Source organism: Lynx canadensis, chromosome A1, assembly GCF_007474595.2.
Source record: "Lynx canadensis isolate LIC74 chromosome A1, mLynCan4.pri.v2, whole genome shotgun sequence".
NCBI classification, from domain to species: Eukaryota; Metazoa; Chordata; class Mammalia; order Carnivora; family Felidae; genus Lynx; species Lynx canadensis.
Window position 1 is genome coordinate 231,953,439 of NC_044303.2, and position 139,018 is coordinate 232,092,456.

The 139,018-nt window shown below is 44.6% G+C and overlaps 2 protein-coding genes across 4 annotated transcripts; both read right to left on the minus strand.

Moving 5' to 3' along the window:
- Positions 1-39: 39 nt before the first annotated feature.
- ROPN1L (rhophilin associated tail protein 1 like) lies at positions 40-17,692 on the minus strand. Its single transcript, XM_030332549.1, has 5 exons — positions 17,327-17,692; positions 12,812-12,935; positions 11,238-11,399; positions 4,181-4,356; positions 40-221 (listed from the first exon to the last, which is right to left on the minus strand). The coding sequence occupies exons 1-5, from the start codon at positions 17,455-17,457 to the stop codon at positions 158-160; spliced, it is 657 nt and encodes a 218-aa protein (XP_030188409.1). The 5' UTR covers positions 17,458-17,692; the 3' UTR covers positions 40-157.
- Positions 17,693-24,935: 7,243 nt separating this feature from the next.
- Positions 24,936-100,387, minus strand: MARCHF6 (membrane associated ring-CH-type finger 6). 3 transcript variants are annotated; one of them, XM_030332528.1, is made up of 27 exons: positions 100,166-100,387; positions 99,968-99,977; positions 80,813-80,911; positions 79,951-80,024; positions 77,209-77,352; positions 72,429-72,501; positions 68,297-68,465; positions 65,405-65,594; positions 63,726-63,787; positions 62,945-62,977; positions 61,736-61,787; positions 58,044-58,102; positions 56,695-56,775; positions 56,398-56,466; positions 56,244-56,318; positions 54,816-54,950; positions 52,725-52,844; positions 51,838-51,938; positions 49,235-49,372; positions 48,430-48,634; positions 45,343-45,412; positions 42,475-42,671; positions 40,674-40,808; positions 35,462-35,551; positions 32,897-33,029; positions 31,396-31,531; positions 24,936-27,887 (listed from the first exon to the last, which is right to left on the minus strand). In XM_030332528.1, exons 1-27 carry the CDS (start codon positions 100,170-100,172, stop codon positions 27,797-27,799), a joined length of 2,748 nt encoding a protein of 915 aa, XP_030188388.1. In that variant the 5' UTR covers positions 100,173-100,387; the 3' UTR covers positions 24,936-27,796. The 3 variants fall into 3 exon arrangements, with proteins under 3 accessions (XP_030188388.1, XP_030188397.1, XP_030188380.1); XM_030332537.1 differs by lacking the exons at positions 99,968-99,977; positions 100,166-100,387 and adding an exon at positions 81,686-81,731 and having other exon boundaries at positions 42,475-42,656; positions 80,813-80,909; XM_030332520.1 differs by lacking the exons at positions 99,968-99,977; positions 100,166-100,387 and adding an exon at positions 81,686-81,731 and having other exon boundaries at positions 80,813-80,909.
- Between the last annotated feature and the right edge of the window lie 38,631 nt (positions 100,388-139,018).

Genomic DNA, 139,018 nt, shown 5'->3' on the forward strand with positions numbered 1-139,018 from the left:
TGAACTTCCACCCGGAGAAAAATTCATGCTACACATGTATGTGGTTAATGACAAGCTGTATTTGGTGCCGACGTTTTACAAAGGCACCACTTGACATTAAGAAGTGTTCTCTTCTGTATTAATGGCTCTGTCTTCTGCACTTTCTCTTCGAGGTTTCCTAAACTTTCCTTGTCAGAATGAAGAAATCTGAAAGTCCTATCATGCCGTTCTTTCTAGAGTCTCTAAATTGGAAACAGATAAAGACACTTATTAGTAATTTCTCACAGCACGCAGTACGGTTTTTATGAAGCGCAAAACAATTGAAAAGTTTTACCTAGAAAAATGGATTCTTTCTGGTCTCTAATCAGTCATTCTTACCTCTGAAAAGAAAGCATTCTATTTTCTCGTATAAAAATGGGCATTTATTTCTAGGTGAAACAATCCATACTTTATATGTTTTTCTTCACTGACTCCTCAAATTTTAGTCACTACTGAAACAAAAGTATCCTTCTATTCAAAAAGTTGGCCGGGGGCGTCTGGGAGGCTCAGTCGGTTAAATGTCTGACTTGGGCTCAGGTCATGACCTCAACGGTTCGTGGGTCCGAGCCCCGCACTGGGCTCTGTGCTGACAGCTCAGAGCCTGCCTGGGATTCTCCGTCTCCCTCTCTTCTCTGCCCCTCTTCAGCTTGCGCGCTCTCTCTCCCTCAAATAAACATTAATATATATATAATGTCGGTCCAGTAAAACTGAAAGGGTGTCTTGCGTCTATGAAACTTTGGCATTGACAACAGCATGTCCCTTGATTTTCTTTTTTTAACTAGAGATACTTTTATTTCTTAAGAGATGGTGAACATTAGCAAACTACTATCGTCAGCATCAGTGGATGTAAAAATACGGAACTTCTGCGTGGTCGGCGGGGAAGGTGAGAACGGTCTCAGAGGGCTCATATTTTTACAGGCGAAAGGGACACCGGTTGGTGGCTCTAACCCGTATTTTACCACGAAAGGCAACCATCTCCTACGTTCCCAAGGGGATCCCGCTTGCCAAACAGTCTCCCGCCATGGCTCCTTGGAGACCAAGAACAGAATCTTGCAGAAGGATGCGTGTCCGCCCGCCCTCTTGCTATCCGGGCTGTGAGGATTTCCAGCCACAGCAGGCCCGACGGTTCTCAAGCCGCCGGGCAGAGAGTGCTTGCCATGCTAGCGGTGCGGACAGCAAGCCAAGGCCCAACCGGAGTGTATTCCCCGCGTGAAGGAAGAGCCATCCACCGAGTGATGGAAGGAAAGCACTGAGTGCGATGTTACGCGGACCTTCCTTGGGAACCAGTGATTCTTCACCTCAGGTAGTAGCTGACGGCTTCAGAACAAATCTCGCCGTGAATGCACCGCGCCAGATTCTTCTGGACACAGGAAGGGGCCACTCCAACCTTCCAGGGGCTTCGCACACCTCCGGGGCGAGGTCCCTGCAGAGCCATCTCAGGGTCAGCCCCCGGGGCACCTCCTCAGCCGGGGGCCCCTGGTAGGCCTGTGCAGCCCAGCCCGTCTCTCCCACGCAAACCTGTGGCGCATCAGTGCAAGGTCATGTCCAGCGCCTTTGACTTTGGCAAAGTCAAAGTGTCTCAAACACTGAGGGAATCGTGGAGGGAATCAACGAATTACCGAGTAGAAAGAAATCACTCCCGCTGCAAAAAGAGGCCTACTTAGCAAGTGTGCACAGGCAGGCGGGGAGGGGGCAGGGGTCCGGTGCTCGGCCCCAGGACCACGGGCCCACAGTCCCGGAAGCCTGTCGCCGACCCCTGCCATCCAGTTAGCCTCCCCAGTCTGGGGCAGTGCTACAGCCTCGCCCTATTTGTCAGCTCTGGTCTGGACCTCTGCAGAAGTTTCCGGAGTCATCATGTCTCTCGAGGGTCTTCTGGCCAGAACCCACCCCCGGTTCCCTCGGTAGGCTCTTCACCGACACAACCCGGACTCCCTAGAGGCTCTGAACCTCTCCTCCTCCACCACCTGTGGGGGGCAGGCAGGCCAAGGGTCCCCTGGGCACCGCTGGGCGGGCAGACGGCACCGCATCCCGTCGCCACCCTCCACGAACATCACATCAGATGACCTCACAGAGGGACAGAGAGGGGCCTGTAGGAGAGGCCTCTCTGAGCAGGGACGCAGGGCAGCCAGGCAAAGGGGGTGGGATGTTCGGGAAGAACAAGCATGCTAGGGGTGGGGGAGCTTGGCCTGCTTGAAACACTCGGGGACCCGTGTGGCTGAAGCACGATGAGCAGGGGTCGTCAAACGCAAACCAGAGGAGCGAGCCTGCGGGTGGGCAGCTGTCAGAGCCTGCAGGACCCAGAGGCCATGAAGGCGCAGAGGTTTTCCCTCTTAAAGGCCAGCTGACGGGGAGCCTGGGGGGCTCAGTCGGTTAAGTATCGGACTTCGGCTCAGGTCATGATCTCACGGTCCATGGGTGTCGGGCTCTGTGCTGATGGCCCAGAACCTGGAGCCTGTTTCGGATTCTGTGTCTCCTTCTCTCTCTACCCCTCCCGCCTCCCCCCCCCCCCAAAGCACTCTGTCTCTTTCTCTCTCTCTCCCAAAAACAAACATTAAAAAAAAATTAAAGGCAGGAAGATGTGAGATGGGTCAAGGGGGGGGGGGGGCAGGGGAGGACAGGGGCACCCATGTCTCTGCTCTGACCTCCCTCGTGGGGAGGAGGGTGGCTCGGTTTACGGACAGAGGGAAACCAGTGGGGGAATTCATGGGAAAGAAGGTGGATTTCTGCTGGGACACGTTCAGCCTGGCTCGTGCACAGACATCCCAGCGGGAAGGTCAAGTGGGTGGTTTGATACCAGAGTCCAGAGCTGGGAAGCAAGACTGGCTTCAAAACAGGGCTGGGGGGCTGAGATTCCCCGAGGTGGGGGGGGGGGGAGGGACAGCAGGAGCGAGTCTCCGAAAGCCTGGTTCAACTCTGGGATGCTGCTGTCCTTGGCAGGGCGTAAGCTGCCTCCGGGCCACGGGACAGGCTGGGTCTGGAGCTAGAGAATGGGTCTGGTGCGAGGTGACAGGACAGGGTCTATGCAGCGCCCACCGTGAGGACCTGAGATCAGGCGCGTGCTCTAAGACTGACACAGGAAGAGCGTGACTGTGACCAGACGAGGTGGGACCAGGAGTCAAGAAGGGGACAGTCCCAGGGCGGGCAGTCCCCTCCTATCACGCGCCACCGGGAGGCAGCCAGGGGTGGTGCTGGAGGTCTCAGGAAAGAAGGGAGGTGCTGGGAAGGGTACATTTTCCTCCTGGGACGCAGCCCTGGAGGTGGGGAGCCAGCTGCAGGGGGAGGGGGGGAGAGGGGAAGGTGAGAGACATCCACGTGGACATCGGAGAGGGGAGAGGCGAGTCCCCAAGAACTGTGGCGTCAGGAGTGTCGGCAGGAAGGGGGTCACCTGGCGTGCTGTCCCCCAGGAGGAGCGCGTGCCAAGTCAGCAGGCGGCACGTGGGGGAAGGGGCAGGCTGGACGGCGGAGGACGTGGGTCCTGGAGGAGCGGGGACACGACACGGTCCAGGAGGCCGAGCCGAGGAGAGACGGCCACTGCGGCAGCTGGGGAGTCTGGGCGCTGGCCCTGGCATCCCTGGGCAGGAGGGGACCAGAGTCTGGCGGCGGGGACAAGGCCTGGTGAGCAGCGGGTGCCCTGCCCCCATGTGTCCGCCTCTGCTCCCTTGTTCTCAGGGCCCTCAGCCCTGCCTGAGGGCCGGCCATGTCTGTCACTCTGTCAGTCTGGTGTCCGGCCCCTCCCAGCAAAGACAGAAGGGGACACATTCAAGGAACACGGCGGGAAGTCACCCCCGCCCCCCCCCGCAAGGTCATTGCGGAGACACTTCCATCTTCCGCTTTGACACGCTGTGATGTGAAACCATTTGACGCCCGAAAGAATCAGGATAAATTCTGGATAAACTCATCTTAAAGACAGGATAAACCCTCCCTCTCAAGTGTGAAGAGAACCAGCGTCCCCCCCCCCCCCGGGTCACACCCGGAGAAAAGCCGCCTCCTGCCGTGTGGCTTTCTCTGGTGCGGCCGAGGGACACCTGGGAGCCGGTGTGCGTGGCCCTTCCCTCCCAGCACGGGCAGGATCTGCAGGAACCCAGTCGTTTGAGGAAAAGAGGGAGAAAGGACCCTCTCTGGGCATCAGCACACTCAAATTCCGGGGAGCGCTTATACTCACACAGTGTCCTTTAAAGTGGCGAGATAGGACTCTGTGTCCCCCTCGGGGACGTCCGAGTCCATCTTGGACAAGTAACGGTAGACGTAGGAGAAAGTCTCAAACGGGATGCGGGCGGGCCCGCCCTCGGGGTCCGTGGTCAGGATCTCACACAGATGCTTCATCGAAGTGTTCAGTGACTAGAGACACCACAGACAGGGGGAAACAATTACCACTTGGCACCGCTGAAACGGAAGCCTAAGACACACGCAGAGAAAACGCCGGAGCGTATTTGACAGGAAGTCTCCGAAGGGTACGTTCTCCTCGATCTAAATGAAGAACTGGGTAAGGTTACAATTGCCATAAACAAAGAAAAGGGAAGGTTTGATCATGATGCAATTGGCCTGAAAAGAATGTTAATCCACAGATTTCATTTTATATTAAAATGGGGGGGGGGCGCACCTGGGTGGCTCAGTCGCTTAAGCGTCTGACTCTCGGTTTCAGCTCAGGTCATGATCTCACAGTTGGTGAGTTCGAGCCCCGTGTCAAGCTCTGGCACTGACAGTGCAGAGCCTGCTCGAGATTCTCAATCTCTCTCTCTCTGCCTCTCCTTGACTCACACTTTCTCTCTCTCTCAAAATAAATAAATAAACTTAAATAAATAAATAAATAAATAAATAAATAAATAAAATGGGAATGACTCTCCAGGACGTGAGGAAGTATCAGCCCCCTCAAGACGGGCCCCAAGCCAGCGCAGAACTCACCAGCCCCTTCGGCGTCACCACATGCCTAGGGGACGGAGCTAACGCTCACCAAGTAGACGTGTCACCTGCCCGTCAGGCTCCGTGCAGGTCCCAGGCAGGGCCGGCCTTGCTCTGGGCCTTGTCTCAGCTCCGGGAAGCACCAGCCCCTTCGCCCCTGGGCACCGTGCCTCCCTCTGCCTGGGTCGGTCACCCCCACCCCCTCCCCGGCTGCCGGTACCGTGGCTTTGAGCCCGAAAGCCAGGCCTGGGAAAAGCCGTGCGTCTCCCACCAAGGCACAAGCTCTGAGGGGGCTGACTCCCTCCAAACCAGGAGGGCTCAAGGAAACGCACTCACGGAGGGGGAGCCACTGCCTACGTCAAGCACAGCAGGAAGGCCCACACAGACGGCGCTGGTTTAGTGCTAGACTGTATCGGATCCCTGGTGGCCCCACGAGAGCCTCGTGGAGACGCAGGGACCAGGCCTGTGTGCAGGGGACCAGCTCTTGCGGACTGTAAACTTTCCAGGAGTTTATTGAGAGGGATGACCTCCCATTGGTAGCTTGAGACCAGCCACGGTGGGAGCATTTACACCTCATGCCAGTCAGGGCCCTTCTCCCCTGCAGAGAGCAGGCTGTTTAGGGGGCTGCACTTGGGAGGAAAGAGTGAGAAAAACACAGATGGGACGGTCACGCACGGACCTGCCTGACCGGGACTGAGGCTGCGTAGGGGGACAAACCTGACACCCTGAGGGACACACAAATGTCTGGAGTCACCTTTGCTCTCTCTAAGTTTCTGTGGGTCAGGAGTCGGCACTGCTTAGCTGGCCCGTTCATGGCTCCAGTCAAGGTGTTGGCCAGGGTTGGGGCCTCATCTGGAGGCTCGACTGGAGACAGACCTGCCCCCGCCCCGACCCAAGTTGCCAGTGGACTCGCTGCCTCGCGGCCTTTCAAAGACACGTGGTTTTGTTAGATTTTGCTTTTATGTCCGTCACAAGCGGGAGAGAGTCGCCAGTGGGTGTGGCGATGCTGAGCCTCAGGAGGGATGATGGGGACGGAAGCAGCCTTCTCGGAGCAAGCAGATGAGGTCTGGGAAACTGTGGCTCCAATGCTTCCGAGGAGGAGGCATTTAGGGAAAAAGTGCATCAAAACATCCCAGCATCCCTGCCTTGTGCAAAGGCCCGATGATGCTACCGGTGTTAACATTTCTGGCAATGAGATGCGCAGCCATTTTTATATCCACGAGGGTTCGGAAGGCAACTTGCCTGGCTTTGTACCTGAGCCAGATTTCTCCGCTCCCAAGGGTTGCTCTCCAGCCAGAAGACCCTCGCAGGCAGGCGCCCCTGCCCCGACTCACTCTCCTGACACAAGCTCTTCTGGAAGGTGTGGCTGCCCTTGCTTCTAGCCCAGCACTTAAGTCTGAGCCGCGCATGCGATTCAGGCGGGGACAGGAGACAAAGACAGGCCTGGAGACACCTGCTGTTTCCTGAGCAGCTTCAGGGCACCGGCTCCGTGGAAGCTTCTGTTTCAGAATTTTAGCTGCTCTTGTGGTGACAACAGAGGCACCTCACACCTCCCCCAATCCCCTTTTAGCTAGCAGGAAGGGACAACCCGTGTAACATCGTGACTGATCCCTTTAAAAAGAAGGGGGGGGGGTCTCCTCTGAGGTGTGGCCTGATGGCAGCCGGGAGGGAGAGCTCAGTACCTCAAGCAGTGGTGTCACCCCCGCATTTCACTCCGAAAAAGTCTGAGGACCTTTTCACTTCCTTCCTCATCCTCAGGGGTTTTCTCATCTAAAACGCAGGCAGTTCAGTTCGGGGACCTGCGGCAGGTGAGGGTGGCGGACGGGTACTCTCGAGATGGCGGGACTCGGTCCTCGGGAGAAGCCCGTTCGTGAGGGCCGATGCTGCCCATGTCGCCGTCCGGGGAGGAGGGAGGGCCCCCACGTGTGAGCACAGGGACAAGGCCAGTGGAGGCATGTGGGTGGGGTGCACCCCGCCTCTTTCTCCCCCCTGGGGGAGACCCTCAGCAGTGGGGTGCCTGGTGCTGGGGGCCGGAGACCCCAGGGGCCCAAGAGCAGCCCTCCTGGTGGAGACAGTTACCAAACTTGTCTGTGACGTGAGGCTCCCACCCACGGCGGGGGGGCTGTTTCTTTTCCACGGTCAGACGGTAAAAGGACTTCTCGTGGGCACCTCAGAATGGGCTCAGAGGCCAAGCTGGGAAACCTGAATAGGGGAGCGAGCCAGGACGCTGCCTCCATCACTGGGCCACCGGGGAGATGACCCACTGTGCTTGGAGGTTGTCCTAAGAATTCCAGCTGGGCCCTGCTAGGAGGCTGGCAGGGAGAGCTTTTCAGAGTAAAACTCCTTTTAGGAAATCAAGTGATATTAATGACAGTCCTTGGGAGCGGTTATTCTCTGAGACAGGAACCTGCAGGCTCTCACACGGTGCCCCAACCCGAGGGCGGCACACTCCTGGGCTAGAGTCCCCAGGGAGCCCGGTGGCCGTGCATCGGCAGCGTGGAGCCTGTGGTCTGCGTTCAGATCCCGCTCTGCCACTTGCAGTCTGAGTCCCTGAGCCTCCCTCCACGACTAGTCATCGTGCGAGGCCCCGGACGGCCCTTCCGCAGAGGGCTGCTGGAGGATTAAGGAGAATCGAGACAAGGTGCCGAACGTCCCAGCCCACGGCGAGAACCCTGGACGTGACGCCCATTTGTAAGCGGCGCGTTAGGGGGCGCCTGGGTGGCTCATTCGGTTAAGTGGTTAAGCGTAAGCGGCGCGATTGGATGGAAAATCGCGTTACGCACACGCATCCTGGCCACCGGACGCAGAGCGAAGTTCATGCTTCTCAGAGGCTCTCGAGCGTCGGGCCGGTGGTTTGCCATTCCGGGCTTCCTCCCTCAGTGTGGGCGGAGGGTGGGGGGGGCTTCATTCACAACTTTTTTTTGTACTAAAAGAGGTCCTCAAGCTTAAAAAACAAAGCGAAGAATTTTGATCCCCTGCTTCGATGCTTAGGATCACTGCCGGTGCTGCAGAAAAGGAAACTCAAAGATCACGACATGAAATGTCATCTTGCCGGGCAAGCATCGCACGGCATCGGAGCAGGGGGCGGGGGGGGGGGGGGCGAGCGGGAGTCACCAGCACGCCCGCCCCGCCTCCCACCTGCCCCGGGCAGCGCACACGGCCCGGAACCCCGTTTGTGGCTCGCGACGCGGTAAGCCAGGTGGCGGCGAGGCACGTCTGCCTGTTCTGTCCACTCAGGACGGGGCCCAGCTCGAAGCAGGGCTCAGCACACGTTTGTGAAGCAAGGAAGGCAGGCAGGCGCGATTCACAGGACTCTGAAGTTTAAGTAGAGCTTCTGGTCTTCGCGGAGACCTTGCATTTGATCCCTCTGCCCGGCGATTTCGAAGAGGAATTTGAGAGCACGGACAGCACGGAGGACGCGTCTGCCACCAGCCACGCAGAGACCGTGGATGGAGGCGGCGGGGTGGAGCCCGTTGTGCCGACACAGCCACCAGATTCCAGTTTACCGGAAAGCCTCTGTGGAAGGTGAACGGGCAGTAATCCGTCGTAAAATACTCGTCCTTTCCTTCCACGTCACCGCTCCGTCTCCTCCCTCTGAAGGGTTTTTAAAAAGCATAAACATAAACGCTAAGACGCCCACGACACCACAACCATCCCCTCGGAGGCACAGCTTCCGGTTGCTGATGCGCCTCCACGCTGCCCCGCCAACGCGTGGGCATCCAGTGGCCTCTCTCCTTCGGGGCCTGGCCGCCCCGGGCCACCCGCACTCCCCCGCCCCCCTCTCCCTTCCCCACCTACACGGCCGGTGGGCCAGAGGGGACGGGGACCAGCAGGAGGGGACCTTCCCTGACCGCCTGGCTCCAGAGTCCGCGGCTCACAGCAAGCACTACTGCCGAGGTGGCCTGGCTCGGGGACGGGACCGGACCCCACACTGACCAGCCAGGATGACAGACTTATTCAAGGAGGAAAGGAGGGGCGCGCACGCTGGTGTTGCGTTCAGAAGGCGACCAGATGTCTCCACCTAGCGTCCCACCCGACGCGTGGACAAGAGACCCTGTCGCTTGCTCTGGCCTGGCTCCAAATCTAGCGCTTAACGGTCAGGCTTAAAGTGAAAGTGACAAAGGTGGGTCCCCCACAGTATGAAACATTCTACCTTCTGGGAAAATCTGAATTTCACAACTACACCATAAACTTCCGTTCAAATATTAGATACTCATTTTACACAGGAGTTCCAGATGAACCAAGCAAGGTAACGTTAGCTTCAGTAACGAAATCTGACTTTGTCCTTCCCACCGGTCACGTTGGGGCCCGTCTTTGCCGCAGGAGGGTCCCCGGGGCTGCCGTCCTCTCCACGGCTGGTGGACACACTGCCTCTGGGCCCCCGTGCAGCTCAGCGTGCAGCGTCCAGCCAGCACCTGGCTCTCCTGGGGTTTCCCACTTTCTCACTGGGGCCCTGAGTAGAACCAGTGAACTGTGGTCCATCACAGAGTCGCTATCACACAGCAGAGGCCATGCACGACCTACAGCGGTCTGTAATGATACAGACGGACAGATAAGGAAATCTAACTGGGAGTGAAAAGAAGTTCCAGAAGGTTACTAATAACAGAATCCTCTTTTCATAAAGTTGAAACCAACGAAAATAAAATGATGTTCTTTCTTTCTTTTATTTTTTTTTATGGTCATTTATTTTAGAAAGAGAGAGGCACACACAGAATATGAGCCGGGGGGAGGCGGGGGGTGGGGGTGCAGAGAGGGAGACACGGAATCCGGAGCAGGCTCCAGGCTCTGAGCTGTCAGCACAGAGCCCAGTGCGGGGCTCGAACTCATGAACTACGAGATCATGACCTGAGCCGAAGTTGGACGCTTAAAACCGACTGAGCGAGCCAGGTGCCCCGAGATAATGTATTTCTTGGGCTATGTACGTGGCCCCCAGGAAGCGTGAGATTTGGGATAGCGGTTGCTTCGGGCCGGGGAGGCAGGGGGATCGAATGGAGGAAGAGAGCAGAGGCTCTCAGCAGCGGCGCATTGTTGGTGTTAGTGATCGTGTGGGGATCATGGGCGCTTCTGACGTTAAATGACTATCTAAAATTAAAACCGGAGATGAGTGCGTCATGAAACGTGGACTGAATTACCAGTTATGATCTCTGCGGTGCAAAGACTATAAAAAGGGAGGGCAGAAAACAGGTGGCCATCTCGGCAGTGAAGGGGCCACTTCTCCTCCTAAAAACCCCTTCTTCACAAGCGGACAGTGGTAGCTCTTCCTCCCTCGGACCCCGGTGTCTCACAGACTCGAACACTGGAGCTGGAGAGAGAGCGTCCAGATCCCCAAAGAAGTCCGGTCCCTCCTCTCCCCGCCCCCCTCGGTTCAGAGACGCCCTTACCTTGGGAATTGGAGAGTCGCCTGTGTCTTGATTCCCAACAGTCGTACTTCAACATAAGCCAAGTTCACTATATCTGTCACCTACTAATCACAGATTTTAACTCAAATATAAACTAACTTTACGCCTCTTCCCACAGAGGAGGAAAATAACATCTGCTTACGAAACGGTGTGTAGTTTCATAAAACGTCACTGATGCATTCTGTTCTAAAACCCAAATGCCTTTTAATGATATTTTATCTACTTTTTTTTATCTACTTTTAATGATATTTTATCTACTGTTAACAATTTTAAAATTGAAGCATTCGTAAGTCTTTAACTTTCCCAAATTAAAATAACTGTAAGCCCAGGGGCGCCTGGGTGGCTCCGCTGGGTGAGCAACTGACTCTTGGTGTTGGCTCAGCGTCATGACCTCATGGTTCATGAGATGGAGCCCCATGTCGGGCTCTGCGCTGACAGCGTGGAGCCTGCTTGGGATTCTCTCTCCCTCTCTCTCTCTGCCCCTTCCCTACTCATGCTTTCTTTCTCTCTCTCAAAATAAATAAACATTAAAAAAAAAGTTTAAAGTAACTGTAAGCCCAAGAATAAGACAGTCAGGGGTGCCTGGGTGGCTCAGTTGGTTAAGCATCTGACTTCGGCTCGGGTTATGATCTCGAGGTTCGTGAGTTTGAGCCCCGTGCTGGGCTCTGTGCTGACGGCATGGAGCCTGCTTGGGGTTCTCTCCCCTTTTCTGTCCCTCCTTCACTCGCTCTCTCTCTCAATCTCTCTCAATAAATCAATAAACATTGAAAAAAATACGATAGTCTCTGGAAAAAAAAATTGCTTCTCTTAGACAAAGTGAGTAATGAGAGTGTTTCCTTCAGTTACTGAAACACCTCCATTATTTTCAAGCCAGGCCTATGATTACCCAGGATGATTAATACACTACTTGTAGGTACGTACCCCACCAAGCATGCTACATCCGAGCGCTAAAAATTTTATCCACTCGATTTTGTTTTCGCAAGGATCCAGCTGCAGCAGAGTTCTGAAGTTTTCTACGGGCAGGCACAGATTTTTCCATTTCTGCTCAAGATGTGCTAATTCCACATACTGCTTGTGGCTACACTGTATAGAAAACACAGTATGACAAAATCAGTACGTTTTTACGTCTGCAAGTATTAAGGTTTAAAAACCCGTGAAACATAATGCTGATGAATCTTTAAACTCATCCCAGGTGCACAACTGCATGCTGGGAAGAGATGAGCTCTGAATTCACAACACACAGAGCCCGGGGAGAGCTGGGTGGGAAGGTGTGTGGGGGGAATGCTTGCCCGGCAGGAGGGCGCGGTGAGCCGATATCGGCACAGTTAACTTCTCAAAGGAAAAGGACGGTGAGGCCTTAGGAAAACGGGCACACGCACATGGGGTAGGTGATTCTCTGTGGTCTGTGTGAAATGCTTCGCAAGAAAAAATAAACTTCAACTCTTAAAAACTGAGAACAGACTGAGGGTTGATGAGGGGGTGGGAGGGAGGGGAGGGTGGGTGAGGGGCACGGAGGAGGGCACCTGTTGGGAGGAGCGCTGGGTGTTGTACGGAAACCAATGTGACGATAGATTTCATATTACAAAAAAAATAAACTTCAACAAACAAAATGAAAACATTTCAAATCCTACCCGCTCCATGTGTTAACAGTTAAATAAGAGAAATTTGAAAACTGAAAACAAATTCATTCCTTCTACTTTTTGAAACAATCTGTGAGAACTGGTAACTACCGCGATGTGCCAATGGTCTTGAACGTGAAATGCTTTGAGCAATTTTAGCGTGACTTTTCCCGAGCTACCCCTTTCAATGGTTATTCGTTTTTCCCTCCAGATTTCCAGAAGTCAGCGTATCTGGCACAGAAGCACGGTAAGTCAAAAAGTGTAATGGGGACAAATCACTTTAAAGATCAAGGTGATACCACTAATGTCATTTTTAGCAACACAACGCAATCATTAGGATTGCCAAGATTGGCCGGATAACACGCAATCTGGTAACTCGTTTCTCTGAAAGCAAGATGGTAGGTCGGGAGAGCACCGGCCCGGGACTCTTGCGCAAGACTGTGCCAGGAAGGACCTCGCCCACGCCCGGGTTCTCTGGACGAAGGACACCAGACGTCAAAGGGCGCTCTGCTGTTCAGATTAATGAGGCGGCAAATTATTTCTTTAGCACACACAAAATTTTTATAAACATATTTCAAGAAGAGACTTGCAGCCCCCATGTTTGGAGTTGAATGTTCAGACTTGCAGTCCAGGAGCATCTAGCGTTTTAATTTGGTATTTAAAAGAAATTATATTTCACTCTCCTACAATCTAATCACGAATAGCTATGTTGGGTTCTTTCAACTAGAGAAAGAGCACTGAATACAACGGATCCCTCCTTTGACTAAATCCTGCGGGTTTGCACAGGGAACGGAGGCCTCGCAAATGTGCTGGGATGCGTTAACGCAGCCACACTCTATCTCGTGGAGCCGACAGATTAACAGAGACCCCTCATACCTGCTTGTGCAAAACTTTCAGGAGTCCTTGAGTCAGGCCTGTGTCCATTTTCTGAGTGGCCACGGGCATTTCAATTCTGTCCTTGACAGGAAGCGGATCTCCTCTTGACAAAGCTGAAAAATACCTAACAGCAACAGATGTCCCTGAAGGCTCGTCGATACACAGAAAGCACCGTAATGAATGCGGTCTCTTAAATGACCCCCAATGCCTGGAACCCCTCCAGGGGTCTTGGCTCCTCTACTCGGCTCGCCAACTTAACCCTCTCTGCGTGCCTCAGTTTCTCTGTCTGCAAAACCGATAATGGCCATCCCTGTTGTAGGGCCCCTAGGAGCACTGAGCTCAAGCCGCAGCGGGCTGAACGTGCCGCTCAGCCATCAGGCCAAGGGGCGGGGGGGCTCCCGAAACACATGTTCTTATCAAGCAAACACTATGAGGGGTCCTGGAATGCTGCCAAAGGCGGTCGGAGATTTGGGACGACAGTGACCCAAGGGCAATGCCACAGTGCAGTCCTTCCACTTTGACAGCTGGCATCTGGCCCTCCCTTTGGTTGGCCTGGCTGCCTTCCAAGGGGCCTGATTTCGACCATCTCGGTTCAGCCCGACACGGTCCCGGATCAGGGAGGTCACCTGTCTGCCCCACTCCTCTAAGTCAGAGGCCACCCTCCCCCACCCTTCACGCTTTCCTGCCTGGTACCTTGTTTTAGTAATTTTTTAGGAAACTGCTTTATTAAATTTAACAATTTAGTAATAATAGCAATTAATTTAATTAATGTAGTAATTAACAGTAACAATTTAGTAATGGTTTTAGCATTGTTTCCCCTTTCCCTGTTCCTTTCTGGGGTGAGAATATGGGTGCTTACATCGGTGCCAATATTGCCTCTAGCGGGACAAGTGAGGGCATGGAACCAGTTTAGGGCAACGAGTCAGGATGAGACACACACTCGGCTTCTGTCTGGCGGGGACGGGGAGGAGGCACCAGGCGAGCCAGGGGTGGCCAGCCGCTGAAGGCAAGTCACCGGCCACTCTCATGGCTAACACAACAAAAAGAAACAATATACACAGCGAAACGAATGGCAAATCCTCCGCCAGGCCAACAGGTCATAATCGAAAAGGTCTGAATAATGAGGGGCGCCTGGGCGGCTCAATCGGTTAAGCGTCCGACTCTTGACTTCAGCTCAGGTCACGACCTTGCGTTTTGTGAGTTCGAGCCCCGCACTGGGCTCTCGTGTTGGCAATCTGGAGCCTCCTTGGGATTCTCTCTCTCTGCCCCTCCCCAGCTCTCTCTCTCTCTCTCTCTCAAAAGTAAACTTAAAAAGTAATAAAAGATATGAGTCATTAGAAACATCTCTGATTATGTAACAGAGATAGCCGTAGCTAGGTATTTGATAGGCTAACAGAAATTTTGTACCTCGTCCCCTTTTCCTCTCTCCGCCCGTATTTTGTTGACCTAACACAAGGGTAGCAGTGAGAGAGACAAAGGTGGACAGGAAGAAGTAAGGTGACAGGGGGGAGGCATGGGTGTGTAGCTTTGTCATATTGTTCCTAATTAGGGTTTTCGCCTATTTGGGGGACTTTGTTCCTCATCATCGATCAAGCCACTCACCCACCTCCACACAGCATCTAAAGCAGTGGTCCTCAACGGTTCTCCCTTCTCCTCCCCAGGAAGGCCCTGGCAGTTTCTGGAGACATTTCTGGTCGTCACAGAAGGGGGTGGATGGTGCGACTGGCCTCTAGTGGGTACAGGCCAGGATGCTGCAAAGGGCCCTGCTAGGCCCAGACACCCCCCCCCCAGCCCCACCCTCCCCCCAGCCCTCAAGCAATTGTCCTGTCCAAGTGTCAACGGTGCCCAGGCTGAGAAAGCCTGCGTTAGGGGCGAGCCCCGATGTGCTAATTCCCCGGAGGCCCGTGCAGCAGAAAGCAGCCTATAGCATCGAACCGATTCTTGCCCCAGTCATACCGCACGACGCACAGGCGACGTAACAAGGTACGGCCAACTAGCTGTTGCGTCAGAGCAGAGAACACAGGCGGGGGAGCCAGGCCGAGCCGCCTCTGCCACCTGAAAGCCTCGTTTGTAAAGTTCGTTAACCTGAACGCCTCCTGGAGGCTTCTGCAGTTATCTTCGCAGGCATCCTGATTTTCTGCTTTTTCCTCCTGTCACCATCCTTTGTCCTGATGCCATTCCTCTTCCTGGAATACCTTTGCCTTGTCTTTTTTTTTTTTTTTTTTTTTAATTTTTTTTTTTTTTCAACGTTTTATTTATTTTTGGGACAGAGAGAGACAGAGCATGAACGGGGGAGGGGCAGAGAGAGAGGGAGACACAGAATCAGAAACAGGCTCCAGGCTCTGAGCCATCAGCCCAGAGGCCCGACGCGGGGCTCGAACTCACGGACCGCGAGATCGTGACCTGGCTGAAGTCGGACGCTTAACCGACTGCGCCACCCAGGCGCCCCTGCCTTGTCTTTTAAAGTTTTTGTTTGTTGTTTATGTATTTTGAGAGAGAGAAAGAGACATAGCATGTGCAAGCAGGGGAGGGGGCAGAGAGAGAGGAGGGAGAGAGAGAGAGAGAGACGAGAGAGAGAGAGAGAGAGAGAGAGAATCTCAAGCAGGCTCTGCACGGTCAGCACCAGAGCCCAATGAGGGGCTCGATCTCACAAACTGTGAGATCAAGACCCAGGCCGAAATCAAGAGTTGAGGAGCGTCTGACTTCAGTTCAGGTCACGATCTCGCGGTTCGTGAGTTCCAGCCCCACGCCGGGCTCTGTGCTGACAGCTCAGAGCCTGGAGCCTGCTTCGGATTCTGTGTCTCCCTCTCCCTCTGCCCCTCCCTTGATTCTCTGTCTGTCTGTCTCTCTCTCTCTCAAAAGAAACATTAAAGACTTTTTTAAGAGTGGATGCTTAACCAACTGAGCCACCCAGACTACCCTTGCCTGGCTGTAACCTCAAAGACCAATTCATCCTCTTCTGAGCAACATCTCTCCCTAACAGATTGTCTGGTGACAGCTGGGACCTGGCTGAGACCATTTCGCACACACTACTTAGCGAATAATGCTTCCTTTTACTCAACTCCAAAATTGTTCTCGAGAGAAAACAGTTGCATGGCACATCCAGAAAGTTCTCAGTTGAGCCTTTTAAATTAAAGTGAAGCTTAAATTAAAATAATTTAATGTTCCAAGAAAACAGTGACTCAATCTTGGAATGTTCTGTCCAGTACAAATAAACTCTTACACGTCCTACTTTCATTGATGCTTTAATGACGGTTAAAACCAGGGCCATAATTTTTTTTCTTTGGGGGGAAGAACCCAGAGAGAATCTATCAGAAGCAACCGAAAGAAGTGTTTGTCACAAGGCAAAGCACTGGATTGATAAGCAGCCTTGTGTGGTAGGTTCTGTAAGAGCCTCAAAGATATCCAGGTCCTAATCCTGGAACCTGCAGATCTCATTTTGTGTGGTAACAGGGACTTTTGTAGATGTGAGTGAGGATTCTGAGATGGGAAAACTGTACTGAATTATCTTCGGGGTCCTAAATGCAATCCACAAGTGTCCTTCGGAGAGGGAGGCAGAGGGAGAGACTTGGAGATGCCACACTTCTGGCTTTAAAGACGAAGGGGCCATGAGCCATAGAACACGAGGAAGGCAGTTCCAGAAGCTGGAAAAGGCAAGGCAAGGGACTGGATTCTCCCTAGAGCCTCCGGACAGAAGCCGTGACAGCTTGACTACAGCCAGGCGAAACTGATTTCGGACTTGCAGCCTCCACAACTGTAAGAGAATACATGCCTATTGTTTTAACCCATCAGCTTTTGTGGTTATCCGCTAGAGTAGGCCACAGGGAACTAGGTCACCTTGGTTTTACAGGTGAGAGAAACTGGATATGCTGGTTACTAAATAAAACGTTTACATTCATACTGGTTCTTGGGATCATAAAACTGAGTTTCTAAGTCTGTTTCCTGAAAAGGACAAAGAACTTTCCTTTCGAAACCAAATGGGTTTATTTTAATGGTTTTAAGGTCTGTTTGCAACTTTAAAATTAGGGAAATAGTATGTTTGCTGCAAGAAATATTTGCCTTCTGTGAACTAAGCTGGGCGAAGTCTAACCTTTACAGCAGCCTTGGGAAAATCACCCCAACATGACCTTGGTCGTTTGGGTTCTAATAAACTGACCCAGGTACCTAACCCTGGGAGGAACCTAGCCCTAAGATTCCTTCTTGTAAAAAAAAAAAAGAAAAAGAAAAAAAAATCACTTTACAAATAAATTACAGGGTCTGCAGTGGCTTGGTCTTATAACACAATGCAGAAACTTTTTTACCCGACGCAACTGCTTTGTAAGTTTTACTCTGAGTAAGTACCACTCTCCCACGATGGAGTTGTCATTACTTTGCAGGACAGTGAGCATTCTGCAGTAATTTCTGGGAAGGTCACCCAACCATGATGCTTCCTAGACGCTCAGGTGTAGACACCAGCTGGGGAAGGTGTCCTGAGCGTCGGACCACGCGAAGCGGCCGGCTCTCCCAGGCGCTTACCCCGCGGACCACTGCAGCACGTCGGCGGGCTGGGTGCGGATCGCAGCCTTGGTGAACTGCTTCAGGATGTCCGGCAGTTCCGGGGGAATGTGGATCTGCTGCGCGCAGAACATGGTGTCGGGAAGCGGCATCGCTCTCCGCAGACCGGGACCAGGCTGCGAAGAATCAAGGTGCGCTGCGTGGGGGGGGCGTGAGCCTCGGGGCGCAGGCGCAGCTCAACGGTCTGGCTGCCCAGCCTCCCCGGATCTGGAGCCTGGAGGGGACCTGGGGTTTGTGGCGGGGCCGGGCTCCCGGACTTGGGGGCGGGCCAGGAGGCCGGCTTCGCGAGGTCCGGGGTGGCCGGCCGGGTCTTTCAGCCGCTCCTCCTCGGGCTCCTCGGAAAGTGAAGGCCAACTGCCCCTTCTAGTCACAGCCCGGAAGCGCCAGCGGCACCAATCGTGTCGCAGAGGTATCCAGGCAACCGGGACGCATGAGGGCCCCGCCCCCTGGCTCCGCGCAGGCGCGCACGCCTCGGGCCGAGACCGCATGGTCGCCCGCGCCGGGCCGGCAGGTAATGCGCTTGCGCAGTCTGGCTCCGGCCCCCTTTCGCCACTAATTGGTTGTTATACGGAGCCGAACGTTTCGCTTAGAAAAGGACCTCTTTGGTCGATTCCCACTGCCAGTTGTGAAGGGCGAATTCACAAAGGGCTCCCCATCCCCTTGCTCTGGCGTCGTAAACTTAAGGACGAGGTGACTCAGTCCTCGTAGGTAGGAAGCCGTTGTAATCATGGGGGCTGGTCGATGCAGGTGGCACGAGCTCCCCCCTCCCCCGAAGGAATGTGGCCCTGCCTTCCTCGACTGTCGCGCTCATGCTGCACGTGCTCGTCCAAGCGGTCCCCAGCCTCGATACCATCGCATCTCCCACTCGGTCTGCTGATTTCAGTTTAAGACCCACTTAGGAGTTTAGACAGCGGGTGATTTTCAGCTAAAAGAAGATTCTGTTTAAATTGTTTTCCTAAGGAAGACAGAATGGTTGAGCCAATATGATTGGGTCTAGAAGGACATAAGCCATGTCTTCTGATACAGTAGCTTCGGGTCCATGGATAGAGTAATTGGCTCCATTCTGGTGAATCCTGACCAGGGCAGTGTACAAGGCGGCTACGTTTAAACCCACCCTGAATGTATGAGGCCCCCGAAGCCCGCTTTCCCCTGCTCACCTCTAGCCCGGACAACGGAGAACTGAAATAAGTTATCTCCAGGAAGAGTCAGGCAGCCCTTCCTCCTGCCCTAGAGGCATCACCCCCACCCATGACCCCTCTACCTGGGCACACACAGTTCCAAATTAACAGCATTAGCAAAACTTAAACAGTCAATATTTAATGTTGATATAATATGGGAAAACAAGGAATCTCATATGCTGGTGAGAGAAGAATGTCAATTAGTACCTTTGGGGGCCACTTGGCACTATATTTTGATGACTTACCAATCTTTTACCGATTGATCCTACAGAAATACTAGCCTGAGTATATAAATTAGTATGGACAAATGTGTTTATTATAGCATATAATAAAATGGGTTAACTAATGGTCTTTCAGAAAACTGAAATCATAATCTTATCCACACAACAGAATACAATACAGCCAGAATTATTAAATGAGGCAGCTACTTAAGTGTTGATATAAAAAGATGGTCATGAAATATAAAGCAGAAAAAAAAAAAGCACCCCATTGAGCAGAGTCTGTGGGAGCACACTACCTACATTGTGATAAAAGGAGTCTGTGAATGTATGTTGACCCACACCACATTCTGGAAACAACACTAAATACTAATAGTGGTAATTACCTCTGGAGAATGGCACAGGTTTTCAGTTTTTATTTTAATCATAGACATGTTGTTTTTATGCTGTTTCAGCCATTTATTTACTCGAGTATTTATTGAATATGGAATATGTCCCAAGAACCGTTCTGAAATACAATAGTAATCTCCAAATAGTTACCAAAAAAAAAAATCTCCGAAGCTTACATTCAAATGGGGGGAAACATGCTAATGTAAACAATACAGGAAAACCATATAGTTAATACATACGAGAGACAGAGCACAGCAGTAGAGGGGTCGGGGAAAGCCCCAGGAGCTGCAATTTTAGATAAGCCTAAGAATGACACTTCAGTGAAGAAAGGAAGAACTTGGGGAGAGCCTAGAGGAAGAACAATAAGGCGCAGCAAGCAGCAAGTGCAAAGGCCCAGAGGTTTGACCTGTTCTGGAAGCAAGGAGGCTGCCTGGAGCACAGTGAGCACAGGGGGCCTCAAAGCGACTGTGGACTTGGGACTCTGTGATGGTTAGCTACCTGGGTAAAGGACTGATGTGATATGACTTAGATCTCAACATGATCACTCCGGGTCCAGTGTTGAAAGTCAATGGAAGAAAGAAAGAGAGCATGGGCAGAGGTCAGGAGCTCCAGAGAAACTGCAGTGACCCAGGCAGGAGGAAGATGATGGTGCTTTGCACCAGGACGGTAGCAGTGGGGGTGCTGCGACGTAGCCAGAATCCAACTTATTTTGAAGTTAAGACTTGCTGCCCAATTGTATGTGGAGCGTGGAAAAACAAGTGTCAAAGGTATTACCAACATTTTTATTTAGCAACCTGAATCCGTCCAGGTGCTTACCAACTGAAAGGGGAAGTTTGAGAAAATAAATCTGGGGTAGGGGAATCACGAGTGTGTTTTGGACCTACTAAGTTCGAGATGTCCGGAGAGTCCACATAGGCAGCCGCACGGATGTGTTCTGGAATTCAGGAAGAAGAATGGAATGAGTAAATAAATATATAATGTGAAGTGATCAGCATCTAGACGGCCTTTAAAACTATGAGAGTAAGTGAGATCACCATGTCAATAGGTGCAGGTAGAACAGAGGTCCCAGACTGAGCTGAAAGGCAAGACAGGGTCAGTGAAGGAGTTTATAAAGCAGAGTCCACAGACAGGTAGGAGGAAGATGAGGGGAGTGCTGTGTCCTGAGAGCCAAGGGAAATGGTTTCACTGGAGAGAGGGACCAGCTATTTCCGGTGAGACCCGAGAATTAACCACCGAAGTTAGGGGTGGCCATTGGTGGCCTTTCACGAGAGCAATTCCGGCGGAAGAGTGGAGCAAATAGCTGATTGTAGTAGGGTTGGAAAAGGAGAGGAAAAATTGGAAAGCGGGAGTACGATAACTGAAGGCCTTTACTGAAAAGGAAAGCAAAATAGAGCAGATGAAGGAGGTGAAGATTTTTCTTATGCAAGAAACAACGGAAACGTCTGGATGATGGGAAGGAACCACAACAGTTACCATGAGGGAGAGGGAGATCTGCAGCAGCGCCTTGAGCGGGTGAGAGTCCTGTCCATCCAGTGAGGCCGTGCAAGGCGGGCAGGGCTCAGGGAGTGATCGCACATGAGCCCGGGGGCGCATTTCACTCCGCGCACAGGGCAGGCACGCCGGAGGGGACGGGCATGGCCTGCATGGCCCACGGGGCATCTGGGCACAGGTGCAAGTAAGAGGGTAAATGTGATGGTGTGAACTCGTGAAGACTTGTTCCGATTGCTTCGGTCTTCTCGGTGAAATAGAAAAGTCATCAGCCAAAAGTCAGAAAGGAGAAGCGGGCACTTTGTAGAAAGATAAGGTATGAAATGATTAGAGAGCATATATGAACATGGTATTTATTTTTGAAATCAAGATGTAATTAACATGCAAATTGCACAAGTTGAAAATGTGCAATTCTTTGACATATGTATACATGTCAAACCAGGACCACATCAAGATAACGGACACATCATCGCCCCCATTTCCTTATGCCCCTTTGAAATCTCTCCATGTCCCTCCCCACCAACCCCCACTCATGTGCTTTCTATTGATTTCTGTAGGTTACTCTGCATTTTCCAGAAGTTTTGATAAACGAAAGCATACATTTTTGGTCTGCTTTCAATAAGCATTGGGACTTGTCCATGTTGCGTGTATCAAGCTAATTGCCTTTTATTGGAACAGTATTTCATTGTATGGATAATCATTTATCTCTTTCCCTGTTGTTGGCCATGTGCATTTTTTCTACCTTTGGGCTATTACAAATAAAGCTACCATAAACGTTCATGTCTGAGTCATCATATGGACTTACTTTTTCCTCAGTCAGCAACTGGGGGTGGTGAGTACTTACTATAACCTTTTAAGCACTGCCCATTATTTAATTAAAACTTTTTTTTTTTTTTTTAATGTTTGAGAGAGAGAGAGAGAGAGAGAGAGAGAGATGTGAGTAGGGGAGGGAGGAGACAGGGAGACACAGAATATGAAGCGGCTCCAGGCTCCGAGCTGTCAGCACAGAGCCTGACTGGAGGGGGGGGGGGGGTGCCTGGAACCCACAAACCGTGAGATCACGACTTGAGCTGAAGTCAGATGCCTAACCGACTGAGCCACCCAGGCGCCCCCCAACTGTTCTAAAGTAATTAGCTCACCCCTTTACTTTCCTTCCAGCACAGCGGTGAGCATTCCTCACATTCTCACCGACACGTGGTACGGTATTTTTAGTCATTCTGATATGTGGTGGTAACTCACAGGTTTTAATTTCTATTTTCCTAATGGCTTCTGCATTGACCAGCTTCTCATGTGCTTATTTGCTATCTGTATGTCCTCTTTAGTGAAGTGTGCTTAAGTATTTTGCCCATTTTAAAAATGGGCAAATGGATCTTCTCAAACTACTGAGTTTTGAGACTTTACTCTGAATGCATGTCTATTATCAGAAATGTTCTGCAAATATTCCCTGCCAGTCCATAGCTTTTGTTCTCTGAATGACATATATCAGAGAGTGGACATTTTCAATTTTGATAATGTCCAATTTATCAAATTTTTCTTCTAAGGATTGTGCTTCTGGGCTGTATCCAATCTAAATCTTTGCCTTACCCGAGGCTGAACATTTCTCCCTGTTTTTTTCCCAGAAGTTATATAGTTTGAGCTTTCATGTTTAGGAATGTAATAATTTTAATTTTTGCGTATGTTGAGATAAGCATCAATTTTTAACCTTGCATCTGGATGGCCAATTGTTCCAGCACCATTTGTTGACTTTCGCACCTTGTCAAAACTCACCTGTCCCTACACATGTGGGTCTATTTCTGGACTTTCTGTTCTGCTCCATCAGTCCAGTGGGTTTGTGTAACTGGCAGGAGGGACGGATGCAACTGAGCCAGAAAAAAGGAGTTACTGAGGGGGTTGCTGACACAAAGCTTCTTGTCCTAAAAAAGCTACTGAACAAATGTGGAAAAGCAGAAAGACGCTGCACTGTTGCATATGTGCAAAAAGAGAAATTCCAAAAGGAAGATTAAGCATGTACAGGGGTGCAGAAGGGACTGCCTCCACCCAGGTCACCAGCTGCTGTCGGCCCATTCCAGCACAGTGTGGGGCTGTGGGAGGCAGACTGTGGGGGGGGTGGGGTGGGGAGGGACTGCGGGCCTGGGGGACGAGTCTATGCGTACAGGGGGCCCCATCCTCTGTATTCCTCAGGGCACTGTATCCCTGTTAGAACGCTCTGCTCATTTTTCTGGCCTCTTCCACTCTAACTGGGCTACTTGAAGGCAGACACCATACCTCGATTCAACTACAGTACTCAGTACAGGGCAGGGCAACAAAATAGACACCAAACCGAAACATCGTGGGAGGGAGGGAGAGGAGAGTGTTACTTCCCCGGACCCTAATCCACTTGTGACAGCAGTTCGTTCCAACAAGAGTGGCTGTGAACTGTGGGGTGTGAGGGGGAATGGCACTTTCTGAGATTCACCATGGGGTCCCCTTTGCTGTAAAACCTCACAGATGCCCTGTGGTTCAGATAACATTTTGCCTACCACCACTGCATTTAAAAAAATAAAATAACACTTGGAGGGCGCCTGGGTGGCTCAGTCACTTAAGCGTCTGACTTGATTTCGGCTCAGGTCATGATCTTACGGTTCATGAGACTGAGCCCTGCCTCAGGCGCTGGTGCTGAGCCTGCTTGGGATTCTCTCTCTCCCTCTCTGCCCCTCCCCCGCCTCTCTCACACACCCTTTCTCTCAAAATACATAAACATTTAAAAAGTGTTTCTTAAATGCACTTGATTAAAAAGAAATCATCAAGTTTTGAACCTCGAAACAAAAGGATCTCTTCACATGGGGGCACTCAGGAGGAAAAAAGCTTCATGCAACTCTTTCCTTTTCTCTGAGATTTACAGGCAGCTACACAAAATGGCTTTGATTGGTTTTACTCTATTCCAAGTATCCACTTAAAGAGAAAACCTGCTGAGGCCTCTGGCATGTGGATCTTGCCGAAGCGGGAGGCAGCCTGCCCGCAAGACGAGGGCCTTTACTGTTCCCCATGAAATGGTCTAGCAATACAGTCAGGGGATGAAGGGGAGAGGGATGTGTTCTCTGCACTATCCTTCTAAATTTATACTGAAAACAGAATGGAGGAGCTATAATCATATATAATTTTCTTATGTAATTATTATATTAAAAAATACCTAGGCAGCCTGGGTGGCTCAGCTGGTTAAGCATTCGACTTTGGCTCAGGTCATGATCTCACAGTTCGTGAGTTGAGCCTCCCGTCAGGCTCTGTGCTGATAGCTCGGAGCCTGGAGTCTGCTTCGGATTCTGTGTCCTCCTCTCTCTCTGTCCCGCCCCACTTGCACTCGGTCTCCCTCTCAAAATAAACATTAAAAAAAATTTTTTAATACCTAGATATCTACCTATGCTGATAATAATGCACATTTCTGTAATTCTGAAGTAATTTTGCAACAAAGCAAAAACAAACCAAAAAAACTAGGCTACAGCTAAATTCGCTTTATTCAATTTTGTTCTCTTGACTTAGAAGGCAACAACCAACCACATAAAAAGGGAGCATTTTAGAATATATATACATAAAATTGGTCTGGGTGTCTAAGGTGTTTGCTTCAATAGAAAATTGATGTCCTAAATAACTAAGTGCTCTACGTACCATCTACAAGTCAGTTCCAGGCCTTACAGTCATTACATTTCCGTTAAGGTATTGTAGATTACTCTGCTGACACAAAACGAGGCACTCATACAAAATCATTAGGAATGAAATTGGGTATATACTGTCTTACACCTTTAATACTGTATAGTAACAAGCATACTGTTGAGAGATTACGTGAAGAAACCCTTTCTCATGATGGCTGCTTTTAAAAATGACACAGGGCAGTAACAGGGTGAAGAGAAAGTATGTGCCCGAGGGACAAATGAGATATAAGACAGCCCAACCAAGGGAGTTACAATCTCCACACACAAGGTTTTTGTTAATACTTTAGTGGCACGACATTTTGTCTTTCTTGATGGCAACCGAGTAGGTAACATTCTAAAGGAAGTATTTGAACATAATCACTTTAAAATTTTACAAGTATAAAACTTATCACAGTAAGTAGAGAGCTTAAAATAGTCCTGAAAGTGAGAATGAGGTAGCTAACTTGCGAAGTTGACAAAACGCCAGTGTTCTTAGACCGGCACTACATTCTCGTGTGTGTGTGTGTGTTGTGTGTGTGTGTGTGCGCGCGCGCGTGGTGGTCGGGGGTAAACACAATACAGTGGAGAAATGTCCAGTGCTTCTTCGTTTTAAAAAGTCATGAATTCAACCTAAATTCAAGAATTACACTTTAATAATAGCATTTGCCAATACAGAATGACATCTCTAGACCAAATCATTTAAGAAAAAAGTTATTCTCTGTTACTTGAATAAGGGAAAGAAAAAACACAAGGATCCACAGTAATAACAGCTATATTAAATGTTGAAATAAAAATTACTTTTTGTTTACATCTGGAATTGAGATGTCCAATTTCCACGGTTTCTCCAGAGAACTAACAGGAAAAAAATCACCTAAAAACATGGAACTTTTTTAAGGCTAGCTATACATAAACCTCACATTGGTATTTTCTTGTTTTCATCTCAACTATTAGCTTCAACAGTTTAAAACTCAAACATAATTTGCTAATAATGACAAATGCACACCTCATAATATGACCATTTGATAACTGGTCATGTGAAACTTACTCCCAAATGCTGATTTGTCTTCCATTTATAAACAATTAAAAATAAAGCAAAATGGTCTTCTTTTGTAATTAATTTCCTTGAAGACGGTTTTAGCCCAATGTAAAATGAAGCAAAACTACACAATTTTTTTTTTTTTATTCTACATGAAGGGCAGCAATACTAGAACTTTCTGAACCAGAGGTTTCAAATGTTCATGAGACTATTGGTTAATAATAAAATTCTGGTGCTGCCCATGTAAATGTTATGTCAGCAAACGCTTTCCTTATGAAAGTTTTCATCTTATTAAAAACAGGACAGAGCACAACTGAAAACCAAGAGGAAATCCTTAGATACAACAAGATAAAGTATCTGCCGGTGAAATGGAGGGCAAGATTCTCACCATTCGTATATGTTCATATATGTAGGTTTTTCTTTTCAGTTTTTTTTTTTTTTTTTACAAAATATCTGATAAGATTCATTTAAAATTTTGTAGAATAACAATTTTTAATTTTTTGTGGTATCTGCCTACCTCTCTTTCCGATAAAATGGATAAATGTGTTCAATGACTTTATATCAAGATCTATAAATTCTCTGAAAATTTTAAAAAGAAAGCTAAATTAATATAATCAAGTTCTATGCCCAATTGATAATATTTTTCTCCCAAAGAGAACAATTTATATAGACACATACCACGATAGGTGGCAGTACATTTTAAAATGCTCCTAATTTTTTAAAGTAGGATTCCATTTCCACATAAATGCAGGGCTAGCAAAGACCTTATTTCAAATACAAGGGAAAGGACTGCTACAAAGTGCCAGAGGTGTTCACACTGAACCCCATGTCAAGCTTTTTTTTTTTTTTTTGATACTGATTTTTACACTATATTTAAGGTAAAGTAATTACCACCTCAGGAAAAACTGTTGAAATGTAAAACAACCAGACTATGTCTGCTTTTGTGGTAGCTTACGTTTGGCTGACTTTCATATTTAAAGAATCTTCAGATTTAAGTCTACAGATTTTAATACTATATGGAAACTCTTTAAGAGTTCCTGAAGACCTCTGCTGCCCATTTTCTCTGACAACATTCAAAACACAAACACCACCCTTACGATATACCATTACCATTAAATACTGGGATCGTGTGCCCAACTGTTGTATTGCTCTAAATACTTCATTCTTGAAGCTTTGGTTCTCAGGGAAAACCAGATCTGTAAGTGTTCAGTATTCTGAGATTTTACAGCACATTTCCAATGAAACACCTTCTTCACTCCTATGTTAAAAAGGCCAGCTCGAGCCAGCTTCCTTCAGGACGAGTAAAATCAAACTGGTTTCATTTGTAGTTTTCTTCTGTAAACAAAAAGCTCTGGAAACTTTGGGATTTACTCATGGAAAACTAGGAGAAACGGACTCCCTAATCCTGACCCAACGGGGTGCCCCAAGCAGCAGGACCAGGTGTTCTAGGCTGCCTTCCCTGGTGCTGCCGATCTAAGACCACAAACGACGTGTGCATTTAGCTAACACCTCAGTGTGTCCTAATTCCAGTATGATGCGGTACTGTTGTTGACAGTATTCTAGAAGACTTGCGATCCGGCATGACTTTTGGCTACTGCTGCCAAAGAGAAAAAAAACGACAGCTGTGTGTGGAAAAGGGGGGCTGGAGAGAACTAAGGAAAACGTTCTTGTGGACTTTTTTTTTTTTCTCTAAGTATAGACATGCCCCGAACAAGCACAAAAGCCCAACCCCTAATGCTGATCACTAGGAATATTAAATTATCAAAATTAAAAATAATTTCCTCACCTAGCACAAGATACTATACAATATTATAAACACAGACACCATGAAAAAAAATCAGGCAGTAGAAATGTACAACAGCTTTGGTGTATACAAAATGACTTCCAAAAACGATCGACAGTGAGCACAAAGTCCATGTTCTCTTACCACAGACACTCCACTGCTGATTTCTACTTGTTTCCTTTCAAGTTCTTGGTAAGGTCTGAACAGCCAAGAAAGACAGAATGCACAGTTTACTTAATACGAACTGCTAGGAACACCGGGATACCGCGCTCCAAAGGACGTCGTGAAAAAGTTTTGCCTCTGCACTATGGCTCTGTGGCACATTTCCTGTCAAGATCACAGCAGGTCCAAAATAAAGTGACAACTAGATTTAATAAATTAATATACATTTTGTTTAAGATGTACAATGCACATTCTGTTTAATCCACGGTTTTAGGGTATCCAGGAACTTCTATTTACACATGTACAGACCTCAGACAGCAACGATGGTGGAAGATGCAGGAAGGGCGGCAGGGCCCTGCACGCTGCTTCTCCGAATGCTGAGAACACAAGTCAAATACAGTTAACTTAAAAACAATGCTGAGAGATCACTGGGAAAAATCTCCCAGAGAGAAGTCCACAAAAAAGGACACGTAAAGGCAAGGGGAAGGTCAAGGTAGCTGAGACAACCACTTTATTCTTGGGACGACTGTGCAGGTGGTGGAGATGTGCCTTGTTTGCCAGATTTCCGTTCGTAATTCACGAGGCGTTGGCCCACAAGGTATCTAGGTTGTAAAAACAGGGTGGTTACTCTCTTATATGATCCCACATATTAAAATATTCTTCCTAAGAGCAGCCAGTGATACATTTTTTGATGCAATCAGATCACTCCCACTTAAAACCCTTCAATGGTCTGAAGGGGAGCGTAGAATGAACACTGGCAACAGGCACATAAACAGGCAGCTCACGGCGAGGCGAGAGCAGCAAACGTCGGAAGGCCTCGGATCCCAGGCAATGGCGTGTGTCCTCTGGCCCGAAGGCCGGGGCTCTCGTGCACACGCAGACACCGGGGAGTAAGACACAGTCAACTGACTCAGGGCATTTATCTGTTAGGAATATTTTCTAAAACAGCTCAGAAGACAGATCTGAAGAAATAGAAAGCTAGGTAGAGAGGAAAGTGGATCAGAATAGCTCTAGTTCTAGAGAAAAGGAGAAACCCAAGGGCAAGAGTCTCAATGAGGTCAGAGGGGAGAAGGCAGAGAAGTGAGCATGTGCAAGGGACAGAAGGAAGGAGGTTACGGCCCAACAACAGAGCGTTACACGTCCCTAAGTCACGTGCCGCGATGATACGGAGGTCAGGGCAAAGGGTGCAGGGCTACAGCACCAGACACAGAAGTGACCACGGCTGGCGTGACCAGACACCACATCCCCAGGACAACAGCGGCGGTTGTGGAGAAGCAGGGGGGCCTCCTGACCCTGGGGCCCGGGCTGCAGGCTGAGCCTCGGAGGACAGTGGGTGAGAGCCGACTGTGGCCACGAGCGGCAGGAGGCTGGGGTACACGGTGCCCATGTGAAGTCAGCGCTGCAGACCCACGAGTGGCCACTCGGTCCTCAGCCACCTGTGCGAGCACGGGACAGCAAAGCCGGCACGCGACAGGCTGGCCCGGGAGCCGGGTCTCTGAGACCCAATTTACTTACTCGCCAATAAAGCGAGGACAGCAGTACTGTGCCCCGTGACTGCTGTAAGAAATAAGAAGCACACAAAAGCCACGGCAACAAGGCCTGGCATGTGCTGCACTCAGTGTAGTGACTTTCATTTTCACCATTACTTTTGCTCCTTTGACTTCACCACTTTTCCACCAACACACACCAGCCTCACTTGAAATTGTGGCAGTTTCTGCCGAGTAGTTTCACGTCACTTTTTAAGCATTTCACTAATCCTATTGCTTCTTCATCCATGATCCACGGTATAATCCTCGTTCTTTTTCTCTCACCAATCCTTTCCTGATGTTAACTACTCCTTTCCCTCACAGTTAGTTCCCCACCAGTGTATTTTTAACTGTGACGGCTTATCCATGTTTTAAACAATGACAACTGGATGCCAATGTATCCTGACGCTAATGTCAGGCACTGCCTGACACCCCCATAATCACAAGATACACCAAGTCATGCCAAAATGGGGTGACGTTATGGCAATGAAAAGCAATAAAAAGCAGAGACAACAGTGATTTTTAATTCATTTGCCCAGGACCAAAAAGGAACTCAGTGCAGAGCAAGGAGACTCTGAGCCCACCGCCCCTTCTCCCTAATGACCACGAGCTCCACTGCGCATCCGTGCCCACAGCCCGCCCCGCACAACCACGAGCAGAGCCTGCTCCCTTTTCCGACGCTGCTGGACCGGCGGAAACCACGGCACCCGAGGTGCGGCCTCAGGGAGCCTGCCCTTCACAGTTTGCTATGCGAAGAACGAACGTGGGAGAAGAGCGTACGCTGGGGCTGCGGCAAAAGAGCAGAAATAATGGAGTGAGGACATGCTCCCAAGGTAGGCAGGAGAGACCGCTGGGGCAGACGAGCAGGGTGGGGGACAAGGGTGAGGAAGAAAGCAGCAAAAAGCCGAGGCCATGTCTCGTCTGCACTGTCTTGCAGAATGTACTCGTCGGCCTAAACGAGTGAAGTGAGAAAAATGGGACATTCACCATTGAAATCCCCTCTCTGTTCTTTCCCGGTAGACAGAACTTTACAGACTGCCCAAGTATACTTGGGTTTTTTGTCAGTGAATGCTTTGGAAAAGGCTTGAACACCCTAAATTTCATCTTTTTTTTTTTTTTTTATTCACTTAAATTCAAGTGAGTTAACATACAACGTAGTACTGGTTTCCAGACTAGAGCCCAGTGAGTCATCACTTACATATAACACTCAGTGCCCATCACAACAAGCACCCTCCTTCACGCCCATCACCCATGGACTCATCCCACACCTCCCCTCCCCTCCAGCAACCGTCAGTTTGTTCTCTGTATTAAGAGTCTCTTATGTTTTGTCTCCATCCCTGTTTTTGTTTATTTTTCCTTCCCTTCCCCTATGTTCATCTGTTTGGTTCTTAAATTCCATATATGAGTGAAATCATAGGATAATTGTCTTTCTCTGCCTGACTTATTTCGCTTTGCAGAATACACTCTATGTGTCGTTGCAAATGGCAAGACTTTCTTTTGATGGCTATTATTCCACTGTGTATACGTATGTGTGTATAGACAGACAGACACACACCACACACACACACACACACACACACACACACACACACACTCTTACCCATTCATCAATCGATGGACATCCGGGCTCTCTCCATAATTTGGTGCTGCTATAAACAATGGGGTGCATGCGCCTCTCTGAATTAGCATTTCTGTATCCTTTGGATAAATACCTACTGGTGCAACTGCTAGGTTGTAGGGTAGTTCTATTTTTAATTTTTGGAGAACCGCCACACTGTTTTCCAGAGTGGCTGCACCAGTTTGCATTCCCACCAACAGTGCAAAAGTGTTCCCCCTTATCCACATCCTTGCCAACCATCTGTTGTTTCCTGAGTTGTTAATTGTAGCCACTTCAACAGGTGTGAGGAGGTATCCTCATGTCTAAACGAGAGTGTTGTTAACAATGAAACAAGACAACACGTGTAAACTGGGACTCTTCCTGGCAAATCAGGATGGAGTTATATTATAAACTCACTCTCTGCCAGCCACCATTTGGCTTTGTTAGGACATGGAAGGTCAGACGGCTGTTATCCCCAGAACGTGTTTTCCTTGGCTGTCCTCAATCTCTCACGGAGCAGAGGTCACAGTTTCCCTCAAACAGAGGCCCTACAGTACTTCTGTAGGAACCTTACAGCTCTCTTGGCAATGGTCAGAGTGACCCAGTGGCCCCTGGTTGCAGGTAGAGCTTAGGTGGGCCAAGTCCTCATACAGGCTTATTTTTACCTAAAACTATTTAATGTACCGTCAGACCAAAACATTAGGAAACAGACTAAAAACTATTTAGAATGGGCATTAAAGCCTTCCTCCCTTTACTTGCTTCTCCCAGTCTTGTTCATCTCCAAAAGTGACAGCTCCCTATCCCCAGTGGAATCCTTGATAACACTGTCTTTTACATCTTACATCCAATCTGTTAGCAAATCTTTAATTCTACCTCAAAACGTATCCAGAATCTGAGCACTCTTCTCAACTATGATTTATCACATTAAAAACAAAAATTAAGAGAGACATCTTAAAAACAGTTAGATAAACGGAAATCTAGACTTACTTGTCATTTTTAATATGTTCATAAAGGCGCTTAAACTGGCGGACCTGAAAGGACAAGATCCCCATCAATACCACAACCATCAGTAAAAACGGATAAATTCGCCGATGGACCAAGTTTTGCATTTCTGCAGTAACACCTATAAAACAAAGAAAGGGCAAACTAAGTGTATATGGAATGACCGTGAAATAAAAATATGTCCTTCCCCCGGGAGGCAGGGCTGGGAGGTGCTTAACTGAAGCTGACGCTTGGCACGTGAAATGCTTTAAATAAAGGCCATGCTGGGGCGCCTGGGTGGCTCAGTCGGTTAAGCGGCCGACTTTGGCTCAGGTCATGATCTCGCGGTCCTTGAGCTCGAGCCCCGCATCAGGCTGTGCTGACCGCTCAGAGCCTGGACCCTGTTTCAGATTCTGTGTCTCCCTCTCTCACTGACCCTCCCCCGTTCATGTTCTCTCTCTGTCTCAAAAATAAATAAACGTTAAAAAAAATTTAAAAAAATAAATAAAAAAAATAAAGGCCATGCTGGAACCATCAAGAGGATGTTCACCAGACAGGAACAATGAGACTTATTCTTTTGAAAGGTCATTGTGGCCACAGTGTGGAGAGTGAATTAGTGGCGGTGGCTTCAAATTAGGGAAACCAGACAGGAGGCCACGGAGGTTAACGTAAGAGCCACAGGGGGCTGGGGCAGCGGGACTTGGGGACCATGTGAGTAGGAAGGTGACACAGATGACCTACAAGGTTTCTGACCCATGCAAATTCTGGATGGTAACACTAAGCACTAAGAGACGGAATTCAGTAGAAAAAAAAGACTTGGAGGGGAAACTTTGTGCTTCTGATTTTGAAAATATGCTGGGTTTAAGGTCCTGTGAGGACCTGTGAGCACGTAATTGACAAGCTAATATCTAGCTGTGGGGCGTCTGGGTGGCTCTGTTGGTTAAGCATCCGACTCTTGATTTCGGCTGAGGTTATGACCTCACAGTTCATGGGTTCAAGCCCTGTGCTGGGCTCTGTGCTGACAGTGCACAGCCTGCTTGGGATCCTCTCTCTCTCTCCCCCTCTCTCTCTCTCTGCCCCTCCCTTGCTAGTGTGCATGTGCGTGCTCTCCCTCTCTCTCTCTCTCTCTCAAAATAAACTTAAAAAAATAATATCTAGTTACTAATATAACAACACTTCACCTTGATTTTACAAGTATGGGATCACAGCACTTCTAGTCAGGAGAAGACAACCTGAAGGAAAGCTGTACCTATTTTGAGGACAGTGTAAATGTCAATACTTCCTCACTTGCCTAGAGAAAAAACTGTATCAAGGAAGTTTACGATTCCCCAAATCTTGCCCTAAGTAGTCAAATCGAAGAAAAAGAGTCTTGCGAAATCACTGTTTTAGCTGGATTTATATTCACAAATTAATCATCCGGAGCCAGACAGCCTATGGCACTGGAAGTGCCGAGAAAGTAGTGATGTTAACAGGTGCCGTCTCCAGCTCCCTGGCCAGCATTACCCACCTAGTAAAGGAACGACGCCAGACGCGATGACGTAAGGTACGCACAGGGAAAGCAAGAGCACAGAGATCACTGGTGCTGCCAGTTTACGAATGATATAGTGAAGGTCGATGTTCCGGATGCCATTTGCATAAACCTGAAACGTGAGGGAGAAAATTAGAAAAAGGGAGACAAGACAAATTCCCCCAAGTTGACAGAGCAATCTCTACTGAATCCAAGCCACAGGGAGTTGAATCTATTGGCGATTTTTTCCGAAGTCAAGACAAATTCTGAACACAAATGTTAAGTACGGTGCCCACAAGTCGTTACAGCAATGCATTTATTTCCTTACACTTTGAGGTTAACTCTGCAAAGGGATGAAACAATAAAACACTAGTCTAGAATCCTAACTATACTAGCCCTGCACTATACAATACTGGATACACCCAATAATATGAGGTGAAGACCACATCATAACCCCAAACAACTACTCACATATGTGTGTAAGAATGATCTGTGTTATTAATCAAGATTACGTTCGTTTTATCTGAATATGGAAGAAAACATTATAAGCAGGGAACATGTTTCTGATAAGCTTGTATAAATCAAATTTTAACCGAAGATATTTTACGTGAAAATATAGTAGGAAAGAATTCTATGGTGAATTTTTTCTTTTTTTATGTCAAGAATTTCTCCAGTATTTTCATTATCTTATCCAGAAAGTTCTAATGAATAGCACTTCAGAGGAAAGGATGAATAGAAGTGGGAAAACCTTGGGAATAACGGAAAATAAAGATGGTGAGCAGAGGGGGACAGAACTGAAGACCTCTGTTCTTGCTTTCTCCCCAGCACCCCGCCTTCTCCTGGCCCGCAGCACACAGTATTGAAGCACACTTCAACCAAGGGCCACAGCGCACGGACATGCTTGACAACAGGCTCAACCCTCCAAAGGCAACCAATCCCGAATGAATCTAAACTGATGCAACAAGACATCCCAGTGTTTCTCGACCATTTTGTTCAAACTTACACACACAGTATGAAAAAAGGATGTCTCAGAGAGCAAAATATTACAAAGATCAACAATGTTTCACAATGTCCAATTGCGACGAAACCCTCTTCTCCACATTTCTTGGCAAGGGCCAGAGTCACACCTGGAGACTCCAAAGTGGATGCAAACACACGGCCACTTCCTGGCGCTCCTACCCCCACAAATCTCCGGGGCCAGGATTTTTCTGACAATTTTCTTGTGCATACTGAGCTGGGAACTACTGTCTTTATCTCCTATACATCTGTTTCCTGCAACAGAACGCCGAATCTATTTGACGCTGACCTAAGGATAAGAGGATTGTCCACAAGTACGTTTTCTAGTCAACTAAAATTTAAAGAAATAAGTACCAAAATCTGTTATGTTGGCTATTTTAGATAGAAATCTTTCTAAAGCGAATTCTCATACTTCCCAGCCTTATTACCAGAGTACAAAGGCACAATGTATTTTTTTCAAGGTTATCACCATAATGATCAAGTTATCGGACAGTTCCATAATACGGTAATAATAACCTACATGCTATGTAATAAAATATTCCCTAACAGCTCTGCTTTTTTTTTTCATTAAGATTGTTTTTATTTTGTATTTTAATTATTTTTTTAAGGCTTTGGGATATGTTTTTTAGGTCTTTTTTTTTTTTTTTAAGTTTATTTATATTGGGGGGGGAGAGAGAGTGAGCCCAACAGTGCACAGGGGCATGTGCAAGTGGGGGAAGGGCAGGAAGAAATGGAGAGACAGAGAATCCCAAGCAGGCTCTGAGCTGTCAGCACAGAGCCCCATGTAAGGCTCGACCCCACGAACTGTGAGGTCATGACCTGAGCTGAAAGATGCTTCATCAACTGAGCCACCCAGGCGCCCCAACGTTTTTATTTTAATTCTAGTTAGTTAACATATAGTGTTATATTAGTTTCAAGTATACAGTATCAGCTTTACTTTTTAAATTATTTTTTCCCCTGCCCTTGATTTACTGTCTTGAACAGTAACCTCTTTATTCGACTACAGATTTAGAAAACTGAGTACCAAGCGTACATCAGAACTTCCCTGAAACAAACCACATGTACTAATTTTTGCCTTTACTTCGGAGCTTTAGGTACTGTAAGCCACTGGTTAAACTTCAGATAAGGGAAATCTTGGGACACTGGGTGGCTCAGTTGGTTAAGTGTCCAACTCTTGATTTTGGCTTCAGGTCATGATCTCAGTTTGTGAGATCGAGTTCTGCATGGGGCTGACAGCACAGAGCCTGCTTGAGACTCTCTCTCTCCTCTCTCTGCCCTTCCCACGCACTGGCGTGTATGTGCTCTATCTCTCTCCTTCAAAATAAATACAAAAACATTTTTTAAAAAAAGGAGAAAGTCTTAAGAATGGTTGATGAAAATTCATGGTGATAAAACAGCAAACTGTCTTCTTAGAAAAAAAAAAAAGTTACATATACTTATTAGAGAAAATGCAGAAAACTCAAAGGTGGAAAATGAAACTTAAGCACCCCAGCAGCCAAGCACCACCCCTGCCCCACCTAGTCTCTCCTGAAAGCGAACTCTGCTCACCTGCTCAATTACTGTCTTTAACCACCACTGAGGGCCCATCAGGGTTATAGCTGCGATGATTTTGGCATGAAGGACTCCAAGTGCCCAGTCCTAGGAAATAAAAACCATTTAAAAGGTGTTTGTTTTCAGCAATAAACCCAGCAGACAGGCTATACATTTTCTTGAATATTTCATTTCAAAACAGAAGTCCTACAGGATTAGTAACAATTTTACAGAAGATGAACATACACTAGAAAAATCCAGGGAAATTTCCCCCTAAGAGCTCAAGTTCAGTCTTTCTAATGAAACTCATTCTATTATCTTTTAGAAACCTACATTATTTCCCCAGGAGAATGAGGAAACGTGTCAACATTAACGGGGATCTCAAAAGCAAGTGAAACAGTGCCATGATTTTACTTCATCAACCGTCTTAAGCTGCCGTGTTGCCTTCAGCTGAGCTAACACTACATCAAAACAAGCCTGTGGAGCCATGTTTGGCCTGAAGAAACCACCCGAAGGCTCAGAGAGTTTCCAGCTCTAGTACTGCTGAACTGTTATTAGAGCCTCTACCGCCCATGCCAGCTCTCCACCAGGCCGCCAGAAATATCACCACCCCCATCACAAGTCAGATCACATAAGGACAGTCTCCTGCTTACAACTCGGAAGTCCTCCTGAGCATGGCACACAAAGTCCTTCATAACCCGGTCTCTGGGTTTGTTTTTTTAATGTGTTTTTTAAAAAGTAACACATTAACATTTAGATGTACTCTTACACAAAACCAAAACCTTTGCAGAGAAGGCTGGAGTCCTCTGTGACTACCAGCCCAAAACCCGATCGCCCCCCAGCAATGACCACTGTTAACGTACCCTCCACGTTTTTTCCCCTGTGCGTTTACTTGTATCTATATATCTACGTCCCATAGAAATGATGCAGCATCATTTTTATATGAACTTTGCTCATACTGTTTGTCAGCCCTCTTCACTGTCTACCATCTTCAGGCTGATGTGATTTACTGCTCTGCTTGGTTTGTATTCTGAGCACCTTCTTCAAATGAGGTGAAAGGCTGATGTATGCATTGAATTCTTGCTATCCCAAATATGGCTCTTCACCCTGACAGACAAATGGCTGAATGACATTCTGCCTCGGTACAGGAAGCCTGGTTTTTGTACCTTTTATTGCAATTGTCTATAAATGCTCTTCTGCCGTATGGTTTTGTGTGTTACAGAAAAAAGTCCATTACCAATATGATTTTCTGTTTCGAGGTTTATGATTTCTCTTTACCTTTAGGACTCAGAACTATCTTACCAAGACATGCCCCAAATTTTTCTCATCAATGTCCATTTCACCAAACCTGATGAGCTCTTTTAACCTACAGAATCAGAACTTTCTTCAATTCAGTTAAATTTTTCTATTTCATTATACACCACTCATTTCTGCACTCTGGAGCCCTTATTAGGGGATGTTAGTTTCCCTGGATGTACTCTCCAAGGCCCTTCCCTTTACCCTCAACTTCCTACTTGTTCAGTTTAGCTCTGTGCTCTGCAGTGGTCTTCCAGAAACACCGTGTGAACCTCAATGGTGACGACCCACGTCTTCAATTCACCTGCTGAATGTCTGAGATCCGTGCTATGTAGCACCACAGTTTCACTTTGTTTTACTGCCACTGTGTGTGCGTCTACACACATACTGCCCTTGATCACCTGTGTTTTTATTCTTCTATTTGGATGCTCAGGGTCTGGCAGGCATGTCACTGGGCACGTGTTCTCATCGCTCTGCCAGACCTTTCTTTCTGTGGTTGCTGTGCACCCCCTTAGATCAAGCATTTGTTATTTTTCTCTGCAGGTTCAATGAGGCTCAGGTCAGACTAAGAATATCCTAAAGGTTACAAAAGGACGTTTTAGCCTTTTAGACGTTCGGATAGCAAGCCCCTAGTCCCCTACTCAGAACATGGTGAAGACTCCTTGCTTCATTCCTGTGCTGTCCCAGGCCCCCAGGCAGGGGAGATTTGACTTGCAAATTCAGCTTTCTCTTGGCCTTTGGAGTCTAGAAGACACCCAGGTGAAGTGCATTTTCACCTGAGGAGGTCCACAGATTGCTGAGGTTCAAGCTCTTTCAAGAGCCACTGATATCCAGTCTTTTCCCCCAGGACAGGACACACACACACACACACACACACACACACACACACACACACACACACGGGTCCCTCTGCCAGAACTCCAAGGGCCCAGTCTCCCATAAATCTGCAGCCACTTAACACGGGAAAGGCAAGCAGCTTAGAGTCAGCTACGGAGAAAGAGCAAGCTGTTCTTATCCAGAATTTTAAGGACACCATGCTACGCATAGCCATCTACAACTTGTATTTTTCTCCTACTTACAAACATGACTGACAACTCGCTCTAACAAAACACACAACTCTACTTCCCTCTTTTTAACGGCTACGTCAAGTGCCAAGGCAAAAATATATCACATTTTCTTTAGGCATTCTCTGCTGATGGACACGCAGGTTGCTTACGATGTTGGCATGAGAAGCAATGACATGGTGGAGACAGCCCGGTCTGTGCCTCCCGCGCATGTCAATGTTCCCTTGCCGCGGATTCCGAAAAGTGAAACCACTGGGTCATAATACGTCAATATTCCCAAAACCGGAGCGTTTCCAGTCATTCTGCAGAAGGACGATGCTGGGTGCCGTCAACACCACAGGGACACACGTGTAACCACGCAAGCTGCATTTACTGCTCGCTGCCGTGAGGAAGGAAGAGCACACCGTCTGGGGAGCGTGGGGCGCTCGGTGAGAGTGCTGGAAGAGCTGACTGTAGGATTTCGGTTGTGTGAAGTGATATGGGGGAAGGAAGGGCACAGGGCTTTGCTCCGTGTCGGATGCTGTTAGAAAGCAGAGGTGATCTATCCTGGGTATCTTAATATATCTTGCCCAGAAGCAGGGACCAACTGAGGCTAAAACTGTAGTTAGTAATGCAGCAGCGGCTAATGACGTTAGCTGGGAACGGGGGATGTTTTCTCATTTTTGTGGTTTGGACAATGCTCACGCTTTGCCCGTGTTCAGACATGGTTTTGAAAGGGTCTTGTTTTTGTCTTGACCCGTCACGGTCACAAAGTGGTCTTGTGTGATGCTGATGTTCTGTGAAACTGTTTCTGCCGGGAGGAGAACAGCAAGGCCCAGCCGATGCCAGGCCAGCACCTGCATGTCAGGGGCAATCTGCTCCGTCTCAGTGCCGCCCACTGAAATCGTACCTGTTTGTGGCATCTGCAGTGATCATTGCGTTAAGGCAGCGTCTGACTGACCCTTCCACAGTAAAGCTGTGTATTTTCCTTTGGGATATCAAGTAATGTGCAAGATGACACTTGGCCACCATTTAAATAACTGCTTCTGCATCGTAGTGGTGTTGAAACATGCCTGCAAATTCTTCTTCCTAGGTGCTAGGGGTCTACACCGCCTTCCCATGAACCTGGGCCCACCTCTGCGTCTTGCCTGGATCCACTACAACGGAGTGAAAATCAATACCGTGGGAATTCCGAGATGAGCAGCTCCCACCCTGTCTGTTGGGACACTTGTTTCTCTCAAGTACAAAGTAACAGGCCCCACTTCCTGGAGGCTACCCGGCTGTGAGGAAGCCCAGGTACATCCAGGAGCTCCAGCCGACAGCCCAGTTGGGGTAAAACCAACAACCGGCACCAACCCCCACATGTGAGCGATGACCCTTCCAAAGGGTTCCGGCTGCTGCTGTCAAATCACACTCAGCTACTGTCTTCCCAGCCGAGGCCCCACACAACATGGAGCAGAGACCAGCCAATGTGCCCTGTCTTAATTTCTGACCCACAGACTGTGTAGACAAAATAAATGGCTGTTTTAAGCCACACCGTTGTGACATAACTTGCTATGTAGCGGTAGTAACTGAAGACCCATCAACTTTCACCTGACGGGTTCAGCATCCACTAACAGTCTTTGCTGCAATCACCTATTTTGTGAACTATTGCAAAACAGTGATTTTTCTAATTGTTACTTCCTCTACCTTTATTAGCTGGTATTACTCCATAAAAAAAATAGCTTTCCTTCAGTCACTGATGCCATCTGACTACCCTGCAGTACAGACCTTACAGAAAGACGTCACATGTGCTTAACTTTCCCTTTGTTTCCCACTTCTCCAAGTCTAATCTAGAGCACACAGGATTATAGACAGCTCCACACATATGCTCTGTTTCACCACGTGGTCTGCCCAATCCCTCTTTCCTTGAATACACTTCTTCCTTCCTTGGCCACTCCTTTGTACTCTCTTCTAGGTTGTCCTAGACCTTGTCTCGTACAGAAAATCATACGTAACTCCTAAAGCCAGGATAAATACCTCCTACATGAGGCCACAGCAGCCTGTACTGCCCCAATCACAGTGCAGCCCACCTGGCACCTGTCTCGCCGATCGGCCCATGAGGTCCACAAGAAGTTCCTGCATTGGACTCATTTCCATCTGAGTTATATAATACAGGGTTTTAGCACACATTAGAGCACGAAAGTAAGTTATCTGCTGCTAAGTAAAGTTTGTGGAGTCTCTCCATCTGGAAAGTAGAGGAAGGGAAATACATCCTGCATAATTTTCATTTCCAGTAAATCTACTCTCATACACTAAGAGGAAATAGAAACAAGGCTGAAAAGCCTATGAATGACTGAATCAATGCCTAGCTCTTCCCTTATGATCTCTTAAGAACTTGAAGTCTAGGATGCTAATTTCAGGCTCTAAATACTATAGAAAAGTAGTATTTTTCTTCCCCGATAGCTTTAAGACCTTTGCTGTGATCTACATAGGTTCCCTCAGAATGCTCTTTTTAATAAACCTGTGACTTTGTGAGAAAACATGCTGTGAGTATTCAAAAATGTAAGTTACTGCTTAAAGCCTCAAACCTAGAAGAAGCAAGGTATCTCATCTTAGCTAATAAGTGAAAAAACCAACACGTGTTAGTCTGTACCTTTAAAGATCAGGTGAAGCCTAAATAGTGACATTTTAAGCTATAAAGACCTTTTAAAGGAGTTAAATGACCTGTATATTTTGAAAGCAATTAATTAAAATGTACTATTTAATCAATTTTATAAGGGTTCCCAGAATAGAAAAAATTAGTCTTTCTAAACAAACTACTTAAAATCACTTAAAAAAAAAAAAAAATCACAAATTTTTCTGATTCCAAATCCATAAAGAAATACCATGAGCAGAAGTCACGCACTTACCTGCCATGGGTAAAAAAGAGGAGTCTGATCCAAGGGAACCCGCAGGGGAGCGACAATAACCAGCTCAAACAGGAGCCCCAGCAGGAGCGGGACAACCCCGGCCAGCAGCACAGCGACTATCAAAGTCTTCATGATCTGCCAGCAAATGAGGCCATGTCACTAGAGAGTCTTTCTGGCTTTTAGCTAAACTCTATTCCACTTGGAACTTTATTTTTCTTCTTTAACCTGATGCCTAACAGAACAAATACATTACCTAAACACCTCACATACATATTATATCATTAAATGAATATGTATATCAAGCTCAAGCTATAATAAAAGCATGAAATTATTATGCATTTTTGCTTATAAATTACAGAAGTCATTATTACATATATTAACCAGGTGGCTGTGCTGTTTTTCTCAAACTCATTCTCAGAAGTAGGCTTTCATTTGTCCAAGAAAAGCTACTGATTATCCCAGGCTCCTAATCCAATGAAGCCAACTCACAGGCTGACCTGTAACCCCGGAGGTGGACGGGTACAGGAGAAGGGCTCTGTAGAAACCCCAGTGAAGGTAATTAAACCCGTTGATCAAACTGGCTCCCTCTAGAATCCTCTGTGGCCCAACAGAACTATGATAACCAAAATGTCCTCTATCTGTGTTGCCAGTACAGTAGCCATTAGCTACATGGCTACTCTGTTAGCACAGCTCTAGAATTTGGACAAAGCAACAAAAAAATGAAAATAAAGTCAACACAGAGAAAACAATAGAGACTATGAAAGCACCACTACAGAATCCTGACAAAGAAACGAGTGCTTAAAGTGGCCCTGATGTCTGATGACCTCCCTTTCTCTTAACGTAGCCTCGGTGAGTACATTTGTTTCAACAAGAGACTAACATGACGTGGGTCATATAAAATGCAGTACTTGCTTTTTTAAATGGCATATCGATAATAGAAAACAGAAATAGAAAATTACCAAATGAAAACTGGCTATTAGCTGGTTTCCGTATTTTAAATATATTTAAGCGTCTCATTATCTTGTGAAATTAAACAGCAATTAAGCCCCTCCATTCATAATATATAATAAATCTCAAGTTTTTCTTTCAACACTAATATTAACCTTTTAGTGAAATTAAAATCTAGATTCAGATACAAAACTAGGATTATACAAATGAAGAGGCATAAGCAGTGACCTAAACCTATTTAGCAAGCATAGCCAACATCACAATCAATCAATAAATCATCACACATGGACGGTCATCTTACACTGACATTTTCCCCCACCTCTGTGCAATTAGGTACTTACTGAGTAATGATTTCCATTACTTACTACACTTTCACATTAGCCAAGACATTCTTGAATCAGCAATAGAAATGTGTAATTAAAGGAATACCAGTTATATGAAAAACACAAACTTAATCCTGAAGTCAAGATTTTTACATATTCAAATAGATCAAAAAATCAAATTTTAGAAAAAATATCTTAAAATGTCTACTTAGACTGATTTTAAATTCTAAAGAATATCTTATACCTTAACATTTCCAAAATAACTTCCAATTACATTACTTACTTAAGGGCCCTACTGGATCATGTAATAATATGATTTTCTTTTGACCCTTGAATTCATCCAACTGTGGTTCTCAGAATGAATCAGAACGCTAATGTCTTAAAGGAATATCCCTTCTAATTAAAAATAAATCAACTCTCGACACCATATGCATAATGAAGAAACAAAAGTGAAAATATTTAAATAAATGACTAAAAATGTATCCACTACTCCTATCACACACCATCAGTTCTGTAGGAGAAAAACCTACCATGAGGGACCACTCTTTAACCTTCTGGAAGATCACTCTGCGTCCCTGTGGCATCCAGGCCACCAGCACCGTCACTGCCCTTATGGTTAGCCAGCAAACATAGAGACCACAAGCAGCTGTGTAGAGCTCATGAATTTTGGCAGTCCCCGTCCAAAATGACATTAACCAACGGCCAGCAAATACTGAAAACAGAAAGGCTGATAAATGAGATATGTGGCTATCTATGTAAAGAGAACTATAATCTTGATGTCCTTCTGTTAGTATTTTCAATTATTTCAATCATTTTAAGTGATAAGTAAAAAGACATCACATTTTGATATGTCAATGTCTTCATTAAAAATAAGTAACAATAAGCCCCCCCCCCCCCACACACACACACACACTCTAAAGAATGCAATTATTTGATTAAGACACAACTAAAACACAGGAGGAGGTCAGGGGACAAGCTCTCCTGTGACATCTACTCTGCCCGGCCCTGTTGATTACCTACTCTTTCAGAATGAAAACGATTGAGGAGGTTGTTTCCATTGTTTTTACCACCAAATAAAATCATTACCACCTAATATGACAAAAGTGGGGAATTTAGTTATTATTTATGCTGTCAATACCTTCAACATTTAGGACCATTACAAGTAAGTCAGATTAACTTTCTTTCAGTTGGTTTGTCCATCAAGACAGAAAACTAAGCTTATTTTAATATGAAATGGGCATAGTAACATTTTAAAGCACAATAATCAAGGAACATATTAATTCTCTTAGAAAAAAGATCCAAATATTAAACAGATTTGAAAAGTGTCTGAACTTAAACAGATTTGAGAAGTGCCTCACACAAAGAGTTAATACAAAGAAATTCTGTAACGTACCCATAAAAATCTAACTCAGGCAAGACCATTCCATATGGTAACTTTCTTCACTTGGTTACTTTTCAATGAGGCTAGAAAGAAGAGCAAGGCCCAAACGTCTTGCGTATTTTTCTATGGATCAAGTTCTTGTTAATACAGTGTTATTTGTTATTTTTAAATACCTAAAAGGAGCTAGTAGCTGTGCTGAGCATTCTCCATATATTATCTCAATCCTCCTAAGAACCCCTAAGCAGCCACTATTTCCATTTTGAAGATTAAGAACCTGGCCCAACCAAGGTCCCGTGAGGGTGGAGTGGAGGCTGAATTTGAACTCATGCCTTGACCACTGAACCACAGAGCTCATGCTCTTGACCAATGAAGCACTCTGCCTCCAACTGAACTAAAGCAGCTCAACAACTAAGTCTTACAAGCCACACTGCTGGCACCGACACTTCTCTGCAACCTCACAAAATGGTTTGGATGTGAAGATAAGTTATTGTTAAAGACAAATACACATAAATGTTATGTGAAATAAACACATGTGAATGTTAATTTGAAACAGATATAAAAATCACTACTGGTAATTCTGTAGAAATGTTTAGTATTTTATACACACACATATATTTACATATATTGCTATCCCAAGGTTTTTGTAGTTGCTGTGGTTGTTTATAGTTGGGTGGTTTTTTAAAAATCTGATGGCCAGTTTCTATTCCATACTTCACACACTTCTACTTAAGTGTTTCTGAGAGGACGGGGTTAAAATTTTTAGTTTGTACTAAGTTATCATCAGCTGAACTGAAGCTACAGAAAACTAACCCATAGTGAGATGAGATTAACAGGGGAATATTTAGTTAACAATCTTCAGTGAAATTAAAGTACTTTTACTAACAAATTTGGATACTAAAACTAGGTTTCCTTCCTTTAACTTTTCAGTATTTCTGATAAAGACATGAAAATAGAACATTAAAACCACAAATGTAAAACTGTCTGAAGTTCAAAACCCAACTTTTCTCAGCAATGTATTTACTATGTTGCACCCAGCCGTTAATCAAACTTTGTTGAGAGCTGTGATATGAGGAGTAGTGAGCTTCCTACGAGCATAGTTCTAAAGGTCAAAGTTTATTATTCAGAAGCAGTTAAAAACAAAACAAAACAAACCACCTTTATTTTTACCATTTTAAGTTAAATCACAATTCCTACAGATTAGAGAATAGTCTCATTATTTTTAAAAACCTCACTCAAAACTAAATTTCCTACTTGTTCCTTGACCTTAGCCCTCATGGAGAAACTCAAGTATTCAATACAAATCAGATTTAGAACATTATAGAAGCAGTGCTATACTTGAGATACTAAGTCAATACACATTTACGTACTTGTAAGCATGAAAAGCATCTTCCACTTAAGGATTATTTAAGTGGCTAACACAGATCAGTAAGAATCAGGATTTTCCGGCCTGCTCTAAACGGTAACTGGGAGGGTGGGGGCAGCAAGCTGTTCCTGAGACTCTGTCACTGGCTCTGGGCTCGACTCCCATTTACTCCTGACCTTTGCAGGGCATGACAAACTACTATATTCATCCACAGCATCTCACTTGTCAGATGAAGAAATGCTGTTTAGCTGAAATTTAAAGATTCGTATTTGTGGACACCAGACAATAAAGGGAACCGGTCTGGCTTCATAAAGGTGTCCAGCAACAAGACGCAGGGGACTGGAAACATACAGTGAAGGCAAACGTGATCAACGTCAAAAGACTGACTTGAAAAAAATGACCTAAGCCACACAGGTGATTTTTTAAAGACTACGTCCAAGAAAACTGAGTGACCATATGTAATTTACTTCTAAAAATGAATCAGAAATTATACCTCGGTTTTGTCCCCCTCTGTTCTAAGACAAATGACTCCAAGGAGATGGAGAGTCCTAAAGAGATCAATAGCCCACATTCAATCAAAAATAAGGGGCAAACTATTTCAGGTTTATACCTGATGGAAGACACAAAGCATCTTTTCACGTCATTAGCTCATACCTGGTAAAGTAAGGCAGATGAGGCTGGCAATCAGTAAGGTTATACACATGAAGACAATCAACAAAAATATCTGCAAGGCAAAACATAAGAGGGCATAAGGGATTCAAATGTGCTCAACATATTTTAGGACACCCCTCAATGTGTCAGCATAATCCTCCCAGTAAGAAGAAATGGCTTTTACTCCCAGGTTTCCTTCCATTTCACATAAAAAGATTTTTATTTTAGGTAAATTTACCTCTAATTTCAGCTAAAAGTTAAGTGTCTATTTTCAGACAATCAGATACATCAGCAAGTAACAGGGATGTATAATTTGTAATCAGCATAAAGTAAAACACAATCAGCTTACATGTTTCCAAATTAAAACTAAAAACATACAATTTCTTTTAAAAGTTTACTTAGGGGCTCCTAGGTGGCTCAGTCGGTTAAGTGTCCAACTTTGGCTCAGGTCATGATCTTGCGGTCTGTGGGTTCGAGCCCTGTGTTGCGCTCTGTGCCGACAGCTCAGAGCCCGGAGTCTGTTTCGGATTCTGTGCCTCCCTCTCTCCGTCCCTCCCCCACTTGTGTGTGCACGCTCGTTTTTAAAAGTTTACTTATTTTGAGAAAGACACAGAAAAAGAGTGCCCGTATGTGCAGGACAACAAGGTCAGAGGGAGAGAGGCTCCCCAACAGGCCCCACACAGTCAGTGAGCACACAGCCTGACTCAGGGCTCAACCTCCCAAACCTCGAGATTATGACCTGAGCTGAGCTAAAGAGCTGAACACGCAACCGACTGAGCCACCCAGGTGCCCCAACACTCACTTTGTAATCACATTCTCAAAAAACAAGTTTTCGTGAAAAGGAAAGCTTCCTCTCTAACAGCGCTGCCTAATTAGACCTCTGTGACCGATGACGGAACCTGCGCTGGCACAAGCGGCCGAGCACACGCAACGTGGGGTCACCGGGCGGTGACGGCCACACTGTCTTTACTCCGCGTGTGCTGTTACTAGAAATGTACTTTCCCCTCACCGACAAAACCGTGATGTATTTAAAGCGTACAACGTGATTCGCTGTACGTACACGTTGTAAAGGGATTCCTACCAGTGAAGTAATTAACACATCCATCACACCACATCCTCACGAGTTGTATTTACTTTTAATTAAGTTTAAATGTGAACTGTCACGTGTAGCGGAGGCTCCTGGACAGACATGTGCGCATGAGAAGCGAGCAGGCTGAGAGGAAAGTGGCTGCCCCCGGGGCAGAAGAGGAGCATCTGCTGCTGGCCTTCTCCCTCACCAGGCCCAGAAGGGAGAGCTCTCGAGGGAAGACGGAGAAGCACCCACCATAACACTCCAAGAGGAGCCTGTCGGCCTTCGTTGCCTGAGAAACTCCTACCGACTGTCTCTCATCTGGGCCGGAAAGTACCTTTTGCCTAAGAGCCTCATCTCTCACGACTCCCCCATCGCTCACGCTCACCTGCATACACCCCACCCTCTGTTTTTTTAAATGCTTACTGACTTATTTTGAGAGAGACAGAGAATCCCCAACAGGCTCCATGCCATCAGCGCAGAGCCCGACATGGGGATCGATCTCACAAATCCTGAGATCGTGACCTGAGCTGAAATGAAGGCTCAGACACTTAACCAAACTGAGCTACCCAGGCGGCCACCCCCCGCTCCTTTTTTTTTTAAGGTAGGCTTTACACCCAGTACAGAGCCCAACACGGGGCCTGGACTCATGACCCTGGGGTCAAGACCTGAGCAGAGACCAAGAGTCAGACATTTAGGGGTGCCTGGGTGGCTCAGTCGGTTGAGCGTCCGACTTCAGCTCAGGTCACGATCTCACGGTCCGTGAGTTCGAGCCCCGCGTCGGGCTCTGGGCTGACGGCTCAGAGCCTGGAGCCTGTTTCGGATTCTGTGTCTCCCTCTCTCTCTGCCCCTCCCCCGCTCTCTCTCTCTCGCTCTGTCTCTATGTCAAAAATAAACAAACATTAAAACAAAAAAAACATTAAAACAAAAATTAAAAAAAAAAAAAGAGTCAGACAGACTCAGACAGACTGAGCCACGCAGGCACCTCCCCCCCCCCAACTCCACCCTCTAGATCCACTTAATTCCCTGCAGTTCCAAACTTACCATGTCTAACCTGCCTCGTGTTTTGGCATGTGCCTGGCATGGCCTTCCACTTCCGATTTTATTCTCTGGCTGGCCTAACTTTAGAGACTTAAAAGCATCACCTCCTCCCTGAAGATTCCTGAAGGCTTTCTGAAAAAGCGTTTTGTGGAGTAAGGACTGACCAAAAGTGCAACACGTTACTTATCCAGCCAGTGAGGTGAGGACCAAGACCTGACCATCAGATTTAACGAAACAAAAGCCACTGCGACCCTTGTCGGGAACAGTTCTGGTGGGGCCTGGGGGAAAGTTTTGCTGGGACAAGACACTTCCTTAACCAATCCGCTCTTTAGTTTCACCAGATGTAAACATGAGATTACTACTCAATCCTGCCATATTAGGAAGAATATTAAATAGGGAAAACATTAAAATGCCCATTTCAGCTCTGACACATAACTGAAATATATCAATGATGTTAATTTCTTATTTTCAGCAGGGTCTTTAACACTTGCTCCTTTCAAACAGCAGAGGGAGCAGCAGCATAGGGAGTCCCAACACTGTGAGCCACTTAAGAGATCTGACCAACTTACCTTAGGGTTACACATATCACGTTGCTAACCAGAGGGCTGGGGGCTCTTTTCAGGAGACTGCGAGATAGTTCTATACAGAGGACCACCTGCTCCTAGCACCAGCCACAGCAGCAAATTTCTCAGTAGAAACTGGGAAAAAACTTGACTTCTGGTGAAGTCTTTTTTTAATTTTTTTTTTATGTTTTTTTTATTTTTGAGAGACAGAGAGAGACAGACTGTGAGTGAGGGAGAGGCAGAGAGACAAAGAGGGAGACACAGAATCCAAAGCAGGCTCCAGGCACTGAGCTGTCGGCACAGAGCCCGACACGGGGCTCAAACTCATGAGCTGCGAGATCATGACCTGAGCCAAAGTCAGATGCTTAACCAACTGAACCACCCAGGCGCCCCATGTCTAAGTCTTCTAGTACCTACCCTGAGTGGAAAATTTAAAGGCCGGCGATAAGGCTGAAAGCCAACAGGCCCCCCCTGCTGCAGTATGGCTTGGTGGGCTGCATGCAGGCCTTCCCCCACCACGGGAATAGCATTGTTGTTTCGAGCGTGCTGATTATTGTTAACTTGTTGGTTTGCACTGTTCTCGTTTTCTTCCTGGTCTCCCAATAAATAGGAATGCAGATCCCTGTGTAAAAATTACATCAATAAAAATTCTCTCTTCAGATCAGAATAAAACAGCAGACAGGAGACGTACTTTCTTATTACTCCTTAAGGTAGAAAACGTACAAGCAGAATCCATACACAGCACTATTAATCCCCTCATTCTGGCCTAAACGCTGGTTCCTGCTTTAAATTGAACTTTTCCAAATTTACTATTCATGTCCAAAACACCCTGAAAATTCAGTCCAGCGCCTGTGCCTATTGTGGCAGGGAACTCAACGCGTATCCGTGGCGGCAAAAATGAGATGGCGGAGGCTGCAGGGGACACCTGCTCAATCCGATACAAGCCAGTGCGTACTTCGCAATAAGGAATCAGCAGAATGCCACACATTCTCTGGAAAAACATTTAAATCACAAAGATTCAACTTCAAGAGGGTAAAAACGTGCGTACGTTCTCTATAAAAGGATGTACAGTAATGAGAAAAATAAGCAAGACGAAGAATTGAACAAAGTAAGTATCCTATGTACCTGCAGATATCACCAAATGGTCTCTTCTTCAAACTCCGATCTCCTGAGCGGGGCACGGAACGTACTTTGTCAGAAAGGTCATCAAGTGCCTACTTACAGCAAGTACCCAGCAGTTACAGTCCACGCTCGCACGAGCCCCTTCAGCCACTGCCTCGTGTGTCCCTGTTCAAGTAACGCCGGCAAGACCACCTGAAGCAGGAGCAGCTCAAGGGACAGTTCACTCACTGGAGCATCACTAGGACAATGACAAACAGCTGTGATTTACAGCGCGACTCTACTTTCCATCATAACTGTATCATACTAAACATCTGATGGGACGACAGCAAAACTCCTTGACGCTGTCTCTATCACCTCTCCCCCATTCTCCCTTGAATCCTCCAAAACCAGTCCCGACGAGGGTCGCCAGTGACCTCTGTGTTGTTAAATGTGATGGTCAGGTCTGGGTCCCACCTCACTGGCTGTATGGCGTATTACACAACTGGCTACTCCTTGGTCCTCAAAACGCTTTCTCACTGGACGCCCTTCTAGATCTGTTAGCTCAGGGAGCCGGAGACAACGGAGGGCCCCAGGCTCTGTCCTCTCTCATGTGTGCATGCTGTCTGGATGAATGCACACTCGTGTGGCTTAAATTTCTACGTTGCGGTAAATTTCTATGTACCACTCAGACGTCTTCCCTAACTCCTAACTTTGTATCCAAAGTGCAACCTCAACGTCTCCTACAGCCATGAGACGTCTTCAGTTGACCATGACCAAATTCCCACTCTTCCCTTCTAATCCTGCTCCTCCACAGCCTTCCTCATCCCAGTAAATGGCAACTCCATCCTTCCAGGTGCTCAGGTCATTGACTGCCTTTATTTCACTCCAACTCAAACAGCCGGAGTCCTGCTGACTGGATCCTAGCAATGCCCTAAATCTCACCACCTCTCATTACCTCCACTGCTACTTCCTTCACCTCAGCACCAAGGTCCCTGCGCCATGCTCCCAGCCGGCTTCCCGCTTCTGTCCTGGCCACCGGACCCAGTCTCTTCTCATCACAGCAGCCACGGTGACGCTTCTTAACTAACCTGTATCAGATCACTCTTCTGGTCAAACCTTTCAAGAACTCCCCAAATCGCTCAAGTTGAATCCAAAATGCTTCCAGTGGCTTACGAGACTCTGTAGGATCTGGTTTTGCATGACTTCTCTGACCTCACAGCCGACCACCATGCTTTCCTTCTTCCACCCCAGCCAGACTGGCCTCCCTGATGCTCCTCAAATGGACCCCAATGTCACCGCACTTGCCCACCCCCTGCAAGGACACTCTACCTTCAGGAACCCATATGGCTCATCCCTCAGCAGCTCCGACAGGGCTTTCCTGAGCTGTCACCTCTTCAGGTCCTCATCAGTCACTTCTAAATTAAACCCCATCTTGGCCACTCTCTCTATCCCCTTTCTCTGCTTCATCTTCCAAGCCCCTAGTACTGATGACCCCAGATATACTACATATTCTATTTTGAGGGGTGTTTCCCCCTCACTGAAATGTAAGCTCCACAAGAGCAGAGAATTGTCTTGATTCTGTTTGGTTCACTGTTATATACCTAGTGCACAGAAAAGGACCGGACATATAACGGGCCCTTGTTTTGTTTTGTTTTTAATGGAAGAATGGACTAAATACTGCTATACAGGCCCAAAATTGCTAAACTTCGGAGTGTAACTGACTACCAAAATGGGTCTATCCTAACAATATATATAGCCAAAGCCTAAGCTTCCTGGTTCTCACTATAACCAGACCCAAATTCACAAGGAGGGAATGAGGATTTACTCTAGTTAGGGAAAAATTCAGAGAATCAAATCTTAATTTGGATTTTGAGTAAAGATAACAAAAAGGGTTCCAGCTAAACATGAGGAAGAAGGTCATTCTAAACAGAAAGGAAGACAAGGAATAGCTAGGTGTTTTAGGGAGACTGAGCGGAGGGGAGCATGGTTGGAGAGCAGAATTCGAGTCAGACAATGCAGGGACAGGATGCTGGAAAGTCAACATGAGACTATGCCAAGCCTTGCACATGACCCGGACATTATGATGTAGATGATGGAGGAAGAGGCAGGGTGTTAAGTAAGGATGGGCTATAAATGGAGAACAAGAGGAAAGCCTAAACTAAGGAAGTGGTAAATCAAGTTGGATTAGATAAGAGACCTTTAAAAATAAGACTTAACGATATTTAAAGACTAATTAGAAGTCTGAGGAAGAAATCCAATTTCCCAGCAGCCTTCTGTTTAGGTAACTGAAAGGATGATGCAAGTCAATGAAAAAAGGAATGGGGGAGTGGCAGAGACTAAGTTTCCAGGTGACTTAGGCTTTTAAATGAAAAAGATTTTCCATCCATAAGCCTGATTTCTTAATTTTAATCTACAATTAAACATATAACTATGGCTACACATTCCTTATGATGTGCTTTTCATACAAAAATGATGGTGGCTAACACGGTGTCATTAAGTATGGTAAACATTTCAATGCTGAACAAAAGCACACTTGATTTGCATAAAAATAAGTCTTTCTTTGGAAAATGCAACTGCTAAACTAATGTTTAAACAATCTAAAATGGCAAAACTCAAGTATCAAATGATTTCCGGTATCTGTTAAGAAAAGAATGTTTTAAATGTATACACTCTAGGTTATCAACAAAGCTAAACTAGTAAAGCTTCTAAATTTCAAAAACTCACCTATATAGCATGACATTATATGGAAGAAAATTAGGCAGCAGACTCTTAATTATACGTATAGGAAGCCAAAGCATCAGGAGAACAATGGAGCCAAAGACAATCTGCAGTTAAGAAAAAAGGCAGAACACCACTGTTAACCATTCCTGTGAGAGACAAACAGACTTCTGAACATACCCAGCCAGGATGCAATCCAAGTGTCTATACCCACCCATGGCCCAGAGTGTTCTCACTCCACAGACTATATACTTGGGTCACTTTGTGGAAAGAATGCATTCCTGGGAAGGGTGCTCCTCTCTCTCTCAATCTAGGACACAAAGGCTCAAGGAGGAGCCACAAAGGATAATCACTGCACGGTATGTGAAGAGAGGGTCAGAAACTTACAATGAACGATCAGAATCATCTGCAACTTAATAAACCACACGTAAGACGTGACCCATATTAATGGCTACAAAAGTTTCTGGAAGGCACCATGTTGCTTTGTAAATTTTATTTTAAAAAAACTTAGCTTTAACTAGGTAATTTCTTCTTCCAGGTGGGACAGAAACTTCAAGATACTTCTGTTTAGAGTTTTTTGAATTTAAAAACTATTAATGAATCTCCATTGCTCCAATGCAAATGAAGTGTAATTCAAAAGCCATAATTTGGCAACCAATTATACTACTAAAGAACTAGGGAATGTTGTTTTAGTAAACATTTTAATTACTTTATCAAAACAACCAATAGAACAGCTATTTGACAACTAACTTCCACCAACTTAGATAAACATAAATAACTCAACGTATCTACTCTACCAGCCCCTGACTGCACCCCCCGCCGCCAAAAAACCCCCACAAAACAATACAAAAAAAATACACTTTACTCAAAAAACAATAAAAAGGTATGCTTACCACTGACAAAATAAATCTTCGGAGATGCCTATAAATGGGCAAATGGATCATTTCTTGTACTGGATTAAAATCTGGATCATTCAAATTCCTTAGAAACCATAAGACACCAGGTCGAAGTACCTGCAAATATATTTTAAATGCTACGAATACTCACCAATGTCTTCAGACTCTGTAGATGAGCTAAAATATCAACAGAAAAGTAAGCTTTTAAAACTTAATAAAATGGGTCCCAGAAAATTCACATGGCTTTCCTATGAAAAGAAGTTCCTAAATCAGAATCTATATGAAATAAACTATTTTGCTGGATGTCCATTTAATCATTCAATGAAAAAATATGTAGAATTTGTCAAGAAACCTAAATCTCCAAAATAAAAAATAAGTTGTTTTTTTTTTGTTGTTGTTGTTTTCAAACACTGTCACTATAGGAGCACCTGGGTGGCTCAGTCAGTTGAGAATCCAACTTCAGCTCGGGTCATGATCTCACAGTTCGTGAGTTCGAGCCCTGCACCGGGCTCTCTGCTGTCGGCGTGCAGCCCACTTGGGATCCTCTGTCCCCTCCCTCTCTGCACCTCCCCTGCTCGCTCACTCACTCTCTCGCTCTCAAAAATAAATTAAAAACATTAAAATAAATAAAATGAAAATAGAAAAATAAAGAACTGTCACTGTATTGTGTCATCCAGTGAAAGAATTATGTTGCAATTTATAAATGTTTTAATACAAGATCTGATTTCAGCCTCACACTCCCAAGAGGAGCTAGAAACTCTCAGCATTTTCATTTTACTGTCTACATCCTTTTTCCGTTTCTCAGTGGAAATCATCAACCCAAGAGGCTGTGGGTGGTGGGGCAATGGGCGAGGCTAGGTAGTGGTCTCAGGTGGTCCAAATGCACGGAGTTACCATGTGTAAAGCATTTCAACTGCCCAAACTCTATTTCTCCAACCTCCAAATGAGGGGGTATCTGACCTCTAAGGTTTCATCTGACACCCCAATTCTAGGATTGTGCACCACAAAAACCACCCCACTGAGAAGATGAAAAATTTCAATGTGAAACAGTTTATCACTTAACAGTGTAATTAAGAGGTTCTATATACAGTTTTGAATAGATTAAGTTAGTCTCAATCACTTGCTTCAAAGAAAGAATACAAGTTTTATTTGCAAGTAAGTACAATTTACTGAACTTACACTATATGATTCAGGAGGACATTTTAACCTCAGCCCCCCTCCTTAATGCCTCAATTTCCCAAAACACAATGTACGCCAGGATAGCATCAAGCCATTCACACTGGATCAGTCGGCCTCCTCCGGCGGCCCTGTGCATCTCCATCACCACTCTCACTGCTGTAAGCGGACTTGTCAGATGCCTCTCTTCCTTCCCAGGATATAAAATCGGAAAGAGCGGGAATCGTGTCTCCGTTTCTCACTATTACCTCAGCAGTCAGCACCGTGTCTGGTGCAGAAGGACTATGCGGTAATATGTGAGGGACTAATGCACAGCAGCAAGTACGCTTGTCAAAATTACTCACTTTTATACTGCCCACCGCATCAGAATGATTGCACATGACGTATACTAATCAAATACTGACCCTACTTTCGCTCTCTTCAAATCGGGAAAGACCGTATTCTAAAAACAGGACTAGTGAAGGTACTCATCGGCAAGTGAACTGCAGTCATAAACGACCCTCACTGTGATTCCATATTTAAGGTACTTGATTACAAACTCTACATTGTGATCCTGCAAAACCTCTGGGTATTTCCAGCACTATATTTTCTTGAACGAAGTCCAAGTCAGACTCACATCACATAAAATTTCAAGAATTTGTAGGAGAGGATGGCTACAAAAGACACCAAGTAAAACAAGCAGTTTTATCCTCGATCTACTCATCTTTCAAACTCGTTAACTATACGCAGAAATATTAAAATTTATCAATTTTTGAGACAAATGACTGAAAACAGTTTAAAGACATAAAGCTAAATTCCTCTATCAGCTATTCCTTCTTAGACTAAAATCCTTGAGAAAATTAGTCAGGACACGTGGTTAAAACAAAGTCCTTTCCTTAAAGGGACAATGCTGGCGTCTCCCTGAGAACTTACCTCTCTTAGCAACAGAATGAAGGAGGCAAAGTAGAACACGTACACCATCCCCACCAGCCAGTGCAGAAACATGGTAGTACCTGGCGCTGACTGAAAGCTCAGTTCTCGATCTTTCAAGGTAGCATCAAACATTTCCTAAATCAAAGCAGAACCAGTGAGAGATCTGTACCACTCACATTTGCCAAATTAACATCTCCATCTTCCAGGAAGTGAATATATCACTACGTGTATGGGTTATGACGTTCTAGGACTACAGCTCTTTAAATGTCATTTCATGGTATGACAGAAATATAACTGATATAAGACAGGATACTATTTCAAAGATAGATAACGACCCTTGAAAGTCTTAAATATTAGAAGGAAGACTGATAAACCAATGGGCGAATAAGAATTTCACTAATGCGGGGGCGCCTGGGTGGCTCAGTCAGTCAGTTGAGCGTCCAACTCTTGGTTTCAGCTCAGGTCATGATCTTGTGGTTTTATAGGTTCAAACCCTGTGTCGGGCTCTGCACTGACAGTGCGGAGGCTGCTTGGGATTCCTGCTCTCCCTCTCTCTCTCTCTGTCCCTCCCCCACTCATACTGTCTCTGTCTCTCTCAAAAACAAAACAAAACAAAACAAAAAAAACAAAAAAACTTTACTAATGCTGCTACTGTGAAAGACACATTTTTGGTTAACGATACCTTCTTTCCTTGGTTACAGGTCTGCATTCATGACAAGTTTTAATAGTAAGGTATGGGTGCTTTTCTACACACAAAATATTTTTGAAAAGTCAAAACATGATTATCACTGCCAGCCTTAAAAATTATAATCAAGGAGCACCTGGGTGGCTCAGTCAGTTAAGCCTCCGACTTCAGCTCAGATCATGATCTCACAGTTCATGAGTTCGAGCTCCGCATCGGGCTCTGTGCTGACAGCTCAGAGCCTGGAGTCTGCTTTGGATTCTGTGTCTCCCTCTCTCTCTGCCCCTCCCCTGCTCGCATGTACGCGCTCTCTCTCTCAAAAGTAAATAAACATTAAAAACAATTTTTTTTAATTATAATCAAGACTAAGCATCTTAGTTAAAAAAAATTATTAAAGTTGAATTTATTAAACAAAGACAGTCTTATTAGATTGTTCTCTTTATGTATGTAACGTCTCGGCATTACTGTAAAATTTAGAAGAGTAAAATGGGTACAAAACTTCTCCACTGGTTATTAGAAAGGTTCCAGTCAAAATACTCGGACATCAAAAATCTGCACAAAGCCGCAAATAAAATCATGTACTCAACAAATACTAGTAACATTAAGACTCCACAATGATTCATTCTCAGAAAAAATAAGCAAATTACTATCCTATTGAGTTTCCTTTAAAAGGAATTCATTTTAAAGACTTCCTTTTTTGAAGCTTTTAAATTATTAGGTCATATGATAATGAATAACAAACTTACCAGGGAACAGATATCCAGCCACCAGCCACAAATGAGAGGGAACACTCCAATTTCTACCACCACTAGCAAAGAGACCTGTGGTGAAAACAAAGATCATCAGTATCATCCAAATGGGGACAAGCCACTTGCGGTTTTAACTTATAACAGGAATTACCTTAACAACGATATAGCAGACTCCCAGCAAGCGACGAGACCTATGAAATTTAACAAGAGTTGCCAAGCCCTGCAGCATCTAGTCAAGGAAAATCTGAGCATAACAGATACTTATTTAGGCAACACTTAATATTATTTGACAATTTATTTCATACTTTATCTGTCCTCATCCTCACTACATATATCTACGGCTTTTACTGAAAGGACAAGAGAAAAGAAACAGTTTTGTCATTAACAGGAACAACTCTTTGGTATGAATAACATCACTGAATACCCACGTTAGTTAATTAAAGGATACATGACAAATGATCAGTGTTATTGCTAAAAGTATATACCCAACTATGGTTGTGATTAGACCTTCAAAATGAGATGCTTGTACCTGGAAATAAAAATAAACAGAATTTAATTTTACCATACGGTCTACATCCCAGTTTAATAATGTATGAACAATCCAAGCAGACTAAAAGCTGTAAAACAACTACAAAATCCCCTTTGAATGACATCTCTGCTGGCCAGACTCTCCCACTGCTATATATTATGAAAGGATGAGGTAAAATCAAAGAGTAACACTCTATTCAAGCAGACAAAATAAAAGCAGAGTGAATTAAATTTTACAAAATTAACTGCTGCAAAACACTAGTCTCGTCTCTACTCTGGCCTGAGGCGGACTCGCCCAGGGCTGAGCAAAGAAAGCAGCAGCATGCCACCCAAGCAGCCGGCCGGCCAGGTCCATCTCAGCCCCTCACCTCCCACCCCGAGGAGCGACTGCGTACATTTCCCCTGCTCTCCAAATCCATTCCATTTTCAACTTACAGAGAGTGAAAGTATGGACAGTGACAAATCTTTTGGGTTCCTGAATTTCAGACAGCAAGTGGTGATAGTTTGGAAAGTCAAATTTATCAAAGCTTTATGTGAACCTTTCAAGTGTGTTCAACTGCGAGAGCAGAGCTGCAATTAAACACCGAAACACATCTCTTTGCCCTTTCAGAACGCTTCAGAATCTGAGCTCTCCGGATTTACATACGCAAATTGAACAGAACGTTCCAGATATGTCAGCTCTTCCTTGAAAGACTAGATCTTTCACAAAATAGACCCCTACACAAAATAGTCACTAGACCCCACAAAATAGCTGTAGTTGACCATCCAAATATTTATACCTCTAAAAACATGGAGATGTCAAAATTAAAACAAATTCTTTAGAAAACACTATAGCCTATCATTCCAAAACAGACCAATCCTTTTTTTTTTTTTTTTAAGTTGACTGATATGTTGCTACTTTTCTAAATTCACTATGGGAAAGCTAAAGAAAAGGGAGAGAAGGGAGCATACAAGTTAATGGAACAGGTCAAAAATCATCCTGTACGAAAACTTTCCAGTAGCATGCCTTTGGCCCACCCAACAGGAAGAAAGACATGAGTGCATCATGGGATTCAGAGCACATCTTCCTCAGCTGGCAATATTATCTATACTGTCTTGAGCCTCTGTTAGTTTAAAAAAGAAAAAGAATGAGATAATGTTGGATAACTATTCCTTTGTGTAAGGCAAATTGAGAAATGAAGTAACTCTTTACAACACTATCATTTACTCAACAAATATCAAATCTGGGGCAAAATAATGAAAGTAAGCTTGTAAAAGTATTATACTCACGTGTTCTTCAAATCCCAAACCAACAAGGGAGAAATGACCAATATGGTAAGGGCAAAATGCTAAAAAGGGAAGAAAAAAACTCAATGAAAACTTCAAAATCAAAACAATGAACACTCCTAGTGTCAATCCACACTAAAAGGAACCAGAGCTTCTTCGAGAAATGAAAGATTCCAGAACTGGGGTCAAAAATGTACTGCCTAGGGGCGCCTGGGTGGCGCAGTCGGTTAAGCGTCCGACTTCAGCCAGGTCACGATCTCGCGGTCCGTGAGTTCGAGCCCCGCGTCGGGCTCTGGGCTGATGGCTCAGAGCCTGGAGCCTGTTTCCGATTCTGTGTCTCCCTCTCTCTCTGCCCCTCCCCCGTTCATGCTCTGTCTCTCTCTGTCCCAAAAATAAATAAATGTTGAAAAAAAAAAAATTTTTTTTAAAAAATAAAAAAAAAAATGTACTGCCTAGGACATTCTCTATAACCGGGAAACAACAAAGTCGAATAGGCTCATGGCAAAAGGACCCAGGAACCATCATGAAGTCTCATGAAAGGACAATATGAGCATCAAAGAATGACCAAACTGATGGAAACACACTGAATGCTTCACAAATACACGAGTTCATACTACCCAAAAAGGGGAAAGCCAAAAACAAAACCGCAAAAGGACAAAAAGCAACAGAAGAAAAAACACTTTCATCACCCATGGAAATAGCACATCAATTCCTTACCCTGAAAACTGATAACTGGAGGGAAAGAACCGCACACCTGTCTGGCTTCTTCTGAACAAACAGCTTCAGGTTAACTATGATGTTACTTAAACGTTCCAGTTTAAAGGAAAAATAGAGACAAAGGAGCAAGGCGGTAGACAGCATACAAGAAACAAGTCAGACAAATGTAGGACAAGTGACCTAGTCTGTTCAAGAAATCAATGGCAAAATAGGGTAGAAGTAGCAGAAAGGAGCAAAGGATATTCTAGATCAAAAGGAACTTAAGACTTAACAACCAAAACTAATGTGTAGACCTTATTTTCATCCTCAAACAAACCAACTGTAAAATGACATTTAAGGAGACAATCTAGGAATTTTTAATATGATGGATTGTTAAAAAAAAAACCTTAAATTCTGCTAATTTAGTACAGTGTGATAGACACTATGGTTGAATGAGAAAATATCCTTAAAATTTTCATAATAAAAATTTGTATAGCCTCTTTTCCTCAAGTATTTCTTGTCATGTTAATACAATTTTATTTTTCTTAATAAAATGTAATTATATTTTCTTTATGGCAAAATTAATTGAGCAGCACAGATTACTAGGGAAGCCACGAGGGGACTCAGTCATTAAGACAAAAGAGTGAATCTACAGGATCTGGCCACCACACCTCTCTAATCGATTAAATTCCATGGGTAGAAATTATTTTGAACAGGTATTCCCAACATATTTAAAATTGTAAATCATATACACATTATTTTACTTATATGTGTATTATAAAGCACGAGAAATTCCTATAAGAGTAAGAAAAAACTCTATGCAGAATTTTTCCTATTTTGTTCACACCCAGCTCTGATGATGACTCAAATAGGCTCCTGAGAAGCACCAATTGTTAACAATTTCTATCCAATTACACAGCAACTACCAGATAAATATCCTGAAATTAAGGTCAGTTTCTCAGTATCATTCCCTTCTACTAGGACACAGCTGCATAATAAGGTTATAATTCTTCAAAGTACATGACCATAAGAGTCCAAAAATGGAGGTGGAAAATTCCAACAGAGCAACTAAAGTAGAAAAGAAATAGGAGTGTGCTTAATCCCAATGACCATTCACCTTTAAGGAAAAGTATATTCCTAAGAAAAGGAAAACCTCTTGGTTCATTTCAAAAGATCCTAAGTATAATATATACAGGTTTCATACGAAGACAACTTTTTTTATAGCATAAGCTTAGAGGCTGGATTAAAAAAAAAATTTACTTAGATTTGCTTTACATAAATGAGTGCTCCCGTTTCTATAATTCATGTTTTCTTTTTAAGTTTATTTATTTATTTTTTAGTCATCTCTATACCCAATGCGGGGCTCAACTCACAACTCCAAGTTTAAGGGTTGCACGCTCCTCCGAAGAAGCCAGCCAGGTGCCCCACTATAATTCATGTTTTAAAGGCGACTTGTTCCTCCAAACATTAATTCAGCATTAAGCTTTTCTTGCAAGAACAAAGACAAAATCTACACATCATTTTTTCTCTCAAAGAATCAGAACAGTTTCACACTCCATGTATGTATCAATTATTTTACATAATGTAGAATGTATGCAGAATAATCTTCATTTTCATGTTTCCACCCCCCCACCCCAACCCTCGCAAAAGGAAACAAAGAATGAGCTTCCTATCAATTTGCACCATCTTAAATAGCTACTAAAAATTAAGAATCAATGGGACTTTTTCTAGATTATTTTGTTTCAACAAGATACCTTTAAATTTTTTTTGTTCTTTCATAGATAATATTCAGAAATTAGTTTTTCGTCTCACTCTCAAGTCTACATATTCAATGTCTTTTTTACAACACTTCAACACTTCCCGTTGAAGGCCTAACTGCTTTCTGAGTCACAACGTGGTTGGCAACCCAAAACGAGTAACTTAGAATAAAGTGTAAGAACACTGGGAAATCTATACTGCCCCTCCTTAGCAGAATTAAGGGGTAACTCACATGCAGAAAGAAGGAATTTCTCAAAGATCAGCCCTATCAAGAGATGTGTAGCCTGAGGTGTCTCTAGGAGACACAAATCAAAGCACAATCTAACAGCCTGATTCTATCAGACTCCACTTCCTTTCCCTTGAGAGGTGCAGGAATTACATCTTTCTCAAAGCAGAAAAACCTGTGAATTCTGTCTCCTCGCCCATCTTCCTTTCTCTAATCACTCCCAACAGGAGGGACTCATGTGTTGTCACAAAATCCTCACAGTTGCAGTTGTCAAAGTGTTTGGAAATGACTTTGCATTTACTGGAATTTGGTTCTAAAGGAAATTCACACTTGGGAAAGGTTCACTTTTCTCCTCAAGCCTATATCCACCTCTGGTGACAGCTCCCAAGCCAGGGTCTCTGGGAAGGCCTTGGATAGGATTCTGAGAGAGGAAACAAGATCTTCTGCCAAAGGGAAGAACACACAGATAATCACCACAAAACTGGTTCCAGAGACAGGATGATGCCTATTCTCAAGTCAGTCTAAAACCAGCTTCTATAAAAAGAGATGGAAATGCCCCAAAGAAGCAGAGATGGTAGGTAACTGTAGTCAATGTCGCTTAGGAAAGAAAAGTTATCTGTATGGGTGGGGCCTTCCGGTACAGGATAACTATCTGAAACCATTTCGTATATCCCTGTGTTTAAAAACAAACAAAAACAGGGGCGCCTGGGTGGCGCAGTCGGTTAAGCGTCCGACTTCAGCCAGGTCACGATCTCGCGGTCCGGGAGTTCGAGCCCCGCGTCAGGCTCTGGGCTGATGGCTCAGAGCCTGGAGCCTGTTTCCGATTCTGTGTCTCCCTCTCTCTCTGCCCCTCCCCCGTTCATGCTCTGTCTCTCTCTGTCCCAAAAATAAAAATAAACGTTGAAAAAAAAAAAAAAAATTTTTAAAAAAACAAACAAAAACAAAACCCATAACAAGGCTCCAAAAAAACAACTCCTATCTTATTACCATAAATAACAGTATAAACACCACTTACCAAAAACAAGAATGAAGAGTGTGTTTAAAGACACCACCCAGAAGACATGTTCCTAAAAGAAAAGAGCCATTAATAAAACATACTCAATTCTTACTATATGTCTAACGAGACTACTCCACTTAGTTAGGAGACTGGAATTTTCACTCTAGAATGTTGAGATTTCATTTCAGAAATTATGTGCAACTTATTTTTCATTACATAGCTCATACAATTAAGCCTAATAAGGCTCAAGTTCATAATGTTACATGTAGGGAAAAAAATCAATCTATAAACATTTCCTCTTCAGAAAGAAGCCACTACAAATTACAGATTCTCACAAAAAATACCCAGATTTCGTTTAAATCAGATGACACTGAAAATTTCCAAATGGAGGAAAATTTAAAAATCACATTAATTCTGAACTTTTTATGAATGTAAACTGCACAGTGCTTCTTTCCACTGCCCATTTTGTTCTCATGGTTTCTGCAAGGTCATTTGATCTTCCTTGGTCCCTTTTTTCCCTATGGCACCCCGGTTTTCTGAGTGGAGGTCTTAGAATACTCATTCCCTCTTGGCCATTCATCCACCCCCACAGTTACTTACTACGTATTATCACCTCCAAGATGACTGTCACCTTACATGATTGTTTGAGGCAGTAGGGAATCTTCCCCATGCAGCTAAAGTCATCTTAATACTCAAAAATCCCAAGTGATTTCATATTACAGAACCTGAAAAGAGCATCACTTCTCCTTTATGGAACTATTCCTCACCTCTGAGCTGTACTCTTTACCAGTAAGTAAAGAAGATAGGTGAGGTTTGGCAAACAGTGGAAACCTAACATGAAAATGGGCCTCTCACCGGGAACACTGCAAAGCTGCTCTATTTTCACCAGTTCAGGCATGAATTAATATACTGCAAAGTTTAAAAAGACCACAAAAAAAAAAAAAAAAAAGATCAAGTTCTTCTTAACTACAATTCTGTATTTCATTTTGTTTTCTAAAAATCAAGTAATCAATAATTACCTTTTTAAATACTATTACCTTTGTTCTTTGCCAATATTTTCAATACACAAAACAGACTTTCTTCAACATATCAAGTAATCAAAAGGCACAGGGCATGCTGACCTTTAGCGTAAAAAGCCAGCACATAATACTGTAAATTTGAAACTGCTGAGTCATTAAGATAATTAAGTCACAACTCTTATTATTGAAAAATATTGGCTTTACTTACTAGAAAAACTAGTGATCCGTCAAGTCCTAGCATCTAAAATAAATAACAATATACATGAATTAAAGATGCAACAGGATATTTTTTCTGTTTATAAAAAAGGCTCATTTTCAATTATCTGTAAACATAATCCTTACCCACTACTTTCTAAAATAGCTTATCATTTTCAGAGTAAAAAACTTACTAGAGTTTTATATCTGGGCCTCCTTTTATTCTAAATCTTATGATTATGAAATCAAAACAATTCCATCTTGGGTTTACTTCTTACATTAGCTATGGAGCCAGTCAAGATTTCAGGACCTATCAACTTGCAGTATCAGAATAATACTTCATTTAAATTGTTACTTCATTTTCCAAAAGTCCACAATGTGTTTGTATTAAAGGCCAGAAAACAGAAAAATAGTCAGTAATAAGATTATATTTTTAATATTTTCACCACAAACAATACATCACTTTTCTCTAGAAATTAAAGTTCACAGTCTCCATCAAATGTTGACTACAAAATTAGTGTATAAATATAAAAATGCCTGACTTTAGAACACAGTTTCAGGTTAAAACACTAGAACGCAGGGCACCTCGGTGGCTCAGTCAGTTAAGCTTCCGACCCTTGATCTCAGCTCAGATCACGATCTTACGGTTCGTGAGTTCAAGCCCTGCACTGGGCTCCGCGCTGACAGTGAGGAGCCTGCTTGGGTTCTCTCTCTGCCCCTGCCCTGTGCTCTTTCTCAAATAATTAAAATAATTAAAAACAACAACAACACTAGAATGCATGAAAGAATCTTACTCTTTCCCACGTAAGTTCTTCCGCAGCTCGGTCCCACTCTAAAGCATTCCAGTTCATGTCATCTGGAAATATAATTGTCATTTAAAGATTACTGATGGAACCTGAACCACAAACACATTCTTTTAGTTTGGTGTTTTGTAAACCACTGATGAGAAGCTGAACCACATTACTTGGCCTGTTAGGCAGGAAGAACACATATAAACAAATGAAACACATACATAGTTGATTCTAGACTGTGGTTAAGTGTTGGAAAGGCAATAAATACGATTATGTGAAAGAGAGGAACTAAACTAGAATGAATCTGGCAAACTTGAGAAAGGTGAGGAAGGCAGGGGACAAGACTTCTTCACGGGGGGAGGGTGGCAGAAGAGACAGTATGAAAGGCAGACAGAGATCCAATCATACAAGCGGGGAAGGTAAAACTGGACTATGTTTTCTTCTTTAGTACAACGGAGAAACCACTACAAGAATTTAAGGCAGGAGGCACTAGGAACATTCTGCGCAGTGAGAATACAGTGGGGCGAGAGCAGAGAACAGCAGCTCATTAGGAGCTATTGTGCTGGACGAGAGAGGGAAATGGAGGCTGCATCAGGGCCATATTCTCAGAGCCTTTGAACACACACTCGCCCCTCCCAATGAAGGCCCCTTGCTCCCATGACCCAACTCGCTTCTCATCCTTCGAGGTCCCAGCTGTCACCGACTCTGAGCTACCCGGAGAACCTACTTAAAAAGGGTCTTTCCCAAGAGCATCCTCAGAGCAACCTGCACACTTATCACAATGTGTAACGAGGTACTTGTTCACTTGGGTATTCCTGCTTCTTCACAGAGACCAGAAATTCCATGAAGGCAGGGACCCGAGTGCCGGCGCCCGGGAGGCACTCTGATGTCAGCAATGTCAAGTGGGCCTAGACACAGTATGGTCCTTGACAGGAAAACTCTGGGGCGAGAGGGGGAAATGGAGGTGGTGAGCTAGCGATATAGCAGGCTGGTGGGCACAGTCTTGGATTTTCTTAACTTTCTGGAGTCACAAACTGCTAGAAAAGAAGAGAAATGGCCTCCTTAATGGCATCTGGCCTGCCGTGTACACCTCAAGAATTCTTCTTTGATATAAAAAGCTGTGCTGACTTAATAGAAATGGAAAGGAATAAAATATATCTGTATCAAATTCCTTTAAAAAAAAAAAAACCTAGGATCTACTACAACTTACAAGTAACTTCTTCTTATTCATTCTAGAAAAGTCCCATGCAAAGCAGGATTTTAAAACACAGAACGTGAGGCGCCTGCGTGGCTCAGTTGGTAAAGCATCCCACTTGGGCTCAGACCACGATCTCGTGGTTCGTTGAGTTCAAGCCCTGCATCAGGCTTGCTGCTGTCAACACAGAGCCTGCTTCGGATCCTCTGTCCCCTTCTCTCTGCCCCTCCCCCGCCTGCACTCACCCAAAAATAAACATTAAATATATAAATAAAACACAAAATGTACCCTGCTTCACAGGAAAAAAAAAAAAAAATTACAAGTATGTATATCCAGAAATGCAAGTTTGCAAAACAGAGTAAAAACAGGCCGGAAATACAACTCCAAGCCCATAAAATTTTGAAAATTCTAGTCCTTCTCCTCAAGGAAAGCTGGAAGTGGGTTCATGGTCATGGAGGGAGCAGAAGGATGGGCCAGCGGCCATTACCCTGGGCCCCGTTGTTGGCATCGGCTGCATCTTCCCCGCCCGCGTCCTCTTCCTCTTCGTTGTCCTCCTCCTCTTCTTCTGCCTGATCGTCCTGGGCATCAGGGTTTTCTCCCACCACCGCGTTCTCGGCCGGTGGGTTAGCAGGCTGGTCAGGGGCCACATTTTCAGCACCATTGCCTCCCGCTGGAGCCTAAAGTGACACAGAAGCCCAGAAATTTAGCTAACTTGTCTCAGTTTTGCTCTATTTCCAAATAGCACTCTTCCTGCTAAAAAAATAAAACTAATAAACACACACACTGTTAAAATTCCAAAACACACCTCTCAAAGTCACCTTTTCTACAAGTATCTGATTTTGGATCAACTCAGTATATAAGAGCGTGAATTCACGTCACAGTGTCTATATTCATTCAGTACAATTTAGGGATTTCACAAAACAGCACAGGAAATGGGTTAACAAATCTGGCTGGCTATTCTGAACGCACGATTCCATAATCCTTCTTCACCTTTAAACATTTTTTTTTGAGGACCAAACTTTAACATTTCAAGCACATCCCAAATGAGTTACTGGTGCGGTTACAGAAGCTTCTATTCATGCCAGCAAAGCAAGAATGGAGAATTCAGAAAGTTAAAGCAATATTCCCTTTGTATACATAAAAACAGTACGTTAAAACATGTCACAAAAGGAGGCAAAAAAAGGAGGCATTCAGCAGAGTAAAAATAAGCAGCAGGCTGACTGTCTTAACAACAGGAGAGAGAAACTGCTGGAGTTCACAGTTTCAGGAAACAGAGCTGCATCAGCCAGAAGAGATCCAGACCTGAGTTCTGATTTATTATTACAACTAGTCAAAGGCAAACTCAAGGAAAACCAAGGTTAGACTTCCCACGACTGCAGTCAGATCTTGCAACAAGAGAACTCTGGTTACTTCTCATGCAGGCTGAGCAAGGAGGAGCAATGAGACTCAACCAGGGATTCTGACCCCAGGCTGCCATCCCTGCGACTGCGCTCTGAGCTCCTCGGGCAAGACAACCTGGAATTACTCGTACGCCAGCATCTCCAGTCTGTTCCTCTGTGTAAACACTGGGTCTCAGCCACTGTCCAGCAAGATCCTGGAGAGGTCTGAGGACACCCTTGAGCCCAGCTGCCACCTCTGCCTGGAGGCTACAGGGTTGGGAGGATTCCTTCAACGGAATGATCTCAACGTGTTCCAGTCTTCATCAAGGCCATCCGGGGGAAGCCCAGAAGGCTCTTGTGGAACCTGGACCTGGGGAGCCATTATTAGGATGACCTCTGGCTCCTGAGCCACCATCTCATTTGGTGGTGACCTTATTTGATCATTCTGAATTTCTCTATTTCTTAGTGTCTTTGGGTACCCTTCCAACTCCATTCTTTACCTCTGGGAAAAGAGAACTCAGAGTCCCCTGGAGGGTGGCGGGGGCAGCTCATGAGGAGACTCAAACCTCACAACCAACTCTGGGAAAGGGTGGCAATTCTTCTTTACTGCCTTCACTGACCATCTCAGGGACGAAAATAGTTTTACTCATTACCTATTCGTTTACACCCGTACAGATACAGAACTTAATTCTCAGTTATCAGTTAAATACTCGAGGAAAAGGTGTCTAATTCCTGCTCAGTAGGTGAACCTATCCATATGGACGCTGTCAGTTCCCGCATGCATTCTCCTCTGGCTCTTACTAAGTTCTGCTACTGACCAAATGCAAAGACACAGCTACAGTTAAGGAAAACACTGAACCCCCATGGAGTCAATAAAGATTCTTAAAAAACTGCATTAAATGCTTCAAAATATGAGGTACGACCATAAATGTAGTAATGCTACATAAGAAGTATCTTTTCTTTCTAGTCTCACATCTTGCATGTGTGATTTGCTGAGGAGAAGTTACACTCTTAACTCTGTAAAGAAAAAAGTATGATTGAATTTGGGGGCACCTGGGTGGCTCAACTGGTTGAGCGTCCGACTTTGGTTCAGGTCACGATCTCATAGTTCGTGGGTTCAGGCCACACGTTGGGGTTTGCACTCACAGTGCAGAGCCTGCTTGAGATTCTCTGTCCTCTCTCTCTGCCCCTCCCCTGCTCCTGCATGCTTTCTCTCTCAAAAACAAATGAACGTTAAAAAATTTTTTTAAAAAGAATGTCAGAATTTGAGGAGACCAAGCTACACACTGACACAGCAGAAGGTCCTTAAATGAAAAATTAAGTTGTTAATTATCATTCTGAGTATCTTAGAGTCAGTTTTTCATAATAAAACTGTATGAAGTGTAAGTAGTTTTCGAACGTAAGTAGTTAATATTTTGACATTGTCAGCCCCAAAATTTCTCAGCAAGCAAGACACTAAAAATCATTTACCTTATCCTCTTTCTCTTAATACTTCTAGCAAATGCTCCTGTATCTAACATTAAGCATGGCATCTCTCATCAAGAAACAGCGAAAATGCACCAGACTGTTAACAGGGTTCCGATTTTTCTACTTTTGGTAATGTTGCTACTGGGAGCAGGAAACACAAGCAATTTACATACGAAGAAACTGATGAACCAAGGAGGTATGCAGCCTCCTTAGTGCCAGGCGGCACATCAGCATCATATCCAGGAAGTACACATGGTAACTTCCGGGCCAGCGCTAAGCAGTGAATCCAGGCAAAGAGAATGCAAGAGCGCTTCGGTACACCCTCACCATTGTTCCCAATCTCACTAGAAAATTAAGAGGCAAAGGAAAAGTAGCCTTCTTTTGATTTTTTGCATCTCCCTTAAGCTTCTCCCAAACCTTTTCACTGTCCTGCTTCTGAATGAGGGGCACAGGAGTCAAGGGTTTAGGTCTCAGAAGGGGACAGTAATTCCCACGTCCTACTCAGATAGAATCACCGGGGGCGAGGGAGTTACCTCATTGTGGTGGTGCCCAGCAGCATTGAAGGGTGGGGCAGCATGCTCCAACCAAATCGGTGCCCCCCCGTGGACTATCTGCTCTCGCAACCACACGAGGCTGATGAATGCACACAGCGTGCACGTCACCACGAAACAACCCTGCAAACAATCCGCCAATAAATTGTCCCTATTAAAAAAAAATTATAGAGAATTACTCCAAAGAACACTTCAAATTAAGAAAACAAAGGTAACAACATTTCATTTTACACTTAAATGTCAGAAGAATGGCCAGAAAAAGAAGTCATCATTTTCTGGGTGAAATCAGCCTCTGAGAATTACTTCTGAGAATGGTGAAATTCTAACTATCTTATAAGCTGGCCAGATATATTTATTTCTACATTTCTACTATGTGTGTTTTTATTTTAATAAGCAAAGAATAACATAAGAACTACACAGAACTTAGCTACCTAGCCTCTCTATGAACATGGCTTAGAAACAGGGGCAGGCAAAAAGCAAAAAACCAAAAGCAACCGAACGTACATGTAATTTACTAGAGGTGAGTGATTGTCCAACCCTCAGGGAGACTCTCCTTATCCTTACTTTACACACAAGTTTAACAAACTTGGTTGGCTGAGACCCACACACATGAAGATAACCAGTAAAATAGAAAGGGACGGAAGCACCTCCAGAAAGGCCTAATGACAATGCCCAAGAAAGGCCGAGAGATACTCGCTATGCAGTGTATAAGACAAAGTCTGTAACGCACTTTAGACAAGTGTCACTTAGAAAGCAGATCGAATTTTGATGGCAACTGCAAACATACCGGTAGTCCCTCAACCAATTCTGAAAGACATTACGGTTCCTTTACAGTCGTACCTGAAAATACATTATCATGACACCAAAGACCTTTGTTCTCTCCCTCTCTGAAAGGGCTTGTCCTTCCCCAGCCTATGTCTGATTTCAGAATAATTCAAGGATAACTCAAAAATCTTGGTGGCCTTAGGAAAATCTTCCCTCAGAATGGAATGACTTTTTTCCTCCATGGAAAGTCTGAAGAAGGACCCATTTGAGCAATCTCAGCCTACAAGCTCCAAACTTAACGAACTGATGTGGCCCACAGATATGATCTGGAATATATCCCAATCAAAAGAGGAATGCTAACCACTCCTGAGCTAAGGAACCCTTCAGATTATTAAAACTTTGATAGCTTGGGACTAAAACACCCCCTTCTCTACTCTCTACTTGTCACCAGCAATAAGAGTAACAACTGTGTGACGTCAGTTTTAAACAGTAACAAACCCTTTGTAGGGTTCTTTTCCCTCCTATCTAGAGTCAGGGCTGGTTCTGTGAACTGCCTGGATGAAGGAGAGGCTGTCTGAGTTTAGCGCCTAGAAGACAGCTTGTGAGCTTCCACTTTCACTCTTTTAGAGTGCTGCCCTGGGTCCACCACCTACAGAAGCCCCACTGGCTTTCTGCGAGATGAGAGGCCACGTGGAAGAGAACCAAGGCACCCCAGCCAGAGCCATCCTAGACCATCCAAACCCAGGGCAACACATGAGTAACTGAGGCAAGCCCAACAGATGAACTGATCAGCCGAGCCCAGCTCAAACTGCTGGCCCCCGGAATTATGAGCAAACAAAATTACTGTTGTTTTAAGTCAGTAAGTTTTGGGGGCAGTATGTTTTAAAGCAGTAATTAACTGCTTTAGTATGTTGTGCCTAGAGATGATCTGAAGAACTTAGCTACAGAATATATAAGCAGCAGCTACAATATTAAGAAATTTAAAGTAAAATTGCAGAAATAAAATTAATACTATAGAGAAAATTAAATAATGCTCACTAAAAAAAAAAAAGTAGTTTACCTAAAATTGCTTTCAGGAAAACTGGCTCAATTCTTCAAACTGTAAAAGGCAGCATGGAATTATAAAACCAAACCATGTTTACAATTTCTTTTGACTATCCCCCCCATCCATGCCTTCGGTGTTCTTCCCGTGAATCAGCAGTGTCTCGAAGGCGATTCTGGTGGCTCACCAACCAATGAGATTAGAAAGAAAAGGGGAGCTTGCCAATGTAAGGCAAGCAACGGCTCTGAGCTTTGGGGATAATTCTGCTATAACACTACCACAAGTACTCAAAATTCACATGGAGTTTTTACGGATATATATGAATTTAATCTTTGAATAGCCCACCCAAATCCCTGAGGCATGATCTTCCTGACTTTACAGATGAGGAAATGGGTTCAGAAATTTCTAGTGATTTGCCCAAGGTCACCAAAAAACTTCCAGCTACAGACACCGTATTCCAATGCTAGGGTTCCTTCTGTTACAACCAACTACCTCTCTGTATCACCTAAGTGATCACACCTGCCAAATAACCAGCTGTTCAACGGTTCTACCAATAAGAAGTGAAGGTGGCTAGTAAAGTACTACACTTTGTCCGGCATTTTCACTGACATGGCTTCCATAAACACCTGTTTTTCACATAGCCGAAGCCTCCCAATTCAGGCTTTGGTAAATGTTAACTTAGCCATTAAAACAGAAACCATGAGAAAAATAATGTGTCTCTACTTCATTAAACTGTCCAGATAGGAACTCAAGCCAACTTTTCTAAACAACTGAGATACTGACTGGCCTCTACTACACACACTCATAAACTATAATGGTTTACGGAATTTTAGTCCAAACTAAATGGAATAAGCCTTCCCTACGTGAAATGGTTCTTTCATTAGTTTATACCTATTAAAATAAGACTTCCATCCCACTTAGCAGTCACCCCTTGCTTTTTCTGACCTCCCTCACTACTTCTAATATGCACCTTTGCTTTGTACACAATTCCTAACTGAAAGTCAGAGGTGAACTATGTCATACACACAAATGACAGCTGAGCCATTTAAGACAGACTTTTTAAACTTCTACACTAAGACCATGTTCTGGACGGCTGAGATAAAAATCTGATGTCCAGAAAAGGGATCACTATCCTGTTGGTTTCTACTGCATCATTTCACAAAAGGCCTGTATTTTTACACAAAGGGTTATCTCCTTACACTAGTTCCAGATTTTCAAGTGTGTTAAATTACTGCTTCCCTGTTTTGTCATGGCCACAGCCATCAGTGCCCTATTTCGAGGCCTTTGTCTACTTCTAAAAATTACTTTATCACAGCTGTTCTTCAACAATGAAAACAAAAAACAATTCTAATGTAAATAAGGCTCAAGCCGAAAACCTTCAATGAAAACCTATTATTCCCTATACTGCCAAAGAAACAGACATAAATGAAGTACCTTGCCTGTTCTATCCTAAAAGGTATAACCAGCAAGTAGAAAAACCAAGTCACAGACACAACCAATGTTTCTAAATATTTAGAAACCTGATTAGAAGTAATGATGCAGATGCAAGAGACTTCAAAGAATTCCTAATTTCTTTTCTATTAGAAATACAGCTTGCTCTCTCCTTTTGCCCAGTGACTTATTTTTATGGTAATATACTCTGAATACTCTTGTTCACAGAAGGGTTTGATACTGTTCTCTGTTCTCACTGACATAAGGATCAGGAACCTAAGGTCAACTGGGTACAAAAGATTTGGCAAATATAGGTGCAATTTTGGCAGGCTGAATATTCTAGTGATCCTGACACAGTTAATCATTTACAGCATTTCTAATTCGGACATCAGTAATAAAACACACGTCTTTCCCCCAAAAAACGCTATTACGATGCTTGATGTCAAATTAAGACACAGTAAAACAATGACCACGAACAAGTTTTTTTAGGGTCCATATTCTAATAATCACAAGAAACATTTAAAAAATAAATTTGTATTCAAATGCCTCTGTCATTAAAAACACATGTTTAAATGAACTCTCAGCATAGGAACACAGCAGCATAGATCTCACATTGCATGAGCCTATTTAAGAGGTGCCCCCCCCCGCCCCCCGGTTACAAAACAGTCCTTTAAAACATATCTGTTTTTAAACAAACATGTACGCGTTATCAGCCACTTCTTCTGTACCTGTAACTGTCAGACTAAGACACATAAGTTACTTTTTGTCCTCGGAACAAAAGGAATTTTCAAATTGTAAGAAACATAAATGTGTGCAGGAAAAACGAGCACTCTCTGTGCTGTGCAGCCTTCCAGCTTCACAAGGTTCAGTACTCACGTGGACAGCATGTCCAGTGGCAGTGTCAGTAGTGAGCTCACGGAGCCAGTAAACAAGCACTTGTAGATACGGCCTAGCAAAAAGAGCAAGACAGCATGTGGTTATAACGCTCACCATGAACTCAGGGCCTCGATTAAACAGCGGTAAAGTGAAAGCCACTGAAATATTTAGTCTTTGCAAGGCTGTCTTACTACATTTAACACTATACTAGGCAATACGATACAATACTACATCAAAAAAACCCAACACGGTGAATTAAGCATAAAAATAGTGAGTCAACATCACACACTAATGTTGAGAGCTTAGATTCTCTATAGACTGACTTGTTTCTATTGAATGAGCTTAGATGTTTGAAAAGGAAAAAAATCTACATTAAAGACCTCCAAATTACAACACAGAGAATTTTTTTGAACTGAGAATGCTAAAATTCATGGAGTCTGCTCACAAAAATAAAAGGTTTCAGTTCCAAGGGTATACAATTTGAAATTAAGAGGACTTTCCAGAAGAGTAAAGGTTCTAATAACATGAATAGCAAACTAACAACCAATTTTGAAACAACACAGACTAAGGGTCTGGCCATGAAGGGAAAAAAAGATCAAGTGTGGGTGAACGCACCGCCATCCCCTCATCCTCTTACTCAGAAAAGTCAAGAACAGAAATGGGGCCCATGAGGAAACAGCCGAGATTTTCCTTCTAACCAGAACTTGTATATTAGTTTAAGCACTCCCTATGGCCTTGTATCAAAAATTTTCAGTGACCTCAACGGCTGTTTTCAAAAGCCAAATCGAAATGAAAAGGTAGGAAAAGATTTCTGTAATAGAAATGACTTCTATACATTTATAAAATATTCCAAGCAAGTATGGTTTTAACAAAGTAAAACTGACAACAGACCAAATGTCTGTAGATAAGAAAATGGATTCATAAATTACAGGTGTCCTCAGTGCAGAGTGCTATGCATCCATTAAAAACTAAGGTAGCTCAACAAGTTCTCACATGGAAAGGTCCCAGGGTACACTGCTAACTTAAAAAAGTTAGACTAAAAAAAAAAAAAAAAAAAAAAAAAGTTACAGGCCATGTATTTGTGGCAGAACTTAAATTCTGAGTATGAGTGTGTGCGTGTGTGCGTAACAAGTGAGAACAGAGATTCAGCTTGTTGACTGTATTATGTAAATTCTTTAAGTCCCTACTTAATTTATTACTTGATCTACTGCTTTTAGAGAGGTTAGTCTTCCACTTGACTATGAACACTTTACATACTTCGAAGTCCTGTTCTCTGGTGCATAAAAGTTCTTCAATTTTATTTGCTTGGTAGCCTATGCATTTTACTCATACAAAATAAATGCTTTTTACCCATTAAAGTGTTTCATCTTGAATGACATCTGGCTGATTAATGCTGTTCCTTTGTTTTGTCAGCATTTGCTGACATCCCTCTAGCATTAGCCTGGGCTGCTCTGTACTTATCTCTTACAGTGAATCACTTTTCTCTGTACAGAACCATAAGCCCCTATCTTGCAATAGATAAATCTAAAGTCTTAGGATCACAGAAGTTGCAACCTTACCCCTTCCTCTCTTACTTCCCTCCCTCTACCCTCTCTCCCTGTCTTTCCTGTCTTTTGTTAGATTTTCCAAATATCTGCTGTTTCCTACTCCCGCTCCCCAGGATAAAAACTCAATCCCACTTCTACTCTTCTGGCACTCAGTTTTAAGTTTCATTTTGTTACTTCTTATTAGGGTAAAATTTACGTGAATCTTAAGTATGTGTCTGGGTGAATTTTTATATATGTACATATAGCCAAGAAACTACCACCCAGATCAAGATATTCAGCATTTCTAGCTCCGCGGAAGGCTCCTCAATCCCCTTCCCAGTTGGAATCTCCAGCAAAAGGTAGCTGCTAGTTTGATCTCTATCACCATAGATCAATTTGGCCTACTTTAAATTTTTTTTTTTAATGCTTATTTATTTTCAAGAGAGAGATACAGAGCGCAAGTGGGAGAGGGGCAGAGAGAAAAGGAGACACAGAATCTGAAGCTGGCTTCAGGCTCCAAGCTGTCAGTACAGAGCCCAACACGGGGCTTGAACTCACCAACTGTGAGATCATGACCTGAGCCAAGTCAGATGCTCAACCAACTGAGCCATCCAGGCACCCCCAATTTGGCCTACTTTAAAATTTCACATAAATGCAATCCACACTCTTTTGTGCCTCGCTTCTTTCTCTCAGAGTAAAATTCATCCATGTTATTCCGCATCACAATAATCACCTATTTTTTCACTGCTAAGTAGTATTCCATTGTATAGATAAACCACAATGCGTGCACTCTACTGTTGATAGGTATTTGGTTAGTTCCAGTGAACTCCTATTAGCAAAGCTGCTGTGATCATTCTTACACATGTCTTTTAGAAGACACAGGCTGTAGTTTCTGTAAGCTATATTCCCAGAAATGGAACTTCAGGCTGGATCATAGGTATTTATAATATTTAGCATCTGTCAGGTATTGCCACACAGTTTTCTGAAGTAGTTACACCATATATATTCCCTCCACCAACAAAGGCATGTTCCGGATGCTCCACACCCTAAGAAACATTTGGCACTGTCTTGTATTTTAGTTTCAGCCATTTTGCGGAGTATGTAGCAGTTATCTTCTTGTGCATTTCCCTGATGACTAATGATGCTGAGCAGCTTTTTGTGTGTTCACTGGCTACTTAGATCATCTTCTTTCCAGAAACACCTGTTCAAATCTTTTGTCTACTTTTTATTTGGGGTGTCTGCCTTTTTCTTACTGACTTTTAGGAGTTCCCTACATACTGTAGATACAAGTCCTTTGTTTGAAGTATGTATTGCAAATATCTTCTCTCTGTGGCTTGCCTTTCTCAAAGGTATCTAAGCATGAATAAAAGTTCTCAATTTCACTGAAGTCCAATTTATTCAGTATTTTCTTTTATGGTTTTTCTCCCATGTTTTTTTTTTTTTAGAAGTCTTTTGATTGTAACATGCACATTCAAGATTATGATCCAACTCAAATTAATTTTTGTGTCAGGTGTAAGATAATGACATGGTTCATTTTTCATCTGGCCAGCCAGGTGATGCTGTACCATATATTGAAAGGATCAGCTTTCTTCCACTGAACAGCAGTGGTACCTCTGTTGTGATTCAGGTGATGATGCAGATGTGAGTCTAGTTCTGGGCTCTATTTGCTTACCTCTATTATTTTTAATATGCAGTCACACTATATTTTCCTATCTGTATCTAGAGCACCCACAGTCCCCTCACAAATAAAAATTACCAATCACTATAGATTAAAATTGCTGGTTAGCTGTGAGAAGCACTTGTTTCTTTTTCTTCGTAGCTCATGCCTTTCTGATTTCTTACTCATTTTGGTGAAGTATGTCCTCAAATGCTTTCTTCATAAATAGTCTGAGGTGGCAAGCTTTTCGTGCCTTTGCACTGACTGAAATGTCTGCATTTTGTCCCTTCACCTGAGAATAATTTATGGGTAGATTTCCGGTTCAAAAATTCTGTCAAAATCTGAAGTCTCTGCTGTCTTCTGGCATTCAAAGCTGCTGATTTTAAGTCTAATGCCAGTCTGATTTTCACTACTTTGTAGGACAATCTGAAAATGGACTATCTACCATCCTATTCAGCCCTGGAAGACCAGAATGTCTAGGTTTATGAGTCTCTGTCCTTTATCATGGTCAGCGGTCTTTCAATCGAAAAGAGGCTGGTCATTTCCTCATGTCCAGTATCTCTTTCACCTTTTCAAAGTACTTACTAGACAGATTGTGAAACAACTGGATACAGCCTTTACCTCCTGATTTTTCCCCTCATACTTGCAACTTCTTGTCTCTGAGTTCCATCCTAGAGAACTCCTTGCTCAATCTCCTAGTTCACCACCTCACTCTTCAACAATACTTATTCTGCTATTTGATGTATCCCCAAAGACTTTCATCTTCATGCATGATCAAGTGTATTTTATTCTAAAGAGAAACGACGATATGAATTATGCTTATTTAAAAATCTCATTTGCATCTAATTCCAAAGAATCATATCTGCACACTCTGGAACCATATGCTAGCTAACCTTCTGCATGTCTTTAAAAACAAAAAACAGGGGCACCTGGGTGGCTCAGTCGGTTAAATGTCAGACTTTGGCTTGGGTTGTGATTTTTGTAGTTCACATGCTTGAGACCTGCATCGGGCTCACTGCTGTCAGCACGGAGCCCACTTTGGACCCTCTGTCCCCCCCCCCGCCCCTTCCCTGCTTGTGCATGAACACACACACGCTCTCTCAAAAATGAGTAAACATTTAAATAATAAACACACAAAAAAGTAAAAACACAAAAGGGATCAATTAAGGGTTAGTATACCAACCTCTAGAAAACCTCCTATATCTTGAAAGATAAGCCTCCCAATTATTCAGGACTATAATAATAGATACATGAGTTGTCTTTTAAAAGAGGGAGAAAACCTCAAAATAGTCCATCTTCTGCAATCTTTGAAATTTCTAATATACTTCAGAGAATAAAAATCATGGTCCTTCCAATTATAATTTGCTTTTGCTTCTTCAACTCTTTCATGAACCTTCATTATTAGCCTCTGTATGCTGTGTTTGTCTTTCCCACATTCATTTGATAAAATGATCTGTTGATAACAGTTCTTAATTTAGGTGGATGTTTTCTAAGCGAGGCTTTCCAAATACATGAAATTATAATATCAAATAATTAAACACCATTTGAACACAAATATGATTTAAATTACTCCAACCACGGAGAAGTGAATACTCACATGCTGTAAGAGGAACAACTCCCAACCATGCAAAGGCCACAAGTGTATAATGAAACCAGTATCGTATTGCAGTGCCAATACTTGTAACCAGTCCGGCAAATATGTCTTGGATTGGAAGCCGTGAAGGCATATCTGGAGAATAAACTAGAAGAGAAGAAAAAGTACATAGTTTCATGAAGATTTAAAAATAGCTTAATTCATAAATATAAAATAGGCATGTAGTGCTAGCTTAACTTTCAATCTTTGTATTGCACTTATTTTTTCCTATTAAAAAAGGGAATCAAACAGTCACAATGATACCACATTTACCCAGAACTCATTTGAGAGAGCAAATCACGTGTTAAATGCAGAAGCCAACAAAAAAGGCTTCCGTGCAGGAGAAAAGATTCAAGAGAAGTTCATATTCCCTCAGTCACTACCATGAACTTCATGCATAGCTAATTTATACATATTTTAGCATTCAAACAATATGTTTTCCCAAATTAAAGATCAGATAAAGCAAACAGGAGCAAAAGGTGAAGCTGTTGGCATGTTAAAGAAAACCCTCCTAAGTCAAAACCACAATTAAGACATCACCTTATATCTGTCAAAGGGCTATTATGAAAAAGACAAGGAATAATACGCGTTGGCGAGGATGTGGAGAAAAAGGAACCCTCGTGCACTATGGGTGTGAGAATGTAAATTGGCACAGCCACTGTGGAAAATAGTATGGAGATTCCTCAAAAAATTAAAAACATATAGCATCATACAATCCAGGATTTTCCACTACTGGGTATTCACCCAAGGAAAACAAAAACACTAACTCGAAAAGATATACGCACCCTTATATTTATTGCAGTATTACTTACAATAGCCAAGATATGGAAGCAACCCACCAAGTGTCCACTGGTAGATGAATGGATAAAGAAAACACACACACACACACAGGAATATTGCTCAGCCATGAAAAATAATAAGATCCTGCCATTTGTGACAGCAAAGATGGACTTAGAAGGTATTATACTAAGTGAAATAAGTAAGTAAAATACAAATGCCATATGATTTTACTCATATATGCAATCTAAAAAACAAAACAAATAAATAAACAAAAAAGCAGTAACAGACCCATAAGTAGAGAGAACAAACTGGTGGTTGCCAAAGGGGAAAGGGGAGGGGGGCAAAATGGGTGAAGGACAGTGGGAGGTATGGGCTTCCAGTTACGGAATAAGTCACGGGGATGAAAAGTATAGCAGAGGGAATAGAGTCAATGGTACAATAATACCACTGTATGGTGAAAGTTGGGTAGCTACACTTGTGGTGAGCACAACATAACAGAGTTGTGGAATCACTATGCTGTACATCAGAACTAATCTAACACTGTGTCTCAACTATACACCAATTTAAAAAAAAAGGAAGAAAGAACCCTCCTCCCAAATACAAGCCTGAAACATAGCACTCAAAAAGTACAATCCACAGTAAAGTCATTTCATGTGGAAGCAAACACCCCGCTGATGTCTGTTAGCCAACTGCCTCTCCCCAATTTCAGCACAATAACTAATATTCCAAACAGTAAATTCAGATCTCCCCACCTCTCTGTAAAATCTGGTTCAACACACTCAGAGGAAGGTTTGGCCATGTTTTAGAAAGATCTCTTTATTTTTTCTAAATGTTTATTTTTTTTTTTTTAATTTTTTTTTTTTTAATTTTTTTTTTTCAACGTTTATTTATTTTTGGGACAGAGAGAGACAGAGCATGAACGGGGGAGGGGCAGAGAGAGAGGGAGACACAGAATCGGAAACAGGCTCCAGGCTCTGAGCCATCAGCCCAGAGCCTGACGCGGGGCCCGAACTCCAGGACCGCGAGATCGTGACCTGAGCTGAAGTCGGACGCTTAACCGACTGCGCCACCCAGGCGCCCCCTAAATGTTTATTTTTGAGTGAGTGAGTGAGTGAGTGAGTGAGAGAGAGAGGGAGGTGAGCAGAGAAACAGAGAATCCCAAGCAGGCTTCAGGCTCTGTGCTGTCTGCACAGAGCCCAATGCGAGGCTTGATCTCACAAACTGCGAGACCACGGCCCTAGCTAAAATTAAGAGCTGAACACCCAACCAACTGAATTGCCCAGATGCCCCTAAAGTTATTGTTTTTAAAAGGAATCCTTATTGTTCAGAGATACATACTAAAATATGTACCAATGAAAATAAATGAGATTTCCTTTAAAAAGGATAGGGAGGTGGGGAACAAGAACACAGGTAAGAAATATCATGTAAAGGCCATGATTTGAAAATGAGTCAAACTAAGAGATATGAACAGGGGGCTTATTATACCTTTTTTTAATGTTTGAATTTGTCCATAATAAAAAATTAAAAAATAAACAAAAAAGGAACATCTCACAAATTAAATCACTCTTTCTCACATACACATGCATTTGTGTGTTGAAAGCTGACATGTAGTTTTAAAAAAGATTTTCCTGGGGCGCCTGGGTGGCTCAGCCAGTTAAGCGTCCGACTTCGGCTCAAGTCATGATCTCATGGCTAGTGAGTCTGAGCCCCGCACTGGGCTCTGTGATGACAGCTCAGAGCCTGAAGCCTGCTTTGGATTCTGTTCTCCCTCTCTTTGCCTCTCTCCTGCTCACGCTCTCTCAAAAATAAATAAACATTTAAAAAAACATTTTTTTAATATTTTCCCAAAATTTTATACTTTTATTAAATACCTTTATGTGACCAGTTATAACCCCAAAACGCAATGCAAACTTCTAAAGAACTTACTTGGTGTGAAAGCAAATCTGTGCTTGCATAATTCACAGTATTCTTTTCGACTGTGTTTCAGCCACTGAACTAAGCTGCAATCAAAAATACATTAATAAGCATAGTACTTACAGCAAAGAAACTTTAAGGTTTCACTGAAAGCCAACATTCTATTTTATTAAAATTTTATATATCATAGAGCTTTTACAATTCTGACAGGTTCATATTTATAACATTTTTTAGCTTTTTATAACTTCATGCTGACAGTCCAAAACTATAACAAATAAAAATATGTATTTCTATTACTAAAAAAGTTCAATTAACTAAATTGTAATCTCCTCAAAGCTAGCCTTGAATATAAAAGAATCTCCAAGCATCAACATCAGTTCTAACGCTGGTCTGATAATATTGTTACCCTAGGCAGCTAGGTCTGAATCCTGGTTGTCACTAAGTGGTTGGCTGAGTGACCTAGAAAAAGGTACTTAACCTTTCCATGCTCGTTTCCTCATCCGCATAATAATAAAAATATCCCACCTCATGGTTCTAAGAATTAAATGAATTGTGTACAAGCACTGAGTACCACCGGGCACAAAGCACTGCATGAACGTAAGCTATTATCACAACAAGTAGAATCCGAAAACCTCCATACTGCCAATGAACAAAATAAGCTTTCTGTGGCAGAAATAAACAGGTACTCACACGCACCTGGAAAACAATACCCAAATGACAGGGTATGGTAATTATGAATATAGGTAATTTCCAAATTTTCAGAATAAAATTTTTAAAAAATAATTATAGAGAAAGTTCACTGAAATAATCCCCTTTATTATATAAATGACAACACTGAAGCTCAGACATAAAATTTTCTGTAAGGGTGACTCACCATTCTTGATGGATGAACTTAATACTGCCGGTACATACACAAGGATGATAAAGAGGTTTCTCAGGTGTTCCTTCTGACCGACACACTCTACATATGTCTGTGAACGAAAAAGATAAATTGAATTATCTTTCATTATAACTTAAAAAAAAAACAACAGAACACTTGGCATCCGACTTCAGCTCCGGTCACGATCTTACGGTTCATGGGTTCGAGCCCCGCGTTGGGCTCTGGGCTAACAGCTCAGAGCCTGGAGCCTGCTTCAGAGTCTGTCTCCCTCTCTCTCTCTCTCTCTCTCTCTCTCTCTCTCTGCCCCTCCCCCACTCACGCTCTGTCTCCCTCTCTCTCAAAAATAAACTTAGGAAAAAAAAAAAACACGCAACCTCAAAGCAAAAATACTGTGTTAAAGCAAGAATCTGTCAGCAGCAGAGATGTAAAAGTGTGACTGTGATAATAAGTATATTCAAAGCTAAAAAATTCCCTAATACATAGAAAGGTGAATTGCCCTTTTGATAAGAACTATTCTCCTAAAACTGCACTCTTCTGTAACTAACAAACGTTAAATAGAAATATGCAAAATCAGGTCACCACTGGTGTCCTAAGAGTTTTAAACTACAATCCCAACAGTTTCAAGTCCTAAGTCCGGTCCTAACAGTTTAAACTCCACAAAAAACGTATCCAAGGACTTGACACAGTAACAACAGCGGGCAGCATAGGAGACACCCCTTTAGCTTCACATCACACCATCAGAGGTCTAAGGACATGCACACACACACGATCAGGGTGAGGGGGCACCCCAAAACCACAAAGGTGCCAGGCCAGAGAGAGGCAAGCTAGAAGTCACCTTAAGCAAAAGCCGCCAGAGCCCTGGACTACCTGGTCGGCAGACCTTCACCTGGCCCCACATGGCTCAGAGCACATCTGTCCGTCTTCTTGCCTGGGGCGGCCCCTGGGGTGCAGAGGAAGCGCCTCACGCGAGCAATCTTCCCGGCTCCGTAACGCTCCCTCTGCAAGACCACCTATGGAAATTTGGCCGCAACTTTTATTTAGACCATCTTCTCTGAGATCTTCAGGGCCAAGTGCCCACCCCAAGTGGTCGATCTGAAAGGCGACAGGCAGTGTGTACTAGGGGCAGGGACTAAGGCAAACTTTCGACCTACTTTCTCACAGGGAATTTCTCGTGAATGGGGAGTAACTACAATCCAAGCCCGTTATTAATGCATTTAACCAGTCCCCAGCACCCGTGGGACTAGGCTGCACATGAGCTAAGCAGTGTGGTAGTTGGTCCCCAACATTAAAAAGCACCGTGTTGCTCAATCTCGAGTGGCTGAATGCCACTTACCAAATACGAGAGATTCTGAGGACTCAGGCTGGCTAACTGTTCAGCACGCTAATACCCCTGGTTATCAATAAGCCAGACAAATCACTGCCAACACAGAAAGGGCATATACCACCACCCGTGGAAGAGCTTTTGCCGTGCCGATTCTGTCTGCACAGGAGCCGGGAGGGGTTGTCCAGGTTGAGTCAAATCAAGCACACACTCAGGGTTGTGCCTTTCAGCTTCAGCTTCGGAACCACACCCTCCAGCTACCACCACTCAAAGGACTTTGGTTTCCTGGAAGCAGCCTGTGGGGTCATGAGAACAATGCTGGCGATGTGCATCTGTTTACAGCCAGAACTGCACTGGGTACACGGATCCAAAGCCTCCTCAAACCTCCCACTTTCACCTTCATCCTTGATTAACGAAAACATCTTTGGCAAAAGTTTTCACTCTGGTCCGTCTTGCACCATTCTAAGACTTTGGGCTCTTGCGACAATAGGAATGTTCCAACAATTCTGCCCAATCAGCCACTGCAAAGTTCTGACACAAACAAAATAGAACCACACTAGAATTCCATGATTCCCGGGGCTGTATCCTGGCAGCTCAAGTCTGCTTTGAGTACTCTAATTTTCTCCAAACATACACTTCAGCCTAGGGAAACTAGGCTAAGAGCCAGGAGCTCACTAGAGGCAGGGGGTGGGGACCTGCAAGGACCCTGCGGTAGACCCACAGGGAAGCAGGAGATCCAATATCACACGAACATTTTAAGTACACCGAATTCGGTATCTGCACTGAAGCTGGGATTACTGCAGCTGTCAGCACCAGACTTGCCCTGCGACGGATCCTCCTCAAAGGATTTAAAATGGACTCATTCCAACTATAGGACCTCAAAAGAGACCAGTGTTGTTTTTCATCACTGCTCTCCCTGGTCGCAAGCAGGTCATCTGTGCATCTGTGGTCTTTCTTGGTTGGGGTATCTGACCATCAAGCTACATTTATGGTATTTGACCATCAAGCTACATTTATGGTACCAAGTCTGGATTCCTGGTCGTGATGGTCGCCACTAAAGGCACTGGGACTTCTACCTAAAGTAGTTGACAGGTCCAAGAGACAGGCAACCAATCTGGGTTATCTAGAATCACCAGAGATGCTGGTGCCTATGGGCATCGATTAGTTCCACGATTATCAGAATTATCCAGGTATGAGCAGAATAAGCACTCAAAGCCATATGGAACATGACCACACCAGGCCACAAGCGCTAGGATGCCCGTGGATCGACTTTAGAGATAGGCATGTGCTACAGAGGGATTAATCAGGTAGGGTGGTTTGGGTGCAAATGTGGGTGAGCCAATGCAGACCCGAGGCAAAGCAGTCCCACCTCACCCTGTCTCTGCAGGCAGCTCTCAGGCAGTTGCAGAAGTAGGGCACAGCAGCAAAAGTGTGGCACGGAGTGTAATGCCATCAGGACACAGTGTAAAGGAAAGCAGCGGCAATACTGCTGCACCCACACAAATAAGGGTAGTTATGTCACCCTCCAGAAACAAGGTGACTGAGTAAGGAGTGCCTTTGTGGGCACACTGCTGCCAACAGGATGCAGTGACAACGGGGAAGGGATACTCATGTGTGTGCCAACAGTTGATGCCACTGGGCTCATCCTGCAATGGGGACCAGCCCCACAAGGACGGAGCAGCCCCCATGTGGCACGAGGAAGCTATAGGGAGGACCGTGTATTGGCCAGATTGGGTGGGGCTCCTGAAAAGGAGCTGTAGCTCTGCGTTGACAGCGTGCAGCCTGCTTGAGAGTCTCTCTTTCCCTCTCTGCCCCTTCCCAGTTCACTTTCTCTCAAAATAAAAACTTAAAAAAATGTAAAATAAAATGTGATAAAACTTTCACTGGCTATATCTTCATCAGGGGAAGAAAGCAGAGTAACATTTAAAAAATATGTCTCAACATTCCTAAAAGCCTATTTCTGTGCACCAACAACCCAATTCTAATTTAAAAACCATTTATTCTAAATGACTTTAATATGGAACTTGGTCCAAAAAATATTACAAATCTCTTCTGCAGTACTGACCCTTTGTTTTCCCACATCATGAAGATGTGACTAAGTTTCGTTCAAAAGCACCTCATGTATAAATATTACCCTAAATGGAAAGGTGAAGATTGTTGGTATAAACTAGAATGGTGATAAGCCCTAGCTATAAAATACTTGTAAGGCCAACATTTGGCAGTTTAGCAGTCCCCAATCCCTGATTAGACTGTGTCATGGGCATAGCCACACCTTATTAGGGAACTGGAAGCTGGGAAAAGCTGCCAACAAAGGCTGCACCTGCTCTCACTCTATATCCTCAATTAAATTTCCTTATCCAGTCTGTGTGTGGACTAGGAAGGAATGGAAGCTTCTTCCCTGTCAATCCGTGTTCCAGTAAAAAAATCTGAAACAAGGCATAGGTATACAGAGCTAAACATTTTTTCTGGAAGGATACATAAGAATGAAGTCATTAGGAAAATGCAGTGAAAATCACAGTAAGATGGTGACGGCTGCACAACAATTAAATGTGACTATATTTAATTCCAGTGAACTGTACACTTAAAAATGATTAGAATGGTAAATTTTGTTATGCATATTTTACTACAAAAAAATTTAAATCACAGTAAGATACCACTACATACCGATTAAAATGACAAAAAGGAAAAAAAAATAAAACATTTTTACCATATGACCCAGCAATCCCATTCCTAGGTACTTAATAAAATGAAAATTTATGTTTGCATAAAGACCCACATGAATTTGTACAATGGCTTCATTCATAATTTCCCCTAACTGGAAACAACCAATCCAAGCATTCCGCAATTGGAGAACAGATAAACTGTGGTACATCTGATATTCTTTTCTTTTTTTTTTTTTTTTTATTTTTTTTTTTTTTTCAACGTTTATTTATTTTTGGGACAGAGAGAGACAGAGCATGAACGGGGGAGGGGCAGAGAGAGAGGGAGACACAGAATCGGAAACAGGCTCCAGGCTCTGAGCCATCAGCTCAGAGCCTGACGCGGGGCTCGAACTCACGGACCGCGAGATCGTGACCTGGCTGAAGTCGGACGCTTAACCGACTGCGCCACCCAGGCGCCCCCTGATATTCTTTTCTACAACAGAATACTATTAAGCAATAAAAAGGAATGAAATAATGATATATACAACAATGTAAATAAATCTCAAATTAATTATATGTTAAGCAAAAGAAGCCAGACTGAAAAAAGCTCCATACTATATTATTCCATTTATGACATTCTAGAAAAGGTAAAACTAGAGACAGAAACACATCAGTGGTTGCCAGGGTCTCTGGGGATGGGACTGCCCAAAAAAGGGAACAGGAGTATTTTGAGAAGTGGCTGAACTATTCCATACCTTGAATGTGCTAGCTACATGACTGTCTGCATTTGTCAAAAACTCATGGACATTACCACTGATAAATGGATAAAGATGTGCTGTAGGGGCGCATGAGTGGCTCAGTCTGTCGGGCAACTGACTCTTAATTTTGGCTCAGGTCATAATCTCATGGTTTGTGGGTTCGGGCCCTGCGTGGGGTCTGCAATGACAGCGGAGCCTGCTTGGGATTCCCTCCCTCCCTCCCTCCCTCTCTCTCTCTCTCTCTCTCTCCCCCTCAAAAATAAATAAACATTAAAAAAAAAGAGAGACATGTTATATACACATACAATGATTGTTATTCAGCCATAAAAAAGAATGAAATCTTGCCATTTGCAACATATGAATGGATCCAGAGAGATTATAGCTAAGTGAAAAAGTCAGAGAAAAACACATACCATATGATTTAACTCACATGTGGAATTTAAGAAACAAAACAAATGAATAAAGAAAAAAAGAGAGAGACAAACCAAAGACAGCCTCTTAACTACAGAGAATAAACAGGTGGCTACCAGAGGGGAGGTAGGTGGGAGGATGGGTGTTAGGTGAAGGGGATTAACAGTACACTTATCATGATGAGCACTAATATAGGAACCGGTGAATCATTATATTGTATACCTGAAACTAATATAACACTGTATGTTAACTACACTGGAATTAAAAAACTACACACTGACCCAGACCAAAAAAAAAAAAAAAACAACAAAAACACAAACAAAAACAAAAAACCCCATGAACATTAAATAGTAAGGTAAATTAAAGTATCGTTTAAATACCTTAATTGAAGAACAAATGGGAAAGGGTAATGACATGAAAAAAAGTTACTGTTCCCTCACTCAAATGTAGTCTGATGAAGTTGCATACTGAAACGTATCCCAACATGCACATTAATTTCATCCAGTCAGACAGGAACTAATGCCATTAGGGACTGTGGAAATCATCAGCACTGGACATTAAATATCTCTGGCATTCCACTTTCTGGATAAATAATAGGACTGCCCTCCCTGCCACTCTGAAATTAGAAATGAAATACAAGCTAGAGTGATGTGTACCACTTCTGGGTAGAAAACTCTAGGAGCTAACGAACACAACTCACCACACTGCATTTTCCTGCCTTAATGACTGTGGAAGCACACTAACATGGAGCTTCCAGCAATCTAGGTTTCCACATGACCACAGGTACCAGGGGCATCTCTCCTCAGCCTGTACCAGACATGATGCTCAGGGAGAAAGAAATCTCTGTCGCTTTAAGCTGCCGTGACTTCTGAGTTGCGCCTAAGACATAAATTAGCCTATCCTGTTTCAGAAAGGGTCTTAGCAGCTTCGGGGGCAGGGGGGAGCAACTAAAACACAACTACCACCAACACAGAAAGTCAAAGAAAGACTAACCTGTTTTGTATACTAAAATCAATCACACCACCCAACGCCTCAACAGAATAATATGGCCAAGGTTATAAGACAATAAAGTCTGCATAAGGCACAGCCTGAGGCCTTTTAGTAAAACTGAAATAATAAAGTTCTGTGGTAGAACAAGGCTCCCACCGGATTTACATGCAGCAAAACTACAAACCCTGTCAGGCCAAAGTAAAAACATCGCATTTTACTTGTTAGGAATGCAAACCTGCTTAGAAACAGTGAAGAGAAACTCTTCCTGCCTTTTTTTCCCCCCTTCCCTCTCCCCAGGCTCTTCCCGCTTTTCAAAAATAAATTTCTTCTGTTTAATCGTGTGGCAACTTTTGTGGCTTTATCTGAATACCTAATATCTTCACAAAAGCATACCTTTTAATAGCACAGAGCCTAGCTCAATAAATATAAAGGTGCGTTTTTTTGTTTTTTTACTGAAAAACTTCAAATCCTTAGTAACTGAGTATGGAGATGGCCCAGGAAATGAGAGGGAGGGAGAAAAGAACAACCAGTAAGAAGAGTAGGTTACCAAGTTGGAGTCAGCTGTGGAAGTCAACACCCATATTGGTTTGGCCCATCCCATCAATTTTTCTAGCCAATAATCCAGTTCACCAAATGTATCCTAAGCACCTACTACAGAAAAAAGAAGAGCTTTGGGTAGATGTCATTATTTTTAGGCCATCATCTACCTTGAATGTTTTTCCACATAAGATTTTAAAATGTTTGCACAATCCTTCAGGTAATCAACTAATGATAACTCAAAAAGCAAAGGGTTGGTAAATTATTAAAAGATTTCATTTTCCAGAACAAGTTTACATTTACAGAAAATCTGAGAAGACAGCGCAGTGTTCTCATACGCACAGCACCTAGTGCCACGTTTTTAACACCTTACATTAGGACGGTACTTTTGTTTGAATCTAATGAACTAATATTCACACATTATCATAAACTAAAATCAACAGTTCATTCAGATTTCCTTTCTCTGCACCAAATATCCTTTTTTTTGTTGTTGTTGTTCCAAAATCCACCTGACGTTTATTTAGCTGCCATGTCTCCTTAGCTTGGCTAAGAGTTTCTCTCGGCTCTGGCAGTTTCTTAGGCTTTCCTTGTTCTGATGACTTTGGTTGTTTTAAGGAGTATTGGGTAGGTATGTTGTAGGATGTCTTTTTCAGAATGTCTCATGTTATGCTCATGATTAGAATATGGGGCTATAGGTCTGAGGGAAGAAAATCACATAGGCAAAGTGCCATTTTCATCACATCATATTAAGGGTATATACCATTAACATGAATTATGATTGTTAATGTTGGCCTTGAGTCATTTGGCTGAAGTAACAAAGGATTTTTAATATCTGATTACCAATAAAATTTTACAATTAGTAGCTATGATCACAGTAGGCAAATATTAATATAGGATTGAAAAATATTACTCAAAATGTCAGTGAATAACCTACATACCCAAAACCAGGGGAATGGGCATATTAAATTGTGGTACATTCACTACATGGAATATAGAAAAATGCAAAATGTTAAGTAAACAAAACAGGAATAAAAACTGAAATAAAATACACACTGTACTTCCTACTAGGTAAAAATATCAGAATAGCCTAAAAGAGAAAATACAAAAACAAAACAAAACAAAAAAAAAACCCAACATAGCCATTATAATTGGTTAGATGAGAACACTGGTGATTTTCTTGCCTTCCTTCCCCAAAGTTTCTAGTGCTTCACTGCCACTCTCTACCTGGAAAAGTTTGCCTATAAAAAAATGTACATAATTAGGCCTTGCAAGCACAGGATTCAAAATCCTAATTCTACATATACCCCAAGGTTTAGTTATTTTCTCTCTCCAGATTACTTACTACAAATATGAACATTCACCTGCACTGTTGCTCTTGGAAGCCTGAAAACCACATTTTTTTGGCTTCTTTGCTGACTAGGCTTGAGTTGCATTCGGTCAACAAGAAGCACTTTTGCCGGAAAAGGTAAAGCCATTTCCTACTACTGGCTCTAAAAACAGCAGTGGCAGGCAGCTACCTGCAGGTGCTGCGGACTCCTGCAGTAGTTAGAGATCCTGGTGGTGATTCTGCCAGCAGCACAGGCAGTGGCTCCAATGGCTTTGGGAGGGGTGGGCCAGGTATCAACGCATTCCCTCTCAGCTCCAGATTCGTTCTTCAGTACCCGTCCAGTGGTAAGAGAATGAATCCTTAAGCCTTTCTTTACACAAACATGTCAGTACACGGTGCTGGAGGGACAAGGCAAGAAGAAGGAAGTGGTTTTCCGGCTCCTGCTGCACTGTCAGTAGGTCTGTTATAATGTCTACCTTTTCACAATCCTACTGGTAAGAAGAACCCAATACACTCCAGGCCTTGTACCTAACAATGGTATCCAACTTCCTCCGCATGCCCATCCATCAACTCTGGCTTGCCTGCACCCTGGAGGGTTGCTCCCTGCTTGCCCAGAAACTGCAGAGCAGCTCTGAACAACTCCACATTTCTCCAATGTCTGAACCACAGACGTGAGGGGGGCCCCACCAATTCAGAATGTGTCCCTACTTGGATAGACTCCCTCTTGCCCAACGTACCCTTTACAGTATGCTTTACACCTTTATAGCTACGCTCTTACTGTAGCTTAACAATTCTTTCAACTTCCTCTGGCTAAATTACTGTGTGTTTTCTGTCTCCTCACTAGACCAAGACTGCAAAAAACAAACAACAAAAAAAAAACAGAAAAAAAAGAAAAAGAAGATTTAAAAAACCAAGTGGAAGGTTAGAATTGGAAAAATACAGGGAGTGTGGGCTCATCATCCTGGACTTGAGCTCGACAGCAATGGCTACCACAAGAAACAGCACTTGTACAATTCTTTGGACTCGCCAGCTGGACTAGCTGTTCTTTCCTTCCATGGGACATCATGTTGTTTTTTGAAACATCATGTTCACCATGGGTAAAAAAACTGAGAAACCAAAAACAAAACAGTTATTCAGGTCTAAGTATTCGGCAGACATTTTATCACAAAAGAATCAAGTGAGCCCAGGAGTGAAGGAAAACAACTAACGATATTTACTGCCAATGATAAAAATCAAACTTTCAGACAAAAATTATGATTTTAGAAAACCTGTACCCGTCACAACGAGCATAACAGCCTCTCTAATACCTAAAAGGCTTTTCAAGACGAGCTAGGTGGTGACGTTAGTGAATGGCAGCTTTTCTACTACCATTTGGAAGATATGCAGAACTCAGCGACTACCTACCAAAAGATCAGTACATCATGCTACAAAACCATGCATGAGTAAAAAAACAACCCAATAGATTCTTAAAAATAGCTTTATTGAGGAATGAGTGACATTCAATAAAATGCGCTTAAATATCACTTGGTACACTTGACAATGATAAAACGGTCACCACAACTGAAATAAGGTATCCATCACCACCAAAATTAACTCAACTTCCTTGATAATCTCACTGTCCCACTCTCCTCTCCGCCCCATTCCTAAGCAAGTACCTATCTGCATTCCAGTACTTCGGATTAACTTGCATTCTCTAGAGTTTTACGTAAGTGGCACATACCCTGGCTTCTTCTTTCACTCATCCTAATTATTTTGAGATTCATCTATGTTGTTACGTGTATCAAAAGTTCATTTCTTTTTAGCACAGACTAGTATTCCACTGTATGGATGTGTCACAATTTGTTTATCCATTCGTCTGTTGATGGGCATTTGGGCTAGTGCAAGTTTTGGGATTTTACAAATAAAACTGCTATGTACGTGCACATACGAGTTTGTAGGCATTCATTTCTCCTAGTAAACCCTAGGAGTGCTATGGCTGGATCGTGTGTTAAGTGCATGTTTAACTTTCTAAGAAACCGCTACACTGATTTTCAAAGTGGCCGTACCAATTTTACATTCCCACCAGCAGTACACGAAAGCGCCGGTTGTTCCACATTCTCACCAACACTTGGTATGGTCGTCCTTTACAATTTCATCCTTTCTAACAGGTACACAATAGAGATATCTCATCGTAGTCTTCTTTTGTTAACAGCTTTATTGAAATACACAAATTATAAAGCTCAACAACTTAAAGTATTCAATCTGATGGTTTTTAATTTATGTACAGAGTTATGCAACCATTACCACAATCTAGTTTTTTAACAACTTCATCATCCCAAAAAGAAACCTTGTAACAATATATTAACAGTCACTCCTCATTCTTTGTCTTTATATAGATTTGCCTATTGGGGATATTTCACACAATTTGAATCGTATGAAATGTGGTGTTTCAGGACTAGCTTCTTTCACCTAGCATAATGTTTATGAGGTTCAGCCAAGTTGTAATACATACCAGTATCTCATTCCTTTGTATTTCCAAATATTCCATTTTATAGATCTACCACATTTACTTATCCATTCATCAGATAATAGACAAACGGAATTGTGACATTTTTAATCCTCTTGGGTATATACCTAGGAATGGAATTGGCAGCTCAGTTTAACTTTTTGAGGTTAATTAGCCACACTATATACATTCTCACCAGAAATGAATGGAAGCTGCAATTTCTCCACAATCCCAACAACACTGATTATCCGTCCCTTTTGATTACACTCATTGCTGTGGGTGTGAATTCTTTCACTGTCATCTTGATTTGCATGTACCTAACGACCAGTGATGCTCTGCATCTTTTTATATGCTTACTAGCCATGTGCATATATCCTCTGTGAAGTTTCCAAAATCTTTGGGCCATCTCTTAAACTGGGTCATTTGTGGGGCGCCTGGATGGCTCAATTGGCTAAGTGTCTGACTTTGGCTCAGGTCAAGATCTCGAAGTTGGCAAGTTCGAGCCCCTCATCAGGCTCTGTGCTGACAGCTGAGTCTGCAGCCTTCTGATTCTGTGTCTCCCTCTCTCTCTCCCCTCCCCCATTCACACTCAGTATCTCTGAAAAATAAACATTAAAAAAAATTTTTTTTTAATTGGGTCATTTGTTTTCTTCTTAATTGAGTTTTGAGAGTTTCTTATATACTCCAGTAAGTCCTTTTATCAGATATATGTTTTGCAAACATTTTCTGTGGCATGTCCTCATTCTCTAAATAGTGATGAATTTTGATGCCATCCAATTTAACAATTTCTTCTTTTAGGGATCATGCTTTTAGTGTTGTACCTAAGAAATCTTAGCAGACTAACCCAAGATCACAAAGATTTTCTCCTATGTTCTTCTAAAACTTCACAGTTAGGTTTTTCATTTAGATCTACATCCCTTTGGGCTAATTCTGGTACATGGTCCAAGGAATGCCTCAAACTTCATTTTCTGCTTTGGACAGTCAATTATTCCAGCACCATTTGTTGAAAAAACTATACTTTCTCCACCGAAATGCTTTTGTATCTTTTTTCTTTTCCTTTTTTTTTTTGGGGGGGGGGGGGGAGAGAAAGAGAGTAAGGAAGTTAAGCAGGGCAGAGGGGAAGAGGGAGAGAGAGAATCCCAAGCAGGCTCCAGGCTCAGCACAGAGCCCGACACAGGGCTCGATCCCATGACCCTGAGACCATGACCTGAGCCAGACGCTCAACAGATGGAGCCACCAGGCACCCCTGCTTTTGTATCTGGATTAGTCAAAAATCAATTGTCCATATACGTATGAGTCTATTCCTGGACTATCCTGAGCCATCAGACCAATGGATTTTAATTTAAGTTGATTTAATTTTAAAAGGTGATATATATGTTTTCAGATGTAATACTGCTTAAAGAAACTACTACTTGTCAACTTTTGGCATAGTATCAAAGGATATCAAAAATTACCTGAAAATATACCTCCCTTTTCAAATTACCTGCGTGAAGCCGAATTTTCTTCATACACTTTAACCAAAACATATGGCAAGAGGAACTACAGAGGCAGAGATGTGAATCCAATTGTCTTGTAAGAATCCAGGCATAAAAGAGATTGGCAAAAAATTCAAACAATGATACTCTTCTCACCGAGGTTTTTGTCTTGGAAAATACATTTATCATAAAGTTATTTTTGTTAACATGTATTGTATTTAAAAGTTCTGTTTTCATTTCTAATAGAGTAAAAGAATACCCCTATATAAACAAAAGTCCTGGGGCACCTGGGTGGCTCAGTCGGTTGAGCGTCCAACTTCAGCTCAGGTCACGATCTCGCGGTCCGTGAGTTCGAGCCCCGCGTCAGGCTCTGGGCTGATGGCTCAGAGCCTGGAGCCTGCTTCCGATTCTGTGTCTCCCTCTCTCTCTGCCCCTCCCCCGCTCATGCTCTGCCTCTCTCTGTCTCAAAATAAATACATGTTAATAAAAAAATTAAAAATAAAAAATAAATAAACAAAAGTCCTATGGGTCCTCAGTATTTAAAGTGTAAAAGGAAGGGCACCTGGGTGGTTCAGTCAGTTAGCGTTCAACTCTTGATTTCGCTCAGGTCATGATTCCAGGTCATGGGATTGAGCCTCTGCTTAAGATTCCTCTCTCTCACGGGGCACCTGGATGGCTCAGTCGATTAAGCGTCTGACTTCGGCTCCGGTCATGATCTCGAAGTTCACAAGTTCGAGCCCGGCATCAGGCTCTGTGCTGACAGCTCAGAGCCTACAGCCTGCTTCTGATTCTGTGTCTCCTTCTCTCTCTAACCTTCCCTGCTTGTGCTCTTGCTCCCTCTCTCTCCTCTCTCTCAAAAATACATAAAAACATTAAAACACACACATACACTCTCTCTCTCTGTCCCTCTCTCCTGATCACTCTCTCTAAAATTAAAAAAAAAAAAAAAAAAGTGTAAAGGAATCCTAAGTCCAATGGTCTACAAACTTCCATTTAATAAAAGTGCCTCTGAGGAACTTTGAAATGGCTAAGAATGGGGGAATTCAATATTTGATAAATGGGGAAGAAAGAGACAAGGAACCTCCAAATCTTCTATCTCAAAAGTGCTATAATAGAATTACACACCAAAAATACTAAATTTGATTGTATACAAATCATACCTTATTAACCTATCAGTACAGAATACACAAGTGGAAGCAGGGAAGTGAGAGAGAAAAGTAAAAAAGACATTGTAATTAAGTTCAGTTATAAGAAATAAGTGTACAGAAAATGTTCCATGTCTTCCAAGCCTTCAAGAATTTATGCCTGTTATGGACTCAATTGTGTTGTTTCCACCAGCTCTACCAAAATTCATAAACTGACATCCTAATACCTAGAACCTCAGAATGACTGTATTTCTAGACAGGGTATTTAAGGAGATAATTAAGTTAAAAAAATAAAGATCATTCGGATGGGCCCTAAGTCAACATGAGTGGTGCCTCTGTAAAAACAAGATTAGGGCACAAACATGCAAAGAGAGAAAACCATACAGAAGGCACAAGAAGACACAAATCTGCAAGCAAGGAGAGAAGCCTCAGAAGAAACCAGCCCTGCAGACACCTTGGTATCAAACTTCTGGTCTCCAGAACTGTGAGAAAATAACCCTCTATTAAGTCACCCAGTCTGTGATCCTTTGTTATGGCACCTGTTGAAAATACAATATCCAAAACTGAATTCGTCTCTTCCCATTCAGAGCTAATGAAACTACACCAGAAATCATTCTTAAATCTTCCTTCCTATATCACCTCATCAATCACTATTTTCTATTAATTCTACCCTGATCTGTTTCTTCTTTCTCATTCTTTCCATTTCCACTGCCTGAATTTAAACCCCTATATAATATCTTGCCCAGCCCACTGCAATAGCATTCTAAAAATATAGTCTGAATTAATCAGTTTTCCCTTGGGGTCTTACTTCCTGTTACCTTTTTAAGAACACTCTCCATTCTACCGTATTATACTAAAAATAAGCAATCTTCATGTCCTTACAGGAGAGAAGTAAAGCCCAACTAAAATAAGCCTGGTCTGAAGAGGATACCCAGGTAGTTCACATTAATCACTCACAGCATTCCAGCCCAGAAGATATTCTAGTTCAACAATGGAGGAAACAACTTTTGGGATGTCTGCCCTGAATCGAGAATGGACACTGACAGCCATGACTTTTATTCTTTTCCTTTTTATTGAACTATAACTGACATATAACATACTTTTGAGTGTATGACATATTCAATATATGTAACATGTGAAATGACCACAGTAACTCTAGTTAAGTCCATCACTACACGTAATTTTTTTCTGTGATAAGAACTTTTAAGATCTACTCTGTTAACAACTTTCACATATATAACATAGTACTGACTATTGTTATGGGGCTGTATACTACATCTCCAGGACTTGTAACTGCTGGTTTGTAGCTTTTGGCATGATTTTTACTTTTCCGTCATCTTTCCCACCATCACACAGCCACCTGGATCATGGGTAGGCACCTGATCCCACACGGGCCAATCAGATTCTAGCTCCCAGAATTTGGATTTAAGATTAAGTTGATGAGGAAAGAGATCTATTCACGGAAATAGCCATGGACACAATGGCAAGACAATTTATGCCTCACCTCTGCTCAAAACCCTCCTATCTCACAACAGTAGAAGTAAAGTCCTACATACCCGTTCTGCTTCTACACTGGTCCCATGATCTCTGACCTCATATTTTACTTACTCTTCCCCCAACTCATTCACTCCACTGTAGCTACACTGGTCTCCTGACACACTCCCATCTTAGAGAGTTCACACTGGCTATTCTCTCTGCCTAGAATTCTCTGTGCACAGAGTATCTGCGTATCCAACTCCCTCTCTTTGCTCCTTCTCAGTGAGGCCTTCCTTCACTGCCATAGTTAACACTGAAATCCCGTCCTCCCACCCTGGCACACACCTTATTCCCTCCAGATTTACTCTTCTCCACACATTTATAACCTTCCAGCTATGCCATATATTTTCTGTCATCCCTTCCTCTCCTACCAAGCCAAAAGCAAGAATGTAAACTCTATGAAATGAGGGATTTTGTCTATTTTGTTCTCTGCCTAGCCCAAGCACATAAAATAGTGCCTGGCTTCTAACAGGTTGCTCAAATAAACATTGTCAAATAAGCGCATGTCTGCTTGGTGATAAGCCTGCCAATGCAGTGAAAGCTGATCTGTGGTGAGAAGAATGAAGCAGACTTGTCTGGAAGCAGAGATGAAAGACCATGCGGTTCTAGAAAGATGGTAACTAGCTGTCTGGTTCTGACAACTTCCCATACTTCTAACTCCTTTCTTCCAAATCTATGTCATCTCAGTTTTTGCCATAGTAAATATATAACACGATCGACTGCAATACACTTTCAAATTTATACCCTCCCAATGTTTCACAAAGCATATAAAATAATTGCTTGGCATTCCATAAACAAATTGCTTATAAGATTTTGAACTGTGTTCTGCTAGCGTAAGTAGTAATTTAGCAAAATAAAAAAAATCGGGTCTGTATCACTGGACCGAAAATGATAACAATGTATTTAGTATCTTTATGAGGGTTTCATACATCAATACTTGCTTCCAACATCCATTCCAACAGTGTGGTGTTTTTCCTTTTAAGAAATGTATATCCTTGAGGGGCCGTGTCAGTTAAGTGTGCAACTTGGGCTCTGTCATGATCTCATGGGTTCATGAATTCGAGCCCTGTATCAGGCTCTCTGATGTCAGCGTGGACACTGCTTTGGATACTCTGTGCCCCTTCTCTTCTCTCTCTGCCCCTCCCCCGCTGGTTCTCTCTCTCTAAATAAACATTTTTTTTTTTAATGTATATCCTTGAGCAAAAGACATATATATATTTTTGAAACCAAAAAATCTCAGTGCATTGCAGGATCAGACTCCTAACCCATAAAATGAGGAAGCTGTGTGTCTAAGGTATCCTCTTACATTTAAAGACTTGATGATAGCAGTTTACATAACGTATCTCCACTCATACAAAATACATACAAAAAACAATATGAATGACTCACACATCCTCTGTTATGAAACTAGATCATAAACCTGTTGATTTTACAAAACAAAATTTAATACCCAAACACTTTTTAGAGATCTTTAAAATCTAGCAAACACTTATTATGAAGGGCCAAAATCCATCTAGCAAATTATCAGTTTTCTAACAGACTTTAGTACTGTTTACCACAACTACAAAACATTCTGAGCATTACAACATCATCTGTGATACCCTAGAGTTAAGCGACATGCCTTTTTAAAATTTTTTTAGGGGCGCCTGGGTGGCGCAGTCGGTTAAGCCTCCGACTTCAGCCAGGTCACGATCTCGCGGTCCGTGAGTTCGAGCCCCGCGTCGGGCTCTGGGCTGATGGCTTGGAGCCTGGAGCCTGTTTCCGATTCTGTGTCTCCCTCTCTCTCTGCCCCTCCCCCGTTCATGCTCTGTCTCTCTCTGTCCCAAAAATAAATAAACGTTGAAAAAAATTAAAAAAAAAAATTTTTTTTAACTTTATTTATTTTTGGGACAGAGAGAGACAGAGCATGAACGGGGGAGGAGGGTCAGAGAGAGGGAGACACAGAATCCGAACAGGCTCCAGGCTCTGAGCTGTCAGCACAGAGCCCGACGCGGGGCTAGAACTCACGGACCGTGAGATCGTGACCTGAGCCAAAGTCGGATGCTTAACCAACCAAGCCACCCAGGCACCCCTCGACATTGCCATTTTTAAAGGAGGGAAGAGTTACACACTGTATAGTTGGTATTTTAATTACATTCTTCATCTTTGCTCAGATTAACATACTAAAAATAGAAAAGTAAACATTATCAGTGTTTTTAATAATAAATGACAATTTTTAAAAATTTAATTTTCTTTACATTTTTTGGTCATTTTCTTTCATTTTTACTGTGTCCTACAGAAAAACTGTTTCTTTTATAGTCAGATAAAAAAAACAAACCCAAATGCATTTTAAGAAATAATCTGTATAACTAGTTTAGCAAATAGAGCAGTTGTTTCCAAGCTTTTTTTCACTTTATCATGAAATAATTCTCTATAACCCTCTCTTTCCTTTCAATGTTTTTCCAAGTTAAATTTAAATTAATTTTGAAAATTTCAGAAGATTTCTGATTTGGAATTTAGCAAAGTGAGCAGGAGAAGTACTAAAATTCACTTTCATTTCATGACTAATAGCTTCATAAAACAAATGCCCAAAAAAAGTTCTGTCAAATATGTAAATGATTCATCCTATAAAGGGAGTGACAAAAATAAGTTATTTATTATCTATTTTAACCACAAGGGTCTAACAGACCTGAGTCTGAATCTTACCTCTGATATGCACTATCTAGATGACCCTGGGCAGTCATGTATCATACCAACCCAACCCCTCACCTCAAACCCTCCCCCCCACCATCCCCCTTTCCTCTCTGTAAAGAGTGGATCCCCTAAAAAGGTGGAGAGAATTAAAGAAGATGTGTATAAAGTGTTCAGTAAACACATGCCACACACACGTACTCAATACTAGTTATTTCAATAAGAAACAGTGTTCAAGTCAGTAAATAAAAATCATTTATGCCTTACCCTGATTATAATTTTACAAGGAAAAACAATGTTGAAGCACTAGAAGTACGTTGAAAATCATCCTTTCATGATTCCATATAAACCTCCAGATTCTGCAATTCCTGATTTACCACTAACTATAGCACCCTAAGTGTAGGCAAGTGCTAAGCGCCAGGCTCAAAGAATGGAATTTAGGGTTGCCAGCACACATCGAGTGATAATAAATACGTGCCTTACTAGATTGAGTCATTAAAATGTGAATCCGAAATGACGTAAAATCTTGCAGATGAATTCACACACAAGGACCATCTGTCAAAAACAAGTAATTCCTAACCTCATCAGCAGCTTTACTATTTTTTCCAAGGGAATCTCCTGTGGCGACTAGCTTCACTCACTGGGTGTAATAAACACACGGAGAATAATGGAAGGAAACGTCTATTGGTAATTCAGAATATCTGGGCTAAAAATCTCTTACAAGTGTGTGAAACGTGGACCATCTGTTAAAACAACTAAGCCTGAATTTCCACACCTATACCTACCTACTCCACCGGACACTATGAGGATCAAACGTAAAGGCACGTGGGTGTGCTCCATAAGCCATCCCACACAAATGTCATTACAGCCTAGGTTATTATCCAATGAAGATTTATTTAGAATGATAAGTCAAGTTCAAACCAATTCTTCACGTACACGAAGATCTTAGAACTTTTATCACTATTGCATGCCATGCAGTGCTCCACGATTTTCATCTAAAACCACCCAAATCGCAATCCATTAAGGCTGCAAAGACATGTCCCCACATAAAAGCCACATCACCGCATCAGGGCATCTTCACTGATAACCAAACCATCAAGAAACAGGATATGTAGTATTTCCTCTACAGACCAAGCTAAATTATTTGGTCGTTCTAAAAAGATAAAACCGCTTGAACGTGAACCCACCCTACCCTTCGTGGATAAGCAAACGCATTTCCATACTATACCTTATTTCAGTTTACACGGGTTACAAACAGCCGTATCCCAAACACACACTCACAAAACAAAGCACACAAACCCCCGCTTGCTAGTGTCAGGGATTGGACGCAAAATAAAACTACACCGAAAACAAAAGAATTCCAAACAATCTCCCTCCTCCTAATAACCTCGCTGGACCTTACTCTTCCACCGTTTTAGTAAACAAATTATTTGGGGGCAGGGACGACAGGGCAAGGTTCTAAAATAGGGGTCAGTCAACCGCACTCAGCCGTCACCCTGGCGGGGCATTTTTCGCGAAGTTTCAGAGTCAACAAGAAGTTTTGTCGTCAGGGGATAGGGCCTGTACAGCAATAGGCGAAACGACAATAAGGAAGACAAAACCGAGTGGGGGATGGGCGTGGAATACGCCCCCGTACTTCGGGCGGCGACCACTGCAGGTCCCCAGGGAACGTGGGGGGGCGGGGGGATGGAGGGGCAGGGAGGCCGCGCCAGCCCGGAGCCCCGCAGCCCCGCGCCCCCGGCGGGTTCCCGCCCCCCGCGCGCACGGGCGGGAAACGGTGGGGGCGCCGAGGGGTCACCTTCGGCTCCCCCCCCCCCCCCGCTCCGCGCGGTCCGCCGCCCCTCGAGCCGGCTCCTCGGCGGGCAAACGGCCCGGACGCTGGCCCCGCCGGTCACCCGCGACTCCCCCGCCCCCGAGGGGAGGCGCCCCGCCGCGCCGCCCGGGCCCGTCGCCCGTCGTCGGGCGCCGCGGCCAGAGAGCGCGGGCCTGGCCCGAACCCAGACGCCGGTGGACAAGGGCGCGGGCGCCGCGCTTACCTTCCGCGCTCGGTTGTCCATCTTGTCTGGGGGGGCGGCGGTTTGCACGCAGCGCGAGGCACCGCGGCCGGGGCCGGAGCCTTCCGGCCCGGGCGGGAGGGAGGGAGGGAGGGGGAGGAGGGAGGAGGGAGCGGAGCCGGGCCGGGCAGGTGCGTGTGCTCAGGTGCGAGAGAGGAAACGAGAGGAAGGAGAGAGGGGGAGAGGGAGAGGGAGACAGGTGACAGAAAGCGGCCCGCGAGAGGGGAGGGGGAGGGGCGGGGAGGATCGGGGGCGGAGAGGCATGGGCGGGGCTGCCGGGCGGACGGGGCGGGAGCGCCCCCCCAACGACGGCGCGCCGTCACTTCCGCCGCCGGCGGCCTCCGGGACGGTTGAGGGTCGGGCGCGGGCGGGCGGCTGCGACTGCCCGGGCTCCGGGCCACCTGGGTCTCGTCGTGGGCGGCGTGGCTGAAACCTAGCAGGAGCCGAACTCTGGTGGCACCCGAGGGCGGCGACAAAAAGGAACAGAGCCGGGGGGGGGGGCACAGCGTGAGCGAGCGCAGCGCGGACCGGACCGCGGTGCACAACAGAGGCTCGTTTCTGGGTGGCTTAAGGATCCTCTGGGTGTGAAAGAAAACACAGGTTCTGCGCCCCCTCTCCCGCCACGAGACTCTAGTGCCGTGTGTCTGGAGTGGGCCCAGGAGATGCACTTTTGTTCGGCACCCGGGTGGCTGTGATGCACGTTTTGAGGAAGGAAACGGTGTGCAACATCACTGAAATGTGAGAAGACGCTCGCTAACTTTACCAAAATTCCCCCCGGGGAGACTCATGCATTTGGTTGGAAGGACTTCAATAACCCACTGAGGCTGAGGATTGAGACATCCGCCTCTAACAGAGATCGGTTCGGATGCGAACAGGCCTTCCTGTGCGGAGTTCAGGACGCCTACCGGGCCGGAGCCGAACTGCCTCCGGCCTTAGGAGCGGCCTGACCTCTGCCTCCGTCAGTACTCCACACCATGAGCTTGCCTTTTTCTTTAAGTGAAGCCTCTACTTACAAAATACAGATTAGAAAGGCCAGTGCCTTAGGATCGCCTGAGTAGAAGCAGAGATGCCTCTAACCCCAAAGAAAAACATTTTAAACAATATACAGATGATTTGCAGAAATAGATTCAAGAATGCTAGCAATCTCTTTTACATCTGCGTGACTGAAGGCATTGGGAAGACCCTCCCCCCCCCACTTTCTGAATCAGAATGAGATTTAGAGTAAAAATAGTGAAATGGAGTCCTCCAAAAAGAGAACAACCCTTAAAGACCGATGTCACTGATTTGACTGATTTTACTCATGTTACCCAATGTAGGAAAGCGAATTCTTGACACCATAATGGAGACCCGCTGATTTCAAGGACTGAGCTTGAGAACTGATCCCATTTAAGTCTTTCTTTAACTGTGTTTTGACTATCTCCCAAGAAACTGAATTTGAAGGAGGCTCATTCCCCAGCCCCTATCCCTCACCTAACCCTAATATGAGCTCATGTCCCTGTAAGGCCTGTAGCAGAGCACTTCTCACTGAGCTGAGACCGGAGGCCCAGTTCAGGATCACCAAACCCAGTCTTGCGTTGTATGGCAAGGATTCTGTGAGACAGACATTGAGACTTGCTCACAGAAGTACGGGTTATGTACTGCAGTGAAGGCATCTGCATGACCAGATGGTCGGGTGGTTAGCATCACCAGTGATGGGAACAGGTGGACATGATGAAAAATCAAAACCTGCCGACAAGGCACGCCTGCATCTGGGCATGAGGAAACACCAGACGAACCCAGGCTGAGGGCATCCTACAGAATATAAGGCCTATACTGTCAGGACAAGAAAATGACTGAGGAGACGTTTCAGGTTGGAGGAGACCAAAGAGGACACAACAACTACATGCAATGTGTGTTTCTGGATGAGGTCCCACACCAGAAAACGCAAAAAGATATTTTGGGGACAATTGGCAAAATTGAAAGTTGAGGAAGGTCTTTGGAGGTTAGTGTTGCATCCATGTTGATTTCCCGACTTTTTCAGAGATCTGTGTTTAGGGAAATACACACTAGAGCATTTAGGTTTGAGGTAGGATTAGGTTTGAAGCTATAGTCAAATCGTTTAGAAAAAAGACCTGTATATCCGTGTGTGTGTGTGTGGTGTGTGTGCACGTGCATACGTGCACACATGTGTATGGAGAGAAAGCAGGTGTGTGTGTATCCGAGAGAAAGGGAGAAGTTAAAAGTTGCTGAGCTGGGTTGAAGTTTAATATGAAAGTTGTACTGCATTTGCAACTTTTCTGTGACTTTGAAATTATTCTGAAATCATTTTTTAAGGCAAAATTGGTAAGTGCAGATGGAACTCCAGAGCAGCAGTTCTCAAATTTGGGGATCGGTCATAAACACTTCTGACAACCTGATAAAATCTATGGACTTTTTTCCCGGAAAAATTCCACAGGCGCAAAACATTGCATAAAATTTCAGGGCGTAGTTCATGGATGCCTTCAAGTCCATGCATAAATTCCTGGTTAAAATAACCTCTCAGTTAGGGGCACCTGGGTGGGCTTAGTCAGTTGGGCGTCTGACTTCATTCAGCTCAGGTCATGATCTCACAGTTTGTGAGTTCAAGCCCCGCACTGGGCTCTGTGCTGACAGCTCGGAGCCTGGAGCCTGCCTTGGATTCTGTTGTCTCCTCCTTCTCTGCCCTTCCCCCACTCACACTTTGTCTCTTTCTCTCTCTCTTTCAAAAATAAATAAACATTAAAAAAAATTTTTTAATAACCTCAGTTAAAGTATTGAGAAAAATAATAACATCCATTTCATTTTCCGAGGATATAGCAGGCTAGGTTATTTAAGCCAACAGTTGAAAATGCTAGATAAAAATATAAAAGACATATTCTTACATGTTGAGTAAAACAGTAAAGCAATTACTGGACCAAATCTGAGGAGAGGAGGAAAATGGAACCTGGAAATTGCTTTTGCTCTGCTGAGCCAGGCAGATACGAATTTGTGTTTTGACAGCAAGAAGAATAATTTTGGAAGCCCAGAACCTGACCAGCATGAGGCTCTGTTAAGGGACCTTCCACCAGGATTCTCCCCAGGCCCTTAGGGCTGCTGTCTCTGGGGAACAGTGGGCCAGAAATAAATCTGAATCCTCTCTAAGACATCTAGGAAAAGTTGTCTGCTGATGATACCCATGAACCAACCCCGGCATGGATTGCACCCCAAACTCCCATAACCCCAGTGACCAAATAATCTCTGACCGTGAATTCAGTTCAAATGGTCCTTGGACCACTGGGAGCCCTAAGCACCTGAAAGAAGTAAATGCCGATTCTTCTAGGGGAATGCACTGCTTCCCTAGCTGTCTTGGTCAGCTAGGACTCCCATAAAAGAATACCACAGATGGGGTAGCTTAAACAACCGAAATTTACTCTGTCATGGTCCTGGAGGCTGAGAGTACAAGGTCAAGATGCCATCAAGAGTGGTTTCTCTGGAGGCCTCTCCCCTTGGCTGCAGACAGATGCATTCTTGTTGCGTCCTTACACGGCCTTGTTTCGTGTGGTGCACACCCCTGGTGTGTCTTCCCCTTCCTACAAGGACTGGGGTCCTACTCGATTAGGGGCCTTCCCTTCTGACACCATTCAATCTCAATTACCTCCTCAAAACCTCTGTCTCCCAATACCGTCACACCGAGAGCTAGGGTTTCAAAAGTGAACCTTAGAAGGACACGGTTCCGTCCATAACGTCATCCCTCAAAGAACGTCCACGAGTAAATGTACAAGGACAACGAACTGCACACAGTAAACATAACCAAATATTTGCGTGTGTAGCTATACATACATATGTCACAAGATACCTTGAGCAAGAATTTACGTGACAGCAGAAACCACCCTGCAAACAACCTCGGGTATGGAAATCCCTAGACGCACAGATTACAAAGAAACTACACTTACTATGGCATTCTGAAAGAGTGATAAAACATGTTATTTTAAAATGTTAATTTTATAGTGCCTGGGTGATTCAGTCGGTTAAGCGTCTGACTCTTGATTTCAGCTCAGGCCGTGATCTCACGGTCTGTGAGTCTGAGCCTGTGTCGGGCTCCGTGCTGAGGGTGCAGACCCTCTTTGGGATTCTCCCTCTCCCTCTCTCTCTGCCTCTCCTCTGCTCATGCGCGCTCTCTCTCTCTCTCTCTCTCTCTCTCTCTCTCAAAAAGTAAATAAATGAACTTTAAAAAATAAAATGTTAACGCTGTAACAAAATTACATCATTTGCCACCATTTAAACCTAAACTGATAATGTTTATTTTAGAAATAAAGGTACACATAATTTTTTAGGATGTGCGCAAGCAAAATCTTTAGAGAACTCTGCACTCGTGTATGAATGAGGCTACATCTGTCCTTGTGCACATGGAGGTCTGTCACCTGTGGTCCTTCACAGTTGTGGTCTCCTTTCATTCACTGATGTATCCCTGAGGTCAATACAGGCCTCGACATGTAGCAACATGTCAATAAATATTGGCTGAATAAATTAAGCATAAATTTCCAGGACATCCTTTGGATGCTGGAATAGTACACGTGTATTAAAGCCTTTCTTAGGAAGAGATAAGTTCATATCATAGCCGCAATATTAAATGAGCAACAATGATACATTACATTTAGTGTGTCCGTACCTTTATATCTGCATTTCTTGGTTGTAATAAATCCGATTTCAATACCTCATGCAGCTGTTCTCAATGAGGATATACATTGAGTTGAATCAACTCATCAAAATGGCGGGCACCTGGGTGGCTCAGCCGGTTGAGCATCTGACTCTTGATTTCAGCTTGGGTCATGATTCCAGGGTCATGCTTGCGCTCCCTGCTTGCGCTCTCTCTCTACAATTAAAAAAATTTTTATATATATTTTAAAAAATCATCAAAATGGAGTACCGAGTGTTTCTTATTCATGGCATGTTTGGATACAAAAATCACATAAAAATCACTTACGATTTAAGTCAGAAGTTTGCTGAGATGAAGGCCTTCAAGATCACATTTCCTTTTTTCTCCACTCTTTCATTATGAAAATTTTCAAACATACAGAAAAGGTGAAGAAATAGCACAATGAACAGCTATATGTCCTGTTTGAACAACTTTGTCTGAACAACTCTGCCCCTGAGCATGTTAGGACTGTATCTTCTAGAGTTAGGATAATCTCCTTTAGGGGCACCTGGGTTTCAGTCGGTTAAGCGTCCGACTTCAGCTCAGGTCATGATCTCATGGATCGTGAGTTCGAGCCTCACACTGAGCTGACAACTGAGGCTGGAGCCTGCTTCACATTCTGTCTCCCTCCCCCTGCTTGTGCTCTGTCTCTCTCTTTCTCTCTCTCTCTCTCAAATATAAATAAACATTAAAAAAAAGAAAAGAAGAATCTCTTTTAAAACCATTAGCACCCCATAATAATACCTAGAACTTGAAGGTTCTGTAATTGTCCCAGGAATGTCTCTTACAGTTTTGCTTTGAAAAAAAAAAAGTGTGTAACATAAGCATCCAATCCAGCCTCCTTCATTGCCACAGGTTTAAGTCTGTGTGGTCATCGCCCTTATTCTAAAACAGTCCTGTACGCTTTGTTTTCTGACGACATGTCTGTTGGCAGATCATAGGACAGCTGTTAATACAAAGTCTCTCATTCTAGATTTGTCTGATTGCTTCTGGCTGTCATGTAATCTGTTCCGCTAGGCTGTCTGTATCACATAAACTGGAAGTTAGCCTAGAGGCTTGATTTGATCCGGGATAAACATTTCTTTAAAAAGAATATTTGATAGGTGGTGTGGCAGCACACAGGGAGGCCAGAAAGTCAGGTTGAACCACTACCAATGTTGCTGAGTTTGATCACTTCATTAAGGTGATGGCTAAGTCTCACCATCTACTCATGATCTGTTGAGCAATGCTTGAAAGTCACAGGCCTTCAGATCCTTTCATTCATGTCTTCCTACTAAGTGGGACAGCTAGGTTTTAAAATTCTTTTTAAATTTGAAATTGCATGTTATCATTAAAAACATTGATATTCAGGGGTGCCTGGGGTGGCTCAGTCGGTTAAGCATCTGACTCTTGGTTTCAGCTCAGGTTACGATCTCACGGTTTTGTAGTTCGAGCCCTGCGTCTGGCTCTGTGCTGGCAGCCCAGAGCCTGTTTGGGCTTCTCTCTCTCTCCTTCTCTCTCTACCCCTTTCCCACTCACGCTGTCTCTGTCTCTCTCAAAAATAAATAAAGTTTAAAAAAAGAAAACATTGATGTTCATAATAACAAGTGTATTTTACAAACCTTCTAGGCTCTTTATCACAAAATTCTCCCTTGATTTTTCCCGTGAAATAAAACCTTGTTCTAATTGTGTCAATCTCCTAATTCTTGCAAAAAAAGAAAGAAAGAAAGAAAGAAAGAAAGAAAGAAAGAAAGAAAGAAAGAAAGAAAGAGGTGTGGGGTGGGAGAGAGAGGGAGGGCAGAAGAAACAGAGGAAAGGAAAGAAAGAAAGGGAAAGATCACTGTTGACTCCTACTGGTCTTCCTGAGTGTGTCAGGGCCCTGAGTGCTCATCCGTGTGAAATAGGCTGGGCCTAGAGAGTTCCTCCTGCAGAAACCAAAGGAGGGAGAGAAGCTAGGAACCCCTTCTGAGCCACTTAGAAATTCAGATTGAGTTGCCGCATTTCTGACCTTACTACTCAATAAAGCCAGACAAAAGAAACCTTTTATTTAATGCCCATGGACACAAAAGATCACCCATAAACAAGGCAAGTTCCCAATTATTGTGAAAGGGAAGGGCATGGGAAGGGCCGTAGCGACTCAGCACAACCAAGGATTCTGTATCTCTGCTGCGACATCAAAGGAAGATCAGTAAGTCCTGGGCAACAGGCTGAATTCTGGGCTGAAGTAAACATCAGCGGATGAGAGGATGCCTAGCAGGGATCAGAGCCCATTAGAGTCAGCAGTTGGCCCCAGCCCTGGGATTGCAAATAGGGTCAGAAATGAAGAATAATCTGGCATCGGCTCACCCTGCCAACCAGAGGAAACACAGTGCAAACACATACCCTCCAACTCCTGTGTAATAGATCTCTTTCCCAGAGCAAAGCGTGAGCTGTAAAAGGGTTGCAGGCAAGTTGGGAAGTATTAGACTTCTCTACTGTTGGATTTCTGGGTGACTTTAATCTATGAAAGCGTGTTGAGGATTTACAAAATGGGAATGTCACCAGTGATGTCCACATATCCTTGGCCATGAACCCTTCCCTAAAAGGCCATCTCATGTGGCTAGAGTACCCGAGTATGCACCTGCAAAATGCTGAACCACAAAAGTCCGAGGGACCCCAAGGATAAATGAAGCAAGATATCCACCCTTGAGGGTAGAAAAGCATCTAAGTTAGCTATGGAACCTTCCACTTCCAGAGGATCCTATAGCTCACAAATTCTTTGAAACTGTGTTGGATTTCCCTGGTTAAGGCAGATCACCCCACGCTGGAAATAAATCCCACCTCCAAGGATGGATGCTGGGTTGCCCTGTGTGAGCTCATGAGTCAGTCAGTCCCAGAAGGTCATGGGACAGTTAACAAGCATTTCCAGGAGTGGACTATGAACTTCTTCTTCATGTTCTTACCTTTGGGATGTGGAATCATCGGCTAAATGGTGGCCCCCAAAAAGATATGTCCATGCCTTAATCCCTGGAACCTGTGAATGTTACCTTATTTGGAAAAACAACCTTTGCAGGTGTGATTCGGGTAAGGCTCTTGAGATGAGAAGATCATCCTGCATTATCTGGGTAGACCAGAAATGCAATGACAGGTGTCCTTAGGGGGACAGAGAATCGGGGCCCTTGCTGGCTCGCCCGGAGGAGCATGTTGCTCTTGACCTCAGGGTCATGAGTTCGAGACCCACGCTGGGTGTAGCGAATATTGCCACGCTCAGCCACGTGTAGCATTCAGGGGCCACTCCCCAGGCTCCAGAGGAGTCTCTCTCTGGCTCCTCTCTTGCAACGTACATTTTAATCTGTTTGGCTTCTAACCTGAAATTGTGTAGCTGCCCTAAACGGAGGGTCTCCCTTAGAAATTTCATCGTAGCTGTATGGCACCCAAAGGAATCTTTAGGGATTAACTAGCACCTCTCCCTCCTGTATTTATTAAAATCCAAAGCTGCATTTCTTCTGTATCTCGTGGGTCTCCATTACCATCAAGCATTTACTGAGTGGTTTTTCTGTGGAATATGCTATGTTAGACCCTGGAGATAAGCAGGTCAGGCAGATCAAAGACATAGTTCCTGTCCCTGAAGAAGGTTACCACTGAATTCAGGACTGCTTTCTAGGTTTCCTGGGAAAGAATCTTTTTTTTACAACTTCCCTTAGGGAAGCCACATAACGATCACCATTCTGACTGCTTAGATGCAATCTCAAAGTCTAACTAGAATTTCTCAGTTTCTTAGGTTTAAATATTCTTTTTGAGCACAAACCGTTGAAGTGTACGACATGTTATTTTTGTTTGTGAAGTTCTCCTTCCTCCTTGTCTCCTGGTAACAAGATCTGCTTCTCTGTCTCTCTCTGTCTCTCTCTTTTTAAGTAAGCTGTACACCCAATGTGCTTGAACTCACGACCAGGAGATGAAGAGTCACACGCTCTACTTACGGAGTCAGCCAGGCGCCCCGATCTGTCTCTCTTTTAGAGAACTGCTCCTGTGTCACTCCAGAGTTCTGGAGTCTCCCCACTGGCCCATCACCCCTTTCCTCCTCCGTCCCTGGAGAGGGCTTCCAGTGTAGCCTGGACAAATATATACACTTGGCGCCCACGATGCTGCGTCTCTCCCACTAACCCCTTCAGTCCACTCATCATCCCTCTCACCCTACTCTGACTCCAGGTTTCTGACACGTTAGTTTCCAGTTACATCTACAGACTTTGGAGAGTGATCCTCATAGTATTCTGAATTTAAATTTTTGAGCAACCATTCAGAAGCTCTAAATAACATCTAGCATCGACTGAGCACGTGCTGAGTGCCAGGCCCTGCCCAATGGACCTGATGCATTGTAACTGGTCCAAATCTCAACACTCTTATGCGGTAGGAGCTGGAGAGACGAACTCTCAGACTCCATGCGTTACTCCCATCTGACACTCTCAGAAGTGGCGCCCTCAGTGTCTGAATCCAGGGCCTGAGCAAGGAAACACATCCCGGGCTCACAGGAGACCCTGAGTCCCCATCAGAGGTGCCTCCTGGTCCCCATAACTGCTGAGTCTACACAGGTGTTTAATCCCGTCCTCGTCTCTTCCTTTCCTCCCTGTGATGCTCCATGTTCCGCTTCTCCTGGGGTGACCTTCACAGCTGTGCCTCTGTCGTACACAGTGCCTCACCTCCTGGTCAATACGACCGTGGGGACCACTCTCTTGACCCGTCAAACTTCTAGGCATTCACTGAGGGACTGACACACAAATGGACCCTGACCTGACCATGCACGACAGCAGAACTCTACCCCACAGTCTGCTGCCTCCGGCCCAGGAAGCCAAGCTTCAAGCCCTGCGGCATTCGCCTGGAACTTCATCAGTAGCTGTCAACTTCTCTACCTCGGGGTCCCGCTTCCAATTTAGGACCGACGAGAGAAAGCCAAACACGCATCTGTAACGGCTCACACAGGACACCCCGCTTCGGGTTCCCCGTGCCAACAGTCTGCAAACAGAGCGCATCTGAAACCTTCCCTTCTTCCGTTATAAAGCTTACCCCCCCTGTGCCCGCCTTTGAGGGTCTGCCAAACACGGGAGGGGGGGCTGACTCCTCTTGTATAGTAAGCTCTGAATGACTAGGCTTTGCTTTTCTCATTTGGGTGGTCTTTGTTTATTTCCACATCATTTGCGTTTTAACTGGTTGTAGGTCTTTCTGTTTTGGTGCCCTGCCCACCCCTGCCCTGCAGAAAACCTTCACCACTCTCTCTGGCCTGGCCCTGGCCTCAAATCCGTCCCCTTTTGACACGAATGACCCTAAGCCTCAGCCTTTTCTTGCAGTGACTCATCAGTTTCTTCATCAGGCTACTCAGTTTCATGGCAGGTGAGACCTCCAATCACTGCCTGACACCCGCCGGGGCTCATTTTAGCCCCGGTGCTGCGAAGCGGTTGCCATGGCGATAGATGCACAGGCAGGAGGGAGAGTGGCTCCAAGCAGCGAGGGCCTGAGCTTGCGGCCTGGTCGGCCCTGCTCAATCCCATCCTCACCTCCTCCCACCCCACCCCCCGCCGCCACCCAGAGCAACAAGGGGGTGGGAGTGGCGATTGTCCATGTTGGTCCCTCTTGGATCCTCCTCCAGCACACCCCCCACATTGGCTCTTAATCATTGGCGTCACTTGGTCGTGCAGCTTCGACCGCGTTGCTTAGCAACGAAATAACAAACAAGGTAAATCGAATCTCCATTGAATCTGCGTGAAAGCCTGGTTAACATGGACGCATCGTCAGTGCTGCAGTGCCAAGGTGGGGGTGGGGCTGACTCGTCTTAAACGGAGGATTAACACAGTAGAAAGTGGGCAAAGCTTAAGTGCACGTTCTTGATAAATTGCAACCAACACCCAGAACAGGATATAGAGTATTTCCAGGGCTGTGCAGAATTCCCTCCTGCCCTTCCCACGACCCCCGCCCCCCCAGGGACATGCATGTGACTTCCATCACCATCAATTTGTTCTGCTTTTGAACTTCAGATGAATGGAATCAGACCTCGTGGACCATTTGCGGCTGACTTATTTCGCTCATCATGAAGGGAGTGAGATTTCCCCATTGTGTGTGTGGCTGGAAAAGGAGGATTCCCCCCCCCCCCCCCCCCCGGCAATAGAACGGTCAGGGCTTTGAACTTGATCAGCCTCCTGGCTTCTCTGCCTCGCCTTCCACTGAAACTCCTGGTGGATGTCCACTTGAACCAAACCCCAGCTCACCAAGGCTCTTCGCAAATTGGCTCATCTCTGCAAGTGGCTGGAGCTGCCCCAGCCTCCATTCCAAGGGCTCCTGGACTGTTTTTTCCCCATTAGTCAGGGTGGTAGGGTACCTGAGCACACACTGCTTCCCTTGTTCCTGAGCCACCTGAATTAGGGCGTCACAGAGCCCCGGCGGCCAAGACAGCCTGAGGCATTAGAATCCTCTTCCCTCCAGACAGTCTCATTCCTTTCCAGTTATTTGGACTTCTCCTATTTAAAAAAATTTTTTTAAGTTTGTTTATTTATTTTGAGAGAGTGAGAGGGCGCACAAGCGGGGGGGGGCAGAGAGAAAGAAAGAATCCCAAACAGGCTCCATACCATCAACGCAGAGCCTGAGGCAGGGTGCCAACTGTGAGATCATGACCTGAGCCAAGGTCAAGAGTCAGATGCTTAACCGTCTGCGCCACCCAGGTACCCGGAACTTCCTCTACTTTTTAAAACTGCATATTTTGAAATGATTTTACAGAAAAGTTGCAACAATAGTACAGACTCTTTAGTACATTTCATCCACCTTCCCCAAATAGTAATGTTTTGCACACTTGCTCTACCATTTTTTCTATCCTTATATGAATTATTTGTGTACGTTTTTTCTAAACTGTTTGAGGGGCGCCTGGGTGGCGCAGTCGGTTAGGCGTCCGACTTCAGCCAGGTCACGATCTCGCGGTCCGTGAGTTCGAGCCCCGTGTCGGGCTCTGGGCTGATGGCTCGGAGCCTGGAGCCTGTTTCCGATTCTGTGTCTCCCTCTCTCTCTGCCCCTCCCTCGTTCATGCTCTGTCTCTCTCTGTCCCAAAAATAAATAAATGTTGAAAAAAAAAATTAAACTGTTTGAGAGTGTATTGTAGGCATCATACCTCTTTGCCCCTAAATACTTTGCTATGTATTTCTATTTTTTCAAAAGGACATTTTCTTACATAACCACAGTACGTTTATTAAAATGAGGAAATTAACATTGGCACGCCAGTGTTATACAACTCCCGACCTTATGCAGATTCTGCCCATCAGCCAGTAATGAGTTTGTTTGTGAGAGTTGCGGGACTTTTCAAATTATTTTTTTATTATAGTAACATATATACAGCATAGAACTTGCTATTTTCACCTTAATTTAACATTTTTTAATTTTTTAAAGTTTTTGTTTTAATTCCAGGTAGTTAACATACAGTGTTATATTAGTTTTTGCTGTGCCTATAGTGATTCAACAATCCCATACATCCCTTGGTGCTTGTCACAAGTGCACTCCTTTACCCCCATCTCCTATTTTACCCACCCCCCAACCCCCTCCCCTCTGTTTCCATCAGTTTGTTCTCCATAGCTAAAAGACTGTTTCTTGGTTTGCCTCTCTCTCTCTCTTTTTTTCCCTTTGTTCACTTCTTTGGTTTCTTAAATCCCACGCATGAGTGAAATCCTATGGTATTTGTCTTTCTCTGACTGACGTATTTTGCTTAGTGTGATAATCTCTAGCTCCATCCATGTCATTGCAAATGGCAAGGTTTCATTCTTTTTTTATGGCTGATAATATTCCATTGTGTAGATGCCACAACTTCCTTCTTTTTCTTAAAGATTTAATTTTTTTAAGTAATCTCTACACCCAATGTAGAGCTCAAACTCATGACCCCAAGATCAAGAGTCACACACTCCACTGACTGAGCCAGCCAGGTGCCCCAGATACCACATCTTCTTTATCCATTTGATGAGAGAGTAGGGGGCAAGTTGAGGGCAAGTACAGGCTAACAGCACCCCTCCTCCAGGTAGGATAGGTTGTGATATTCTTTGGACACTCCTGGATACCCAAGAACCAAGGAGAGGGGTTTAAGTGCTTGCTATGGTGGTGTGGGAAACTAAGGCAAATGAAAAATTAAATTCCCTTACTGCCTGCAGCCCATTGACAAGTCCTTGAAACGGGCTGAGTGACCTGCCTCTAGGAGCTCAGCTGCCTTGATGATGACACTTTGCTAGGGGCAAAAGAAATCTTGGCTTAACCTTGACGCCCCAGGAACCTGTAAGTCTACTTGAACATACAAAAATTCCTTTGGAAACTTTCTTTATCTCAACTCCACCAAGATACATGCAGGCAATCATACTCCAAGCTTATGGCCCCCCGATACACATCTGAAGGGTCTCATGACTGAGGTTTTACCAACAGTAATAAAATGCGTTTCCCTAGCAACACCTAGCCCCTCAAGGTCCTAGAAACCTTGCTTCCAAAATTCCTTAGAGACTTACTCTATCCCTAACCCCCCTCAACCTGAGGATATATAATCAGTTACCCGTCAGGACCCCAGTGCAGCTCTTGTGCCCACGGGTCCTGTCCCTGTGCTTTAATAAAATCACCTTTTTGCACCAAAGACGTCTTCAAGAATTGGTCCCTGTGCTTTAATAAATCACCTTTTTGCACCAAAGACGTCTTCAAGAATTCTTTCTTGACCATCGGCTCCAGACCCTCTACCAAAACCCCAAAACTTCACCACTTTCATCAATTGATGGATATTTTGGCTGCTTCCCTATCTTGACTGTTGTAAATAATGCTGCTATAAACATAGGGGTGCATGTTTGTCTTTGAATCACTGTTTTCGTATTCTTTGGGTAAATATCCAGTAGTGGATCATAGGGTAGTTCTATTTTTAACTTTCTGAGGACCCTCCGTACTGTTTTCCACAGTGGCTACACCAGTTTGCATTGCCACCAACAGTGCATGAGCGTTCCTTTTCTCCACGTCCTTGCCAACACCTGTTGTCTATTTCAACCATTTTTTCAGTGTACAATCCATGGCATTAAGTACATTCATAATGTTGTGCAACCTTATCACCATCTTAGTCCATTTGGGCTGCTATGACAAAAATACCATAGAGCAGGTGACCTATAAACAACAGACACTTATTTCTTGAAGTTCTGGAGGTCCAAAATCAAGGTGCCAGCAGATGAGGTGTCTGGGGGAGGATGTTCCTGGTTCATAGATGGCAATCTCTAACTGTGTCCTTGCATGTCAGAAGGACAGGGGAGCTCTCTGGGGTCTTTCTTTTAGAAAAAAAAAATTTTTTTAAATGTTTATTTATTCTTGAGAGAGAGAGACAGAGAGACAGAGCGTGAGCCGGGGAGGGACAGAGGGAGAGGGAGACACAGAATCAGAAACAGGCTCCAGGCTCTGGGCTGTCAGCATAGAGCCTGACAGGGGGCTCAAACTCACAAACTGCAAGATCATGACCTGAGCCGAAGTCAGATGCTTCACCACCCAGGCACTCTGGGGTCTCTTTTTTATTTATTTATTTATTTATTTATTTATTTATTTAACGTTTATTTATTTTTGAGACAGAGAGAGACAGAGCATGAACGGGGGAGGGTCAGAGAGGGGAGACACAGAATCCGAAACAGGCTCCAGGCTCTGAGCTGTCAGCACAGAGCCCGACGCGGGGCTCGAACTCACGGACCGCGAGATCGTGACCTGAGCGGAAGTCGGCCGCTTAACTGACTGAGCCACCCAGGCGCCCCTGGGGTCTCTTTTTACAAGACTACTAATCTCATTCACAAAGGCTCTGCCCTCATGACCTAATCATCTCTCAAAGGCTGGATTGTTTCAGTATATGAATTTTTGGAGACACAAACATCCAGTCTATGGCGACCACTATCGGTTTGCGGTACGGTCCCATCATCTCAAACGAACTGAGTACTCAGCGCACAATAATTCCCCATCCCCCCCCCCCCCTCAGCCCCTGGAAACTACTATGTATTCTATCTCTGAATTTGACTATTTTAAGAACTTCATAAAGGTGGAACCACACGATATTTGTCTCTTTTGATTGGATTATTTCGCTTGGCATAATGTCCTCAAGGTTCATCCACCTTGTAGCATGACCGATGTCCTTTATAAGGAAAAGGGGAAACGCCATTTTTCCTGGTCCAGGATCCGGTCCCAAATCCAGAGTGCATTTAGGTGCCATGCTTCTTTAGTCCCCTGTAATAAGGAACAATTTCTTAATCTTCCTGCATTGTTCATGAGCTCGGCATTTTTGTAGGGTACAGGCCATTTCGTTTTATTTTGTAAAATACGTTTCAGTGTGGTTTGATATTCCCTCACAAATTCAAGTTATGAATTTTGGGCATGAGCAGCACCGAAGTGATGTGCCCTTGTTGCATTGTATCAGAGGCTCCTGTTGTCATTTTGTCCAATTACTGATGATGTTAATTTTGATCACTTGGTTAAGATGGCTGCCAGATTTTTCTCCACCGTAAAGTTGCTATTTTACCTTTGATAGTTAGTATCCTGTCAGGGAAGAGTGAGACCGTATACAAATCTCATTTCTCATTAACCTTTCACCCCGTTTTAGTATTCATTGATGATTCTCTCCGACACAGTTATTACTATGGTGGCTCCTGATGGTATTTCCGATTCCGTTATTCCTTCAACATTTACTAGTTGATATTCTACCATAGGAAGACCTTTCTCTTCTCTCCATTTGTTTTTTTTTTTTCACTTACATAATTGGATCTGCAGGCACTTGTGGATTTTTACTTGAGACCATGATTACAATAGAATAAAGTAAGAATAGTTGTAACACAGTACCATCATAACTGTTGGGCAAATTATTCCAGATTTGTCCAAAGAGAGCTCCTTCGGGCTAACTTCCTTTCGTTCTTTTGATAAGTTTGCGTCATTCTTTGCGCACTTCCTCACTGTCTGGCAGAATACTGTGATCTGGCGTCATCTTGTATCTTTCCTATCTGAACCCTGAAATTAACCAGTCGGCCATGGGGCTCTGGTGTCTCTGGGTGGAGAATGGGATTCAGAAACCCGGATCTGGGCATTGGGTGAGCTTCGAGACCCTCTTAGCTGGTAGAATTACTGGGGTGTCTTGCCCTGGACAGGCCAGCATAGCTACACGACACTTTCGCTCTTTGCGAGCACCTTCACCTATCAGTTCTCGTTCTCAGTCGACTGCTAAATCATAGACGTTAAAAACTGTGATCTTGGGGCGCCTGGGTGGCGCAGTCGGTTAAGCGTCCGACTTCAGCCAGGTCACGATCTCGCGGTCCGTGAGTTCGAGCCCCGCGTCAGGCTCTGGGCTGATGGCTCGGAGCCTGGAGCCTGTTTCCGATTCTGTGTCTCCCTCTCTCTCTGCCCCTCCCCCGTTCATGCTCTGTCTCTCTCTGTCCCAAAAATAAATAAAAACGTTGAAAAAAAAAATTAAAAAAAAAACAACAAAAAAAAAAACTGTGATCTTATTCTGGGTGGTAGATCACCACTGATTTTATTTTCTGTTTTTAGACATACATATTCAGGTATTGATTTCCTGTTGCTGCTATAACAAATTATCGCAAACTTAGAAGCTTGAAACGGTACCCATTTATTGTCTTACAGACATCAGGAGTCTGAGATGGGTTTCACTGCCCTGTCCTGGAATTGGAGTGTTTGCAGGACTGAGTTCCTCGTGGGGGCTCCAGGGCAGAAACTCCTTCTTTGCCTCTTTCCACCTTCTGGAAGCTGCCGGCGTTCACCAACTCGCGTCCCTTTGTCCATCTTCAAAGTCAGCAATTGCATTGCTGGGACCTCTGTTTCTGGGGTTCTCCTCTTGACTCCACCCTTTGTGCCTCCCTCTTCCCTGTGATTATACTGGGCCCACCCAGGTGATCCAGGATAATCTTCTACCTCCAGAGCCTTAATCTAATCACCCCCACTTTGTGCGCGTGGGTGTGCCACATAACATGTTTACAGGTTCTAGGGATTGGGAGGTGGACGTCTGTGGAGAGCCTTATGCCATCATAATGTTTTACGTATTGTTAAATAATGAGCATTAACTATGTTGGTGATAACGGAAATAAGAAGGCCCAGAGGCACAGCCGCCCTCTGGCTCACCCCTGGGACTCTTGCTGGCCTGAGCCACCAGCTCCTGTGGCTTCCCTGGCATTTGGCTGGAGGGCAGCAGAGGTAGGAACTTGGGACAAGGTGATCTGAGCTAGCCTCAAAGGCAAGGCCCCAGGCCAATGGCTCCAGACTGGTCAGGGGCTCTCCTTCCAACCTGCGGGCGTATCCTCCCCCCAACTTTCCTTGTCTCTGAGATCCCTCCAGCTGGCTCGCATTTTGGGAGACGATACCAGAACACCATGAGGCGCCTGGGGTTTCCATTAGAGTAGATGGGCTGCAAGCAGACACGGTGGGGGGGGGGGAGTGGGGGGGATTCTTTAACTCGCCTCTTGCATCTTATGGTCTCGGTGTCTACACCGCCATCACCCATCCACACCGCTTGGCTTCTTTGACCACGCTCAGCCCGCCCTGCCCTGTCCACGCCGCCCACGGAGCTGGACAGGGGTCCCACGTGTCTCCCGAGCGCCCTCGCCACCCACACTCGTTCTTGGCCGCCTGGTTTCTGCTTTCCCCCGTGACCCCCACTCCCAATTCCGACTGCGAGGACACTTTTATGTGCCTTTCTCCCCTAGTACAAATATTGCTGTTTTTCAAACCTCCCGCCCCCTGCTGTCCCTTTGATTCTGAGCCAGTTCTCTCTGACTAAGGCCGGATTCCGCTGACTCGGCACCGGGTATTCGTGCTCCCCGACCTCTCCTCGCCCCCCCTCTCCAATCTCGGATGTTCCCTGGGGGGGCATTGCACCCAAGGACACCAGTCCTCTCGTCCCCTGGCAGCGCCCGCGGTTCCTCCCCGATCCTGGCCGCCTGAGGTCGGCAACGACCCGGGAGGGACGGATCCAGGTACCCCCTCCCACGGCAGTCCGGTTAAGGTTGGTCTGGGGGTCCGTCGAGGAGGCTGGGTGCACCCGGCGCAGAACAGCTCGGTTAGTGTCGGGTGTCATCCTTTTCCGGACCGCAGTCCTGGGGGGTGGGGGTGCTGGGCAGGCGCGTCTGCGTAGGCTCCGTCCATGTGCACCTGCAGGGCCCGCCTCCCCCCAGGCAGCCTTCCTCCTGCATCTGCAGGTAGGGGCCCCCCTCCTGCCCTCTGCGGCTCTAACCACCGGCCCGCCCCGTGCGAGGGGGAAAGAAGAGGAAAGGGATCGTGGAGCCTGGAGAAAAGTTAACAGGGGCCAAGAGCCAGAAGAGCTTTCCCAAACCACTTTTCTTGGGCTTAGTACAGAAGCGATATACAATACACAGCCCTGTAAGAACTGGAACGGTACCCCCCTTGACCGTGCTCAAAAGACAATCCTTTTTAGCCTCTTTATTGAGACATAAGTCACAGGTACCATTCACCCACGTAAACACGTACAAGTCAACCGTTTGGTATGTTCACCTCGCTGAGCCCTGCAGTCGTCACCACCATCCACCCTGGAATGTTTTCCTCTCTGTAAAAAGAAACTGTACCCATCGGCAGTCACCCTCTGTTCCTCCCCCCCCCCCCCAGCCCCTGGCAAACTTTACTCTTTCTGTCTCTATAGATTTCCTCTAAATGTGTGATCTTTTCTGTCTGGCATCTTTCACTTAGCATAATGTCTTCAAGGTTCATCCACGTGGTAATGGGTGTCAGAGCTTCGTTCTCTTTTTATAGCCAAATACTATTCCATTGAATAGATATAGCACATTTTACTTCTCCATCCATTAGCTGATGGACATTTGGTTGGGTTGTTTCTGCTTTTGGCTACTATGAATAAGCTGCTATGAACACGTAGGTATACGAACGCATGTTTTCAATTCCGTTGGCCCTCTACCTGGGAGCGGGATCGCTGGGTTAACATTTCAGGGAACCATCAAAGACCTGGTTTTAGCTCTTTTGGGAAGACGGAAGGTGGGGCCAGTTCAAAAGTAGTTGAATAGGTCTGCACACAGCGCTGGGTAAATCACCTCCCATGTGTTGACAGAGAACCTTGTCTACAGAAAAACCTGCTGCGTGGAGAGGAATCGCTCACTGGATAGTGTGGAGGAAGACGGAGCTCGGGGAGGGCAGGATCCAGTGAAGACACCCTCCTCCTGGGACAGGAGGGAGACAGACATCCCAGCTGCCAGCACCACAGGGGTGTATAACACACAGCGCACAGAAATCTGCAGGCACGGCCAGCAGTGACTGCTTGGGGTGGGAGCTCTGGGAAGGCGTGGGGAGGAGGGCAGCCTTACAGCTGAAATAATATTTGCCTCTACCTCCAAGAGAGTTGCAGGGAGGGCAGAACAGCATGGATTAAAGCCCAGCAGCATGAGAGTGCCTGATGCACTCAGCCCCGGTGAAAGGAAGACAGGAGTGGGGGGCACTGGAGGGGTGCGGGGATAAACTGAGGCCCGACATCAATGAGTTTGAACTTGAACCTTTAGGCTCCGGGAGCTGTCCCAGGACTGGGGGCTGGATAGGGCGGTCAGCCCAGGTCCCGGCGCCATGAGCTTTCTGGAGGGGGGAGCGGGAGGCCTGAGGATGGGGATCTGGGCAGAGGCTGCCATCAGGAGGTGCTGGGGGTGAGGGGGGGAGGGGGGGGGCCAGTGGGGGATATCCACAGGAGTGCATGAAAGGTGGGAGGCGGGTGGCTCAGTTGTGTTTTTCTGGAGAGAAAGAATGGCTTTGATGTTTCAGCACCCTGAGGCACACACAGCTGCTAATGCTTTGACCGCACGTCTCACCCTGTTGAATCCCCGCAGGAAAATAAGCTCACATGAAACTCAGAATTTTTAGAGAGAGGCTTGCAGATCCTTTCGGTTTGGGGACAAAGCCTTCCCTATCTGTCTCTAGCAGGTGGGCGTGTGAGTGCCCATGACATGGAGCCCCCCTCCTTGGCACACACGCCCAACCCCACGCCCAAGCCCCACATTTACAACCCCCTCCAGGCCCCCTCCTCCCTGGCAATTTGAGTCCCCACCCCTAGGGTCAGCAGAAGCGTGAAAAAGGAAATTCTCTCCAGAGCCGTCCTTTTTCCTCCTCCTTTCCTGGTTCTCTGCTTCCCAGGTTCTCCTCCCTACTCCCCCACTCTTCTGTAAGAACCTGGAACGCCCCAGCTGCCCACTGTCTCTGCGGGAGCCCCATGGTTGGTGGGATTTCTTTTCCAGCAATAAGGCCCTGGGCTCAGGCACGGGCAGGGAGGAGAAGTGTGGGGGGATGGGAGTGGGGAGGAGTTGCAGAAAGGGCCCCCGCCCCCCACCGTAAGGGTCAGAGGGAAAAACATCCCCTAGGGCAGGATTAGAGGCCCCAGATCTGGCCTTGGAGCAACAGAAGGGCAAGCCAGGGCACTTTGCGGGTGCCAAATCCCCACCTTTGATTTCTACTCCACTTCATTACTTACCCTGGGGAATCAAGTTCACGGTCAGGGAGGGCTGCTAGGACAAAGACTTTGAAGCAGGAAAGAGCATGACGAATTTGGTGAGACTGAGTAATTGGGGCAGGTGTGTGGGCAGTTTCTTGACCTTGATATATTTCGCATGATACCTTCCCCCCCAGCGAATTGCTGGAATTAGCCCAGCCTACAGAGGGGGTGAGATGTTGGCATAGCCCTGGTTCCCGTGTGAGCATCGCTCCTTATTGCCAGAAAGGTGACAGGTTTGGCAGCCTGTGCTGACAGAGGGCTAAGTCTGAACTGCACGCACGAGGATTATTCTGGTCTTCCTCTGTGCCTTCTGCCCCAGAGACCTACCAGCAGTCCACTCTAGTTCATGGGTATGCTCAGATTTGCCCCACACCCTTTGGGGGAATTGGATCCTTTCATCATCCCTCAACATTATGAAATGTTTAGACATTAGGACACCTAGGGGAGCTGACACACGATTAGATAATAATAGTGTATTTTACAACAGCTGATGGATTCCACGTTACTCTTCCGTTAGTTGATGGTTAAAATCCCCCTAAAACCGCAGGGTCGGGTTTTCTCTGAATCATCTCTAAGTGGTTTCTGATGGTTTTAAAATGAGGATTAACCACATCAAAGCTGGCGTGAATGCGAGCTTCTAACCCAAAACATATCTTTAGCCTAATTTCATCCAGATTCAGATCCAAGGACTAATGGAATTAATATTTATATGAGCTTTTAAACGTTATTAACGGGAGTGTGGTGCGCTGTTCCAGTCACCGTCTCCCTGGTCCTTGACTGCTCTGCCGTGTGACTAGGCTGTGCCTCCTTAATCAAGAGGTAGGACCTGTTTCTCCAACCCTTGGCCCTGGGCTGCCCTGGGCTTGCTTTGATCAACAGAATGCAGCAGGAATGACGGAGTGCAACCTGGGGACTAGACCTCAAGAGATATTAAGTTCTCGTGTCAATCAATCTCTTGGAACCCGAGGAGAGACAGGCCCAGCCAACGCCATCCCAAGGCCCCAGGCACGTGAGCGAGGCCACGTTGGACTCCAGCCCCACCATTTCCACCAGCTGTCTGAACCCGGGGTGGCCAGCAGAAACTTGAGAAGCCATGCATTGTGCTTAAAGCACTCATTTTTTTTTTTTTTAAGTTTATTTATTTATTTTGAAAGAGAAAGAGAGAGAGAGAGAGAGAACACAAGCAGGGGACGGACAGAGAGAGGGAGAGACAGAATCCCAAGCAGGCTGTCAACGTGGAGTCCAACCTGGGGTTCAAGGTGGGGCTTGAACTCACTAACCGTGAGATCATGACCTGAGCCGAGATCAAGAGTCAGACGCTTAGTCAACTGAGCCACTGGTGCCTCTGAAGCCGCTAAATGTTAGGACGTTTGTAATGCAGCAATGAGATAACTACTACAAACAATGCCCTAAATGGTGACGGAATGGTGTCCTTTTTCTACAAAAACCGATCTGCTCTCTGAAACAAATGAGAAAGTTTCCCACTTTCAGAATAGTGAAGTAGAGTTTCTGCCTTTGAAAAAGGAAAAGGAAGCAGAATTGTTCAAGAATGTCTGGGAATTTAGATTTGAAGGCCAAAATATCATAATGCTTACCCATGAAAAAAAAAAAAAACACCTGAGTTGTTTTATTATTTAGACCAAGAGCCAGTTAGGGAGAAAGTGAAAGAAATTGATAAACGGGGGCTAGTGATTGCCTCTCATTTTCTCCTCACTGGTGTTTTGCTCGCTTCCAGCCCAGAGGAGCTGGGGCCTGCCCATCCTTCACACGTGGCATTGAATTAGCAACATTGTGGTCTTCCTTTCTGTCCCTTTTCCAACGTTGACATTTCATGGCATCTCTCGCACTGGCGTCTCAACCCTTTTCTCGTGCAGGATTTAAATGGAAACTCCTCTCCCAATACCAGGATTTCAGAAAGGACCTCTCTGCTGCCTTGTTGAAAAAGAAACACATTCTGACGACTCCTTTCATGGGGTTCTCTTGAGATTAAGGGATCTAATGCCAGAATTTAGTCTCTGTTCGCCAGAATACTGAGCACCAAATACCCAGAGAAAAGAGCGAGTTAAGGAATTATTGTTCAGACTTTCTCATATGTGCCCCTTTATGTATCTTGAATTATTTTAGATGTACATACCATCAAATAGGCATTGGGTTCTGGCGCATAGTTCTGTACGTTTTAAACACGGGCAGGTATATGTTTGTCCACCACCACCGTCAGTGCCCAGAATACTGCCATCATCCAGGAAACTGCCTCGTGGGCCCTTTTCCTGTCAAGCCCTCTCGTGACCCCCAGCCCCTGGCAAGCACAGATCTGTTCTTTCTTCCTCCAGTTTTGCCTTTTCAGAATGCTGTATGAATGGAACCATGTGGTATGTAACCTTTTGGGACCAGCTTCTTTTACTTACCCATCTGTGTTTTTGGGTGTATGAATAATTTGTTCCTTTATCATCTGAGGAACATTCCATGGCATAGATACATCACGGTTTGTTCATCAGTTCACTCATTGAGAGATGTTTGGGTTGTTTCTTGTTTGGGGCAATTATGAAGAGAGCTGCTACAAATGTCTCTTCATTTTATCTATCTATCATCTATCTATCTATCTATCTATCTATCATCTATCTAGTCTCTACACCCAATGTGGGGCTCGAACTCATAGCCCTGAGATCAAGAGTTGCATGCTTCTCCAACTAAGACAGCCAGGAGCCCCACTGTCTCATTTTATTTAAAAAAATTTTTTTTAAGTTTATTTATTTTTGAGAGACAGAGCGTGAGCAGGAGAGAGGCAGAGAGAAATGGAGACACAGAATCCGAAGCAGGCTCCAGGCTCCGAGCTGCCAGCACAGAGCCTGACGTGGGGCTCGAACACATGAAACCTGAGATCATGACCTGAGCCAAAGTTGGACGCTCAACCAACTGAGCCACCCAGGCGCCCCTCCTCATTTTAATTCATGAAACTATAATGCTATTTATTTCAAAACTACTTTCTCAGAGAATATTAAACCGTAGTTTATGATACCTTGATTTTTATTTGAAGTGTTCATTCTAGTGGTTTGGGGGTGTTAAATGAGCATCTCCTTTGGGTAATCACTACTATTTAAATAAATACATTTTTATTAATAACTACCATAACTTAATATGCACCTACACATTTTATTTCATTTTAATTCATGTCATTAACATGCAGTGTTATATTAGTTTCAGGTGCACAACCCAGTGATTCAACACTTCTGTATATTACTTGGTGCTCGTCAAGATAAGTGTACTCTTTTTTTTCTCAATGATTATCATTTCTTTTCAAATCTAATTAATTTTAAAAATTATTTATTTATTTTGAGAGAGAGAGTGCGTGCATGCACACAGGGGATGGTCAGAGAGAGAGAAGGAGAGAGAGAGAATCCCAAGCAGGCTCCTTACTGTCAGGCTGTGAGCACAGAGCCCAGTGCGGGGCTCAATTCACGAACGATGAGATCGTGACCTGAGCCAAAACCAAGAGTCAGACGCTTCACCGACGGAGCCACCCCGGCGCCCCTAGATAAGTATACTCTTAATTCCCATCCTCTATTTCACCCATCCCCCTCCCCGCCTCCCCTCTGGTGACCATCTATTTGTTCTCCATAGCTAAGAGTCTGGTTTTTTTGGTTTGTGTCTGTCTCCCCGCCCCCCCCCCCCCCGCTTTGTGTGTTTGTCTTGTTTCTTAAATTCCACATATGAGTGAAGTCAGATGGTATCTGTCTCTCTCTGACTAACTTATTTCACTTAGCACGGTCCTCCGTAGCTCCATCAATGGTGTTACAAATATGCCCCCACAAATTTTGATGACCCAAAGCCAAGTAAGATCAAGTCCACATAATGGATACAAATACAGTGAAATGGTTGGTGGTTTGGAGCGGGGCAATTTTACATGTGATCTGAAGGTGGAGAGATAGAAACAGAACTTTTTTTTTTTTTTTTTTTTTTAATGTGGTGCACTTTGGACTTAAGAAAGCACTCAATATTGACCGCCAGAAATGGACAGGGGATGGCATAGATTGTTGATATGCGGGTTTGGGCGTCCTTGAGGGTAGATTTTAGGCACAGAAAGAACTGTGCAGGTGTTCACTTTGGCTTTTTACATTTTAATTTTCAGTATATGAAGATGCAAATCCTCAATTGTTATTCTTTCCATATGAAAGCTTAGGGTACAGATCTCATTTTTCCCATTATACATCCAACAAATTTGAGGCGTCAGTTCTAAGAAGTCTTTGGAAAATACTGGTCCTATTTACTAACTTAATTAGCCATCTTCAAACTTTTTTTTTTTTAAATATGAACAAGTATAAAGGTATTGTAACTGGAATACAATTAAATCAGAAACCGCCCTCCTACAGTAAATCTAAAAGTCACAAATGGTGGGGAAAAGATAAACTTCATAAGAAGAAAAAACACTTTTTTTCCTGGATTCAAAGCTAGAGCAATAGTCATGACTCACAGCGTTTTAAATTGTTTCATTTTTTTTACCGATTTCATTTTTAAGTAATCTCTACACCCCACATGGGGCTTGAACTCACAATCCTGACCGAGATTCAAGAGTCACACGTTCCGCTGACTGAGCCAGCCAGGAGCCCCATGACTCATACTTTTATGATAACACCCTTAAAGATGTTTTCACACATGTGCCTTATTTCATCCTTACTGGAACTCTAAAATAGCTGAAATACTGCCTTCCCAAAGCTTTTAGCTCAAGGGATTCTTATTCCTCTTGTGATGGGGGCATAAAGAGAACGGGCATACAATGTGCGTGTCTACTCCTATGTACCTTTCCAGCATAAGATTACATAATTTTCTGACTTCCTTAAGTCAATTGTCCTCCTTAGTCACCAAGACTTTCTATGCCTGGTTTTCTCAACATCAAATGCCCCGTTTTTATCTCGTTGGCTGACTTATTCAAGATGTATGATGGTTTGATTTGCATATGCTGTGAGATGATTATTACAATAGGTTTAGTTAACACATCACCTCATACAGATATAATAAAGAAAAGGAAACATTTTTTTCTCCTGGAGTGAGAACCTTTAGGATCTACTCCCCCTAACTCTCCTCTATACCCTAGAGCAGCATGAACTGAAGACCTCCTGGTGTACATGACATCGTTAGTACTTATTTATCTTATAACTGGAAGATCGTGCCCTTGACCCCTTCCTCTTATCCCCCCCCCCCACCCTCAGATCTTTTAAGCTGCATTTTTATTTTATTAAAAAATTTTTTTTTTAATGTTTATTTTTGAGAGAGAGGCAGAGACAGAGCGTGAGCGGGGGAGGAACAGAGTGAGAGGGAAACACAGAATCCAAAGCAGGCTCCAGGCTCCCAGCTGTCGGCACAGAGCCCGACACGGGGCTCGAACCCACCAACAGTAAGCCATGAGCCTGAGCCGAAGTCGGGCGCCCAAACAAACTGAGCCACCCAAGTGCCCCATTAATTTTATCTTATTAAAAAATTTTTTAAAAATATTTATTTATTTTTGAGAGAGAGAGATGAGAGAGAGAGAGTGTGTGTGTGAGCAGGGGAGGGGCAGAGAGAGAGGGAGACAGAATCTGAAGCAGCTCCAGGATCGGAGCTATCTGCACAGAGCCAGACGTGGGACTCAAACCCATGAACTGTGAGATCACGACCTGAGCCAAGTCAGACGCTTAATTGACTGAGCCACCCAGGCACCCTAACTGCAATTTTAAACGCAATATAACTGATTTCCTTTTTAGAGTGTTTTTGTTGTTTGAATGAACATAAAAGATTCCTGGGGCACCTGGCTAGCTCTGTAGATAGAGCATGTGATGCTTGATCTCGGGGTTGTAAGTTCAAGCCCCATGTTGGGTGTAGAGATTACTTAAAAGTGAAAAAATCTTGGGGTGCCTGGGTGGCTCAGTAGGTTAAGCATCTGATGACTCTTGATCCTGGCTCAGGTCGTGATCTCACGGTTTGTGAGTTCAAGCCCCACATTGGGCTCTGTGCCGATGCATGGAGCCTGCTTGGGATTCTGTCTCTCCTTCTCTCTGCCCCTCACCTGCTTGTGCTCTGTCTCTCAAAAAATAAATAACTTAAAAAAAGTAAAAAAAAAAAAAAAAAACAAACTTAAAAAAACCCCAGATTCTTGAGTACTAAATAATTATAGGAAATCCAACAAATTAAGTTACAAAGTAAACAAACTTAAGTTCTCTGAGTTGTTTCAACATAGTAAATAAATTTGGTAAAACTTCACCCCCCAATCCTGAGTCCAGTTAATGATTTAGTGGACACTTTATTTTTTATTACTTTGAGAGAGAGAGAGAGAGAGAGAGTGCAAGCAGGGGAGGGGCAGAGAAAGAAGGAGAGAGTTTCAAGGAGGCTCTGCACCGTCAGCACAGAGCCTGACATGGGGCTTGAGCCCGTGAACCGTGAGATCATGACCTAAGCTAAAATCAAGATTCAACTGCTTAACTGACTGAGCCACCCAGGTACCTCTTGTTGCACATTTTAATTGGTGTAATACGGCTGACCTTCCCACAGGTCAAAATCTCTTAAGTATCCCAAGAGTATCAAATATCAAACAGGTGCATAACAACCTAACACATTTCATTTTAATACAATGGTTTTGAGGGGCACCTGGCTGGCTCAGTCGGTGAAGCATACGCGTCTTGATCTCGGAGTTGTGAGTTCGAGCCCCATGTTGGGTGTAGAGATAACTTAAAAAAAAATACGATGGGTTTTGAGTCTCAAAAGGTTTTCGATACTTAATTTTAAATCTTCCCAGGGGCGCCTGGGTGGCTCAGTGGGTTAAGCGTCCGACTTCGGCCCAGGTCATGATCTCGCAGTTCGTGGGTTCAAGCCCCACATTGGATTCTGTGCTGACAACTCAGAACCTGGAGCCTGCTTCGGATTCTGTGTCTCCCTCTCACTCTGCCCCTCCCCTGCTTGTGGTCTGTCTCTCTCAAAAATAAACAAACACTAAAAAAGTTAAAAAAAAAAAAAAGAATCTTTTGAGGGGGCGCCTGAGTGGCTCGGGGGTTGAGCGTCTGACTCTTGATTTCAGCTCAGGTAATAATCGCGGTTCATGGGTTCAAGCCCCACGTGGGGCTCTGTGCTGAGCACGGAGCCTGCTTGGGATCCTCTCTCCCTCTCTCTCTTCGCCCCGCCTCCGCTTGTGCATGTGCACACGCGCTCTCTCTCTCTCAAAATAAATAAATAAACATGTTTTAAAAAGACTTTTTTTTTTTTTAAAGTTATTTATTTTGAGAGAGAGCAAGCGCAGGTGGGGAAGGGGCAGAGAGAAGGAGAGAGAGAATTCCAGGCAGACTCTGTGCTGTCAGTTCAGAGCTCTAGGCAGGCTCGTACCCATGAACTGCGAGATCAGGACCTGAACCGAAACCAAGAGTCAGACGCTCAACTCACTGAGCCACCCAGGCATCCCAAGGCTCTCTGAGTTGCAAGTTTGGAAACCCAGTGACGCCACCCTATTCATAAACGAGGCACTAGTAAGGACCTGGTTTACTAGAACTGAAGGTCAAGAAAGGATCTGGGCCTCAGAAAGGGATGAGAAGCAGGACATAGAATGAGGGCAGGACCCTGTTTATCTTTGCGTCTGCTTCATTGTTTTTTCTCCCGGCCACCCAGCTTCCATGTGGAACGTGGCCACCCCGCAGCTCCTGTAGGTATATGTTACTATTCCAGCCACACAGAGAGACTAGTTAGTCGCATTCACCCCCAAACCAACTTGAGTAGCCCAGGTTCCCAGCTGAGTTTGATCCACCAATCTTGGGGGCAAGATTCACCATCTAAACATGGCTGCCGGGTACCTACGTCTGTAGGTCAGGAGGCCGATTCTCCGAGAAAAGCAGGTGTTGAACAGCGTACCTGTAGCACCTGTCTTGTTGCTCTGTGTTGTGTATTAGTTGGCTACTGCCCCGTCCCACAATGTCGTCTAAAAAACCCCAAATAATTACTTATATTCACAGCCCTGCAGGGCAGCTGATCTAGGCTGGGCTTGGCTGGACAGTCCTGGAGCTCAGGCTCAGGGGATGACAGCCACCAGGGAACAGCTCTTCTTGTGGTGACGGCATAGGTACAGGAGGGCAAGCCCCAAATGGCAAGCACGCTCCAAGCCCAGGCTTGCCTCACATGCGCCAACACCCTATTGGCCAAAGCGTCACGTAGCTGGATTGGTGGGGTGAGGAAGTACACTCCTCTAATGGCTTTTAGGTGGGTGGGAGAGGATTTGGGGGTAATAATCCATTCTATCACACGGTACAGGGTTTTTAGTAATGGAACAAAATGACCAAACGTGACGAGGCTCATAGTGGGACACCTGCCATTATGTACCTCCTGACGTAGTAGAACGTGAAGTTCTTAAAATAACCTATCAAGGCTCCTGCCAAACACGTTTGAATTGAACCTCGTTAAGCCTCTAAACTGAACTTCCAGTACGTGGGAAATACACGGAGTGGTAGAGGGATGGGTTGAATGGATCCTGTATTCGTTATCAATTGCTGAGGAACAGATAACCCCCCAAACTGAGCTACGTGAGCGATGAACAGCATCTCACACGACGGTACGAGAGGAAGGAAGGAGAGAGCCGGGTGTGACCTAGTGTCAGGAGGCATAAGCTGTCACTTCTGCCACATTCCGTTTGTTAGGAATGACTCAGGATGTGGCTGACCCTCAAGAGGAAGTTCTGTCTTTTGAGTCAGGAGAGTCAAAGAATTTGTGGACATATTTAAAAATCACCACTGGAGTGATTCAAAGGAACCAAAAGCAATGTTTCACATTCTTGACTGGATCCTGGATTTCTTTAAAAAAAAAAAAAAGCCATCCAAGTAATTCTAGGGGAGTTGGGGAACTTGGATATGAAAAAAGTATCAGATGCATGAGGGAATGATTGATAATTTCCGCAGGTGTGATAAAGGCCTTGTGGTGATGTGGAGGAAGCTCCTTATCCTTAGAGGATACAAGTGGAAGTCTTTAGGGACGCCTGGGTGGCTCAGTCGGTTAAGTGGCCGACTTCGGCTCAGGTCATGATCTCGCGGTCCGTGGGTTCAAGCCCCGCATCAGGCTCTGTGCTGACAGCTCAGAGCCTGGAGCCTGCTTGGGATTCTGTGTCTCCCTCTCTCCAACCCTCCCCCGTTCATGCTCTGTCTCTGTCTGTCTCAAAAATAAATAAACGCTGGGGCGCCTGGGTGGCATAGTCGGTTAAGCGTCAGACTTCAGCCAGGTCACGATCTCGCGGTCCGTGAGTTCGAGCCCCGCGTTGGGCTCTGGGCTGATGGCTCAGAGCCTGGAGCCTGTTTCTGATTCTGTGTCTCCCTCTCTCTCTGCCCCTCCCCCGTTCATGCTCTGTCTCTCTCTGTCCCAAAAATAAATAAACGTTGAAAAAAAAATTAAAAAAAAAATAAAAAAAATAAATAAACGTTAAAAAAAAAAAAAGGAAGCCTTTAGCAGTGAAATGGCATGATGTCTGCCGTCTGCCATTTATTTTCAAACAGGTCAAAGGAAAAAGAGATAAAGCAAAAGAGGCAAAATATTAACACTTGAATCTCAGCGGAGAGTACGTATGTGTTCATCGTACTCGTTCTTGACTTTTTATACTTCCAAAATTTTCACAATTAAAAGTAGACAAATGCAATAGGATGGCTTGGGTGAAGTTCAGAGTGAAGTTCTCCAGCTCAAGGCTGAGGAATCAGGCTGTCATCCTTGGCTTGCTTGCCCATAAGGAAACTGAGAACTTTTGCTTTTAAGTAAATGTTCTTCCTTCACCCACTATTTCTCGCAAATGGGGGCCTCATCGGCTTGAAAGAGACCCAGGAAGGAATCGCTGGTATCTGGGTGACGCCTCCCGCTGCTAAACCAGGCAAAGAAGCCACAATGAAGATATTAAAGACACGTAGGACCCGCAGGACAAACCGCAAACAGGTGCCGAGGAGCAAAGTCAATGTGCTTTACAGAGAACAGAAGTTGCAGGACCTTCGGTGACCAGCTGAGATAAGGAATAGGGGTGGGGAAGACGACGCCCTCAAACTTGCAGCCCGTGTTTCAAAGGCAACCACCAGGAAGTCTCTGTTAGGCACCGAGGACTCCTTGGAGGAAGAGGAACGAGGTCAAACAAAGACCTCAGGACAATGCCTCCAAAACAAGCCCACAGTCTCCACTTGAGAGTGCTTAAAGAGAATCCTACGCACTCGAACTTGGGGTCAACGAGAAAGTGAATAAATTCATAAAACCTGAGTTCAACCTCCTGTAATAGTTTAAGAACTCACTGACAGAAACACCATCTCATCCATTCAGTGCCGTGCGTTTTTCTTACAACCAGGCATTGATTTTCAAATCCCATTTGATCGAAGTACTGATAGGAAGCACATAAAATCAGAATGTAGGAACTTTCTGCAGGGTAACAGCCTAACAGGGAGATGACTCTAGATTAAAAGAGCTTTAAGAGAAAAGAAAATCTCTGGGGTGCCCGGGTGGGTCAGTCGTTTAAGCGTCCGACTCTTGATCTCAACTCAGGTCATGATCTCACGGTTCGAGGGTTCGTGGGTTCAAGCCTGCATTGGGCTTTGAGCTGACTGTGCAGACCCTGCTTGGGATTCTCTCTCTCCCTCTCTCTCTCTGTCCCCCCACCGCCCCTGCTTGTGCACATGTGCTCTCTCTCTTTCTCCTTCTCTCAAAATAAATAAACTTAAAAAGTTTTTAAAAAACAAAGACAATCTCAAAACTTGGAAATGGAAAGCGGAGGGCTTAATGTCCTTGCCTTCCAATGTCAGTGTCATGCTGGGGCTCTAACCCTCGGGGTGCAGGCTGGGGACAGGGGACACCTTCATTTCATTGAGATATTTGGCAATTCTGTGAGGGGAAGGGGATGATGTGCAAAACCCAGTGACGTCAATGATTCTTATGTGACAGCAGCTGAGGTTAATTTCGTCTGCTAGGGATGCAAATGATTCCTGTCTGGTTGCAAAGATAATCGACACTGTCTAGATGATCAGTTTTATTGCCTGGGAGGTTGTTGACCAGGTTTCTGCACACCTATCTTAGCAATCCTTCTCCAGTGCTTTGGTCTCTCAAAGGGTCTCTCATACCCTTTTTTTTAACTGGTGCCATCATCCTAGTTCATGTATGTTAATAGGAGACTCGTGGTTTTGCCTTTTTGAAAATTCTACTTTGAAAAGAGACGCATAAAATATGTGGACCTTATTTGGATCCTGTTTCCCAGAAAGCCAGTTGTAAAGGTATTTTTAGGGAGACGGAGGGCATTTACCGGTGGGTCCAGGTATTAGATGACTTATATTAAGAAATAATTTTAACTTTCTCAGATGTGAAGATGGCGTTGTGGTATGAAGGCCAATGATAATCTACTGTGTGTGACAAATTACCCAAACCATAGTATTTTATTTTATTTTATTTTATTAACTAAGTTCTACGCCCAACGTGGAGCCTGAATCAACAACTCTGAGATCAAGAGTGACAATGCCCCACTGACTGAGCCAACCAGGCGTCCCCAAATGATAGTATTTTAAATGTAGGCTTCTTGTTATTTAGGTGCGGCAAAGTCAACAGATCGGGAGGTGACCGCCATTGGGAAGGCAGTTTGTTATACATCCCCAAAGAAGGGGGTATATCATGCCTCAGGTGGGCCACATGGGGAAGTATCAGGGTCATCCAGGAGGCAGAGGGAGTGGGAGAGAATATGGGCCAGGGCCTTTACTGGGGTTTCCACAGGAAGGAATGGGCAAGACACAGAAAGCAAGTTGAAGATTGGCCAGTCTGAATAGTTTCGATGCGCTCTGGGGCCTGGGGATACCTCTAGTTGTGTGACACTGGCCCTGGGGTGATGAGTGCAGGTGGACAGTGACCCAGAGTGTCGGGGCCCCGGGAGAGTCCAACAGGGAAGTGACTGGAGCATAGGCTCTGGGTCGGTTGGTTTGCATAGGAAAGGCCTGCACTGTCTCTGGGAATTGGCTTAGGCCTGGAAAGGACACTCTCTCCAGGGTCAGCAAGGCTCCGCATGTCGAAGTATCAGGGACGGATGATTAATACACACAGTGATTTAAAGTTATTTTTCGTATTTCATACAGTTTCTAAGGGTCAGGATCTGGGAGTGGCATAGCCAGGTGGTTCCGGCTCCAAGGTCTCTTAGGAGGTTACCATCAGGATGCTGGCCAGAACCACGGTCATCTGAAACCCGCCTGGGGCTGGACGGTCTGTGTCCAAGGTGGCCTAGGCATATGGCGTTGGAAGGAAGCGTTGGCTCACGGCTGGTTTTGGCCAGCAGCCTCGGTTCTTCACCACGCGCGCCTCTCGATGGGACTGTCGGCTTCTGTCACAGACAGAGAAACACAGAGAGAGCGAACGAGAGAGGGGTAAGCCACACTTACAAAAATACATTAACATCAGCAGAACTGTCACTCCTGTCGTGTGCTACGGGTCACGCAGACTAACTGTGGTGCGCTTGTGGGGGAACACGAGTCCTGGGAGGCGTGGGTCAGTGCCAGCCGACTCACAGACGGCGGCAGTCCGCGAAGATTCACACCCTCCCCGTGTGCAAATAAGTCAGTCCCTTCCAGAGTCGCCGGAAGTGTCATGTTCTTATAGCATCTAGCTCCACGTCCAGAATCTCATCATCTAACTCAGGTCTGGGTGTGATTATCTCCCCTTAGATACGCTTCCTCCAATACAGGTCTTCTCGATAAATTGTCTGTCCCATCCCCTGTGTATTAGTCAGAATGGGCTGCTATAACAAAATACCACAGACTCGGGGTGGGGGGTGGGTGGAGCTATACTCCCAGGCCCTGGACTCTGCCCTCTGGGCTCCTGGTTCTTCCCTGCGAGTCGTCCTTCCTTCCTGGAAGGTATCATGTGTTTGCCGCTGAATGATATTCTCAGCCTGCCTCTTGCCACTAGACTTTTGAGGGTCCGAAGGCCTCTTTGTACTGTCTCTGCCCTTTCAGTCTGTGGTGGTGATATTCCTATACATGTAGTTCTCTTAAAGACTACGAGTTTTCTGTGAATCTCACTACTATCCACTCCATTAGTCAAAGACAGCACCCACAGGCCTCTCTGAGATGAGCCCTTCTCCACCTTGGGCTTCTGCAAACAGCTGAGGGTCAGCATGGCCACATGTCCCAGGAGCACCGTCCTCCGACTGAGAGGCTCTGTGCGTGTCCTAGTCTATACGGGCTGCTGTAACAAAACACCACAGACTGCGTGGTTTATAACCAACAGATAATTTGTTTCTTCCAGCCTCGGAGGCTGGAGACATGAGATCAGGGTGCTGCACGGTGGGCTGAGGGTCCTCTTTGAGGATGCAGACTTCTCTGTGTGTCCTCACATGGTGGCAGGGGCCAGGCAGCTCTGAGGGTCTCTTTTGTAAGACTCTAATCTCATTCAGAGGGATCTACCCTTGTGACTTAACCACCCCCTCAGGCCCATCTCCTAATACCACTGCATTGGGGATTAGGATTTCATTTTTTTTTAAGTTTATTTATTTATTGTGGGGGAGGGGAGGGAGAGAATGAGCAGTGGAGGGGTAGAGAGAGGGAGAGAGAGGATCCCAAGCAGGCTCTGAGTTGTCAGTGCAGAGCCTGATGCGGGTCTCGACCTCACAAACCGTGAGATCGTGACCTGAGCTGAAATCGAGAGTCGGATGCTTAACTGACTGAGCCACCCAGGCACTCCAGGGATTAGGATTTCAAAACATGAGTTAGGAAGGGACACAAACATTCAGACACCTTTAATCTCTTTAGAGGGCCTGTTGTCTGAGAACAGAGCTCTGGAGTGCTACCGTATATCGTTCTGAACGCTCTCTCTTTTTAAACAATGTTTATTTATTTATTTTGAGAGAGAGAGTGTGAGAAAGAGAGAGAGAGAGAGAGAGAGAGAGCGAGCACAAGCAGGGGAGGGGCAGAGAGAGAAAAGGAGAAAGAGAATCCTAAGCAGGCTCCATGCTGGCAGCACAGAGCCTGACTTGGGGCTCGAACCCATGACCTGAATGAACCTTGAGACCATGACCTGAGGTGGAATTGGGAGTTGGAGGCTAAACCGAGCCACTCAGGCACCCCTATCGGTGCCGTTTTAATTAAGAGGTTAATTAAAATCCTATTAGGTGTTTTTCGTGGAAATGGACACCAAGATTCCAAAATTAGGATAGCAAAGTGAAGGATCAGAAAGAGCCAAGATGATTTTGAAGATGGAGGGAAGAGCTTCACTATCTGTTATAAAACTGTGATATCGAAATCAACATGATATTGGCACACCAAACATTTGAGAATAACAATAAAAGCCCCCAAAACACATGTGGGGCGATATTTGAAAAAAAAAAAAAAAAAAGGTATGTATGAACTATCTATTGCTATGTAACAATTTAGCCCCAAGCTTAGCAGCTGAAAACAATAGAGCTTATTTCGGTGCAGTATCTGAGGGTCAGGAATCTGGGAGTAGCTTAGCCAGCTGGTTCTGGTACAGGGTTCTCTCGGGAGGTTACCGTCAGGATGTTGGCTTGGGTTGTGGTCATCTGAAACTTGACTGGAGCTGGGGGACTCGCGTCCGCCATGGCCCAGGCAGGTGGCTGTAGATCAAGGGCTCTCTTTGCCACATGGGTCTCTCCACGTGCTCCTCAGTAACGTGGCAGCCTGTTTCCCCAGAGAAAGCGATCCCAGAGAGAGCTAGAATGCAAGATGGAAGTCGGCTGTCTTTTGTCGCCGAATACCAGAAGAGACATCCCATCCCTATTTCTGTCTCCTCTGACCCTGGCATCACGTGGGAGGAGATTGCACCAAGGCATGAATTCCCAGAGGCACGGGAGCATTGTGGGTCATCTTGGAGGCCGACTACCACAACATTTTTGAGGGGCCAAACGTCATGTTGTTTATCGTTTACAAACTTCAGCAAAAAAAAAAAAAAAAAAAAGAGACTGATGAAGCAAACTGAGCAAAATTTAGGCTTTCTCTCTGGGGGTGACAAGATGGCTTACTGGCCCAAACATCCTCTAGAAGCCAGTTACTCTCTTTTCTACCCAGACTCCTGACTTGCCCCGCACCAGCACACGGCGCTCTCCCAGCTGGCTACCAATAAATACAGCTGCATTCAGGGGGTGGGGGACTGAGTCAGCAGCGCGGCCCCATAAATGCTACCAGATGAACCCGAATGTGTTCTCCCTCAGGTCTTATTCTGAGATGTTCTGAAACACACCAGCACTTTTTCTCATTTTGTTCCAAAATGTCTCTGGAGGAACAGTGCCACGGAATACTTGTTGTGGCCTTGACTTCCAGGTCAGTGTTAACCATGGGGTTTTAGCAGAGTCAGCGGTCTTGTTGAACTTTGCCTTAGCCCCGACTGTGAATTCAGCTTGGGCTCATTCGGTCCCTGGAGTGTAGTTCCTTATTTTATCATGAAAAATAAAACAGCTTTGGAAGATAACCAGCTGTGCCTGCTGGGCCACAGTTCTTTAATGTATTAAGGAACTCCATGAAATCCTAGTGTTCACTTACACGAAGTATTTCTATAAGAATGTAATTAAAAATTTTTTTTCTAAAGCCTGGGTTAAATGTTAACTCGTGTGATGAATTTTCCAGAGGAATTGGGAACTAAAATTGGGGAAGCTGAAAAACTGCCATTTTGGGTGTTGTAAGAAATTTGTAGGGCGCCTGGGTGCCTCAGTCGGTTGAGTGTCTGACTCTTGTTTTGGCTCAGGTCACGATCCCAGGGTCGTGGGATCGAGCCCTGTGTCAGGCTCCCTGATGAGCATGGGAGCCTGCTTAGGATTCTCTCTCTACTTCTGCCCCTCTCCCCTGCTCATGATTTCTCTCTCTCAAAAACGAAAAGACCAAAACAAAACAAAAACTTGTGCATTTTAGGATAGAAATAAAAATTTATATTTAGGGCTGTCCCTCAATTTGTTTTTGGAGATAACACTTTGGCGGACTGCTTTTAATTATTCAGATGTTAAAAAAAATACCTCCCCGTTATTTTGGAGAAGTCCCAACGTAGTAAAATAATTAGATCCTACATATTTCAGACTGGGATATGAAGGGATCTGTGTGATGCTAAGTCAGTGTATCTCTAGCAGGATAACAGTGGGGAGGACAGGAAGAGTAACCACCATGGTTTGGTGGTCTGGCGATGTGTTCTCTTGGCTAGACTAAGCACTTTCCCCAGAAATCCCTTCTTGTACGTTTCCAGTTTGAGCTACAGGGGTATTCCAGCTTGAGTCGCACCCGCCTTTTGCCAGCTGGGCTTTCTTGCTGAATCTTTCAACCTAAAACCGTGGAAGGCTGATACTGACATGACTTGTACAGATTATCTAGTTCAATTGGGTTCTAAATTTCGTCCATTCTAAGAGTCACCTGGGAAGCTTTTTTGAAATACAAATTCCCCGGTGCCACTTATGAAGATTCTGGTTCAGCAGGTCTGGGCCTGGGACATCTGAGTTTCCTTTACAAGTTTCTTAAGTGGTTTTGATGATAGGTCAACAAGTGGTTTTGCTGCCCACTTGATTCTCATTTTATAGTTAGGGCGACCAAATCCAAAGAGAAGGGACATGTCTTTGGGTTAAGGAAAATGACAGGAGGGGCAAGCAGAGCCTGTGTCTTGATAAACCTCTGGTTGCTACATTTACGTAAACAAGGCTTTCTTCAGCTAGACGGTGATGCTTGACCAGTGACTGTGTTTGTGGTACAAAATGCCGAAGGAATAGTTCTTGAGGAATGCAGAGGAGAGAATGTTAAAAGAGTTGCAGCACTGAAGCAAACTTCCTGGAGAAGAGTTCTAAGAACTGGGGATGATTTGCATAAACGGGAAGACAGAGGGCAGCCTTCTCCCCAAGGTGGGAAAGCCGTAAGAAGGCAGGGGTCCACCCCGGCTCAAGCAGAAGGTGTAACTTAAGACAATGAGTAGAGTGTAGGAAAGATCTGCTAGGTACCTTTAGGAAAATAGGCAAGATGGTAGGAATAAATTGCTTTTAAATGCTGTGGCAGAGGCATGTTTCATAATAGAGGGGTGGCTCATAAAATTTGAATGTACAGCACATTTGCCAATTGAGACTGATTGGGAGGAAACTTTTTTTTTTTTTTTTAGCGTTAAAGTACATGAATAAATTTCACCCTGAGCCAGCAAATTCTAGCAAGGCACAGAGTCTTGCAATGATGAACTGTCTCATTTTTTTTTTTTTTTTAATTTTTTTTTTCAACGTTTATTTATTTTGGGGACAGAGAGAGACAGAGCATGAACGGGGGAGGGACAGAGAGAGAGGGAGACACAGAATCGGAAACAGGCTCCAGGCTCTGAGCCATCAGCCCAGAGCCCGACGCGGGGCTCGAACTCCCGGACCGCGAGATCGTGACCTGGCCGAAGTCGGACGCTTAACCGACTGCGCCACCCAGGCGCCCCTGAACTGTCTCATTTTAACAACAGTGTTATTAAATAAGAAGTTAGTAACGATGCTTGGGGAAACTAAATTAGCAAATAGAGAAAAATGACATGTAATTAGTCGTAGCTAGTCTTTCCATGTAAATAGCACTTCCAAGATGCTGGAAGATGCTTAAAAACAGTCTTATAGAAACAATTTTGTGTTTTGATGGGAAACTATGCTTGTCGAGAAGATGCCTTCCAGGCAGATTCTCATCTTTCAATGTCTTGGAGACATTTGACACTCGTGTAATTACGGGTGAATAGATGAGCAGGCTGTGTCCTGTGTCATTGCCCTTCTTCCCCATCCTGTGGAAAAAAGCCAATTTGCTTTCCTTTGCACTTGCCTTTCAACATTTTTTAAAACTCCATATAGATGTGTGTGCTTTTTTTTAAAAAAAGGTTTTTATTTTTTTATTATTTTTTATGAATATAATTTATTGTCAAGTTGGCTTACATACAACACCCGTTGACTCTTTTTTTGAACTGGTTTTAATATCTGTCTTCCTCATTAATTAATGAGTAGCACAAAATCTGTAACACGTCATTTTTACATCTGTGTGACATCATGATTTCACCCGTCTGAAAATGACCCTTGAACAGTCCTATTGTCTGTTCACAAACCTTACTCCTGTTGTCTTTTTATCTTACCGATTTGCCATCTTTCTGGTGGGAAAGATCTAAGTCATCTTTTATCTGGATTCGCACATTTTCCAATTAGAAGCATCTAAATTAATAAGGTTCTATGTTCCGGGTCTTAAGATTTGTGGTCAAATTCTTGTGGCCTCAGGAAGCTGGTATTTTCTCCACCGTCACTTATTTTCCAAATGCACATTTCTTCCTGTTTCTTTAACCTTCTTTGGAGCCAGCTGAATTGGTTATGATAACTTTAGATGACCAGATATAACACAGTGGGGGCAACTATAAGTATGCAACAACTTATTTTTATTTTAATTAAAACAATTTTTAAATGTTTATTTAATTTTGAGAGAGAGAGAGACAGAGACAGAGTAGGAGTTGGGGAGGGGCAGAGAGAGAGAGAGGGAGACACAGAATCCTTAGCAGGCTCCGGGCTCTGAGCTGTCAGCACAGAGCCCGACGTGGGGCTGGAATCCACGAACTGCAAGATCATGACCTGAGCCAAAGTCGGACGCTTAACCGACTGAGCCACCCAGGCGCCGCTATTTTATTTTTTTTAATGTTTCTTTATTTTGGGGGGGGGGGGGGGCTAGGGAGGACAGCGAGAGAGAGCGGAGGACAAAGGGTCTGAAGCAGGCTCTATGCTGAGAGCACAGAGCCCAATGC

Excerpts from the sequence above, each read along its gene's own strand:
- ROPN1L (XM_030332549.1), bottom strand. The coding sequence starts at position 17,457 with ATGCCGCTTCCCGACACCATGTTCTGCGCGCAGCAGATCCACATTCCC. Across the intron at positions 12,936-17,326 it reads GTGCTGCAGTGGTCCGCGGG|GTATTTTTCAGCTTTGTCAA; the intron begins GTAAGCGCCTGG and ends TGTTGCTGTTAG. Across the intron at positions 11,400-12,811 it reads TGAAAGTTTTGCACAAGCAG|TGTAGCCACAAGCAGTATGT; the intron begins GTATGAGGGGTC and ends TTTTCTATACAG.
- MARCHF6 (XM_030332520.1), bottom strand. The coding sequence starts at position 81,716 with ATGTGGGGCCAGGTGAAGGTCTGCCGACCAG. Across the intron at positions 48,635-49,234 it reads GTAACTGCTGGGTACTTGCT|GGATCTGCATTCCTATTTAT; the intron begins GTAAGTAGGCAC and ends ATTTTTACACAG. Across the intron at positions 40,809-42,474 it reads TTAAAGAGTGGTCCCTCATG|ATCATGAAGACTTTGATAGT; the intron begins GTAGGTTTTTCT and ends ATTTGCTGGCAG.